Here is a 137199-nt window from a genome sequence, read left to right on the forward strand (position 1 = left end):
GGATCCCAAACCATGTATATTGTACTTGGGGTTTTAAGAAAATTTAGATAAAAAATTATTTTATTTTATTTTAAATTTGTCATGATTTTAGTCTAACATAATTATATATTTTTAATTATGAAAAATAAATTTACCATAATTATTTATAGTCAAGTTTTAGAATCCGTTGAACTTTAAGTAAAATATTCATCCCTCGATAAGATGCTAATAAGGTGAGTTATTATCTTACTAGAATAATCTTATCTAACATTATCTCAAAATACTAATTTAATTGACAATTTATTTATTTTTCTAATATTTTAATTGTTATCAACAATAATAATTATTTAAATAATATTAATTATTCGTAAAGACCTAAAATTAATTATAGTGAGTAAATAAACATGTTTACTTAGAAGTGGCAACACTTTAAAGTTTATATTTTATGAAATGATTTAAATAAATATAAGGGTAAAGCATACACATGGTCCCCCGACTATAGGATACTCCTTTATTAAATCCCTCAATTATTAAAAGTTACAAAATAGTCATTCAACTATAGAGTGTTGCTTTGTTGAGTCATTTGACTATTAAAAGTTACAAAATGGTCACTCGACTATTCATTGTGTTCTAAACTCGTCCTTTTTCGTTAAAAAATCGACAGTCGTCTGAGCTAGATGTTAACATAATGACTGAAATATGACAGCTTTTTGATATTTTAGAATCATATTTTATCATATCACGGTCAACAAATTAACGTTTAGCTTAAAATGCCATCAATATTTTAATAGAAAAGGACAAGTTTGAAACGTTATGAATAGTCGGGTGACCATTTTGTAACTTTTAATGGTCAAGGGACTTAGCAAAGCAATACCATATAGTTGAAGGACCATTTTGTAACTTTTAGTCGAGGACTTAATAAATCAATATCCTATAATCGGGGACCACTTGTATGCTTTACCCTAAATATAAAACCATATAATTCTTTATGAAATAAAGGATAAATTACGTGTTTAGTACCTAAACTATCATTTTTGGTCTATTTGAGTGTCTGTTCAAAATTTAACGTTAAGTTTTTTTTAAAGTTTAAGTACTAAAACAAACCAAAATCGATGGTTTAGGTACTAAATGTGTTAAGTTTTTAATGGCATGATACTAAAATTAAATAAAAACTAAACGTTAGATATTATTTAAAAAAAATTAAAAATTAAGTACCAAAACAGTTTAAAATCAATAGTTTAAATACTAAATACGTAGTTTACCTAAAATAAATTAGGACGGCATTAGTATTAATTATATTATCATTAGATATAGTTTAAAATGTGTCGACCTAAAATGATAGTGATAATGCGGAGCAGATAAGATTGACAATTGGATGGGACCTGCCAGCTCAGCATCCTTTGTCTTATTTTCTTGAATTTTCGACTTAAAAACACGTGCCGAAAAAAATTTAGCAAAAAGCCAGAAAGGAAATGAATTATTTTAATATTTTTATTGCAGATAAAAAATATTATTTAACTTATATATAAATAAATATTAATGTAAAAATAACCACATCAAAAGATTTTAGTAATAAACAAAATAATAAAAATTAGTAAATTCAAAAAGTTGCTTAAATTTACAAAATAATCTAACTAAATATTAATATATTTAATTTATTGGATAACTCAAATTATTTAAGCTCAAACTTAACCAATAACAACACTGATGGTCAAAGAATTTTAAACTCAAATTTAAAATTAGAATTAATATACATTTTATTAATAAATTTAAATAAAAATAGTATTTCACAACTAGTCTATTAAATAAATTCATATTACACTTATCTAAATTTAACATAATTTTAGTTAACAAATGAAGTACAATTATCAAAATGAAATGAACTACTCTTATTTATTTATGCTAAAAAATATCGGAGGTTTCTATATTTTTGAAAAAAATTAAATGGTCATCGTATTATTTTTGCTCTTAATATAATCTTTGAATTAAAAAAATATATTATTGTGATTATTCGACCAATATTTTTTTCGTCGTTGATCGTGACAATGCTAGCGTAGCAGTTTATTGTGTTAACATGACGGTCCATAATACTGATGTAATAGTAAATATGTCATATTTGAATTATCAATTTAGCTCATTTGTCATATATTATTAACTACCAGGAATTGTCATATTAACACCATAGATTATCATGTCAGTACAGTGAGCTATCATATCAATACTATAACAATAAATAACAAAAAATATTAATCAAAAGATTATATTAAATTTATATTCTAGTTTAAAAGAAGAAAAAATAATATAAAAACTATAGTTTTTTTAATTACATAAAGCTATGATGATTTTTGCCATTATTTAATTAATTATTTATTATTTTGCAAACATTCCACAAATTCATATCATAAACTCCGACGAAAACGAAAAGACCAGATTTGAGAGAGAAATTGTCTGAAAAAAATATATGGGAAAGGACTAGAAAGCTTGTTTTTTTTTTCTAGAGTTTAATCAGTCAGCTTTGGCTGGAATTTTGATCTGCTTTTTCTGGGTTCTTGTTTGTTCCATAAGAAAATTTCTCCGTTCATGTTTTTTTCTGTTCTGGACGGCACCTTCAAAATTTGCAGAGATGCAGCCGGCATCGCTGGTAATATAATCTTCCTTCTTCTTCTTCTTCTGTGAAATTGATTTATTTCCTTTAGAAACTAATTTGATTACATTTTTGTTGACATTTTGGTTGTTGGATTGAATTTAAAATGACCCATTAGTATATTCTTGAAGATGAACTGATTTGATTACTTTCTCATTATTTTTTTGATTGAGCTGAAAATGACCCGTTAGTCTATTCTTGAAGATTTTTTAGGTTAAGGGATGATCAGTTTGTCATTGAATCATAAAAAAGCTTGCTTTTGTCCTTGAAAGTGCTGAAAAAGCTATTTTTTTTGGTATAAATTTTCTTTGAGAAACTGGAACTAAAACGAATTGAGTTCGATTTTATATGATCTTTATTAGCGTATCCATTTTCTTGGGAAATCTTATTACAATTTTACAATTCAATGTCTATATGTAGATTTGATGGAAGTTGAAGAAGCACTTCAAACATTGATGTCAATGATGTGTGTTGTTTTTAGGTTTTTTGGTTTGAAATCTTTTTTCTAGCTTATTATCGAGTTAAAACTCGAGTCCGATGAGGATTTAGAGGTAGCTGTTCTAAATATTGGCTGCACCTGTGAAAGCTTGTTGTTGTTGTTCTTCCATAGTCTCTAAGTTCTGAATGGTAATTGTTGTCTCGTTTATGGATACCTTACATTCACCAATGGTGTTATTGAGGCAATGCTCCTTTGATACTCGATAAATCGTAATTATGAATTCTGTTTGATAATTCAATGTCTTCAGTTTCTTTGCTTTATATTCAAGTTTTGATGTGTAAAATCATATGAAGTGGCTTCAATCTGATCTTGATCCTTTTTCATTTCAGGGAACATCTTTGCTTTCGGGCTTTTCATATCGCCCTTGTATGTTCTACTTTCCAAGTTTTAAGAATTTATCATTGAAATGAATAGATTGGCATATCTTATCCTCTAATTAGTTCTGGTTATTGTCTTTTGTTTTAATTTTTCAGACCCACGTTTAAAAGAATTATCAGAAACCAGTCCACCGAGAACTTCTCGGGATTGCCTTATATATATGCTCTCTTGAACTGCTTGATCTGTACGTGGTATGGCACGCCCTTGATATCTTATGACAATGTGCTGGTTATGTCGGTTAATTCGATCGGTGCAGTTTTTCAAATGACCTACATTATCATCTTCATCGTGCATGCTGATAGAGAGAAAAAGGTTATCTTTAGATGCATTTGTTTTTACAGTCCATTTGTTTCTTAAGTGCACTCTGTAATCTGTATTGTTCTCATGTTGCCTGGACTCTCGTGCTCTCGTACGATATGGGGAGCCTCCTCTCGTACCATCGGTCTAGGTGTTGAATATTAAGTACTTTAAGAAAAACGGGAAGTCCGGGTACCATAGGTGTTATTTTCCACTGTCAGTCATATTCTTTGTGTTGATGGCAGATTAAGATGATTGGGTTGCTACTGGCAGTTTTTGGCTTTCTGGCAATCATAGTTGCTGGAAGCCTGCAGATAGCCGACCGAGGAATGCGATGGATCTTTGTTGGGTTATTAAGTTGTGCTTCTCTCGTATCAATGTTTGCTTCCCCGTTGTTTATAATCGTAAGTTGGCTGATCAAATGCGTTTGTAGTTTTCTTTTCTCTTTTACTTGATTGATTTTGGAAATTTTTAAATTTTTTAATGACATGATCTTTGTTCCCAGAATTTAGTAATTCGAACAAAGAGTGTTGAATTCATGCCATTCTATCTCTCCCTCTCAACATTCTTGCTGAGCACCTCGTTCTTCCTATATGGCATCTTTAACTTCGATGCCTTTATTTACGTGAGTTGCCTGTAACATCGATGACAACTTCTTGTTTTCAATTTGATAGTTGTCGTTCTTATCTGTTAACATCACCTCCTTGTTCTTCAGGTTCCAAATGGAATCGGAACTGTTTTGGGGATTCTACAACTCGTGTTGTACTTCTACTATAAAACAAAGTCCGCCGAAGGATCCCAAGAACCACTGATGGTGTCACACGCATGACTCTTGCTTTTTCTTTGAATAGGTAATTACTTCTATATTCTGTTTCTATGCTTCGATGATTTTCTGATGGTATGCTGGTGGAAAGTTTTTTTTGATGTTGAGGTGTATAGTGACCAGAATCTTGATGTATGGTCTCGTTTGTTGTATTTTTCTGAGCGTGTTCCATTTCTTTGTCCGAACAATGAGACCGATTCGATTACATATGGCTACTATTTTTGCATCCTACACATTTGAACACAATTTGTGCTCACTTGAATGCATAAAGGAAACCGAGGTTGATTTCCTGCCATGTCGGTTTTCACTTGTTTAACCTCAAAAACATCACCAATTTTTGGATACGGATGTTCGAGTATGTTCCGGACGCAAATACATAGAGGAAAATTAAGGGTTTATTGATTATCGTACTTTATTTTTAAGTTCTTTATCTTTTGTTTGTATCGTTCTAATTTTGTTCCTTAGCTTGTTTCCAACACCTAAAAGAAACCCTAAAGAACCCTAGTTGTTGCCGCCACCTTCCCCTTTATTCTTCGAGTCTAGAGTTTTCTAGGTTTGATTCTTCAACAAGAGCAACGTTCATTAATCCGCCATCCGTTCCCTATCATACAAACAAATATATATACCGCTCTTCTTTAAGAATAAAAGGAAATGAAGACATGCAAAAAGAAAGGAACTACGTACCGTCCAGAAGACTGTCGTTGGGGTGTCACTAAAAGCAACTCTTGCTAGCCCGATGTCACAAATTTTAAGATTGCAATTTTGCATTAGCCAGTGTATTCTTCGGTTTAAGGTCACGATGGTACACATTGGCTGAAATCAATATATTCCTCAATATATTTCTTCATATTTTTCGTATGTGATATATACATATGCTATACCGAGCCGAGTTCCTTGACTTAGACTTGAAAATCAATCCACTAATTACTAAATTTTTTGAGTTATTCGAGTTGCATTTTACAAATCGCTTTGAACTTGAAATTTTTTCGAGTCAAGTCGAGTTTATAAAATTATAACTCGAAGACATCTAGAGTCAAATCAATTAAAAAAATTGATTTTTTGAATCGAGATAAATTTCTCTCATCCATACGGTCTATTATAAAGGTTGACTATATATGGAGTATAACTTACACGACTTCTTTGTAAACGTGTTAATTCGTTGACTTACAAAGTTTCGTCAAACTAATTTAACCCATAAATGAACACTGATGTTGTTGTTACCTCATTGTTTTTATTTCCTTAATGAGCATATGAGACCATTACTAACCATCATTTATCATAGACTTATGTCATTCACAATTTTATGTTAAATTTTACTCAATCTAAAATATGTCTCTCTCACAATACTTATATTTGGAAGATAACGTGTCCCTTTTTATTATGAATTTACAACTTTTGTAAAGTTTATTATCATACAGTTATAGCATTGGATTTTTTGTACGAGTATGTCTATCTTAAAAAAAAAATTAAAACTTTTAAAAATATTAAAAGATCTCTCAAATTTTGAAAACTTTATCCCAATTCTTATACTCATGTCGGCTACCTCTGTTCGTCATTATTGTCGTCGACGAACTTCCAACTAACTAAACTATTACTGATGACCCAACCACCTTACGTCCTAGCCAGCGAAAGCCACTATAATCGAAGATTTAAATCTGACAACACCTAAAATAAAAATCACGAATCGAAACACTCGACAGTTCCTACGACATTCACGACAGCATAAGCAAGGATGATTGACAAAGGCAACGTTGAGGATGATGTCGACGATGGCGGCCATGGTTGGTAATGGAGGTTAGGGTTAGTGATTTGAGACTTTTATGGATTTGAGGTTTTATAATTTTTTAAAAATAGGGTTTTTTATTAAATTTAATAATTTTTTATCTTTTAAAAAATTTAAATTATTGAGCGTGACACAAGTCACTTAACGGATTTTTAATGCCCATTATGTCCCGAACATCTAAAATGATAACATTTTTAACACTAGGCACCAAGATGAATCAAAAAAAATACTTTAGACACATATTTATGAAAAAAAAACAATATAATTTGAACACTTATTTTATATTTAAATCATTTTTATAACAGCAGTGATTACGATAATAACGAATTAAAAATTAAGTAATTATATTATAAAATTTAAAAGTTCGGTGTCCAAAACGCAAGTACCCTCAGAGTTCATGCTGTTTATATGGTTTATCCTAAAGCCAAAATCGTTGTCTTCTGAAGTGACATACATTTTTCTGGGTTTTGGGTTTAGTTCTTCTTTTGTTGAAGCAAAAAGGGGGGAGAACTCATGGATGAGAACAATCCGATAATAAGAAAAAAGGATTACATTTTGCTGAAGGATTTCAAAGTGAAAACTGAAGTTGATGAAAAGGGTTTTATTTTATGCTTCTGGGTTTCTATCTTCAACTTCTATTCTGTATATCCCAAAACCATTCTTGAACAGGTTTAGCAACTCAAAATTTGATCTTTTTGTGTTAGGGAAATCACCCATTTCTCATTTCTTGTTGTTTTTTGTTCTGATTTTGTGTTTTTTATGTGATTTAATGAGTAGTTTACAAGAAGAAATTGTTAATCACGTCCTAAAAATTATCTTTCTTGGTTTGATTTATTTTCTGTTTGGATGTTAGGAAAATACCCATTTCTTATTTGTATGTTCCTTTTAATGATTCGTGATTGTTTTGTAGCTTCAGCTCTCCTGTTATCACCTACTAGAGCAACAATCTTCATTATTTTGATGATCTTTTTCTTAAATTTGTATTAGTAATTTACCTTTATTAGAGTTTTCGTTAAGTCCGACTTTTTTTTATAGGTGTATGCAGAGATTAACAGCAGGTCCCCTCTACTTGTTCTAAACGGAAAGACATTGATGCTTTTACCATTGACTTACCTACTCAATGAAGCTCCTGGTCCCGGAAACACTGATTTACGATTGACCGCCGAGATTGAACAAAACCAAAACAAATGGATACATGTCGGATACGAGGTATCATATGTTGAACCTTTATTTGTAGTTTCATATGTTGCTTTAATATCTTGCCATGGTGTTTGAAATGTTCGAGATAGTTTTCGGAATGAGTGACCATAATGGACTGGTTTTAATTTGGTCTGTTTAGTAGCAGAAAATGTTTTTCTAAGGTTTTACTGCAGTATACTTCATTAGATGAAAATTAGTTTTGTTGCCCTGGCTATTATCATGTATGCCGATTTTTCTGTTTTTTCTTTCCTTGTCAGGTCTCTTCTGATTTTGTGCGGCTTTGCGTTAATGGGGAGATTGCAGGAGAGCGACATCTTTCTTGTAGTTCAAGGAAGAGGACATTGATTGATATTCGTGGCGATAGAAGTTTTCATGCTTTCATCCATGAAGCAAAAGTCTTGCCTTCAACGTTCTCCATAAAGGACCAATATGTGAAGGTGGCTTACTTGTAGTTCTCATGTTTCCTCGATGTTTTTCCATAGCATGCAAGTTTACCTTAAGGTATAGAAAACTGATGCAAAAATATAATACCAGGATCCACCTCTAAGATTGTCAATCGATAAGTCTACTATCTCTGTTAATGGATGCATTTTTTGGGAACAAATTTACAAATATCTCTTTTGATAGGTCTTCTTTGTATGCATTGTTCATCGGTCCTCGTGGTACCTATGTAAATCTGATTTTGAGGCTTGGTTTCTTACTACGACGTTTCCTTGTAAAAGCATGATTCCTCACAATTCTGGAAAACAATATCAAAGATCAAGTATCCGAACAAGAAGAGAGAGAGGGGGAAGAAAAGAAAACCCCCCAAAAAATCAAATATCTTTCGGATGTTTGTTTTCAATTTGTCTCAAATGTATCCGTCAATCCCTACCGACCTAAGTTCTAAATCCTGCAAGCATCAGTTTCTTATAGTATAGGCTTATGTTAATAGTTGTTTTCGTAATCCTTTCAAGATTAAGCTTCGGCTCATCACCTGCAGCCACATAAAACATCCTTCAAAGACGACAAGTTTTCATATTGCTAGTTAGATGTTGACTTGTAGACAAGTGTGTATATGTGTATACTATGCCATATGTGTTGTATGAAATATGAATAAATAGTATTATTTTCTTTTGTTAAGAAAATTCATTGAGGTTACAATTGTTTCAGGACTTTGAGGTCCAACGGAAAATTACCGGATGCGAAGATTACATGACCCAAGAAAACTTTGAGAAGATGTGGTGTTGGTTATACCCTGTAGCTTTTACATTATCGAGTGACCGGATAAAGGCAATGTGGAATTCTACATCCCCAAAGTGGATAGAAGGATTTATAACGAAGGAAGAAGCTGAACTCTCACTTCAAGGTCCGAGTGGCCTGCGAGAGCCTGGGACATTTATACTTAGGTTTCCTATTTCAAGGAGTTGGCCCCATCTAGACGCTGGTAGCTTAGTTGTGACATATGTCGGCAGTGATTACGCTCTCCACCACTTGCTGCTTTCGATCGATAATGTATATAGGTGTGTGTTTCTTGCTTTATCAAATTTCATTGTTGTCCTAATTTGAAATGTTACTAAGGATGTACTCGTTTTAAATATATTTATTATCTATATTCAAATCCTTAATAATTTCTTTGCTACACTGTACACGATGTTCGTCCGTCTGAATATAGACAAAACAAACAGCATAATTAGGAATAGTCATGATATATTTTACTTGAATCTGTATGTTCAGCTTTTGGATTGAGTTTTCCTCCTATGTTACTTGACTCGGTATGAATGTCTTGCACGACCTTTTTTGATTTAAAGGGTGTTTGGAGGGTTCTTCAGGGTTGAACATTAGTGGATACTTTAGGTACCATTGTTTAGTTACACTTCTAAACATTTATCATTATCGTTATCAGAAGAGTTTATGGATAAATTGTTTCATATCCTTTCGATATATGGATTGAAAGAGATTTCTTGTCTGCATTTTGCTTATAGTTCCGGAGCACTGGAAATGAACGTCGAAGTAAAACCTCTGCATGATGTGCTACTGGAAGAACCCGAGCTCTCTTGTCTGGGAAGGTAGAAAACACCTCCACTTCAATTTCCTTCTTTGTGAACTAGACGTGATGCTAATTTTTCGTTTTTAACCCGTAAAAATGCAGGGTAGTGAGATGCCATTGACCATTGTTCGGATGTAGCATTGTGTTTATGTTTTTAGTTCGCGACCACCATTGCTGTTACACCCCACTGCTAGTTTAGGTTTGCTCAAGAGTCAAGCCCCTTTTCCTTTATAAAAAATATATGTAATATTAGAAGCCGAGGCAGTGTCGTATCGTATCGATATTGTAAACAAGCATTGCGCTGATGATGACATTCATGTACCATACATGTTGACAAAGAAATCAAATTTAAAAAGCTTTTTTGATGTAAATTTGATCACTTTGTTTTGTCCATGGTACCCGTACTCTGTTTTTCAAGTATTTTTGGCCGAAATGTATTCGGATATAGATACCAAATACGAAGTACGAGAGTACGATCTCCCTCATATATACGTTGTATTTGGATGATAAAATAATAATATTCAGATTCGTGTCCATTCGAAATTTCAGAGGACAAAGATAAAAGGATCTAAAATCTCACAAAAATCCAAAAGGATCAAACTTCTGCCGCCAAAGAAATTCCAGGGGTATGATAATTTCTTGTATTTTAAGCACATTGATCATTGCATGGATCATTCGTTAAGAACGAAAGGAACCAAGAACTAAGAACGAAAGGAACCAAGAACAAACATGTTATAAAACAGATTCAAACGACAACTCCAAATCCTTACACAAGAAATCACTAATTTTTTGTGCTGGGTTTGTTTTGGATTAGCTAATGGAAATATTTGATGCTCAGCAAGATACCAAATCAGGTTTTTCTTCCCTGTGCCTTCTCTCTTTTCCTGTTTCGATGTTCATTTCTTGTTTATCGCGGTTATAGATGTAATGAATGTTGTGCAGTAGAAGCTCAAACACCTCATCAAGAGGAAGCAATAACCGTCGCCACCAACCAGCATCCGGTATTCAGACCCGAAAACCGCTGGAAATGGTGGCTTCTTGTGGCACTCAACATCATCTTCCTCCTCGCCGGTCAATCAGCAGCCGTCCTTTTAACTAAATTCTATTTCAATCATGGCGGAAAAAGTAAATGGTTGGCATCTCTCACGCAAACCATCGGTTTTCCTATCCTTTATCTCCCCCTCCTCTTTTTCCGCTCCGTTAACATGTCTCCGAGCTCGTTGAATAACATAAGCCATTGTCTGGTCTACTTTTCGCTCGGTTGTCTGCTTGCCATAGATGACCTATTGTATTCGATAGGCGTCGAACCACTCTCTGTTACGACATATAGTCTCATTTGCGCAAGCCAGTTGGTATTCAACGCGATCTTCTCATTCATTATCAACTCTGAAAAGCTCACTATCCTGATACTTAACTCTATAGTCTTCATTACAATATCGGCTTCAATGGTTGCGGTTCACTCCGACGCATCCAAAGATAAAAATGGGAAACCTCCGGTACGAGAGCAAGAACGTATCATCGCGATTTTATCAACAATTGGTGCTTCAGCAGGCTATGCTTTAATGCTTGCTCTAACCCAGTTCTCATTTGAAAAAGTACTAAAAAAGGACACATTCCGCGTCGTGTTCGAAATGCAGATTTACACTTCCATCGTCGCCACTTGCATTTGCGTGCTCGGGTTGTTTTTGAGTTTGGAATTTATGGATTTAAAGTCCGAGATGGAGAAATTCGACAAAGGGAAGGCCAGTTACGTTGCGAGCTTGATTGGAACATCGTTGGCTTGGCAGCTTTGTACAGTGGGAGTTGTGGGATTGGTCTATTTGGTGTCCTCTTTGTTCTCAAACGTTGTTAGCATGCTTAGTTTGCCATTCGTTCCCATTGTTGGAGTGCTGTTTTATGGTGAAAAAATGGATGCAACTAAGGTATTGGCAATGTTGTTCACTCTTTGGGGCTTTGCTTCTTACATCTACCAACAATATCTTGATGAAAATAGATCAAAGGAAAACAAATCTGATCAAATCGAAGATTCTAGATCCGAACTTAACTTAATCGATTCGGACGATATTCAGTAAATTTAAAGTTAAAACACTACATCTGTAACATTTTCCTCATTTTCAGTTGTATCTGTAAGCTTTTTATTTCAATTGTCTGCAAATTTATTTCACAATTTCATGTTATATTTGGATTTGGATGAAAATATTGCAGAGAAATGTCTAATATGAGTATTTCAAAGACTCTTAAAAGAGTAATATATCGATGTTTGTATCCGATAATATATCGGTCATGTATATTTCATGAAAAGTCGGAGCAATATAGATAATATCGACAAACAAGTTTAGATGTTCCACTTCCTTTGAAGCACTTGGCAAATTCTTCCTGCAATGTTTTCTGCACTCATTACAGGACCATTATCAACTGCAAAAACCAAGCTAAGATCAGAATCATCAGACATGATTATATGTATATATATGTTATACCTCTAAGATTTTCATCGATGGCATTACCAACTACACCAGTCAACTTTCCAATCTGACAATTTTCAAATTAAATTATCATCAAAAATCATAAGTTTGAGAGGTTAATTGAATCATGGAAGAAATACCAATTATATGATATGAAATCTGCAAATAGTTACAAGTGTAAACCTACCACTAAAACGTAAGTTATATATGGATAAAATGAGGAGGCCATCATGGCATTGAAATCGGGTCTTCTTTCTAAACCACATCCTGAAACATGTCAAAGATACGTATTTACACGAACATACACGAAAGCAAACATAAACCGTTCCTACTTATAAACTCATCTAGAGGCATTTTTGTTCCCAATATGACATGAAAGAACTAAAATCACTGCTAACCTATGACGCGGAATGTAGAAAATAGATCCCTGAAGCTATGGCTATGATTGAAGCTGCGAATAACGGGGAAACCATGATTGCATGATCGTCCTGTTTCGAACAATTTTCCTGTAAAAGGAACTGATAAATTGCAAAACCATTCGTTTAAGCTTAAGCAACAGGTTCTATATACAGTCGATGGGAAGAAAATTACTTAAAATTGTCTGAAATTCTTCCAGTGTAAGATTAGCAAAATGAATATTCCTAGCACGACTAGGAAACATTCGAAACGCTCCTTCTCCTTCGATGTTGAGATAGATCGGCCCAAGTATACCGTGTTCCGCCAAACGGGTAATCATCAACCTCTTCAGAACCTAAGGATGAACAGATCAAACCCTAATATATATATATGAAGAAAGTAGGTGAATTCAAAGAAATGGGTTTGTTTGTTGTAACTAAAACCAAAGAAAGTTTAAATCTTGAACCTTCAAATATATTGTAGCAGATTGTGTTGAAAGAGCATCATGGGGGGCATTTGGCTGTGGAAAGAGACAATGGAAGAATCATTCATTGTTCCTTGCAGCACAAGCAAACCAGAACCATAAACAAAGGCATACACTTTTCTCCATTTTTTGAAGGATTTTCTTGTTTCTTTACTTTTTTTTTAAGTTCTTTATTAAATTCACGTTCTAGAAACCATACTATACTATAAATATGTATATGAATATATGTATGTATGTATGTATTGAATTTGAGAGAGATTGTGGAACCTCGTTGTCATCCTCAGGGATTAAGCGGTCAAGCACGAAGATGACGGGACGAACGGGAGAGACGACGGGGCGAGGGGGAGAGACGGCGGGACGATCATGAGCAGGCGGTTGTCAATTCTTCCGTTGATTACGAGCAGTTTTTCTGGCATTCATCGTTGTGGAATTATCCGATCTTCAGTCTTAGGTTTACTGCTACGTAAAGTTTTATGGAAAGAAATGGAAATAGAGTAGGGTTTTCTTGCTAATAGGCTATTTCTTTTTACGTGTATGAAAGAGACAATCTGACAAAGATTAATATATGCAATTTGGAATACAAATAATTCAATATAATTAAATATTTTAAAAAATATATGTATCGCATTGTATATTTTGTCAAAAAATATATATTACATTAATATTTTTTAAAAAGTCAATATTAATTACATTACACATTTTATCAAAATACTAATATTAAATATAATATCATCCTTTAATTTAATTATGTACCATCAATTTTATTAATAAGTAATAAAGAATTTTATTTAAATACTTTAGAGTAAAGTACACAAATGGTCCCTTGAGCATAGGGTATTGCTTTATTAAGTCCCTCGACTATTAAAAGTTACAAAATGATCATTCGATTATAGAGTGTTATTTTATTAAATCACTCGACTATTAAAAGTTCAAAATGGTCGTTCGACTATTCATTATGTTCTAAACTAGTCATTTTTTGTTAAAAAATTATTGATCGTCTGAGCTGAACGTTAACATTATGATTGGGACATAGACATGATAGTCGTTTGAGATTCTGAGATCAGATTTTATCATATCATGATCAACATGTTAACGTTCAACTCAGAATGCCATCAATTTTTTAATTGAAAATAACGAGTTTGGAGCATAATGAATAGTGGATGACTATTTTATAACTTTTAATAGTCAAGAGACTCAACAAAACAACACTCTATAGTTAAAAGACTATTTTGTAACTTTTCACAGTCTCTATAGTTAAAAGACTATTTTGTAACTTTTCACAGTCGAGAGATTTGATAAAGTAGTACCCTATTATCAAGGATCATTTATGTACTTTATATAATATTTTAATCTATTAACTTTGATATTTGTTTGACGTTGTCTCATCCTGTCTCAAGGCTTACTACTGTTTTATATTATATATTAATTTTTTTTATTAATCTAAGATGAGTGTAAGGTAATATCTTTTAAAAACTCAACTATTTGATATACATTTAATATATATGATGCTCGAATTTTAAATCTCAAGAAATAATAATAAATTTTAACTATCGAGATCATTTAATTCATGCATTAAAATATTATTTTATTAAGAAACTAAAAAAAAATAAGTTATTTTTATAAAAATATATTTTAGAAATAGAAGAAATATCAATAATTTCCCCCTTTGGTGTGAACTCTAAAGAGAGAAGTGTATTTGCAACTACTTCATTATCAAATTCAGTTATAATTATCATAAAGTGGATATATATTATTTCCATTCAATTGTAACCTTTTGACTTTCATTTCTTTTCAATGATGGCGATCTACTTCAATCAACCATCAAATATCTCTTTCCCACTTTCACTATCTTCCAATCTCTCTCCCACCCAGATCCCGCCATGCCAAAGCGATCGAAACCCAAGCTTCCAATGCATGCCCTCGTGGCCGCCATTGTTGTTCTACTTCAATTCCCGCAACTTTGCTTTGCAAGAACCAGAAACAGATATTGCAGCCCAGCTGTTTGTGGAAATGTCTCAATCAGCTACCCTTTTCGATTAACCACCCAACCTCCCAACTGCGGCGACTTTCCGTTCGAAATCCACTGCGACAGCAGCAACCGCACCGTTTTAGTCACGAACCAAGGCGTATTCTACGTCCAAAACATCTCGTACGAGCGCAATACGGTCCGAGCAATCGACCCGAATCTCGCCGTCGATGATTGTTCCCTTCCTCGCGGCACGTTGTCGTTCTGGGATTATATATACCGTAATTTACCGTATTCTTTGGTTTTCCCGTTCACTTCCATGTATCTTGTGAACTGCTCTATGCCGGTGAATTCCTCTTCGTATATCGACGCCTCTCGTTGCTCCGTTAACTCCTCCGGTTCCGATCCACCACGGGATTCGTACGTTTATTTTCTAGATGAGAGAACTCATCCTCATGATTTCGATGAATCTTGCAGAATCGAAGCTTTGGTTCCAATTATGGTTGAGAGTATCAACGATCTTTTAAATTCGGATATCTACAATCTGTTGAAACAGGGGTTCGAATTCTCTTGGATCTTCCCTTCTAAGTCACTGGAGGCCACACCATTCCGAGCTTTGTAAGTAAACTTCCGTCCAAAATTGAATTTCAATAAATTGACTTAGGATATAATTATGAAATGCATAACTAGGAACCAACTTAGTAAATATTTGAAAAAAACCGTTTTTATATCATTAATATTATTGTAGTAGTGTTCTTGTCTTTCTATATTTTTATGCAATATTTGACGAAAGGAAGGATTTTTTTCTGGAATCGAATTCAAGATTGAAAATTTGATACAAGTTTTTCAAGCTTGATAAAGAGGGAGTGAAGTCAATGTTTTGTTATTTAAACAGGATACTTTAGTGTATTCAAGATTGAAAATTTGAGCGACCTCAATTGTTAAAGGAAATGTTATTCTTGAGTTCTATGTTTGAGTAGTTGTGTTTGTAGGGTACGTGTCCATTGTCAATGACTAAGAATGATTTTGAAAAGATATTATCCTATAATCATCTTATACTATTTTAAAAAAAGAACATGTATATATATTTTGTCGACCGAGTCCTAGTACTGTTGACATGATTATTACTGCAACAGTCAATGAGTTTAAGTGTACTTAAACGCATAATATCCTCTGATTTCAAGATTTGAAGGTATCCAAATAGTTTAGGAATATGAGAAATTTTCCCTTAAATATTTACAAATGTTTTTCAGGATAAGGAACTTGAAATATGCCTTGCAAAGTTATGCTGATAGCTTCATCTATTACTTATTCAAAGGACCTCATGTTGCCAACAATTCATATTATCCACCTAACAGTATGGTTAATCCCCAAATTTCCTTATTATTTATAATTTTTCTCTTCCTACATTCAATTAATCATTATTTCTTACTTTTCTTCATTTTTTACCTTTGTAGGTACTTATATTATATGTCTTCTAATAACAGGTAAGCTTTAACATTTAGCCAAAATGTATTATTAGAGTCAATTAGATTGTATGTATGTATGTATGTAGACTGATATGTTCAAGTTTTCATTTTCTTTTGAAGGAGGATTTATCATATCAAGAACTTTGCCTGGGATAGTTTGCTTGATTGTTCTTGTCATATACAAATGGCGAAGAAGACATTTATGCGCGGATGATACTATTGAGGAGTTTCTTAAACAGCAGAAGGATTTAATGCCGATAAGGTATACGTATTGTGAAATAGAAAGAATGAGTAATGATTTCAAGGATAAACTAGGCGAAGGCGGTTACGGTTCGGTGTTTAAAGGAAAGCTTCGGAGTGGTTATTTTGTAGCCATAAAGTTATTGGGGAAGTCCAAAGGTAATGGCCAAGATTTCATCAATGAAGTTGCTACGATCGGGAGGATTCATCATGTTAATGTAGCCAAACTCATTGGATTTTGTGTTGAGGGATCGAAACAAGCTCTTATATATGATTTCATGTTGAATGGATCTCTCGATCGGATTTTATTTGCAAAGGAAAATAAGATAGATTTAAGTTGGAAGAAGATGTTTGATATTGCGTTTGGGATAGCTCGAGGGATCGAGTACTTGCATCGAGGATGTGATATGCAGATTCTACATTTCGATATCAAGCCACACAATATTCTTTTAGATGAGAACTTCACACCAAAAGTTGCAGATTTCGGTCTTGCTAAATTGTTTTCAGTGGATGCTAGCATAGTGTCCATAACTGCAGCACGAGGTACAATAGGATACATTGCTCCTGAACTGATCTACAAAAACCTCGGAGGCATCTCGTATAAAGCCGATGTTTACAGTTTCGGAATGTTGTTGATGGAAATTATCGGAAGGAGGAAGAACATGAGCACGGCTGTTGAACACGAAAGTCAGAAATACTTCCCGTCATGGATTTATGATCGGTATTATCACGGCGGGGATGTAGATTTGGGGGAAGTTACGGATGACGAAAAGATCATGGTGAAGAAGATGGTGATAGTAGCTTCTTGGTGTGTGCAAATAAAGCCTAACGATCGTCCTTCGATGAGCAAAGTGTTGGAGATGTTGGAAACCGATGTTGAACTCCTCCAAATGCCGCCGCAACCTTTTCAACTTCCGTTTGAAGTACCAACAGATCAATCCCATGGTTCAAACACAGAACTATCCCATGAAAATAGTTCAACTGGAGAGACATCTGCATTGCTTTATTCTTCAAATGAAATTAGCATAGACATATTGTAAGCCATCTAACCTTTTAAATATAAATTGAACATGGATGGTTTAACTCTGTGTCCTAGTTTTGCTTTTGTTCATTTATTTTATATTATAATGAGGGATTGAAGACATGATTTCATGTTAAAGGATAAAATTAAAACATATTAAGAGAAAAAACATATTATTAATAAAAAAAATATATAAACTATATGAGAATTAAATTTTTTTAGGGGCTACTGTCACTGTCGATCCCTCTTTATCATTCTATGATCGTAATCATATTTAAAAGATAAGGTAAACTATCCCAATAATTTTTTTATTAATCTGGGGCAAGTACAATGCAATATCTATTTAAAGATAACTCTCATCCCTTCGACATTGAAGGCTTACACCCCTGACATCTATGGTGCTTGAACCCGGATTCTCAAGGAATAACAACAATTATTTTACCACGAATGTCACTTGGTTCATGCACCACAATTATTTTTAGATCTTAAGGTTTGTATTATTTTTATCATTTAACTTTAAAATTTTCTAATTTTAATATTAAACTTTAATTTTACCTTCAAATAAACCTTGAGTTATTAGCTCATTAATAATTGGATGGTGTCACATTAAATGTGAAAGTTAAACATTTTTATTTTATCTCACTATTTTATTCTTTAAACTTAGGGTTTTATCTTCACTTATTTTTAACCGTTTTCGAAAGCTGTATTTCTTTTACATCTTTTGCGGCACCCTATATATTGATGAATTTGTTTAATCATTTTTTAGTACTTTGTTGATTTAAAATTTGCTCAAATCCCTTTAAAATTTATGAAATTAAATATTATATATTATCTTTTGAACTTTAAATTTAAACATTTAATAAGTCATTGTATTTTTTTTTAAAAATTCAATATTTTGATCTCTGCTAATATTTAATCTTAGTTTCATCCCTAGGTGTGAGTCCAAGATTCGTCGAGCTTCTGACAAAGTAAATTGGAGACACGACTGCGGAGTATTTGTTGAACCCACATTTGTTGCATCACTTTCAATTATGACATTATAATAGCCCAACTCACTACAAGGAAACAGGTCTGTAGCGGCGTTTGAAAAGTAAACGCCACTAATTTTATGCATATTGCGGTGTTTAAAGCTAAAACGTCACAAAATGGTAACGGCGTTTTTGAACAAACGCTGCTATAAACTTGTATTTTAGTTACATTTTTCTAACAAACATCTTATAGACTCGTATTTTAGTGGCGTTTTTAAGAAAACGTCACTAATGATGAACGCTTTTATAGTATTTGTCAATGAAAATGCCACTAAATACATAATCAATAGCGGCGTTTTGTGAAGACAAATGTCACTAAATATGTAGTAAATAATGGCGTTTATGGTAAAATGCCACTATATATCATAATATAGCGGCATTTGAGTAAAAACACCACTAAAGCCAAGGTAATTCCCAACATTTTTATCTAAAACGCCGCTATATATTGCAACCTTTTGTTGCGTTTGTTCCCAAAATGCCGCTATATGTCGCGACATTTTTTCTAAAAATGCCACTATATGTCGAGACCTTTTGCGGTATTTTTTATCCACAAACGCCGCTAACTGTTGCGGCACTCATTATACTGGCTTTTTTGTAAGTGCCAAGATAGTTTTTAGCGGCGCTTAAAAACATAACTAAAAACCTACTTTTTTGTAGTGACTCCACAACCCTACCAGCCAAAACCAACCCCTCAGAATCCCGTAAAATAGACCCCACAACCAGTGACATAGAGAAGATCGGGGTACCCTTAATGCGTGTAGTACCAATTCCTCCATCCTTCCACATAGTCTACAATGCCCATCTGAAACTTCTGCTAGGAATAATCTACGACCGAAAGACAACGCTTCATGTGCATCTCGCCACCCGAACAACCAAACACAAGGTAAAGTGTCGAGGCGGGAAAGTCCCAGCCACAGGCGAGATTCTGGAACCGGATGACGCTGCTGTCGTGACATCCATGAATATCCCAAGCAACGGGAGTATGTCCCTAAAGAATGGCCAGACCAGGCCAAGCAGAACTGTAGTTTGAAAAACAGTTCAGTTCTCCTACTCGAGCTTAAATTGGACCGATCCAATAGATAATTAAATTATTTAAACATAAAGAATTTATATTAGTATTTAATATTTTATAACTAAATTAAAAAGATTATAGTATGATTTTATAGTTTATATTGTTTTTCATATAAAAGAGTTTACGTGGCCTAATGGATAAGGAGCTTGCCTCCGGAACTAAAAGGTCGTTTTAGTAGGAGATTGCCGTGTAATCAGTCGTCGAGATGAAGCATTTACCTAGTTGTGTTGTACTCTTTTCCTCCAAATAAGTTTAGTGAGGTTTTTAATCAGGCACACAACTTAGGTTAAGGAATTGTACCCTTAATAAAATCAAAATTGTCCAGGAAAAAGAAAAGATTGCGAAATTTATGGAACCAGATCAAACAGAAATATTATCTGTATCTATTCATTTCAAATTTGAAAGTTCCTTTGAAATTGTTGTTTTACAACATCGTCGCCTCTGGTTTTGACAAACAGCCATAGATAAGATAACACTGGTGAAGTTGTCATTGTACAAAAAAAAAAAAAAAACTTTGCAGTAACTGGAGCAGTGACTAAGGTCATGCTTGTGGAATCAATTGGGAAGGTCAATCATGGTTCATTATTCATGAAAAGGTTGGTATTAAAATGTTTGCATTTGACTCATTTTTCTTTTTTTAGAGTTGTTTTCCACGAAACTCACTTAAAATTTATGAAATTCCATTTACAAGCTCAAGTGTTAATACTTTGATCTCCTAAACACATCAAATCCTTGACCTTGTCTAATTCTAATAAATTTCTTATGTATTCAACTCCAAATCCCTTATGTAACACATCAAACTCACAACAGAAATGGCTGTCCCTTGTTCCCATATATAATGGGGTAAGGGGGAAGTAAGATAGTAGGCTACCCCCAACACTAGGTTGAGAGCAGCTTCCGTAGGAGACCTCCAAATTATGAAATGCCCTCCATGGGACTCGATCCCACAACAGAGGTGAACCTAAACATTTGTTTGGAGGGGATCAAAATTAAATTATAAAAAGTTTAGGGGCTAAAGTTATAAAAGAAATACCTTTATTTATAGTCACTAAACTATAGAAAAAATAGGGTAAACTACCTTTATTTATAATCACTAAACTATAGAGATGATTATATTTTGACCATTGAACTAATCTTTTTATCAATTAGACTACTAAACTTTCACTTTGATTTCAATCAAGCCATAGAATGTTAGCTGTTAACGGAATTGCTGACGTGTTAGTTAAGCAAATTTTCTGACAGTCTTGTCTTAGTTCTCTAATGCAGGTGATGATGCAAGGGCAGGTTAGCTTTCCATAACTCTCTTTTTCTTGCTTTTGTAGTAATCCCCTATTTTTATAGTAATTAGTGCTATTTAGAATTAATGTTTTGTTAGGCTTGGGATGTGAAACACATTACTAAATGGCGAGCTTGAAGAGGATGTTTACGAGCATCAACCTCCTGACGTTGAAAGAGAAGCATCAGATGGTTCACAACTTATCTATAAGTTGCAAAAAAGCCTTATATGGGTTAAGGCGATCCCTTTGGTTATGAACCATTATTGAGGTTTAATGCAAGCCATTAATCTCCTCATCGTTTTCCCTTTGAATTGGCATAATTTAACATCGTTTTCCTATTAAGATAGTCATTACAAGATAGAAATACTCAAGGGAACGCTGCCATTGTAGAGGATGCAGGAAAACATAATACATACAAAAAAAGCACCCACGCGGCATATATAAAAAACATCTATAGAAAAGGGTCTGCCTACCACCATGCATTGAGGTTTTCTGCTCTGTCCACCGCTTGTTTTGCAACAAAAATCTGTCAACGACTTCTCTTTTTTACCTTTTTCGAAGATCTTTGTCGAACTCTTTCGTAGATCCTAATGAACCACAATGGTCTTCCAGTTGCAAATACAATGTATCCCGTACTCAGTCCCAGTACCAACCCACATCCATACCCCATCAATATTGAAAATTTCCAATTCAATCCATCATCATCGTCATCACTTTCAAATTTGGTTGGAGTTGCCTCATCATTGTTACAGCTTTTTGATAATGAAATCCCGCATAAACCCAAGTTTCCTATGTAGGAATCATTTGTGAAAGTATCAAACTGTTTGCCTTGAGGAATGGGTCCCGTGAGATTATTCTTAGAAAAATTTAACACTGCTAAGAACTTAAGATTGTTCAACTCTATCGGAATTCTTCCATGGAGTTTGTTTGATGAGAGATCCAATGATTCAAGCTCGGATATATCACCTAGTGATGATGGAATATGACCTGTTAAACAATTATGAGAGAGGTTCAGGACAATAAGTGAGTGAAGCTCTCCTAATGTCTTAGGAATTTCCCCGTAGAACTGATTGTTCGAAAAATCAATAGCTGTCCATATGGTTAGCAGTTCATCAAACTCAAATTCCGACCCTTTAAATGTAAAAGATAAACCAATGGCATAATTCCACACTCCAACTGCTGATCCGTCCGTCATGTACTCTGGTTTTTCTTTCTTTTCATTCGCTTCTCTAATGGCATGCAAATTTTCAAAAAACTTCCCTGGTAAATAGCCACTGAAGTTGTTATGAGAAATATCAATGAGACGTAAACGAGTGAAGGAAACTGTAACTCCTGAGCTCACCACTTCACCATAGAATCTGTTCGATCTCAGGATAAGAACTTGTAGTTGATCCAAATTTCCCAACCACTTTGGGAATGTGTCATTCAAATAGTTGTTTCCAACATCGAGAAGCTTCAACTCTTTGCAATTACCCAATGATCGTGGTAGTGACCCATCTACTTGGTTGCTGCTGATTCGAAAACTGTGTAATGAGCAACCTCTATCAAAATTTTCTGGTATTTTACCATGAAAATTATTCTTCTCTAGGTTTATATGTGAAAGAGAACTCATGTTTCCAATGCATTCTGGGATTTCTCCATCCAAACTATTCTTGTATAAAAAGAGAACCTTAAGGGAACTCAGATTGCATAATGAGGAAGGGATTGGGCCTTGCAGAAAATTTGGAATAGAGTTAGAATTATGAATTTGGATAATCTTTGAAACACATAAATAATGTTTGTGATGTAAAAACAAAATATTTTGATTAAATAATTTCAGGATTTATATGTTTGAGTTTAATATTTCTTTGCATAAAAAAACACAATGAAAGGGAAAATTTTAAAGCTTATTAATACTAGGGTAAACTACAACAAATACCACCGAACTAGGCGTTGTATCGTTTATACCACTGAACTTTCAATTTTGACAATTGTAGCACTGAACTTTAATTTTCGTTTCAATTATACAATTGGGCCGTTAAATCGTTAACAATCATACAAAACAACTTCAATTTAGTAAGGTATTTACATCGGCAGTAGGCAGCCACGTCATCGTGTCGTTAGAGCTTCAATGTTTCAGTGATATAATTGAAACGAAAATCATATTTCAGTGCTATAATTGACAAAATTAAAAGTCCAGAAGTATAAACGATTCAACGCCTAAAATTCAGTGGTATCTGATGTAGTTTACCCTTAATACTAACATGTAACCAAGTAAAAAGAAAAAGAAAATAATATTATACCTGTTAAGTTGTTATCAGAAAGTTCAAATTCCTCGAGAAAAGTCCAGTTTCCAATAACTGATGGAATTTTTCCTGGAATATATAAATAAATTTACTAAACATATTATTACGTTAAGAAATTATATAATTAAAAAAACTTTAATGGTAAATAACTCGTCTATTTCTTAAGTACATTATTAAAGCAGGACGAGTCATTTAACTTACCTGATAAGTAGTTTCGTTCGATAGAGATATACTTGAGTGAAGTCAAATTTGAGATCTCTATTGGAATAATTCCCTCCAAATAGTTACTATCCAAAAACAAAAAGTTCAACTCTTTGCATTTGAATAAACTCAATGGAACTCTTCCGGAAAGTTGACAGAATTCCAAATTAAGATAATATAATCGAGGAAGATGATCAAACATATTGGAGGAGAGATAACCAGAGAGATTGTTGTATGCCAGTGAAATATGCTGCAACGAGGAAATGTTGAAGATTGAATAAGGAATAGAACCTGCGCAATAAATAACCAGAGTTCACATTTTTGGCATAATGGAAAGAGATTACTTAAAACTATGATAGAATTCCCAAACCAAGAATTGTATCGATCCAAGCTTTAATCTTATTTCAAATCATCTAAACCCAATTTGTTGAAAAATGTTTACATGACTGATAGTAAAACTTGTGCAAGGGATGAAATATGATATCGTACCTTGTAAGTAGTTTTCAGAAAGGTCGATCTTTCTAAGAGAAGTAAGATTTCCAATAACTGATGGAATTTCACCTGTAACATATAAAAGAATTGTCTTAAGAAATTGTATTCTTCATTGAAGATTTGCGTTTTAAATGAAGTTTTTTTCCTTCCGAATTTTGATGTTATGACTTTGTTTATTTATGATAAAGTTTCTTTATGTTGAGCAAAATAATGAATTGTATAAGGGGAAAAAATAGAAATATGGTATTGTACCTTTTAAGGTGTTATTAGAAAGGTCAATATACTCGAGAAAAGTAAGATTCTCAATGATGGATGGAATTTCACCTGAAACATATAATAAAGTCGTAAAAATTTATTAATATTTTTCTACCATATCCTTAATTTCTTTGTTGAGCACTATATACATATGTTTTTCTTCCTTTCTTTCCCCTTAAACACGGAAAATCTATTCAATACTTTTACCTGAGAAGTTGTTATGAGAAAGGTCAATATACTTGAGAGAAGTAAGCTTTCCGATAATCGATGAAATTTCACCTGAAATATATGATTAAATCCGTCAAAATTTATTAATATTTGCTTATAAGGTAGTAGTTTAAGTCACAACGCTTATTGACAATTCATGCGTGATTTTATTTTCCTCTGATTAAGCGTGATTTTGTTTGAATCATATGTTCTTTCGTAAGGTACCTCAATTGAAGTTTTTTTTGTAATAAAATTAAATAAATATGATATATTATACCTGCTAATTTGTTATAAGAAAGATCTATGAAAATCAGAGAAGTCAAACTTTCAATAGCCGATGGAATATCACCTGAAACATATAATTAAATCCGTCAAACTTTATGAATATTTTTCTGGCAGACCCTTAATTTCTTTGTTAAGCACTGATATATCTTTAATATTTAAGACAATTGTTTACCTTCAAGGTAGTTGTATTCAAGATATAAAGACTGAAGCTTGGTCAAATTTCCAAATTCTCTGGGCATACTTCCCTCCAGAAAGTTGTTAGACAACGATAAAAACATCAACTCTTTGCAGTTGAATAAACTATTTGGAATTACACCGGAAATCTGATTCCCTCTTAAGTCTAGTGCTTGCAACTCAGACAAGTTCTCAAATATTTGCGATGGTAGATGTCCTGCAGTGAGATTATTTGTTGTAATTTTTTTCTATTAATGAGCACATTTGAGGAGAACACAGCTGAACAATAAGAGAAAAGGTAATAGAATAAAAGCGAACGAAACGCGTATTCAAGATCGAGAAAGATACGGAACCTGAGAAAGAATTATAATCCAGAATTAACCATTCCAAGCTTGATAGGTTTCCGATTGTTATAGGAATTTGCCCTTTGAAATCGTTTCTAGACAAGATCAGGCTCTCTAATTTTGACAAATTGCCCAAAGTAGATGGGATAACACCAGTGAAGTTGTTCATGTACAACAACAAGATTTGCAGTTGAGGGAAGTAACCAAACCATGATGGGATTTCTCCGCTGAAGCTATTGTTACCGAAGTTCAAATATTTCAGACGTTGCCAATTACTCAACTCAGTAGGTAAAGAGCCATGGAAACTATTGTGCTGAAGGTCGAGCGAGGAAAGGAAAGATAAATTTCCCAAGCGAGATGGGATGGTGCCTGTGAGATCCATACTCGACAAATTCAGAGCAATGACTCTGTGATGTCTGGATCCACAAGTGACACCAGTCCAATAGCAAATAGAGATAGAAGTGGACCAGTTGGTTGCTAGGAGGTTGTGGGGATCGTGAGTTATATGGGATTTTAGGGTTAAAAGGGAAGCTTGGTCAGTGGAGATGTTGGGTGAATTTGCAGACAGAACAGACCCGAAGGTAGCACACAGTAGCAGAGACATAAGAGAAGGGAGGATGCCATATTTTGCCATGAGGACAGAAACAGCGCCTGAGCTTAATACATGTCTCAGGATAGTTCGACACTTTATATACTCTGATTCTAAAGGATTGGGCACGACATCCTTCGACTCAAAATTTGAGTAGGAAAAACACACAATTACTGGGAACAAAAAAGAAAAAGCCAAAAATGCAAGACTTGGTCTCCAGTACATCAGTGGTCCATACATCTCATTGAGAATCTTATTTTGATCGAAATTAGACATTCTCAATCAGTATCATTTGTTACCTATTCTTCACGACTCCTCGATTCCCTCTATTAACCGCCATTGGAAAGGTACTAATTGAAATGAATGGGCACCCTTTCCAACAAGTAATTTCATATTTTGTCACCACTAGAAGACTTCAACTCTTTTACAAGTAAAAGACTGTCATAATCTCCTAGAGAAAGAGACAAGTGACCGGGCCAAAGACAAACAGTACATTGTTTATGTATCTTTTTTTCTTATATATCATTTTCTTTGTATGTCACTAGACATTAGATTGTTTCCTTTTGATAAACATTATAATATAATTGGTGCTGTATATATTATATTTATTAATCAAATGAAATAAGAATTTAAAGTTTACCTTATATTTTATGGTAATTTTTCTTTAAAGATCAAATAATTAAGTAAAGGAACAATTGAAGTCCAAGTCTAGAGTAAACACTAAGGGGTTGTTTGGTTCAAGGATTGTGGATCCCACATTCCCATGTTTGGTTGGCCGGGAATTTCATTTCCGGTAATGTTTTATTACCAATAGTAGATTTTTTTGGGTATATTACCGGGAATGTCATTACCTCCCTTCCCTTAGGTATTGTAACATTACCGGCGTTTTAGACTAAAATGCCCTTAAATTTTTATTTTTTTCAAAAATATCATTCTTCTGTCATTGAATAATAAAAATTATACGAAGGTTAAATTACAAATTAATCCTTAAATTATTTTAGATTTACAAAAAAAATCTATAATTAAAATTTTATATAAAGTTCAGGGGTTAAAATTTTTTTACCCTTTCATTAAACATTTTTTATATTTTTAATTTTGTAAAAACAATTATATAAATATTATGAATTTAATTTTTTAAAGAAAATATATAAATATTTTACAATTTGTAATATTATACAAATATATAATAAGGACAATTTGGTCAAATATACATTCCAATAATCTTTTATTCCTTTAACCAAACACGGTAATCTTACATTCCTGCTAAACCAACCAAACACAAAATACAACATTCCCAGTAATCCTATTCCCTGGTAATATTTTATTCCCACTGGTAATCTTACATTCCGTGAACCAAACGCACCCTAAAGGGACAAGACAACCTCGGTCTATTACCAAGACGTTGCCTTGAAAAGCATGTCAGTTCCAAATAAAAAGAAACACATGTTGTCTAAAGAAAAAAAATCTAAAGTGATTATATGATTTGGTAGGAATCTCAAGCCCCTCTTTCTATCTTTGTCTTCAAAAAGAAAAAAATCTAAAGTGATTATATGATTTGGTAGGTGATTGTCGTGTAATCAGTCATCGAGATGAAGCATTTACTTAGTTGTGTTGTACTCTTTTCCTCCAAATAAGTTTAGTGACGTTTTTATTCAGGCACACAACTTAGGTTACGGAATTATTGAAGACAAACTATAAATAAAACAGCTATAGAAAAGGACTTGCCTACCACAATGTTGGGAAATAAATCAAGTACAAGTAATTTCCCTATAGTCAGATTAGTGAGAATACGAAATAAAAGCGAAAAAATAATACCCGAAATTGATAACGGAGTTCAGCCAATTGTGTTTACGTCTCCGGACTGCTGCAGATCTTTTACTAAGAGAGAAAATTTACAGGTGTTTACAAAACACTCACTACTCACAAGAAAGCTCTCTAGTATTGGGAGAAAGAAATGATTTTTGGGATGGTTTTGAAGCTAAATGAGCTAGGGTATTTATAGTTGAAACTTAGGGACTAATCTTATAATTACCATAAAATACAATGTCTAAATGTGATTTATCCATTATTATTTTCAATAAATGATCTGCCAACCCATTGAAATTTTGCACCATTCGGTGCCTACCCGGCCTACATTTGAATTTGTTAATTTCATTTAGAAATTTAGGCGGTGCCCACCGTCCTTGACTTTACAATCTCCCACTTGAAGACTGATTTTATTCTGTCTTCACACCTTGATCAATGCAGCAGCATTTCTGGTCTCGTTATTCTAGCATGCCAACTGAAGCTGAACACAACTTCAGTTTTTCCGTGGTCACCGTCTTTGTCAACATGTCTGCCGGATTTTGAGCACCACTAATCTTTTCAAGTTTCAAAATCCCATCTTCCAGAAGAGACCGGATAAAATGATATCTCAATTGTATGTGCTTCGTTCTGGAATGAAAAGACGGATTTTTTGCTAGATGGATAGCACTTTGACTGTCGCAATATAATACATTGTTTTCTTGTATCTTGCCTAACTCTTCCAAGAAACTTTGGAGCCAAACCATCTCCTTGCTGGCTTCCGTAACAGCGACATATTCTACTTCGGTTGTGGAGAGAGCAACTATCTTCTGTAGTTGAGAAACCCAACTCACTGCAGTACCTCCTAGAGTATAGACATACCCTGTAGTGCTCCTTCTGATGTCAACATTTCCGGCTAAGTCAGCATCTACATAGCCTGTCAGTATCGTATTTCCACCTTTGAAACAAAGTGCTTTGTTTGTGGTACCCCGCAGATATCTGAGGATCCATTTGACTGCTTCCCAGTGTACTTTTCCCGGATTATTCATGTACCTGCTAACAGCTCCCACTGCATGAGCAATATCTGGTATGGTACAAACCATGGCATACATCAGACTTCCAATTGCTGAGGCATACGACACCTTCACCATGTGTGCACGTTCTTCCTCCGTCTTTGGTGATTGGTCTTTGGAGAGTCTGAAATGAACACCTAAATGTGTACTTACTGGTTTAGCATCTTGCATGTTGAACTTGGAGAGTACTTTGTTGATGTACTCAGCCTGTGATAACATCAAAGTCCCTGACTTTGTGTCTCTTTTGATCCTCATCCCAAGAATCTGCTTTGCAACGCCCAGATCTTTCATAGCAAACTGCTTCGACAATTTTTGCTTCAAGTTTATAATATCTTGCATATCTGAGCCTGCAACGAGCATGTCATCAACGTACAATAATAAAATAATGAAGCTGTTGTCGAACCTCTTGATGTAGCAACAATGATCTGCTTGGCATCTGGTAAAACCATTGCTACCCATGAAGCTATCGAACTTCTTGTACCACTGTCTAGGAGCTTGTTTTAAACCATACAAGCTCTTCTTCAACTTGCATACCAGGTTTTTGTTTCCTGCCTCTATGAAGCCTTCTGGCTGCCTCATATAGATTTCTTCCTCCAAATCACCATGAAGGAAAGCTGTCTTTACATCTAACTGCTCAAGATGTAAATTTTCTGCAGCTACAATTTTCAACACCAGTATGATTGTAGACAGTTTTACAACTGGAGAGAAAATTTCATTGTAGTCAATACATTCCTTTTGCTGAAAACCTTTGAAAACCAATCTTGCTTTGTAGCGTTTGCTCCCATCGTGCTCTTCTTTGATCCTGTAAATCCACTTGTTATGGAGCGCTTTCTTGCCTGGTGGTAATTCAGCTAATTCCCACGTCTGATTTGACATAAGCGAGTCCATCTCATCTTTCATGAAGGACTCCCACTTGACTGAATCCTCCACTTGCATTGCTTCATCATAGCACTCTGGTTCACCATTGTCAGTTAGCAACAAGTAGTGCAAAGAAGGAGAATACCGTTGGGTTGGTTTAGGAATTTTGGAGGAGCGTCTCAGTTCTGGTGTGCCTGGTTCTTCCTCTTGAACTGCTTCAGGACTGATCTGAACATCATTTCCAGAAATCTCCTCGAACTCAGTAAATTCCTTTGTTTCAGCTTCGGTATTACTTGATTCTGCGGTTGACCTGTCTTTGTACATCACATTTTCATTGAAAATAACATATCTGCTTCTAATGATCTTCCGATTTTCGTAGTCCCAAAACCGGTAACCAAACTCATCACCACCGTAACCAACAAATACGCATTTGTTGGACTTGGCATCAAGTTTACTTCTTTCAGCAGAGTTTATGTGTACATAAGAAATACAACCAAACACTCTTAAGTGTGAAAGTTTTATTTCTTTCTTGCTCCAAGCTTCCTCTGGTATTCCACCATCCAAAGGAACTGAGGGCCCACGGTTGATCAGGTAAGCTGCAGTGTTGATAGCTTCAGCCCATAGAAATTTGGGCAATCCGACATGTATCCTCATGCTTCTGGCACGTTCATTCAGAGTTCTGTTCATACACTCTGCTACGCCATTCTGCTGCGGTGTTATGGGAACTGTTGTCTCCATCTTGATCTCATTGTTTGCACAGAAATCTCTGAATCTCATTGTTATGGGAACTGCTGAAGGTCGAGCGAGGAAAGGAAAGATAAATTTCCCAAGCGAGATGGGATGGTGCCTGTGAGATCCATACTCGACAAATTCAGAGCAATGACTCTGTGATGTCTGGATCCACAAGTGACACCAGTCCAATAGCAAATAGAGATAGAAGTGGACCAGTTGGTTGCTAGGAGGTTGTGGGGATCGTGAGTTATATGGGATTTTAGGGTTAAAAGGGAAGCTTGGTCAGTGGAGATGTTGGGTGAATTTGCAGACAGAACAGACCCGAAGGTAGCACACAGTAGCAGAGACATAAGAGGAGGGAGGATGCCATATTTTGCCATGAGGACAGAAACAGCGCCTGAGCTTAATACATGTCTCAGGATAGTTCGACACTTTATATACTCTGATTCTAAAGGATTGGGCACGACATCCTTCGACTCAAAATTTGAGTAGGAAAAACACACAACTACTGGGAACAAAAAAGAAAAAGCCAAAAATGCAAGACTTGGTCTCCAGTACATCAGTGGTCCATACATCTCATTGAGAATCTTATTTTGATCGAAATTAGACATTCTCAATCAGTATCGTTTGTTACCTATTCTTCACGACTCCTCGATTCCCTCTATTAACCGCCATTGGAAAGGTACTAATTGAAATGAATGGGCACCCTTTCCAACAAGTAATTTCATATTTTGTCACCACTAGAAGACTTCAACTCTTTTACAAGTAAAAGACTGTCATAATCTCCTAGAGAAAGAGACAAGTGACCGGGCCAAAGACAAACATTACATTGTTTATGTATCTTTTTTTCTTATATATCATTTTCTTTGTATGTCACTAGACATTAGATTGTTTCCTTTTGATAAACATTATAATATAATTGGTGCTGTATATATTATATTTATTAATCAAATGAAATAAGAATTTAAAGTTTACCTTATATTTTTATGGTAATTTTTCTTTAAAGATCAAATAATTAAGTAAAGGAACAATTGAAGTCCAAGTCTAGAGTAAACACTAAGGGGTTGTTTGGTTCAAGGAATGTGGGATTCCCATGCATGTTTGGTTGGCCGGGAATTTCATTCCCGGTAATGTTTTATTACCAATAGTAGATTTTTTGGGTATATTACTGGGAATGTCATTACCTCCATTCTCTTAGGTATTGTAACATTACCGGCATTTTGGACTAAAATGCCCTTAAATTTTTATTTTTTTCAAAAATATCCTTCTTCTGTCATTGAATAATAAAAATTATACGAAGGTTAAATTACAAATTTATCCTTAAATTATTTTAGATTTACAAAAAAAAAATCTATAATTAAAATTTTATATAAAGTTCAGGGGTTAAAATTTTTTTACCCTTTCATTAAACATTTTTTATATTTTTAATTTTGTAAAAAATTATATAAATATTATGAATTTAATTTTTTAAAGAAAATATATAAATATTATGAATTTAATTTTTAAAGAAAATATATAAATATTTTACAATTTGTAATATTATACAAATATATAATAAGGACAATTTGGTCAAATATACATTCCAATAATCTTTTATTCCTTTAACCAAACACGGTAATCTTACATTCCTGCTAAACCAACCAAACACAAAATACAACATTCCCAGTAATCCTATTCTCTGGTAATCTTTTATTCACACTGGTAATCTTACATTCCGTGAACCAAACGCACCCTAAAGGGACAAGACAACCTCGGTCTATTACTAAGACGTTGCCTTGAAAAGCATGTCAGTTCCAAATAAAAAGAAACACATGTTGTCTAAAGAAAAAAAATCTAAAGTGATTATATGATTTGGTAGGAATCTCAAGCCCCTCTTTCTATCTTTGTCTTCAAAAAGAAAAAAATCTAAAGTGATTATATGAATTGGTAGGTGATTGCCGTGTAATCAGTCGTCGAGATGAAGCATTTACTTAGTTGTGTTGTACTCTTTTCCTCCAAATAAGTTTAGTGACGTTTTTATTCAGGCACACAACTTAGGTTACGGAATTATTGAAGACAAACTATAAATAAAACAACTATAGAAAAGGACTTGCCTACCACAATGTTGGGAAATAAACCAAGTACAAGTAATTTCCCTATAGTCAGATTAGTGAGAATACGAAATAAAAGCGGAAAAATAATACCCGAAATTGATAACGGAGTTCAGCCAATTGTGCTTACGTCTCTGGACTGCTGCAGATCTTTTACTAAGAGAGAAAATTTACAGGTGTTTACAAAACACTCACTACTCACAAGAAAGCTCTCTAGTATTGGGAGAAAGAAATGATTTTTGGGATGGTTTTGAAGCTAAATGAGCTAGGGTATTTATAGTTGAAACTTAGGGACTAATCTTGTAATTACCCTAAAATACAATGTCTAAATGTGATTTATCCATTATTATTTTCAACAAATGATCTGCCAACCCATTGAAATTTTGCACCATTCGGTGCCTACCCTGCCTACATTTCAATTTGTTAATTTCATTTAGAAATTTAGGCGATGCCCACCGTCCTTGACTTTACAATCTCCCACTTGAAGACTGATTTTAATCTGTCTTCACACCTTGATCAATGCAGCAGCATTTCTGGTCTCGTTATTCTAGTATGCCAACTGAAGCTGAACACAACTTCAGTTTTTCCGTGGTCACCGTCTTTGTCAACATGTCTGCCGGATTTTGAGCACCACTAATCTTTTCAAGTTTCAAAATCCCATCTTCCAGAAGAGACCGGATAAAATGATATCTCAATTGTATGTGCTTCGTTCTGGAATGAAAAGACGGATTTTTTGCTAGATTGATAACACTTTGACTGTCGCAATATAATACATTATTTTCTTGTATCTTGCCTAACTCTTCCAAGAAACTTTGGAGCCAAACCATCTCCTTGCTGGCTTCCGTAACAGCGACATATTCTGCTTCGGTTGTGGAGAGAGCAACTATCTTCTGTAGTTGAGAAACCCAACTCACTGCAGTACCTCTTAGAGTATAGACATACCCTGTAGTGCTCCTTCTGATGTCAACATTTTCGGCTAAGTCAGCATCTACATAGCCTGTCAGTATCGTATTTCCACCTTTGAAACAAAGTGCTTTGTTTGTGGTACCCCGCAGATATCTGAGGATCCATTTGACTGCTTCCCAGTGTACTTTGCCCGGATTATTCATGTACCTGCTAACAGCTCCCACTGCATGAGAAATATCTGGTCTGGTACAAACCATGGCATACATCAGACTTCCAATTGCTGAGGCATACGAAACCTTCACCATGTGTGCACGTTCTTCCTCCGTCTTTGGTGATTGGTCTTTGGAGAGTCTGAAATGAACACCTAAAGGTGTACTTACTGGTTTAGCATCTTGCATGTTGAACCTGGAGAGTACTTTGTTGATGTACTCAGCCTGTGATAACATCAAAGTCCCCGAATTTGTGTCTCTTTTGATCCTCATCCCAAGAATCTGCTTTGCATCGCCCAGATCTTTCATAGCAAACTGCTTCGACAATTTTTGCTTCAAGTTTATAATATATTGCATATCTGAGCCTGCAACGAGCATGTCATCAACGTACAATAATAAAATAATGAAGCTGTTGTCGAACCTCTTGATGTAGCAACAATGATCTGCTTGGCATCTGGTAAAACCATTTCTACCCATGAAGCTATCGAACTTCTTGTACCACTGTCTAGGAGCTTGTTTTAAACCATACAAGCTCTTCTTCAACTTGCATACCAGGTTTTTGTTTCCTGCCTCTATGAAGCCTTTTGGCTGCCTCATATAGATTTCTTCCTCCAAATCACCATGAAGGAAAGCTGTCTTTACATCTAACTGCTCAAGATGTAAATTTTCTGCAGCTACAATTTTCAACACCAGTCTGATTGTAAACAGTTTTACAACTGGAGAGAAAATTTCATTGTAGTCAATACCTTCCTTTTGCTGAAAACCTTTGACAACCAATCTTGCTTTGTAGCGTTTGCTCCCATCGTGCTCTTCTTTGATCCTGTAAATCCACTTGTTATGGAGCGCTTTCTTGCCTGGTGGTAATTCAGCTAATTCCCACGTCTGATTTGACATTAGTGAGTCCATCTCATCTTTCATGGAAGACTCCCACTTGACTGAATCCTCCACTTGCATAGCTTCATCATAGCACTCTGGTTCACCATTGTCAGTTAGCAACAAGTAGTGCAAAGAAGGAGAATACCGTTGGGTTGGTTTAGGAATTCTGGAGGAGCGTCTCAGTTCTGGTGTGCCTGGTTCTTCTTCTTGAACTGCTTCAGGACTGATCTGAACATCATTTCCAGAAATCTCCTCGAACTCAACAAATTCCTTTGTTTCAGCTTCGGTATTACTTGATTCTACGGTTGACATGTCTTTGTACATCACATTTTCATTGAAAATGACGTCTCTGCTTCTAATGATCTTCCGATTTTCGTAGTCCCAAAACCGGTAACCAAACTCATCACCACCGTAACCAACAAATACGCATTTGTTGGACTTGGCATCAAGTTTACTTCTTTCAGCAGAGTTTATGTGTACATAAGAAATACAACCAAACACTCTTAGGTGTGAAAGGTTTATTTATTTCTTGCTCCAAGCTTCCTCTGGTATTCCACCATCCAAAAGAACTGAGGGCCCACGGTTGATCAGGTAAGCTGCAGTGTTGATAGCTTCAGCCCATAGAAATTTGGGCAATCCGGCATGTATCCTCATGCTTCTGGCACGTTCATTCAGAGTTCTGTTCATGCGCTCTGCTACGCCATTATGCTGCGGTGTTATGGGAACTATTGTCTCCATCTTGATCCCATTGTTTGCGCAGAAATCTCTGAATCTACTATCTCTGTACTCTCTTCCATTGTCAAACCTCAACCGCTTGACTTTTAAACCAGTCTCATTTTCCACCATGGCCTTCCATTTTCTGAAGTTATCGAAGACTTCTTATTTCTTCTTCAGGAAATAAACCCACACCTTCCTTGTTGAATCATCGATGAAGGTGACATAATATAGTGAGCTTGCAAGAGATGGAACTGGGGATGGTCCCCATACATTAGTATGAACCAATTCTAACCTTTCTTCCTTGGGTGTCTTGACAATCTTTGCAAAACTGACTTTCTTTTGTTTGCCAAAGATGCAATCCTCGCATAGTCCGACATCTACATTCTTTAGATCCGGCAGCTTCCCTTTTGACAGAAGTATCTTCATTCCTTTCTCGCTCATATGGCCAAGCCTTTGGTGCCATAGGTTTGATTTTCCATCAACATCTGCTACTGCAATGATATTCTCTAAATTTGAGGTTACATAGAGAGTACCAGTCTTCTTACCACGGGCAATGATGAGTGCTCCTTTGGTAATCTTCCATTCACAGCCTGAAAAGGTTGTACTGTATCCTTCTCCATCAAGCTGTCCTACAGAAATCAAATTTCTTTTGAGACCATAAATATGTCTCACTCCTGTCAGCTTCCATGTGGTCTGATTTGGCAGCTTTAGTCGGATATCTCCTTTTCCGACGATCTTCAAGGTTTCATCATCAGCAAGATGAACCTTCCCAAAATCACCACTGACATAGTTCTCCATGATTTCTTGGCATGGCGTGGAGTGGAAAGATGCCCCTGAATCCAAAATCCATGATTCAATCGGACTGTTGATGCTTAAAATCATAGCATCACCTGTCTCCTCCGTCATGTTGGCAGATTCCTATACGCCGGTATTTTTCTTCGGTGCTCGGCAATCTCTTTTGAAGTGGCCCTTCTTGCCGCAATTATAACAGGTAAAATCTTTATTTCCTGTTCTTGATTTTCCCCTTCTGGATTTCGATCTGCCACGATTTGAATTTCTTTCTGAAGTTCTCCCTCTGGACTCCGTGTGCAAGGCTGAGGAGGTTGATGCTTCACCCGATTCTCTCCGTCGAATTTCTTCGCTCAGTACCAGATCCCGAACATCGTCGAATTTTAATTTGCTGTTTCCCGATGAACTGCTGACTGCTGTAACAGTAGCATTCCAACTATCTGGTAAAGATGATAAGAGAATTAAAGTTCGAACTTCATCATCAAATTCAATTTCCACTGAACTCAACTGGGTTGTGATTGTGTTGAGTTCATTTAGGTGTTGTGCCACCGATACCCCTTCCGTCATCCGCAAATTAAATAATCGCCTCATCAAATGAACTTTGTTTGAGGCCGATGGCTTCTCATACATACTGGAGAGAGCCGTCATAAGACCCGCCGTGGTCTTTTCCTTTGCTATGGTGAAAGCAACATTGCGGGATAACGTCAGTCGGATAACTCTGAGGGCTTGTCTGTCGAGAAGAGCCCAGTCTTCATTCTTCATGCCCTCTGGTTGTTTTCCTGAGAGAGGTTGATATAGATTTTTCTGGTACAAAAAATCTTCAATCTGCATCTTCCAAAAGCCAAAGTCCGCACCATCGAACTTTTCAATTTTCACCTTCCCTTCGTCTGCAGCCATCGCTCCCACTCGAATCTGTTTTCGTTTGGATCGTTTCTGACAATTCTTGCGAACCACCGTGTATTAGAACACCTCTGTCGACAAATTTGTATCGCCGACAAAATTTTACTATTTACAAAATTCACTATTCACGTGAATAGTAACCTCGCTAAAATTGACAAAATTCACAACCAAAAAGCTCTGATTACCAGTTGTTGGGAAATAAACCAAGTAAAAATAATTTCCCTATAGTCAGATTAGTGAGAATACGAAATAAAAGCGGAAAAATAATACCCGAAATTGATAACGGAGTTCAGCCAATTGTGCTTACGTCTCCGGACTGCTGCAGATCTTTTACTAAGAGAGAAAATTTACAGGTGTTTACAAAACACTCACTACTCACAAGAAAGCTCTCTAGTATTGGGAGAAAGAAATGATTTTTGGGATGGTTTTGAAGCTAAATGAGCTAGGGTATTTATAGTTGAAACTTAGGGACTAATCTTGTAATTACCCTAAAATACAATGTTAAATGTGATTTATCCATTATTATTTTCAACAAATGATCTGCCAACCCATTGAAATTTTGCACCATTCGGTGCCTACCCTGCCTACATTTCAATTTGTTAATTTCATTTAGAAATTTAGGCGGTGCCCACCGTCCTTGACTTTACACACAATGCAACGAAGTTTCCTGCTCTATATCCACTGCTTGTTTTTCAACAAAAATCTGTTAAGGAGTTCGCTTCTTTATCTTTTTACAAATTAATCTTTGTCCAACTCTCTCGTAGATCATAATGAACCAACACGGTTTTCTTATTGTGAATACGATGTATCCCATGCTCAGTCCCAGCACCAACCCACATCCATATCCCATCAATATCGAAAATTTCCAATTGCCTTTCGATAATGGCAGACCGCATATGTGGGAATCATTAGTGAAAGTATCAAATTGTTTACCTTGAGGAATGTGTCCTAGATAATCATGAGAAAGGTTTAACACCTCCAAGAATCCAAGATTGTTTAGCTCTACCGGAATTCTTCCATGGAGTTTGTTTGATGAGAGATCTAATGATTCAAGTTCTGACAAATCGATGATAGGGTAAGACCTGTTAAACAGCCATGAGAGAGGTTTAAAACAATAAGTAAATGAAGCTCACCAATTGTTTTAGAAATTTCTCCCATGAATTGGTTGCTAGAGAAGTCAATAGTTGTCCATACGGTTAATAGTTTCTTAAACTCTGTTTCCAACCCTTTTTGCAAAAGATACATCTCGCGCATAATATGCCATTTCGTCAATTAATGGATATGCCATGTAATCTGGTTTTCTTTTGTTTTCGTACCTTTCTTTAATGGCATGCAAATTTTCAAAAAATTTCACAGTTAAGCAGCCACTTAGGTTATTATTAGAAAGGTCGATGACACGCAGATGAGTGAAGGGAACTGTAGCTCCTAAGCTATCCACTTGACCATAGAATCTGTTTGATCCCATGATTAGAACTTGTAGCTGCTCCAAATCTCCCAACTTCCTGGGGAAAGTGCCATATAAATAGTTGTTTCCAACATCCAAAAGCTTCAAATCTTTACAATTACCCAAAGACCTCGGTATTGACCCTTCTATTTGGTTGTTGTTGATTCGTAAACTTTGTAACGAGCAGCTGTTAGCAAAAATTCCTGGTATTTTACCATTAAAATTATTCCACTGTAGTTCAATATGTGAAAGGGTGGAACTCAAGTTTCCGATGCACTCTGGAATTGTTCAATCTAAACTATTCTTGGATAAAAGGAGAACCGTAAGGAGACTCAAATTGCATATTGAGGAAGGAATTCGCCCTTGCAGAAAATTTGGAATAGAGTTAGAATTAGGGGTTTCAAGGTTATTTGAAACAAAAAAAATATAGCAAAATGTTTTTTTTTTCTCAACAAAGTAATTTATTAATATTACTTAAACTTAAGTTGTATGTCTCATTAAAACCCTCCCTACACCTATGTGGAGAAAAAGGGTATACACAACTAGGTGAACGAAAACTAAGCAGGGATCACTCTACACACTAGAAAAGTTACAAAAACAGGAGGAACGAACAAAGTGCTGCGGAAACTACAAAGCCTAGAGGAGCAAACCTCTTCAAGACAAAACTACTTACCACCATGCTATAAAAAGGATATTGATGCAAAATGTATAATTGGTTGTAAAATTATACAGAAAATTTACCAAGGAAATAGAAAAAAAATAGTTGATGTTAGAAAAGGATGTTGATAGTTTCTTTTGATGTACATGTTTAAAATTTATAATTAGAAGATGACTATTTTTAGTGATGATTTTGTAAAAAAGAAATAGTTGGGTGATAAAATGGAATTGTGGAAATAGTTGAATAACTAAATATTTAATTATCCTTAGATTTTTAAACGGAGTTAACGATTTGGGACAAACGAGATAATCGTTTAAACTTTAGGGGCAAAACGTCCCGAAAAATATTTTAAGGGACAACTCGATACAAATAGTATATTTTAGGGGACACTGGTGCATTTAAGCCTATTTTCCCCCCACCTAGAGGCTAGAGTTCAAGAAGTTAAAGCTCTAGATATTGCAAGTAAATGGTTTGTTGGTTGGAGTTATACGTTCAATTACATTGAAGCAGTTAATTGGAGAGTTTGGTTGCTCTGAAAAAATAAGTCAAGTTTAGAATTAAAAAAGATTTTATGCATATGCAAAAACGATTTTTTAAGAACTGAAAATAAAGATAATTAACAGTTTATTTTTGCTTTAGACAAAATAATGCTTAGGGGGTTCGAAAACCTTCGACAGGTGTGTTCATAGTGGTTATGATTAGGGACAGAGTGAGGATTTCAATATGAAGGAGGCAAAATATAAATTCTATAAAATTAAAGAGAACAATTTCATAATTATCTCATAAATATTAAATTTTGGGTGAAGTACACAAATGGTCTCAAACTATAAAGTACTATTTTATTATGTCCCCTCAACTATTAAAAATTACAAAATACTCTTCCGACTATATAATGTTACTTTATTAAGTTCCTTGACTATTGAAAGTTACAGAATAGTCATTTGACAATTCATTATGTTCCAAAGTCATCTTTTTCTATTTAAAAAATAGTGGTTTTCTAAGTCGGACGTTAGCGTAATGACTAAGATATGATAGTTGTTTGAGATTTTGGAATCATATTTTATCCTATTATAGTCAATAAGTTAAAGTTCAACTCAAAATACATTCAATTTTTTAACGAAAAAATTGACACTCTATAATCAAATGACCATTTTGTAACTTTTAATAGTTGAAATAGTTAATAAAACAATACTATATAGCCGAGGGATCATTTGTGTACTTTATATATAAATCAAATGTAAAAGAAAATTGCTGGATTGGTAGGCCACAGCGGCACAGCCCCTCCCATGCCCTTAATAATTCCGTCCCCGGTTGTGGTGGTAACTAGCGGCTATCACTGTTATTGCAGACTATTTGTTTCGGTAACATCTGTATCATCTTCTTCAAGTTTCTGATACAGCATTTTCAGTCTCAGCGTCCATTTGACGACCTGAATAAACGCTTGAACATATGAAGAATTCCTCGACTGAAGCCTTACCTTCGAGCACGCTCACCACGGAAGACATTGTAGGTCTAGCCGAAGCCGTGGGATTCGTGCATAAGAGAGCAATATTGATCATCGTCATCACTTCATCTTTGTTGCAGTCTGACACGATCCTTGTATCGACTAGGTCCAACAAGTTCCCGTTCTCCCTCAAAACATGAGCCTAGAAAACAAACCATTTAATTAGAAGCATGTCTATGATTTTCAAGTATGGGTGACAGTGTTGAAGGCGAAGCTCATGGACAGAGTTAAGATTGATTATGAGGGGACAAATTGTTTAATTTTAAAATAAATAGGCCCTTAAAATTGAATAAATCATACAATTTAAAGGCGATAGGATGTAATTTCATTAATTTTAAAATTGAATGGTCTTAAAGAATAATTAAACTATAAAAATTAGAAGTCGAAATATCATTTTAAAACGAAGGATACTAAAATATAATTAAAGGTAAATTACGTGTTTAGTATCTAAATTATCAGTTTTGATTCATTTAAGTGCCTAAATTTTTATTTTTTTTAAAACACACCCAAAGTTTAGTTTTTGTTTCATTTTAGTACCCAGTCATTAAAACTTTAGTTTTTATTTCATTTTAGTACATCCATTCAAAATTCAACGTTAGGTTTTGAAAAAATTGAAAATTTAGATATTAAAACAGACCAAAACTGATAGTTTAGGTAGTAAAGGCGTTAAGTTTTAACGGAAGGTACTAAAATGAAATGAAAACTAAATGTTAATTATGGTTTTGAAAAAAAATTGAAAGTTTAGATACTAAAACGAATCAAAACTAATAGTTTAAGTACTACATTCGTAGTTTACCCTATAATTAAAGTAGTAAATTTTGAGAAGAACAATAACTTAATTGTAATGATTTTTAAAATATTAAAGGCCTAAAACTAATTAAACTATCAATGTTGGGGGCAATAGTCCCTCCCACCTCCCACGTAAATTCGACTCTGATGGAGCCACGTTTGGGTGCCTGAAATCTGATTTTTTCCCCTAATAGTTCTTTATTCTTTTATTGTACCTATCCTAAAATTTAATTGATACTTCGCTTACCTTAAATATAAAAAAAATTTGTTGTTAATAAATTTTATTGTTCATCCTAAAAAGTAATTCTAGATCAGTTACTAATCAATATCAGATATAGAAATATATAAATAATTTGAGTCATTGTGTATGTAAAAAAATTCATGTTGGGAGACTTATTCGTCAAAATCAGGTGTACGATTCATGTCGGTCCGAATTAATTAAGGCGAAGCCTTGAAAACCGAGAGGGAAAAAAAATTGTATAAACGATGGAAAAAAGAATGAGAGATTAATTTACCCAATCAAGGAGATAGAAAGGTTCTTCCATTAGCCGGTTTCTAGTGTTGCACCTACCGCTAACGATTTCAAGGGCCACAATCCCAAAACTATAAACATCTGCTTTCTCTGTCAAACGACCATGCATTGCGTATTCAGGAGCCATATACCCACTGCAAATTTAACAACAACAATTGAATAAAGCTTTTAACTTTTTTCTGAACCAGCCATTTATAGAATGACTTGAACATTTATGTACATGAGGATTAATAAATGAATACAGTGAGAATGAATCTGAAAAGTGACTTACTAAGTTCCTGCAATTCGGGTGCTAATGTGTGTATTATCTTCTTCATGAAGCTTGGCCAAACCGAAGTCGGATATTTTCGGGTTCAGATTCTTGTCAAGCAAGACATTGGTGGCCTTGATGTCTCTATGAACTATCTTCAACCTTGATTCTTCATGGAGATAAGCTAATCCTTTTGCTATACCAATGCAGATCTCTTTTCTTGATGCCCAGTCTATTTTCAACTGAAATTCTGGTGGCCCTTTTCGTCACCAAAAAATACAGAGAAGCTCAGATGCATGCATACATACATACATAATGGCATACGATCATTCATGTTAGAACAGATAATTTGAGGTTCGAAGAATAGGATGATTTGGATGAGATTGTACCGAATAATGCACGAGCAAGGCAGTTGTTTTCCAGGTACTCGTATATAAGCATCAATTGATTTTCTTCTATGCAGCATCCATATAGCTTTACAAGATGAGGGTGTTGAAGAGCTGAAATCATGCCCATCTCGGTCACGAACTCACGGTTTCCTTGCTTTGATCGGGTCGATAACTGCTTCACAGCAATCACAGTGCCATCTGCCAGAATGCCCTACATTTGAAATGAAAAAAAGAAACCATGATTTGCAGGTTTAAAAACATGAACAATGTAACTGCAGAAAGTGTTGCAATTAAAAGGAAAGAATGTGTTGCACATGGTACCTTGTAAACGGGACCGAAACCGCCTTCTCCGATCTTATTAGAAGCATGAAAATCGTCTGTAGCAGCTTTAATTTGCCTTAAGCTGAAGGAATTTGTCTGCAAGTCTATACCTTTTAGATCTGTGGAAGAAAGTAAAGCCAAATAAGAAACATTTATGATATCAATTGTCTGAAATGGAATTATGAAAATTGTTTAATTATGTCCCTTATTTCGTGCCAAAATGGTGAGAAAAAAGGAATGGAATATGATACTGTGATCAGATGTGATGAATATCAATGGAGCAAGGTTGAAAACCCGAAAAATAAGATGGTGCAACCACTGTTTAAATCCCTGATTACTATGGTTTTAGCATGATATATTGATTTTCCTGTCTAAATACCTCGTTCCAATGTACTCTTCCGTCTCAAAAGACCCACCATCCACCAAAGGATGCCCACAATCAGAAAAGCAGCAAACACCACTCCGGCCACCACTATACCAACCACCGCAGCTGTCGAGATACCACCGTCGATTTCCGATGGAGGTCTATCGATTTCTGATGGAGGTGCATAATCTGGTTCAACAACACCGTAAACAAGTCAGTCGCAAAGATTAGCAAAAACAACTTATAAGAGACGACCTAAGATACAAATCTTAACATTTGACATCGTACCAGGATCTAAAATAGATATTGCAGAGATAAGGGGACCGTAAATTCCTCTCACGGGAATAGAAGTTGTGCCTTTTCCGGCCCATCGGATATGGATCTCCAACGTGCCATCGGTTACATTTACAGCAAAAGGCATTACTTTTGGTACGCCTGCCCCTCCTGCTGCTTCTTGAATATTGAAATCCTTCAGCACCCGCTGTCCCTGAAATTATTATCCATTCCATTTAACCCTTTCCATGCAAGCACATGTCTTAAAACTATGCTATCGAGAATGCAACTTTTTAAACGATTACAGATTTCGAGATTTGAATCTCGTTCATACTTCATTGAATGCAACTTTTTTAAGGATAAATATATACACTATGTATACCTGAATGTAAACATCAAAGATCCGCTTTCCTAAGTTGGTATAAGTTTGATCATTAGTGAACATAATCTCCGCAAAGTAGAGTTGTACTGTGTAATTTGCATTGGCGAGACAAAATGCATAGTAAGTCAGAGAGCTTGGAGAAAGCCTTGCATCTATGTAACGTGCATCGCCACCATTTACAGAAAGCTGTCTACTCTGGAGATACAAAATGTCATTGTTTCGATCATCGTTTACATAAATTCCGGTGCTGCTAAATGCCCAATTGGTACCCGACCGGTGAAATGTCGAACTCTGGGTATTAGTCAAATCAGCTTCATAATTGATGCCATCAACAGTTATATTTCCCCCTCCACAGTTTATATGAACAGAGTGCAAAGCTGAGGAATACAACAGTGTGAATCAGTCACTCACAAAAGTTTAAAAAAATAATATAAAATACTATATGACACATAAAATAAAATAAATAATTTTTAAATAAAATATTTTATATAAAATAATATATTTAACAAAATTTATTTATAAAATAATAATCAGATCTTTGATTCTTTAATAATACCTAGATTTATAAATTGGTTATTACATTAAATATAATTGATATTAGGGTAAACTACAATGACTACTTAATTTGACATATTATTTAATGTAACAACTAACAAATTGATATAATTTTATATTTAATTTTCACTATTTATTCATTATATCAATTTAATCATAATTTTAAATTAATTCAATAAATTTGATTTTTGACACATTATGAATGTGTCATAACATTAATGAATGAGTTTTTATTAATATCAATTTATTTAATTTAATGTCACCGCCTAATTGAAATATTTTTTATTAATATTAATTTATTTTTTACCAATATAAGTATACTATGTTAATGTAATAGATATGTTGATTTTATATAATAAATATAATATTTGATATATCGGTCACTTTTATTTCTATTTTTTTATATCAATTATGATATGTTGATATATATGATATGTTGAAATTCACAACAAATATTGGAGTTAATCTAGTGGTAAATGATTACTATTCTTTTACTCTCTTTTTTAAATAGTATAAGGTGCTTATAAGATATTCTTTATTTATTATTTTTTAAAATTATTAACAACACACATATACCCTATCGACACAATTGTTCAAACTAAGAACATTTAAGAAAATTAACATTTCTTTTACCGTTCTAACACACTAAGACTTTAGTTCAATTTTCTTATTACATTTTTTATCAAATTAACATCAAATTAATAGAATGTGTAATTATACCGGTTTCGTTAACTGCCACAAATTTTAACGACATATACTTTGATTGACATTATCTAATAATTAAGTGATTAAATTGATAAAATTAAAATATCAATAGTCACAATAGAATCCGCCTATAGTCAAGTGATTAAGAATGTAATTTATCCTAGATAGTAACACCATTATGAATATCTAGCAAAGAAGTATATATATGAAATTTCTGCTTACGTTTTGAGCAGTTAATCTGACTTCTCAAACATGGAACGATTCCTCTGGTAAAACAATCATATGACCCAGACAGATAAATCAGCCGTTATAACCCCAAATTTGAAGTCGACCGAAGACAATGAAATGCTTGAAAACAGTACTTACGAGTTATTGGTTCTTGGAATGCTTGAAAACAAGTTCCTACATATAGACATGGAATGGAAAATTATACAAAAATGATAGATATTTGAAATAAATATTCGAACACGTAAATTAAACAACTGTTCGAATCGAAAGATGTCGTACAGTGTTGGACTTCCACAGTTTGATACACCACCTGTGCTAGTGAAGTTGTTATATGAAAGATCCCTGTAAATAGATTACTTCAGAATATGATTTTCATTTAATGGTTATTTATGTTCATGTTATTCAAGATCAACTAAGAAGAGAATCATACATTTCTTCTCTTGTTTCCAGTATCCATCGAGGGACTGCTCCAGTAAAATTGTTTCCAGTTAAGAACCTAGTAAAAGAAATCATTAGGTGTATACAAATATGAACATATGAAGAAAAAAAATCCATTTACTTACAATGTATCCAAATTAAGACCAGAAAGATCTGGGATTATTCCGCTGAGGCTGTTGAAGCTGAGATCTCTGCAAGAACATTATGTTCCAAGACAAGTTAGAAATTAAAACAGTTTCTTTCCATAAGGGAGGCATCGTATAAATGTCAAGATTAGAATCACAAACATGTCGGACCTCTCGAAAAGAAAGCCTAACACTTACAAGATCCTTATCGATCTGAATCTAGCGAGAGAAGGAGGTATCTCCCCAATCAGATTGCAGCTCCTCAACATCCTGTAATTCAATCAAATACATATTGCATCAAATTTGGAGCTAATCAGTATAGCATATCATTCCCTTGCTGAACGGATATGCTTACACTCTATCCAAACTAGGCAGATCGGCATCTAGTCGAGGAAATTCTGCATCGGCTCCGTTCAAGTCACTAATTGTTCTGTGAACCAATTCAGATACAATCATAAACGAGGCAATGCTGCTTCAGATCCGTTCAAGTCACAAATCTACAGCAATTGATGCTTACATGTATTCTAAGTTTTCCAGAGTAGCATTAATGGATGGAATTGGACCACTCAAACCACTTGCCTCCAAGATTCTGTCATTATACAAAAGATGGATCCATTTAATTGATTGATAAAACAAAATATCTCCAATGAAATTTAAAAACAAATCCAATAATGTTGATTTTGTCCTCACATCCGAGTAAGATTTCTCCAGTTCCTGAACATGAACTCGGGAATCCGTCCCGTGAAGTTGTTGTCGCTGATACGACTGTTGCAAAACGAAACATTAGAATCTGATATCGAATAAGTTGGTGGAAAAGAACATTAGAAGTGCTTACAAATCCTCCAACGAAGTCAGCCTAGCATATGTTTCAGGTATTTCTCCAGTAAAATTGTTGGAACTGAGAATCCTGTAAAAACCAGTAAACAGATCATACTGAATAAACAGAAATGAAGTTCAGCTGGAATATTATTAAAAGAAAAGGATCCATCTTACAATATCTCAAGTTTGGATAGATTCCCCAATGCCTGAGGCAAATTTCCTGACAAACGATTGGCCTCAAGGACTCTACACAGTTCTCCAATAAATAAAATTAATTATCCATTAGACATTCATAAAAAGAATCGTATAGAAATTTGTCATGACATGAACTGAGGACATATATTAGTAGAAAATGGTGTAGTCCAACTCACAAGCTGGTAAGACTGCTGAGATTTGCTAGCGCTGCTGGGATTGCACCAGTTAATCGATTTCCAAGAAGGGCACTGAAACACCACACGTCTTTTCCATGTAGCAACAACATTTATATATATATATAACATATACATAAGTGTTCATATATACACAAGTAGAAAAGAAACATACATTCTGACGAGTCTCGAAGCTGAACCCCATTGAGTAGGAATGTTGCCACTGAGATAGTTGCGACTTAGGTCACTGTAAGAATAGTTTAAAACAAGAATAGTTAGTTAGTTGACACAAAATTAAGATATATATATATATATATAGGATCCACTTCCACAATGTAAAACTTCTTAATTTTTCACATATTTAGAATCATTGGATGAATAAAAATAGATAGTCGACATTGACTTCTTATTTTTATTTTTATTTTCAGTGAATATCATCTATTTTCGCTTACAACGATCTTAAATTCATGTAAAACTAAAATGTAAAAAGAAGTTTGGAAACGTCATTCTTACATTTCTTGCAGGAAAGGAAGACTGGCCAAGTCTGTTGGGAGGGTACCTGAGAGATTTTGTGCCTGCAGCAGTCTGATATACATGGAGAAATCGGATCAATCAATGAAAGTTAGAAATTTTCTGTTTTTTTTAATTAATCACCAGTTTCAAATCCATTGATCAACTAATTTAGATCGAGTACTGCCGAGGCAAGGGCGATTCTCCCAACTCAATTTGCTCTATTCGTAAACGTCAAAGTTCGAACCCTGACCTTTTGTTTAAGAGACCAAATGTCTCATCCCGTTAGACCAATTGATTTGGTTTGGTATTATGCATAAAATTGATAATTTCTTACACCGATAAAAGACTTAGAGAAAAAAATAGGATAAATTACATCACATACCACCTTACTTTAGACCGTGTATCATTTATACTGCTGAACTCTCAGTTTATCCAACTATAACACTGAACTCTAATTATAACTTCAATTATGTTACTAGACCGTTTTTAATGGTGCAATGACGTGGATAAATCATTCTATCACTGTGATGATGTTGCCAAAACATCATCATTTTGACAATGACTATTGATGCCCAGAGTGACTCGTTTTAGACATTAAACTTTAGATGTGTATCAATTTAATTTACCACTAAATTTTTAAACAATTCCATTTTTGACTCTGTACTTTTCAATCGTCATCAACATTCAATCAATATATGTCACTCTCGTGACAAGATGAGTACCAAAACGTTTACCTGTCACTCCTCTTTCTTCTCCTATGATTAATTTTCCACGAATCTAGTTTTGATATATATTGTTCATCTTCTTGTAACAATGTTTCTTAATGTTCAGATTGGCTATTATGAGTCCCCAAATCTCTCAAATCTAATAAAGTCCCTAAAGCCCTAAAGCTGATAAATTTTTTGTTTACTTTGTCTATTTGAAGTTGGTTTTATGGAAAACTAATCTTAAGATAAGAAAGATGAGTGAAATGCGAATGTTTTGGTCCCAATGATCTTTTTGTGAAAGACAAGCAATGACTAGCGGTGATTGGTTGCTGACGGTGATCGAAGAAGTAGAGTACCAAAAATGGAATTATTTAAAAGTTTAGTGAAAAAATCGATACACCGCTAAAGTTTAATACAAAATATGACATTATTTTAGGCATCAATAGTCACACCAAACTAAACTATTAAGTCAAACACAATTAATCCCCTTGCAGTCTATAATGCTCGAACCTAGAACCTCTAGGAATAATAATCATCCACCTAACCAGTCCATTGAGATAATTTGATTGTTGCATTATTACAACATTTTTAGAAAACATATGTTTGAACATATTTAAATATGCATTTATCTCCAATTTATAAGTATAATTAAATTAAATTCTTATATTAGGATGAGTCTGGCACGCTCGACGAGCACCTCTAAGTACCACTAACGTTGAACACCATTAATTTAATTTATAAAATTTAAATTTATAAAAGACTCAATGTATACTTATAAATTAGTTAAAAATTTAAAGGTAATTTATTTAAAATAAAATATTAATTACATTATTTTCCATAATCTTTTTTAACAATAATTAGATCAAATACCAACTCTTAAATTAAAAACTCTAAGTATTTTTTTTGTTTAAATAATTTGCCTTTAGATTTTTGATTAATTTATAATTATACGTTGAGTCATTAGATTTTTAAATTTTTATAAATTAAATTAATGGTACTCAGAGGTGCTCATCGTTAATGGTGCTCGACGGTGCTTGTCGAGCATTGTATATTTTTTTCTTATATTAATCATGATTTTCAATAAAAATAAATAATTTAATTATAATTATATTAGTATTAAAATTAAAATTTTATAAGAGATTAATCACGACAAGGTCTTTGAAATTTTTAATATTCTAATTGTAAGGACAATATATTTAGTGATGTTGTTTGGTGTGTCACATTAGTGATTTACTTCTATGTATGACAATTACTCTAGAATTGTTCTTCTATTTAATTCAACAATAAAAAATAGCATACACCAATGTAACAAATGTATTATTATTTGTCATTAATTAAGTTAATTTAATTTTTGAAAAATTAAAAATCAAAACAGATAAAAAAAATCATAGTAAACTATGTATTTTAGTATTTAAACTATTAGTTTTAATCTGTTTTAGTATCTAAATTTTTCATTTTTTTCAAAATAATATCTAATGTTTAGTTTTTGTTTCATTTTAGTACCCGACCGTTAAAAACTTAACGCGTTTAGTACCTAAACTATCAATTTTAGTCTGTTTTAATACCTAAACTTTCATTTTTTTAAAAAAAAATTAACTTTAAATATTAAACATGGGAAATAAAATGAAATAAAAACTCAACTTTAGGTATGCTTTTGAAAAAAATTGAAAGTTTAGGTATTAAAACGAATAAAAACTGATAATTTAGATACTAAACTTGTAATTTACCCAAATTAAAAGTAATATAATATTTTTTTTAAATTGAAAGCTAAAATTATGATTAGGCTAAAGAAATAAACGGTTAAACTACACGGTACATGCATGTCGGCTATCGGTTCCATTAACTATGCATTAATTTATGTGATGCTTTTTTAATTATAGATCAATATTCATTTTACGTAAAACATTGCTTTTGCATATACAACTAATGTAATGGTGAAACAAAATGGAAATAGTAATTAACCTAGAATATAATATGGTAAATTACACCATATACCACTGAATTTTAGAAGTTGTATCGTTTATACAACTGGACTTTCAATTTTGCCAATTGTAGCACTAAACTTTGTTTTTTGTTTCAATTATACTACTAAACCGTTAAATCGTTAATGACACGATGGCATTTTGGGTCTAGCGGCCTCGTTGGTTCGTGGTCGAAGGTGTTTTCCTAGTTTGTCCAGTTGCCGTGTTGTTATTTTTTCCCTAGTTGCGTTGTACTCTTTTACTCCAAATAGGGTTAGAGAGGTTTTTAACGAGTCATGCAACTTAGGTGTCGGGTGTGTACTTTTAAACCTTAATAAAATCAAATTTGCTGAGAAAAAAAAATAATATATCATCCTGTACCAATTAAATCTAGAATTACAGGTGCTCTTATATTCAAACTAAACTCTTCACTTGATGCTAATAAAATCAAGATCAGATGCTTAATAAGCCATAATCCATGAACTGATAAATGAGAGATATGCTTATAAATGAGAGATATGCTTACATGTGGGTGATGTGGCAGGTGTTGTTATTGTTGAAGGTACAATCACATGTGACATTATTAACAATATCACCAGATAAGGGTTCATCTATCCAACCCCCGACTCCACTGCATGGATCAGTATCATCAAATTTCCAATCTGTCTTCCCCAATGTCTCACCAATGCTTCTCAAAGCTTCCACTACAAAAAAGAAAAAAAAAGATGAAATTTACTAAAAAAAAACCAAGTAAATTAGGTAAAATCTTATGTTAGAAAACCAACTTTTAAAATTTTAACGAGAACGAAATTATAAAATTCTAGGAGACAAAAATAAATTATCAGTAGAAAATATAAAGAAAATATCTAAAAGATATAGTAATTTAAAATATTTAAGGGCGATTGTCTCCACCCGTTTCCCTCTTGATTTATCCCTGGATATTACCTTCATCTCCTTCAAGTGTAGCTCCATCTGCTAACCTTGTAAGGCAAGAAGCTATGAATATCGAAGCAAAAACGAGTCGATGAAAGAGCATGTCGGAAGAAAACTATATGGCCGCCTATGGAGAAAAATCAAAGAGAGAGGCTGAGTGAACACTTTAGTCTTGAGTTATGAGAGATGCTCCATTATTGTAGTGTTATCGAATGTTTCATGTTTGTAGTCTTTGCGATGGAAAAGACTTTTCTCATATTAGCAAGTTGCTAAAAACTCTTGCATGAGAATTCAATGAATGAGGCCCCATCCAATCGAGAATGAGCATGCTTTGTACATTTAAAAAAAATATTCAAACCTTGTTATAATAATAAATTTAATCCTTAATATTTATGTCTTCGCTACTATTTAATTCTAATTCTTGTTTTGAATTGAATTTATCTTAAAATCTAAAAAATAATATTATATTTTAAGGGTAAACTACATCAGACACCATCGAACTTTAGGCGTTGCATCGTTTATAACACCGAACTTTGATTTTCATTTCAATTATGCCACTAAACTGTTAAATCGTTAAAGGCATGATGATAAGACTGACCGGTGTTGACGTAGACACCTCATCAAAACGTCATCCTTTCGATCCAATTATTAACGATTTAACTACTCATTGGTATAGTTGAAATGAAAATTAAAGTTCAATGCTATAATTGATAAAATTGAAAGTTTAATGGTATAAACGATATAAAGCCTAAAGTTTAATGATACCTGGTGTAGTTTGCCCTATATCAGGTTAATTATCAATATTTTTCACAACGTTAAAAATATTGATCCATTTATGCTTTAATATCTAACATGGCATGAGCTAGTCTTGTTGCATGCAACGATATAATGTCAACAATTAAATACATACATATGAATCAACACACAAGTTGTTACGTTAGTGCCATGAAAAAATTAACGGTGTAATTACATTTTCCATTAAAATTATAACAATTTGATTAAAAATGGGTAAGCTATATATTTAATCCCCACATTGTAAGTTACTTTTTGGGCATACTGATGAATTTATCCCTCAAAGTTTACACCTTTAGTCATTTTGGTTCTTATTCTTCTCTAATTAAATTTGGAACTCAAACATTCAAAAGGAGTAAAATTTGTTCATCAATCTCCCAAAAAGAACCGATTTGTTATTTTTTAAACAAAAATATTGTATAAAATATCAAAATTTTAATGTGTTGACATTGAGTCCTCCATAGTAGTCATGTACACTGATTTTTTTTTTTTATATTTTGTTGAAATATTTATATTCTTTAATTTTTTTTCATAACTTCAAATTATTTATTGACGAGTAAATTTGACATTTAATTGGATTTTTATTAACTATTGGGGACTTTTCCAAAGTTGTTTAGATGGACTTTTCTTGATAGATTATTATTTGCTTGGAATGTTAAGAGGGTTGAAGCACCCAAATAAACACAAAAAATTAGTTGACCCTTATTTCCATATGTAATGGGGTAAGGGGGAGGTAGGATAGTAGGCTGTCCCTAACGCCAGGTTGAGAGCAGCTTCTGTAGGAGACCTCTGAATTATGAAATACCCTCCGTGAGACTCGATCTCACAACCCCAAAATTAAAAACCTTGTGCTCTACCAACTGAGCTGGATGGTCATTTATCACCCAAATAAACACGACACAGTTAATAAGTTGATTATGGACAGTTTTCCCTCCTAGAAACTAGAGTCCAGACCTGTCCGTCTACAAAATTTGAAAGTTGAGCCGGGTGACATGTTATGATAATTCAATTCAGCTAACTTTATATCTTCTTTTTTTTAATATTGATCGTAGATTTTAGTTTTGGGTAAAGTACAAAAAAATGGTCTCCGATTATATGTACTACTTTATTAAGTCATTTGACTATTAAAAGTTAAAAAATGGTCCTTCAACTATAGAGTGTTGCTTTGTTGAGTCCCTTAATTATTAAAAGTTTCAAAATGATCACCATACTATTCATTATGTTCCAAACTTATCATATTCTGTTAAAAAATTGGCAGTTGTCTAAGCTTGACGTTAAAATGATGATTGAGATATGATAATTGTTTGAGATTCTTAGATCTTATTTTATCATATCACAGTCAGCATGTTAAAGTTCAACTCAAAATATCGTTATTTTTTAACGAAAAAGGACGAGAAAACATAATGAATAGTTGAGAGACCATTTTATAACTCTTGATAGTAGAAGAACTTAATAAAGCAATATGTTATAGTCAGGGGATTATTTGTGTACTTCACCCTTCATTTTTAATTTTATTTTAATAAAATTAACTTTAATTTATGTTCTTTTGGATATTATATGGTAAAATTTCAAAAAAAAATATAAGTAATTTTTAAAAATAATTAATTTTATACATATATTACTAGAGTGATGGAGAGAAAGCCTAGCGTGCCGCACAATGCTCTTATATTCAAACTAAACTATTCACTTTCTGCTAATAAAATCAAAGATCAGATGCTTAATAAGCCATAATCCATGAACTGAAAAATGAGAGATATGCTTACATGTGGGTGACGTGGCAGGTGTTGTTATTGTTGAAGGTACAATCACATGTGACATTATTAGCAATATAAGGAGATAAGGGTTCATCTATCCAACCCCAGACTCCACTGCATGGATCAGTATCATCAAATTTCCAATCTGTCTTCCCCACTGTCTCACCAATGCTTCTCAAAGCTTCCACTACAAAAAAGAAAAAAAAGGATGAAATTTACTAAAAAAAACCAAGTAAATTAGGTAAAATCTTATGTTAGAAAACCAACTTTTAAAATTTTAACAAGAACGAAATTATAAAATTTTAGGAAACAAAAATAAATTATCAGTAGAAAATATAAAGAAAATATGATATAGTAATTTAAAATTTTTAGGGACAGTTTCCCTCTTGATTTATCCCTGGATATTACCTTCATCTCCTTCAAGTGTAGCTCCATCTGCTAACCTTGTAAGGCAAGAAGCTATGAATATCGAAGCAAAAGCGAGTCGAAGAAAGAGCATGTCGGAAGAAAACTATATGGCCGCCTATGGAGAAAAATCAAAGATAGAGGCTGAGTGAACACTTTAGTCTTGAGTTATGAGAGATGCTCCATTATTGTACTGTTATTGAATGTTTCATGTTTGAAGACTTTGCCAAGGAAAAGACTTTTCTCATACTAGCAAGTTGCTAAAAAATCTTGCGTGAGAATTCAATGAACGAGGCCCCATCCAATCGAGAATGAGCATGCTTGGTACAACTCAAAAATATTCAAACTTGTTATAATAATAAATTTAATCCTTAATATTTATGTCTTTGCCATTATTTTAATTTTAATTCTTGTTTTGAATTGAATTTATCTTAAAATCTAAAAAAAATAGTATTATATTTTAAGGGTAAACTACATCTAACACCATCAAACTTTAGGCGTTGTATCATTTATAGCACCGAATTTTGATTTTCATTTCAATTATATCACTAAATTGTTAAATCGTTAAAGGCATGATGATAAGGTTGACCGGTGTTGACATAGACACCTCATCAAAACGTCATCCTTTTGATCCAATTATTAACGATTTAACTACCCATTGGTATAGTTGAAATGAAAATTAAAGTTCAATGTTATAATTGATAAAATTAAAAGTTTAATGGTATAAATGATACAACGATAAATTGTTCAAATTCGTGGAGTGGACAAGGCGTTGGAGAATAGGAATTCAGAATCTCTTGCAAGGTTGGGTTGTCAGCAGGCGTGAGGAGCTCGAAATGATTTTGGATCAAGAGGAGAGCTTGTGGGGACATAAGGTTTGCTCTCAATAGATCATTGAAGGTGATCGGAACATGTCCTTTTTCCATGTGTCGGCTCTTGCTCATCGTCACAATCCACTCGTTAAAATTGGGGATGGATCTTGGACGTCAGAGCAAGAGGAACTTAGAGATTTGGCGATTTCTTTCTTTAAGAATTTGTTTACTTGCCAATGAAATACTAGCAGTAATTATGAGGTTCGTGGTTATTTTCCAAGAGTTGGATGCTTCGCTAATCTTCAAAGCTTGTTTTTGTACGGCAACAACTTCACCGGTGTGATCCCATCTGCGCTGGGAAATTTGTCAAAACTAGAAAAGTTGAGCTTGTTTGATAATGATTTCAAAGGGCGGATTCCTATGACCATGGGAAGTCTTTCAAACTTGGAACGGTTATATTTACATAATAATTCTCTTTCAGGTTTTACTCCTTTCTTGATCTTGAATACATTTTCATTAAAAGAATGCTTCCAGCTTCTGATCCATAATCCTTAACATTTCTTCATTTGTTATTTGAGATTATGGTTCAGAAAAATATATTACTACTAAATTTTCATGGATTTAATTATATTTTTCAGGTGAAATCCCATTATTTATAGGAAGTTTAACTTCTTTAATGGTAATAGATCTTGCTTATAACAATCTAACAGGTATGATATCATGTTTCTTTCTCCTGTTTTTAGTACATTTATGCAATCCCTTTTAGACTTGTCATAAGTACCATAAAACTAAACATAAGTTGCATGTTCTTTGAAGTATTTTCATTAAGAAATCAAGGGTTTTTTTTAGAAAAATATTAATCAAAATTGATGAATTTAATTATATGTTTCAGGTGAAATTTCATCGATTATTGGAAACTTAACCTCTCTCGAGCACATCAACCTTTCTCATAACAATTTAACAGGTATAATATCATCATCCTTTTCTTTCCTTTGTTATACTTGTTTTTCAAGATCTTCTTCTCTTTGATTTAATTACATGTTTCAGGTTCAATTCCTTCGGTTTTTCAAACATTGTGACTTCTCTCATATACTTTTTCCTTTTCCAAAACAAATTGACAGGTATGATTTCATCTTTCTTTTATTGACCTTTTTGTTCTATGCAATCAGTTTTAAGTATACAAGATAAAAGTTGCTTCAAATAGACACTTGAGAGATCATGGTTACATGTTGAGAGATTAGAATCTTAGACCTATTCTCATACATCTAAAAATAGCAAGAGGTTGAGAAGTAAATTGATCAATTGTTAACTGTACACGAAATTTGTTAACTGTAATGTCACCTACTCTGTTAAATGTAAACTACTAGTGGCTTGATTTACCTCATTTAAATAGTTAAGTGATCTACACAAAACTAAAAGATCAATGGTCAAATAGAAATGAAATAATGTCAAAATTAGCCTCAACATTTACTAAAATGATCATTTTAGCCCCTATTCTTTTTTGAATCATTTTGACCATCAATGTTTCATTTTAGGACAAAAATGCTCCTATTTTGCAACATTAACCGTTTGTTAACTAACGTTTTCCATTCATAGAAGAGTCTTTTTGCCTAAAATAAAACGTGGGGGGGGCAAAATGCTCCAAAAAGGAATACGAACTACAGTATCTATTTAATCAAACATTGGAGGTATTTTTTTTTTGACATTATGCGTAATTGAAATCCCCCATATTTAAGTGGCCATGGGTGTAGTTTACCCTTGTTTTTATTTGCTATACACCCATGCATGTATTATGTTTCATACACCCAATTCTAACTCAGTTCCAAATTTTCTCAAGGGCGAGTTCCAAGTCCACCACCATCATTGCAGTTGTATGATGTTTCAGAGAATAACTTAGAAGGAGAAATCCCTTCCTCAATATGCAATTTGAGTTCCCTTACAGTTCTCAATTTAAACAAGGATAGTTTGGGTGGAACAATCCCAAAGTGCATTGGAAACTTGAGTTCTTCTCTTCTAGAAATTGATCTAAGGAACAATAACTTTTTTTTAAAGAGGATACTTTGTATTAAGAGATGCAAAGCCTACCGAATTGGATCAAAGTGGGGAAGTCTAGGCAGAGAATCAAGCGCTCGTAGATGGCTTGTGTGCTTGTGATGAACCGTGGGTTTCAGTTGCTGTGAAAGCAAGTGTAGGTCCTCGGTTTGAAGAGGCATGTGTTCGATTTGTCTAGAAATTAAGTTGACAAGTTGGAAATTTCATCTTGGTTGGTGGCCAACTTATTGGAAATTTCATCTTGGTTGGTGGCCAAACTTTGAACATGTGAATTTCATATTTGGTGGCTAACTTGTACACATTGGAAAATTCTTTGGTAGGTGGCCAAACTTTGAACATATTGTTCTTGAAACTCAACTATAAATAGGCCTAAGTATTTCCATTAGAAATAATCTCAAAAACAAGTTCTCTCTTCCTCTTGTATTCTTCATTCTCCCACTTTGGGAATTCCAAAGAATTCCATTTGTTGTAATATTGGCGATATAGTGAAGTTATCATCCGGTATGGTGCCCGAGGAGTAGACGATATTCTCGTCGAACCTCGTAAATTTGGTGTGTTCTCTCCTTTATTGTTTTTTATTCGGTTATTTTCCATTGTGTTTCAATATTCAATAGTTTGACAGGTTTATCCGCTGTGCAACCTTTGGTGGTTTTAATCTTGACATTTTAGGTCAATTTTAAAACTACGTTCGTGTGGGAAATAACTCGTTTTCCCCAACAATTGGTATCAGAGCTTCGGTTGAGGTTATCCTGGTGGTTCCGTTGCTGAAAAGATACAGTTCATGATATTGAATATTGTTCGTTAGAATTAAAATGCCAAAATACGGATCAGTTGAGACATCAAGCTCTTCATCTGGACCGGTGAGGAGGGTGATGTCAAATGCAAATTTCTCGGTGGAGTTGTTCGATGGATCCGATCATTTTGGCATGTGGCAAGGCGAGGTGTTAGACGCTTTATTCCAACAAGGTCTAGACATCGTCATTGAGGAAGAAAAACTCGAATATATAGAGGAGAAATCATGGGGAACAATCAATCGTTTGGCGTGCAGCATGATTCGATCTTGTATTTCCAGGGAGCAGAAGTATGGCTACAAGAACGAGACTTCTGCAAGTAAGATGTGGAAAGCTTTGGAGGAAAAATTCTTGAAGAAAAGCTCTCAGAATCGTCTCCACATGAAGAAAATATTGTTCATATTTGATTATCAACCAGGCACCAGTATGAATGAACACATCACTGCGTTCAATGAGCTAGTGGAAGACTTATTGGGCATGGATGAAACCTTCAAAGATGAAGATTTGGCTTTGATGTTGTTGTCATATCTTCCAGATGAATTTGAGCACCTTGAGACAACGTTACTTCATGGTAAGGATAATGTTACCCTTAAAGATTTAACTGCTGCTTTGTATAGTTATGAACTCAGGAAGAAAACCAAGAAGGAGAGCAAGTATGAAGCAGCAGAGGCTATGGTGGCAAGAGGTCGCTCGAAAAGTCAAAAGCCAATGTGGAGAGGGAGATCAAAGTCGAAGTCCAGACTGGGAAAAGATGAATATGCCTTTTGTCATGAGAAAGGCCATTGGAAGAAAGATTGTCCGAAGCTGAAGAAGAAAGGAAAAGCTGCTCCAGATGCATGTGTTGCAGAGCATGATGCACATGACTCTGACATATCATTGGTTGCTTCATCAACAACATTCCATTCCGATGAGTGGATATTAGATTCGGGTTGCACCTATCATATGTCCCCTAATCGGGAGTGGTTCTCCGATTTAGTGGAACTAAATGCAGGAGTTGTTTATATGGGCAATGACAATGCCTGTAAAACTGTTGGGATATGTTCAATTCGATTGAAGAATCAAGATTGATCAACCAGAGTTCTGACGGATGTCCGATACGTGCCCAGTTTGAAGAAAAATCTCATCTCGTTGGGAGCTTTAGAATCCAAAGGCTCAGTAGTCAATATGAGAGATGGAGTTTTTAAAGTCACATATGGCGCACTTGTGATGATGAAGGGCATCAGGAAAAATAATTTGTATTACTACCAAGGTAGTACAATTATTGGAGCAGTTGCAGCAGCTTCCGGAGGTGATGATTTGGACGCAACCCAGTTGTGGCATATACGGTTGGGATATGCTGGAGAGAAATCCTTGCAAATTCTGGCAAAGAAAGGATTGTTGAAAGGTGCAAAGGCTTGCAAATTGAACTTTTGCGAGCATTGTGTTCTGGAAAGCAGAAGAGAGTGAAGTTTGGCACCACTATACATAATACAAAAGGTATTGCAGATTATATTCACTCAGATGTATGGGGTCCTTCAAAGACATCGTCTTTGGGAGGAAACCATTATTTTGTAACTTTTATAGATGACTTTTCCAGAAGAGTTTGGGTGTATCCGATGAAGTGCTTCAAATTTTCCTGAAATGGAAAAATATGATCGAGAACCAGACTGGTAGAAAGATCAAACGTCTTAGGATGGAAAATGGAGGGGAATATAAAAGTGACCCATTCTTTGACGTTTGCCTTGAGTATGGTATTGTTCGACACTTCACTGTTAGACATACACCACAAAAAAATGGGGTGACAGAGCGTATGAATCGAACACTATTGGAGAAAGTTCGATGTATGTTGTCTAATGCTGGGTTAGGCAAGGTATTTTGGGCTGAGGCTGTGACATATGCTGTCCATCTCATTAATCGTCTGCCGTCATCAGCGATAGGAGGAAAAATACCATTAGAGGTATGGTCTGGAAAACCTGCTACTGATTATGATTCCTTACATGTATTTGGATCCACTGCTTATTATCATGTGAAGGAATCCAAGCTTGATCCGAGAGCAAAGAAGGCTCTTTTTATGGGAATCACCCATGGAGTGAAGGGATTTCTCCTTTGGTATTTAGACACCAAGAAGATAATTTGTAGCGGAGATGTTACCTTTGATGAATCTGCCCTAGTAAAGAAGGTAACAAGTGAAGATGTCCACAAGTAGTACTCCGCAGCAGGTGGAGCATACTCCAAAATAGGTGGAGTTTCAGGAGATGATAATCCCAGAAGTTGATGCAGCTGATTCTTCAACTCCAATAGAAGAATCAGAAGATGAATAGGTTCAAACCCAAGAACCATTGGAGACACAAGAAACACTTGCAGTTACAAGGCCAAGGAGAGAAATTCGTAGACCTGCTCGATTTGTTGATATGGTGGCCTATGCTCTTCCAATTTTTGATGATGATATCCCTATCACTTACCAAGAAGCAATACAAAGCTTGGAAAGTGATAAGTGGAAAAGTGCATGGATGAAGAAATGCAATCTCTCCAAAAGAACAACACTTGGAAACTGGCACAATTACCGAAAGGTAAAAGAGCCATTGGATGCAAGTGGGTATTTGTAAAGAAAGATGGATCTCATAGCAAGAAAGATGTTCGCTACAAGGCACGGTTGGTAGCTAAAGGCTACGCGCAAAAGGAGGGAATTGACTACAATGAAGTATTTTCCCCTGTTGTGAAGCATTCCTCCATTAGAATATTGTTGGCCTTGGTAGCACAGTTGAATTTGGAGCTAGCTCAACTTGATGTAAAGACGGCTTTCTTGCACGGTGATTTAGAAGAGGAGATCTATATGACTCAGCCAGAAGGATACAAAGATGGTGGTTGTGAGAAATGGGTTTGTAAGATGAACAAATCGCTATATGGATTGAAGCAATCTCCGAGGCAGTGGTACAAGCGATTTGATAGCTTTATGAGGAGGCAAAAGTATACTAGAAGAAAATATGATCATTGTGTGTATTTGAAAAAGCTCAAAGATGGATCTTTCATTTATCTTCTCTTGTACGTTGACGATATGTTGATCGCTTCGAAGAGTCAAAAGGAGATAGACAAATTAAAGGCTCATTTGAATCAAGAGTTTGAGATGAAAGATCTAGGTGAGGCCAAGAAGATTCTTGGTATGGAGATAAACAGAGATAGACAGAGAGGAAAGCTTTGTTTAACATAGAAGCAGTATCTGAGAAAGGTATTACAATGTTTTGGCATGAATGAAAATACCAAACATGTAAGTATCCCATTGGCTTCTCATTTGAAACTTAGTTCTCAATTATCTCCTAAAACTAACGAAGAACGAGTGTATATGGCAAAAGTTCCATATGCTAATGCAGTTGGGAGCTTGATGTATGCAATGGTGTGTACTCGTCCTGACATTTCACAAGCAGTTGGAGTTGTGAGCAGGTACATGCATGATCCTGGAGAAGGACATTGGCAAGCTGTGAAATGGATTCTACGGTATCTCTAACAAACCGTGGATGTTGGTTTAGTTTTTGAACAGGATGAAGCACTTGGTCAATATGTGGTTGGATATGTTGATTCCGATTATGCTGGTGATTTGGATAAGCATCGATCAACTACTGGGTATTTGTTTACTCTTGCTAAAGCCCAGTAAGTTGGAAGTCTACATTGCAATCTACGGTGGCCTTGTCTACTATAGAGGCAGAATACATGACAGTTTCAGAGGCTGTAAAGGAAGCAATTTGGCTTAACGGGTTGATGGAAGACTTGGGAGTTGTTCAAAGTCACATTAGTCTCTATTGTGACAGTCAGAGCGCTATTCACTTAGCGAAAAATCAAGTCTACCATTCAAGGACTAAGCATATCGACGTGAGGTATCACTTTGTGCGGGAGATCTTTGAAGAAGGAAAGATTCTACTTCAGAAAATTGCGATATCAGAAAATCCTGCAGATATGATGACCAAGGTGGTAACAGTAATCAAGTTCAATCATTGTTTGAACTTGATTAACATCCTGAAAGTATGAACACCTTCGGGTGTGTAGCGCTTGTGAGCGCAATTAGAGGCACTACAAATTTGGGGAGTTGAAGAAGTTGAGTAGGCTTGGTAATTTCAAGCCAGGTGGAGATTTGTTAGATTTGTCTAGAAATTAAGTTGACAAGTTGGAAATTTCATCTTGGTTGGTGGCCAACTTATTGGAAATTTCATATTGGTTGGTGGCCAAACTTTGAACATGTGAATTTCATATTTGGTGGCTAACTTGTACACATTGGAAAATTCTTTGGTAGGTGGCCAAACTTTGAACATATTGTTCTTGAAACTCAACTATAAATAGGCCTAAGTATTTCCATTAGAAATAATCCCAAAAACAAGTTCTCTCTTCCTCTTGTATTCTTCATTCTCCTACTTTGGGAATTCCAAAGAATTCCATTTTTTGTAATATTGGTGATATAGTGAAGTTATCATCCGGTGTGTTGCCCGAGGAGTAGACGATATTCTCGTCGAACCTCGTAAATTTGGTGTGTTCTCTCCTTTATTGTTTTTTTATTCGGTTCTTTTTCATTGTGTTTCAATATTCAATAGTTTGACAGGTTTATCCGCTGTGCAACCTTTGGTGGTTTTAATCTTGACATTTTAGGTCAATTTTAAAACTAAGTTCGTGTGAGAAATAACCCGTTTTCCCCAACAGCATGGGCAGATGAAACAGATTCCCAGGCAGCACATAATGGGGCAGCGGCGCATGTTGCAATTTGTCCGAAGAATGGCACTACCAATGCTGTGGAGGAAGTTAGTTTGGCGCAAGTGAGTCCTTTAGTGGAATTGTGTGTTGTTTTCGATGGTAAACCGCTAGAGGATTTTAATGCTTTGGAGGATTATAGTATGACATACGTGGGTCCTACGGATGGGGCTAAGAACAAGGTTGCACATGTTGAAATGTGTCAGAGGAGCGGCAATTCTATTGCTTTGGAGGATATTAGTATGGCGCACGTGGGTCTTGTAACGGATTTGGGTGCTTCTCTCGATGATTATGCGTCAGATGCTCCATTTACGCCTACTGATAGGATTAAGAACAAGGTTATTGTTGAAAGTATTGGACGCTGTGCTTTAATCAAAGAAGTTGATCTTCGGAAGACACAATCTTTATCTAACATTCAAAGGCTTTTGGAGTTTCCCAGTGCAGAGTTATGTTCATTCAGGAAAACGGTTGTGGGGCCTTTGTCTAAGTCTCCTGTAAGGGTTAATTCTGCTCACCCAAGAGAACAAGAGTTGTTCACGAAGAAAAAAATGAAGAAGATTAAATTTGGCTCCTTATTGAATATTCAGGATAAAGTCCTAACGAAAGCTGAGAAGAAAAGAACAGATCGAGCGTTGAAGCGATTCAAGTTGGCGAAATCTGATCTTCTCTCCTCTGAATTATCTGGTAGACCTCTTTCAGATTCAGATTTGAAGAAAAGGTGGGCTGTTGTTTCTGTAGGAACAGAAGAGATTCTGCCATTAGGGGTTGCGTGAGGTCTAAGGTTCTGTTCTAGGAGGCTAAAGTCTTGTCGGTTGAGAAGTTAGTTTCGGGTGGATTGCTCCTAGTTTACTTCAATTGTTCTGACTTTTGCCGAAAGAAGATTCAATAGCGTATGAGCGTCAAGGTTGGAAGGACTAGTCTCATAGGAGCTAGTAAAGGAAGTTTAGGCTGTATTTTGCGTGCTGGGTTGAGGATCGATGGAGTCATGGTGTTCTGTAGTGTTTAGCAGGTTTGGTGAACCTGGTTCTTGCTGTTGTTCGGTCACTCCCTATTGCTGTTGTGTTCGCTTAAATTCAGTTGTTGTTGTCCATTCTGTTCTTAGTCTCTTTATGCTCAATGGAATGGATTGTATGGGTGTTTGTGTGAGTTTGTTGTGGTTTGGGGTTTGCATTTTTGTTGCAAGTGCTATCCTTGTATTGGATCTCTTCCACCTCTTGGTTCACTCTTTTTCCTCCATTTAGGATTAGGGAGGTTTTTTAATGTGGACCTTGAGGTGGTGTACTTTGCATCTCTTAATACAAAGTACCCTCTTTCAAAAAAAGGAACAATAACTTTCATGGTAAACAACCACAAAGTTTTGCTAAAGGCTGCACGATGAGAGGTTTTCGCATCAGTAACAACCAAATAGAAGGGTCACTGCCACGATCTTTGAGTCATTGCAAAGATTTAAGACTTTTCGACGTCGGAAACAACGATTTAACCAACGCTTTCCCGAAATGGTTACGAAATTTGAATCATTTACAAATTCTTATCTTGAGATCGAACAGATTCTATGGTCAAGTGGATGACTCTGATGTTGCAGTTTCCTTCACTCGTTTGCGTGTCATTGATCTTTCTCACAATAATTTCAGTGGCTACTTACCCACCAAATTCTTTGAAAATTTGCATGCCATTAGAGAAGGGTTGGAAATGGAGTACATGATAGATAGAACGACCGATGGAACGATGTATTATGTGGATGGTTTATCTTTTGCAACAAAAGGGTTGGAAATGGAGGTTCACTCACTATTAACCATTTGGATGGTAATTGATTTTTCGGACAATCGATTCTTCGGAGAAATTTCCAAAATAATTGGTGAGTTTCGTTCATTTATTGTCCTAAACTTCTCCCATAACTGTTTAACAGGTTCTATCCCGTCATCATTAGGTGATTCAATGTTTTTAAAATCAGACCGGACATTGAACCGGTGAAGGTACTGGTTCACAGGTTCAACTAGATTCAACCGCGGTTGAACCGGATTTTATATAAAATAATTTTTTTTTAATTTTACATAATATTCAAAGGAATATTAATATATATGTAATACTTTTTGTAAGTTTACAATATTAAAAGGTATAAAAATATCACAAGTCATAACATATATAAATTAAAAACCATAAAATCAAGTGAAACAAAATGATTCAAATCAACTACAACATAATATTTAAGGTAAAACATATTAAATAATAAATATAATTATATAACTATAATCAAAAAAATAAAATTGGGGCTTAAAAAAATCATAACAAATGATGTCATTTGGTTTAATTTTTTTTTAAAATAAACAATCTCACGTGACTAAGAAACATAGAAGAGCATCCCAAAAGTTTAAAGAGTAAAAATATGAGAACAAAACAATCTCACATGGCTAAGAAACATAGAAGAACATCCCAAATTACTTCTATAAATAATAGAGGTAATTTGACATTCAAAATAATGGAGCCTTTTGGTGAGTACAGAGCGAACTATTCTTTCGCTTCAATTGAGCTCAAATTTTAGGCTTCAATTGAACTTTTAAATTTTTTGAGTTCGAGCCTTTTCGAGTTCAAGTTTTAATATTATATTTCGAGTTCGAGTTGAACTTGATAATTTTTAACTCGTGAGTTTTTTAGTTGAGTTGAGCTTACTTTTAAAGTTTTTGAGTTCGAGTCGAGCTCAGCAATACTTGAATTTGACTTGGCTCATTGAACAAACGACGTCATTTGGTTTAATTTTTTTTTAAAAGAAAAAAAAGTGAATCTGCGGTTCAAACAATTTGATACTTGGATTCTTGGCAGTGTTAAACGTTTCTCATAATAATCTTATGGGACTCATTCCTCAAGGCAAACAATTTGATACTTTCACTGATGAATCCTACCTAGGAAACTTGGGTTTATGTGGATTGCCATTATCAACAAGGTGTGATAATGATGAGGGAACTCCAAACAATTTCAATAGAGATGATGAAGATGATGAATTGAATTGGAAATTTTCTATATTGATTGGATATGGATGTGAGTTAGTGGTGGGACTGAGCATGGTATACATTGTATTCACAACTGAGAAACAATGGTGGTTCGTTAGGGTTATTGAGAGAGTTCAACAAAGATTTACAAAAATTCGAACTCTTTCGCTGATGTTTTGCAAAAGAATGCGTGAACAGAGCAGAAAAGTTCATTGCTTGGAGATAGGGGAGCCTTTTCCTATTGCTATTTTACATTTGTCTTGTTTCATGTTGTGTTGTGTTGTATCATGTTTTCTTGGTGTTTATTCTATTCACAAACGCCAAGATTCCAATCACTAATATTGCTTAAGAAATCTAGTATCTCATTCCACTAGATTAACTTGTTGTTGGTTGTTTTAGTTGTTATTTAATTTAAGTAATTTTCACTCTTAAGATTTATTTCTAAATTATATAGTTATTTTCTCATAGGTGGTTTTATAGCATTCTTGTTATAAATTATATACATTTCTTTAAACTTCTAAATTATATACATTTCTAAAGTTATGAAATTAAAATAAGATTCGAATCACTAATATTCACAAAAGCCAAGATTCGAATCACTAATGTCTCTGTTTAAATCTTTAAAATTTTTACTGAAATGAAAAATAAATTTTAATATCATGTTTATCATTCTTGTTCAAATTTAATAAAAATATTATATTTATAATTAAACATTAAATACTTAATTGAAAAACCTGTTTGGGATGATCATGTCTGCTGGTGATCGTACATGGCTTCATTTTGCAATCTATTGGGGTATATTTTGTATAAGTCTGCTGGTGTTCGAGCTTGGATTCTTTGCAATCTATTTTTTTTTTTTTTGGATCAACTTATTGTGCATGTGATCGATCTTGGCTCCATTCTTGTGAAAAAGCTTGTTGTGTATTCACTCATCACATTGTCTTTTTGGTGGCGGTCTGCTTGAGTACAATACGGTTTCGTGATTGTCTTCCTTATTAGTCGAGCACTCGAGTTTTATTGAGGAGGGGATACCAAAGAGGGATCTGCTGGTTGTATGGGAGTTCTTCGATCAAAATCGAGTCTTGCTTTAGCATTTTTCTATGGTCAGTTTTTTTCTTAGACGTGGTGGTGTTGGAAATTTTAAGCTAGAAATTCAATTTGTTCAATCTGTGTTAATTAAGTTAGAGGTTTTGATTGTTGTTTGATTGAAAATCGAGTATTTTTTCTTTTGGATGAGTTGGATCTTTGTGCGTACTCTTTATCTTCGATTAGGATTAGAAAGTTTTTTAACGAAACACATAGTTCGGATTTAGTCGCTTATTATATATTTAATAAAATCAATTTATCTAGAAAAAAAAAACAATTCTTCTTCTCTAACTCAAAACTCTTCATAATCGTCATTAGTGGTGTTGTAGATGAAGCATACAACAGGTAAAGCAATAAATCGATAGCAGCATGGTCTGAAGAAGAAACGGTTCCATAAACTACAACGGCAACGGCAACGACAACATGAGAGAAAAACCACAATCGGCGAAGAACAAATAGTTCCTGTTACAAGTTACATTTTCCATGAATCAATTTCATTGCATATATCAAAATAGAAGAAAATAATCTGTTACAATCACTATTTGTTGGATCTCTCCTTAATTGGAGACGTTCTAGAAAATTCTAGAGCTTTCTAGAGAAGTGTAAAATTTTTTAGAACATTCCAGAGAACTCTAGAGAAGTGTAGAACTCTCTAGAAAGTTGTGGAAGAGTGTGGAATCCTCTGGAATATTCTGGAGATGTATGGAACCTTATGGAAGAGTATGGAAGAATATGGAAGGGAGTGGAAGAGTGTAGAGTTTCTTAGAGTGTGTGGAGCATTCTAGATAATTAATCATTCTAGATAATTAATCTCCACCCTCACCCTTGGATGTAAGTAATCTCCCCCATTCATTGTAGTGGTAGAGTAGTATAAATAGGGGTGAGAGACTTCATTAATTCCTAACTATCCAAGAAATCCAAAAATACTAAGAGAGTTAGAGAGCCTCTTTGAGAGATAATAGAGATGACTTTAGAAGTTTTTATCCTCAAGCTTGAATGACCCACCAAGTGTGAGTAAAATTTTTTGAACACATTCTTGTAATCCCAGTATTCTTTTGTATAGTGGAAGAATCTCCAAATTGGAGAATTATACTTTTGTGCTCTCTTTACTATCCTTAATTTCTAAGTGTCTATCTTAACTTCACGAAGCGAGAAAGACTGTGATTCCCAACTCTATTCAATATTTAGTCCTCGTCTGAAAACGATATCATGTTCTCTATTTCTCGCACCAAGTCAGCTCCGTCATTATCGCAGGAGAGCCACATTTTCGGCCAGTTCTTCTAATCTTACAAATAACCCATTCTTCAAACACATCTCGATTCAATCGATACTCGTACATGATCCAATCCGTTTTTCTAAACCCATCGGTTCTACTCTTATTCTTATAGTCATGTTCCTACCCAGATACTCATAAAAATTCAGCACGTTAAAAAACCCTAGCACTCGACTGTGATCATCCCGAACAGGTTTTTCATCGGTAGAAGATCTCCAGAAACCATCTCCTTCCGATCCATGCACATCTTTCCGAGGTCTTTTCCCGTTAAAATTCCTCTATGCAATCATCTCTCGACGCGTAAACACGAACCGTTGGTCGTTTCTTCCGAGTAATTTTGATCCGTCATTTAAGAAGAAAACCCCCGGCTTGCATGAGTAAACATTACCGACCTTGAACAGATAGCCGAATTGACCTAATCCGGCGATGACATCATCATTGTTGGTGATGAACATGGGGAGATAGATCGAAAGTATCTCGACGTCAGTAGAGTTGAATACCATGTTCGAAGGAAGACACTGCATTATTTTCTTGGTTTTCAGGTTTTGGTTTTTATCTCTTAAGAGTAGTCTACACCATGTATGTATGTATATATAAGGAGATGTAAATGAAATTCAAATTTGTTGACGTGACATTTTAACCTTATTAAAATATGGAATGAGGTTAATTATTTACTTATAATGCATCTTTCTCCTCAAGAGAAAATGTTTATTTTAATATTTTTATAAAACTAAAATAACTTATAATGTATCTTTCTCCTCAAAACATATATTATTAATAAATTTTTAAGATTTAAAAAATAAATATACAGAAATAATAATTTTAGTTATATTAAATAAAAATTATTTATTTTAATATTTTTGTATAAAATTAAAATAATTATATTATATCTTCTTTGTCAAGAAAAAATTATTACTCTTGAATTTTAAATGATAAAACAGAAACATATAAAATAGCAATTTTAATTATATTAAATAGAAGATTTTTACACGAATTAATTTAAGTGGTTGAAGGAATATTTTTTATTTTCAGAGGTCTTGAGTTCGAGCACCAAGGATTACAATATAGATAATTGAGCGTTCATTGTCAAATGGTTGAAAATATTTAAAGCATAAATTATTTTATAATCACTTTAGATAAATAAAAATAAAATATTTTTAGTTAATACTTTTTATTTAAAATTAAAATAACATATATTGTATAAAAATAATATCACGTCAAATATCCTTTGAAGCATTTTCACCAAGTAAAAATAAATTCTTTCGAAGATTTACAAGTCGAACCATAATTTATATATCATTTGTTAAAAATTTAAAAATATAAAAAAATAAACAAAACAAAATTAATATGAAATAAAATCTGCACATTAGATGAAAATCGATGTAATTTGATTTTACTTACATCTTCGAATGAGAGAAACAATAATCTATTACAAATACAGATATTATTAAGAGTATAAATACATAATATCTCATATATCCCAAAATCTAAAAAAAAATATTTTGTGAACTCTTTTCACTATATCATCTGACATCAATATTGTTTCCATGTCGTTTATACGTATAGATTTTATTTTTCAAATTAGTTTCTTCATTAATTAGTATCATAATTAAACTTAAATTTAGGGATTATTTATTGGACCTTATCAGATTCTGTGATATGTAAAACCAATTGTTTATTAGTTTGAGGTATTATTAGAGTTTGAGCGTGTTCACAATGTCTTCAACGTTTCTTTATCAAGACGTTACTGTTTTAATTTGTCTCATATTATTTCTGTGAAATAATATATACCGATGGATAAAGTACTGTGAAATAAATATACTCTCGAATTATAAAAAAAAAACAAACTTAATAATAATAACTCAGCATCTCAAACGTGCTAAGTAACATTTTCGTGTCAAAGACAAAGACGTTTAACGACATATTGTTTTGTTATTTTTCGATAATATAGTGACCAGTTTATTACTTTTAAAAGTTTAATAGAAAAATAAACTTTTACTCATATTTTAGTGATCATTTAGGTAGTTTACCCTTAAATCTAACCCTCGTAATAATGCATTACATAGAGCAAGTTAAGAAAATCTTTCTCCGTTCCTCTGCTTTTACTATCTATTTCTCTCTCTCTATTTCCCGATCCTCAAAACCCTATTTACTTTTTCCCTTTCCCTTTTGATTCATCCATTGAAGCTTGCCAATGGCCAATAGTAATCTCCCTCGAAGAATCATCAAGGTTACTCTTTCGATCTTTCTTTGGTCCTCCTTGTTTTCTCCGATTTGTTTGTTTCCCGAGAACCCTCAAGAAAATCTTTGTTCTTTTACTTTATTATTATTGTTATTTTGCGCTTCTAGCGTTAGGTTTTGTAACTGGAGTTTTTAATGGGTGTTGATGTATTAAAGTCCTTTGCTAATGATTTCAAGATCGTTTTCTGAGATTGAAGAAAGGATTTTCCTTTCGTGTGTGTGAGAATTTTGTTTATTTTTCGTACTTTTGATTTGGGTTTCTTCATCTTTGATCTAAACAGGAAACACAGCGTCTCCTCAGTGAACCTGGTAATTACTTTGCTTTTTCTTTGTCGTCTTTTTTTTTAATCTTTTACCGAAATTCTTGACTTTTGATTAGTATGTTAAATTTCTTTTTTTTTTTAATAAGATAGGTTTTTCTTAATTTCTTTTTCATTATGATAGCTCCGGGAATTAGTGCTTCTCCTTCTGAGGATAATATGCGATATTTCAATGTGATGATCCTTGGTCCTACACAGTCTCCATATGAAGGTAATTGATTTTTCCTTCTAATTGGTTGGAAATATTTTTGCTTTTGAATTGTAATATTTTACAGTTGATTTAAACCATAAAGAGGGGCACCAATGCCTGACTATCTGTCATTAAAATGGTTTCTATATGGTTGAATTTGGAAAGCATTTGATAAAATGGTTGTCAAGTGTTCGTTTTACTTTTGTTTTTTTGGTTGGTTTTCCAATCTTCTAAAGGGGAAAATGGTGAGTTTTCCGTCTTGAGACTTAGGTCAAATTAGCATTTTTCCAGTCTCATATTGATGCTTGGTCTGGTTAAATGTTTTTAATATCCCCCACCCCCCCCTTTTTTTTTGCATTATGTAATTAATTTTGCACTTGTGTTAGGATTTGACAACTTTTCTTGTTTGAGATTTTAGGAGGGGTTTTCAAGTTGGAATTATTTTTGCCCGAAGAATATCCCATGGCTGCTCCCAAGGTACTCGAGTTTGAGTCATTCTTAAAAAACTAGCATGATTTTCCATATCTGCACTGCATCTGTTGCTTGTAAGGTTGATTGCTAATCCTTGGATGTACGGTTTTGCTTGGTTTCATCCGAAAAAATTGTTGCGTATACGGATCGCAATATGATTCAGAATGTTGTAGCTTGCATTATAGAGAAATCTGTTTTTTTTACTTGGTGATTCCCTTGGGTTGTTAAGTCTTGCTCTTATCTTCATATGTTGAATTGTTTGTTGATCGGTGTTGTAGTAAACCTGCTTTATTCTTTGTTGATACATGGTAAAAATGCTTTTGAATGCTCTCTCTTCCTCTCACAATATCTTTTTATCTATATTTATTTATATATGGTACTATGGTAGGCACTTCATTTATATCCTTAAGTTTGCAACTTACCATTTGGTTCTCTTGTACTAGTGAATCACAAGTGTAGTATATTAATAGATTTGCCAACTAACAGTGGTTGGAAATCATAATCAATTTATTGTTTTCTATTCTCGGAAGCTTTCTGAAGTCCATTGATGACATCCTTTTCGATATATTTTGTATTTTTGCCCACCTTAACCGATTTTGGTGTAACAGGTTCGATTTCTTACAAAGATATATCATCCTAACATTGATAAGGTTGGCACCTGTTCCTTCTTTTGTCCTTATTTTATGGTGATAAAGATTTAACTTTTTGGCTCTAAGGATTAAAACATTCTTGCAGCTTGGGAGAATATGCCTTGATATTCTCAAAGACAAATGGAGTCCTGCTCTCCAGATCCGAACTGTACTTTTGAGGTATTTTAAGTCTCCCTAGTATGTATTTCTATCGTTGTAAACCAATGTAGGTTACATGATCTTGAATGCATCAACCCTGCTGAAAATTTTTTATTACATATTTTCATATTGCCAATTTTTTCTTTTGGAAAATTAGGTATTATAAGTAAAATCGAAATCGAATATTTCTTTCCTACACTGCGTAAGGCGTATTCTTGTAGTTTCCCCTCTACCCCCAGGAAGACTTATCAGCAACGCAAATATATTACTACATTAGAAATGGTTCTGTTTATGTCATTAACTTAAGTGTTAGGATACTAAACTGACATAGTATCATTACTTCAGCATCCAAGCACTTTTGAGTGCTCCAAACCCCGACGATCCGCTCTCTGAAAATATTGCAAAGCACTGGAAAACAAATGAGGTTGAAGCCGTTGAGACAGGTAAAATCTATAGTTGCAATCTTAGGTCGTCGGGGTCGCCTAATTCTACTAAAATCGACGATGATATTGATTCACTGATCAACTGTTCCTGATTTCTGTGACCCTTTGCAGCAAAGGAATGGACCCGTTTATATGCAAGCGGTGCATGACGACCGGCGGAATCATTTGCGCTCATAAAATAGCAATTTATGCAATGTTAGCTACTGAATGCCGAATTCATATGGAAAGTTGGACGAATGATGTTTGAAAGAGTTTGATAGCTGTTAAAAATCATAATCCTGTTGGAAGAAGTCTCTGAACTTGTATTATAATACACATTGTCATCTAAAACTCCCAAATGAAGACCTATGGGATTTTCTCTAGTATGGTTATTTCTGATTACTGGTTTGACATATTCGGTTATGGATTTGAGTATAATTTTTCAAATATATAAACTTTTTTTAAAGAAAATATGAATATATTTATGTTGAATTCATTTCATATATTCGTATTTGATATTCATTTTGAATAGGACGAAATTGAGATCAAATATTGAAAGGGTCCAATTATTTAACTCGGTATATAGGGGATTTCAGATATTAATGCAGCGATAATGGAATTTTTCAATCAAAAGCGCATTTTTACTGATATTACATGTCTTGTTTATAAGAGATGTTAAATTTTATATAGGGTAATACATAAATGGTCTTCAGTTTCTGATTATAAACCATCGTTTTATTGAGTATTTTGATTATTAAAAATTATAAAATGATTTTTAGATTATAAAAAATTAGAAAATGATCATATGACTATTTATTATGCTTCAAACTGTGTCTTTTTTCGTTAAGAAAAATGATGATAATTTGAGTTGCTTGTTAATTTGCCAACTGAAATATGTTATAATATGATTCTAGAATCACAAAGAATTATCATATCTCAATCAGTAGGATAATGTTTATCTCAAACTACTATCAATTTTTCAATAAAAAAATGACAAGTTTGGAACATAATAAATAGTCGAGTAACCATTTTACAAATTTTAATAATTAGGGGACTTAAAAAGTAATATCCTATAATTAAGAGATATACACTTCAAATTTTAGAACTTTAAATCTATTTTGACACAACAAAATTAAAGATGCGTTTATGAAAAAAAAAATTATATATGAAATTATTTTGCCAAAATAAGTCGATAGGGAAAGGAATTTAATATACTTTTGATATTAAAGCTTATCAAATATTATGTATTTAGAAATTAAATTCGTTACTTGTATAAAGGTAGTATTTTTATTTCTTTTTAACCATTTTATATCAAATATTTTAAATTTTATACAAGTATTAATTAAATGAATGGCAAATATTTAAGAATATAATATACATTCCATAATTCATATCAATTCTTTTTTATAATTTAACAAAATGTTTGATAAATATAGGTATAAAATATATAATGGTTTATACCAACAACCAGATGGTCTATTGGAGCAAATTGGGTTGAGATGATCGCCCTTGCCTCTATAATACCTGATCTGGATTAGTCGATCAATAGATCAGATATTGATGGTTATACTTGAATATATATATATATATATATATATAATGTTTTATCAAATGTATAATATTTGATAAATAACGTTATTTAATTATTTAAAAAAAGTGATACTACTTTTATAAAAATGACAAATTCAAGTATAGAATTGTTTTACCAAAAATATAGGTACCACATTTGTAAAAGGTTACAAATTCAGATACCATATAATATATTAAACCAAGCAATTAAAAATTGAAGGAAAAAAATAAATTTTAACGCGGGGGGGGGGGGTTTAGGAGGTTTTAAATAGGGAAAGCCAACACCAAAATAAACCTTGACCCGCCCTCTGACTCACCGATTCCAACTCACTCAAATCCCCCCAAAGCACAATGTCCTCTCAAGATCCAGATCCGAAACAATCCCCTGACCCGAAAACCCCTAACGACCCAGAACCCAAGCAACCACAAAACGAAGAATCGGAAGTAGGAGCTGAAGGAGGAGAAGAAGATGAAGAAGGGGAGTGCGGGTTTTGCTTGTTCATGAAAGCAGGAGGATGCAAAGAGAGCTTTGTCGGGTGGGAGAATTGCATCCGAGAAGCTGAAGAGAACAAGGAAGACATTGTGGAAAAATGTTTTGAAGCAACTGCAGCCTTGAAGAAGTGTATGGATGCTCACGCCGATTACTACGAGCCGATTTTACGAGCCGAGAGGAAGGCTGAGGAACAGGCTATTATTGAATTGGAGAAAGAGAAGGAGGAGATGGATTTGGGGTCTCAGGAAGGTTCCAAGGATTTGCAGAAGAAATCAGATGGTTAGTGTATTTTGGGCATAATTGAGGGTTTAACTTGGTGATTTTTTAACACTAAATGTTATTGCTTTATGGGTGATGGAATAGTATCATCAGAAACTAGAATAAATTTTCATACTTATTGGAACTAATTGATTGTTGGATTACACAATTTGGATAGTTATTATCTATTCAAAGATTTGAAATTGAAACCTTTAAATTCGAGATCCAAGTTCGAAATTTAAGTATTTGATAAAAAATCTTTTCCTTTCATAGTTGTGAATGTATGGCTAAGTATTTACTATGTTAGCTCTTTTTATGCTGTTATATATGCATTTGGATTGATTTTGTATGCTGAAATCTAATATTGGTAGATGTCAATCAATTCTAGTAATGACTTGAATCCATGATTATTGATTTTAGAAGGATCCTTGGTGTTGCTGATTCGTGATTAGTCGTTGGTTGTATCGAGTTTATGTGCTGAGTTTCATAATGATCCTTCTCCAACAACCTGACAATATCAATTCTTGTACAGTTGCATCCTTTTCTTTGTTTACTTTGTTCTTCCATGCCTTGTGAAAATTAGCCAGAATTGCTGAACCGAGGGCCTTGTTAACGTCGTGGCACAACGAAACATGAGAGTTTTGCCCACCACACCGATGAAATAGGAAATGTAGTTTTATTGTTTCAAAGATTAAGGCTCGGTTTGTTTGGTGCTTTTGCTGTTTCATTTCATATTTCTTGCTTTACTTGACAATCAAAGAGCAAAAGTTTCGTAATTGTACACGAACATTGCTTGCCAATCATATGATTTGTTGTAGAAGAACAAGGAAACCTAGAGCCCGTTGGCTAAGACTATGCTTATGAATGCTATTGTTAGCACCTGATTTCTTGTTACAGGGCATAAATATTTGCCTATAGTGAAGATTATGTTCTTCTGTGATTTGAATAGAATAGAGAGAAGCATCTTGAGCTTCATGCAATCCCTTTTAAAAGTAGGCATCTATTAGGTCTAGGATTCGAATTCCAACATCTACAACTGCTTCTTCTATTCTCAGGCTGAGGTTTCTTATGTGAAAAGGAAACAGCTAGAGAACTTCTCTTTGATGGATCGTTGCAAAACGACATCTCGTCTTTGTTTGAGCTGTACGAGATGAAATTCTCATATACGGTTCTCAAGGGGGTGTCCTCTTGATTTACCTATCTCAATAAATTCTATGATTGGTTCGTAGAATACCTCAAGATTCAGGTGATTGCAGATGATATAACTAGTAAATATGTTCCTCCTCATGTTAACATATTTCATTGTCTAGAAGGAATTACGATTACTTGTCTTTTTGGTACAAGTTGCTACAGAATTTGCTACGACTTTTTATTGTCGTCCAATTGTTACTAAGGCTTTTGTTTGACTGAAACTAACTTTGGTTGGTTAAACCGATCAGATCATCAATGATCGGCTTTCGTTTTTTTTTTTGGGAAGGTAATTCTATTTGCTTCCTCCATTAGATCCTATCATGTGAGCTTTTACATGCACTCTCATAGAATCTAATGTTTAGATGAAATGAATGCTCGATACGAGTATGTGTTTAATATCGCAACTTATCTTTTTAAAGAGTTATCTTCCCATATATTTGGAAATATGTATCCTTGTAGTTATAGTCTATATATACATCGAATATTATTTAAAATAGATAGAAAGAAAAATTTTACTTAAAAAGTAAAAATTGTCAGAAGTGGGATTTGAACCCACGCCCTCGTTAGTGGACCAGAACTTGAGTCTGGCGCCTTAGACCACTCGGCCATCCTGACTGAATGCTTAATAATTTACTGATTTTTTTAATATCAAATCGATCTGTTATACTCGAGCAAATCAATGACTTAAAAATGGAGCATACAAAGAATATTCAACATGCCCTTGGTATCCTTGCGAGTGACAGCAATGGACTGGTATTTACCTGTCATGCGTTATGTATTCCGGGACTTCGTGGTGTTGGTGGTAACTGAGGCTCAAGCTGTCACCTATGGTCTTCGTATGGCGGTGGAGTTCGATTGTCCTAATATTATCACCGAAAGTGATTCTGCCACGGTTGTTGAACAACTAGATAACCCTCAAATTCTCAGGCAAGGCTGTTTTTCTTTTATTAATCTGAGATAATTATAAGACAATATTTATTCAAAGATAATTCTCAACCATTTAACATTGAAAGCTCATACCATGTCATTCTGGATGCTCGAACTTTGGACTTTAAGGAATAACAACAATTTCATTACTATTGAGCTCATTCTGATAATGCTCAGGCCAAGGCTTGTTTGTGTAAAATAGAATATTTTATGTCTGAAAAAGAAAAAAATTGTCAGAAGTGGGATTTTAATCCAAGCCCTCGTTAGAGGACCAGAACTCGAGTCTCGCGCCTTAGACCACTCTGCCATCCTGACTTGATGCTTTTCTTTGTGAAGTTTTTATATGCAACTGTTTTATAAGCAATCAATTTTGTGTAAATGGAGATACAAAGCCGGTTCAACATTCACCCACCCTATCAAACCAACCTGAAACTACATAGGTATGCACGCCTAAGACAAGACCAAGCTATAAGGGCAACGACCGTTGGAGTACTAACCATATAACCCGACGCATTGATTCCTCGTTTCGAAGACCTTGCTTTCTCAAGTGAACTGGACAACAAGACCAAACAGGCAACATGTGCTAATGCATCAAAGGGCTAACAAAAGGACACATAACGCATTTTCCGCTGCGTTTAGTCCGGACCCAATGCTCCTCCTACCAACAAGTGATCAAGTTGGACTCTAAGGTTACCTCCAAGTCCAACTTTTTAATGGAAAGTCCTCGTGGCTTAAGGGGGCACAAAGTCTAAAGCGACAAGCGAACAAAACACAATCAAGTAAACGAACTTTCAGCCCGTTTAGTTGACCGCGTTTTGTGACTCTTACATTCTATGTATTGTATTGCATGCTAAACACGAATGAAATATGCTAAACGTGCTGCATTAACCATGTTTATCAAGCATGATGGATTTCCGAAACTTTCATATCATGTTTTCCAATCACAGAAAAAATAGCACTCGAGGGTTTTCCAAAATTTACAATTGCATTCTACTTATACATCCGATTCAGTCTTTCTGTAGCTGCTCCACTGCAAAAACCTGTCTCACTTAAAATACAAGAGTTCTTAACACCAGCTAATTCCAATTCTTGTTCTTTGCAGGACACCTCCGAAAATTGTTCATGCAATCCGATTTCTGGCATCTCAACTATTGCATTATTCTCTTTTACCGCTTCTTCATCCATTTCAGCACTGTGGCTATCGCGACAAAGATCGGTTTGCCGTATAGACTCCACTTTTGTTACAGTGTCAGCTTCATTGTCGCCACGGCAACTGTCAGAGATTTGTATACATTCGTCTACTGGCTTTCCCTTGGTACAGATGCCTAGTCTACTACTTTCTATAACTTGTAAGGCTGGGTTAACACACAGCTTCTCTATGTTAGAATAAGTAATTTCCCTTGTACCATCGATTTCCAATTCTTGTAGATTCATATCTCCAACGAACTCGGTTACTATTTTCGCACAAGCTTCATTTGAATAAATGTTATCATCCAAAAGCTGCAAAGAATTGGCTAATTGATCTCCTACAGAATGGATGTCAATGCATGTTGATTCTTCGTGTCTCAAATGTTCGGTTGAATTATCTTGTTGCAAAGACGACGTATTGCCGGCTTCTGTATAATCACAGGGATCAGATTTTGTTTCTTCAAACTCAAGAATGATGAACTTTATGAGGTTGGTGAAGTTACCTGATTGTTCATCGGCTTTGTTGGATTGATATAAGGGCTTCGAAAGCAATATTGATCCGGGAAACACCATCAAGTTGATTTTATTAAGTGTTTTTCTTTCCTCTTCCTCCACCGGCTTGAAACCAAAACCCTTGGTCCATGTTTCCACTACATTCGGAATGGCAGTTATCACAAGCTTTTCCACCTTGAATGAGATGAGCAGCTAGAGCACACATTAATTCGCAATGTGATTAAAACAAAGAAAATTAAGTCGAAAACACGAGAGGTGCAGATTGAACCGGTGCTATAAAGAGCCATCAAAGCACATGGATAACGGACAAGAGAACATACCTCTTCGATGATATTCATCAGGCTTCGACACATTCCTTGACGACGGTACTTGCTGCAAGTTGCAATAAGAGGCATCTCTGCAACTGCTACCCCATGTATCCTAGTACAAACGATGGAGAAAATCCGAAAGTAAACCGAAATGTGGATGAAGTAGGTTCGAACTTCAAAACAGATTAAAACATTATGCCGGAAAACCTAAAAGATGTTTGCTTAATAAACTAGAAGGGGTAGGATAATGAAGTATAAAATGATCTAAATATCAAATACCTAATTACCTACTATATTACCTGATTGATGCCACGGATATAATCACATCATCCTTCTCCAATACAAGAGAGTAAAATCCAGAAAAATTCAAGCGTGCGAATTCTGACCTGGTCATTTGAAAAACAAAAACATGTGAATCATAAGCGATATAAAAATCAGAAAATAGAAAAATTATGAACCATGTAAGAGACAAGTCGAGAACTACATGACACAGAAAAAGAAATAAACCAAAATAGCCAGTTTTTCTACGAACTATATGATCATGATAACCCTGCATGAAATGAACAAAAGATAATCTAATCATCAAACCTAAGAAATGCAAGGAGTATCGGAACAAAATGTCTTGAAACATAAAAGATAGGCCCAGAAAATCGAAAATGATGATAAAAAGGAAATAAATCGACCAGGTGTCTCACCCCCAGTTGTACATGAGATGGGGAATCATGTCGACACCTGTTCTTGGATCAACCATAGACAGAAAGCATTCTTCCATGATAGACAGTGCAACAGCCAGTTTTGAGTTGCATTCAGCCTTCAGGGCCAGCCTTTGAGCGGACTGAATTTTCTGATCTTCATGAATACATCTAAGAAGTGTCCAAGAAAAGCCATCAGGGAGGTGATTAATCATCCCGAGACGAGAACTAAGACCGGATTGAAGCTGCATATACCAGTGAAACTTGGCATCAGAACTTATGATGCGCATAACATGGAAAACACCAGGCCACAGTAACAGATCTCCAAGCCTAAACAGCTAAGCTTCAATGAGCTTGTAAAGGCAAGCAGCAAAAATTTCCCTAGGTCTACATGAGACTAACAATCAAACTCAAATAAATTTAAGCAGAACAAATTAAAGGGTAGTAATTGAAACAGACAACCAACACAATAAAACCTATGAATATACATGCAAAGACTTAAACCCACATCTACCTCATTTCACATTCAAAATAAAAGTTGCAAGGGCAAAGACTTGAACTTATAAACAGAATATTGGAACTATTTAACATGCTAAATCCAACAGATTCTTTGCATCATAATCAGAGTCGAGAAGATTGAATCTCAAAAATACCTCCTTGCAGCTTCCTCCACAAAGCCAGGTATCAGAAACCTTTTCTTCAAACTGATTTTTATCGTTCAAGCATGCCTTATGATCTGTTTAGAAAAACAGTGTTATAAGCTCAGAAATTAGGAAAACAAATCACCCAGTATCATAAAACCACTCAAATTAAAATGGTATATGGGCACTTTCAGCAAAAGCCTGAAGTTAAGAAAACCAAGAACATTCAAAGAGCACAACTGGTAGTTTACCGTATCTTATTCTCTATTCTTACTAGATATACCAATTTGGTCAAAAGATTATTCATTTTCTAGTTTCATCACCGAGAAAACTAAATCAAAAAACAAATGGAAGAAAAATGTTCTTTAAAAACCGTCACTAGTAGCCTATCACAAGTGCAAATCATATGTTAATAAACTCTATGCTGACTTAATAAATAATCTAAAGTTTTCAGAGGAAATGTCATGCTGAGGGGAAAGAACTACATTTGTGTTCGCACTGTGAACATTTGAATGAATCAAGTGAACTTGAAGCATCTTTATCATCAACAAAATTGCCACATATCCAACAAGTGCAATTTGAACAATACCAACTGCCTTCTGGTAGTTCCTGGAAGCAACAAATTGAAGAGCACGAAACAGTTAGCAACAAATACAAGGCGCCTGCTATGGACTGCTTAAGCTCTATTAAACAATCATCAATGAGATCTACCACATAGAATGGGCACCGGCACCAGCTATGTGATTCTAACTTGTTTATCTTTTTACTCTTAAAGATAATTATGTTGGTGTCTCAGAGAGTACATTTAATTGTTACTCTTAATGCTCTCAAAGGTCATCATTCATTCGAAAATATATGACCATGAAAATGCAAAAGATGGCATAGCTTAAACTCTCACAGGTTTATTGGTTGTTGAGGAAAATTAAATCAATTTCAAAATAATGATTCTTATACTATTTGTCTTATTACACGCTCAGAAGCTAAAACTAATATATGGAACATTTGCAGCCAAAACTGAAATTTTATCAAGTACAGCCCTTTGTAACTGGAAAAGATACTTGCAAGACTAAAAAAAGATAAGTGACTAAGTGAGACTAGGCCAAATATATTTTGACACAAGTAAAATTAGTGAAGCTGCAAGAAAAGGAAAGAAAATAAGGAGAGTAATCACGAATAGAGGTCAGTTATGGGACGAAAGTGTAGGTTGATGCAAAAGAGCATAAGTCAGCAAAGAACAAACCTCCATAGAAAGGCAAGCCGGATGAAAAGTAGAAGGGCAGTTGTCGCAACAAATCAGTTCACCAACATCCCCGCATATGCCACAGGAATCATCGTTTTGATCATTTTCGTCAACTTCCATCTTTTGGATCCCATTTTTTCTTGTCTTGTACTCCGCAGACCATGCCTGCAGCTGACATAAAGTGAAAGGCTGACCAGATTCCATGAAAAGATTCATGCATGGACGGTTAAGCTTGAATCCAGCATGATTTTTAAACTCACAAACTGATAGCACCCTATTGCAACAACTGCATGCTATTCCATCCCAGGAAACAAGACCATCTTTAACGATAGCATCATCCTTGGGGTTCCGATATTGAATGACATCATTCAGAGAAATAATCCTCGCTAAGATCAACCATGAGAGCACTGTCCTGGATCCAATATTATACAACTTAACTTCAGTAATATGATTCCCTCCTTTACCCATGCCTCGAGGAAGCAGCTTGCAGCGACTTTTCTTGCTCTTGAACTTGGTCCGAGCCCTTTTTTGGGGGCCCTTCAATTTAGATCTGGTAGCACTCAAACTCAAGTCTTTGTTTCTTATTATAGCAGAAACCAACAGATCATCATCTTTAATTTGGCATTTAGTTGATTTCTTTTGTCGGTTTTTAGAACCATAACAATTTCCAAAACTTCTCTTAAACTTCGAGCCTTTTTTCTCCACTTGATGCAGGGAAGAGCCAAGAGACGAGGACCTGTGTAGATTTCCTTTGGTAACAAAGGATTCTTGGACCCTTTTTGAATTTAACCCAGCCTGGCATGTGTCTGCATCATGATGGTCATTCGTATCAGGAGTATACGAATGTAAAATACCACCTTGGTTTAACGCAGCTAATCTAAGTTCAGATATCTTTCTGGATCTCCTGCATGCTTTCTTTTTCAAAATAACACCTTGCAAAGAACTTTTATCCTTTGTTTCAAACTTCAGAGCTTCGGTGAACTTCTCAAATCGGTATTCATCATGCCCAGACGTTTTATTGTTTTCCTCCAAAGACTCGAATGATACATCTCCTGGAGCTTCATTAGGAATTCTAACGTTACATTCAGAAATTTGTTTTTCAGAACTTGGAGAGCTTGTGTTGCTATATCGGTAAGCAGTAGCATATTCCGAACCCTGAAGTACGTCGGAAACATCTCCAGAAGCAACACGATCAATATGCTTAAAACTGCCTAGCTGACCATAGGTTCCATCTGACCCAAAAGCATATGATGAAGTCATAAGCCGATCGTTGAACTTGCAATCAAAGGTTTCTGATTTGGTGGCAGTATCTTCCAAACACACACCTTCTCGGTCAGCCGTATATACAGATACACCTTCAAGACCTTTCATTGCCCCACTACTTGTTTTACCATAGAAGTTTGAAAAACTTCCATTTCCAGATAGCCCATTATAGGCACTGTAACTCCTCTCAGAAGCTGTCAATGAGCTTTCAGCAGCCGGAGAATAATCACAAAGCTGAGTTGGCACATCTCCCTGAGAACTGAACTTTTGCATGGTAATCTTTTTCCTCCATGCTAAAACGGCATCATTTTTCTTGTTCTTTTGAATAGCTAAACTGCTCACTGCTTTAACCTCATCTCCCTTCCTTAATGAACCAATCTTCCTATTAACGAATACAACATTTACAAAGGGGTCTAATATAGTCCAATAATGAGCCAATGCATGAGGAAGGTTCGGTTGGTTAAAATCTTTCTCAATATTCGCCAACATATCTAATAGATCGGACCAGAAATGGCTCATATCAGTCCATTTCTTACCATTGTTATCCAGCGTGAAGTTGTACCAATCAGCCAACAGAACCTGCCCAAAAAACCTCCAAACATTAGGGAATTCACGGAACAGCCTCCCCTCGGGCGATCTATAAACTGTTTCCACGTAAGTCCTACAGGGTCTTTTACGTCTCTCAATAGACCAGCCTGCTCTTCTTAGAAAGTGAAAAACATGGATCCGAAGCAGAGGACGAGGATCCTTCTTAGTGTCTATTGCCCCAGAAATATTACAATCCCCAACTCCAGATGATTGAAATCCGTTAAGTCTTTCCTCCACACATAAAGGAGACTCGAACTTCTCCATGCCAGCGGCAGGACTAGAAACCACAAGCCTTGATGCAAAACTCTCCTGCGAAACAGGCGAAGCCATAGCTTTACCTCTTCCCTTTCCCACATGCCGCTTCAACAGACGACAGCTAGATGTAGCCCCCTTAGAAGATGATTCAAATAAATGGCGTGTAACAGTTTGGTAAATAGAATCCATAGGTGTCGAGGGCGAACCACTAACAACTTCGTTCTGCTGCAATAGTGCATTCAAAACCATTCCACTTTCTGCTTTACCCGTAGAAACTTCATCCATGGAGAACTTTGTTCGCTTGACATTCCCACTCAGGACATCTCTATCTGCCAAAGCAAATCTTTCGGGAAAGCTACCTAATGTAGAAATTCCATCATAACTCTCAATTAGTGCATTTACATCCTCCTGGTATAAACTTTTTGAGCGAGAAGACCAGCTTGTTACAGCTGAGTTTGCACTATTAGAACATAGTGATTTATCTAATTTCTGGCTATGCTCACATTCGAAATTAATTACACCATTCATAAGACGCTTTTTACTTGTGCTGCCACCATCATTTCCAAATAAAACCTTCGTAAAAATGCTGTGATCATCATGTGACCCCTCAAAACCATCATTATGTAGATATTCTGTATCTGCACTGAATGACATCTCCGCTAAATGCAATCCAACGTTGAACAATCTACAAGTGAGCAATAATAAAAGGCGTGAGACATATCCCTCCATAATAAATGCTTCGGATCCAAGCCATCTATCAATTGGTAACAAAAGAGTAAAATAAAGATCTACAAAGAAGACAACTAACACATAACTAATTATTATTTAACTCTTTCCTATATCATACATGTGCGGTTAATAAGTTCGTGTCAAACACAAAGGTTTCCAAAAATGTGAACTTCATGCTATCTTAATATAAACATACACCAACCATATACTCTCCCATGATGCTTCAAGCATTCTTCACCCCTTTCTTTCCTTCCTTCTCACAAAGTCGAATGAAAAATAGAGTGATAGCGACGAAACTTCTTTCAACTGAAATGATGCTGCCCCGAATTCCCAATAATTCAATTGACAAAAAAGATCAACTTTAAAACTTTTAACCTAGATGTCTTTTTCCTCAATTTTTTGTGCACTTTTTTAAGCTAGGTATAACAGATAAACTGAATCTTTGTTGCCATTACCATGGGTGGAATTGGGAAATCAGATATTCACCAACATTTCGAAAGAAACTCCTAACCTTTTACGTCATTACTCAATCGGAAAAGAGCTCATCATAAGTATAATTAGATCAGATACAACAAAAGAAAATCGAAAAATCCATACTTAAAGCAAAACAAAAATCCAAATTCAGAGCACATATCAATAAAGAACTGCATCTTCACCCCCCCCCCCCAAGATGATAATAACAATAAAAATTGTAAATTCAATAATGCACCAGTTAAAGAAACAGTAGTAGTAAATTTGGAACAAAAAAATTAAAGTTTGAAAGGAGCTATAATTCCACTATTTTCATCACCAGTTCATCTATCATGTTTCAATAGCCTGAACAAAAATCCTAAACTGTCCTTAAAATGAAAAAAAGAAAGAAAGATTAGTTCAGCTGAAAAATCACTTGAAATGGTAAAGGAAACCAAAATCCAAAAATCCCAGGACCTAAAAGTAAAAACCAAACCAGATGCAGCTCAAACCCAGAAACCAAACACCCAAAACTTTATCCAAAAACTTTGAGCAAAAAGAGCTGACCTTTACAATGCATGTTCTGATCAACATGCAAAAGCAGATCAAGAAACAAACTTTGGTTTAGGGTTCAAGAGCTCAAGAGCTGAAATGGGTTCATCTTTGAAGAAGAGATGATAGAATCTTAAGATAAAGCTTCAAAAATAGCATAAAAATGGGATTTTTCTTCTTTCTTTTTGCTTTGTTTTCATCGGCAAAACATACAAAGGACTAAAGCCGCAACTTTGAAATGAAAGGCTTGCAAAAAGAAAGCTAAATAGTGCTCCACAGTGTGTAACAGATCCATGGGAGTGTATATTAGCGGTATATTTTTGTAAAGTGCGTAAATAAGCTCATTGTGTAAAGGTCTATACTGTATGGTAAAAAAAATATTATTATTTTTTAAAATTCGGATTCAAATATTATAAATGTCATATGAATATTTATGATTGAAAAGTTATTTAGTATTTATCTTAAATTAATAAAAAGACAACGTAAACAAATACTCAATAAAATAATTACAATAATATCAATATTTAAGGATAAATTACACGTTTGATAAATAAATTTTATTTCTCTCCTATTTCACTTATCATATTTTTAATTTTTTAATATAGTCACTAAATTTTATAGATTGAATTTTTTTATCACTCCGTCATCATGACATGGCCGTATTTTAATCAAAACGATGTTGTATTATTCTAAATTTAATTTTTCAAGGAATTCAAAACTACTTCATTATGATGTAAGTTGTCATGTCATAACATTGTTAATTATTTTAACGGCGGAGTAATCAAAAAATTCAATCTATGAAGTTCAGTGAATAAATTGAAAAAAATGAAAGTATAATGAGTGAAATATGAGAGAGTAAAGTTCAATTATCAAATATGTAATTTATCTAATATTTAATCATAAAAGCACTTTGTATCAATAGTGTAATTTACCCAATATTTAATTAAAAAACATGTTTTGACAAGTTATTGTCCAACAGCTGTTGCATCAAGTTTCCAGCAGGGTGGAAAAGTTTAGGAAATACGGCTATAGATTTGATTATTTTACAATTTGGTTACACATTATTAAATGGTATAATGTCAAAATTAGCCCTCAATGTTTATCAAAATGATATTTTGTTTTGTATTCTATTTTTTTGAAATATTTTAGCCCAACTCAGTGCTTCATTTGATAGAATAATCATTATTTCTTATTCTTTTTCTAGAACATTCTAACTCAGTGCTTCATTTGAGATTAATCGATTTTTTGTCTTCTAAGTATGGTGTACATATAATTTTTGTGATCGGTTATTTTTATAGCAGTTCTTGATTCGTTGGGTTATAAAATTGAATTATCCAAAAAAACTAATATCGTTATACCAATATTTTTTATTTAATTTTTAATCATCCAAAAGATTATTCATTTATTTAATCATCATATATGTCAAATAATATTCAAAACTAATACTAAGATTTATTTTATGAATTTGTCAAATATAGTTATTGATCCACTTATTTTAAGTTACTTATCATGCTATCCATCGACCACGACATATCTCATTATATGCATTATTCAAATATTTAAGGAAAAAACACATCATAGGTTCCTGTACTTTTTAAAAAATCCAATGTAACCCTTATATTATTTTTCTCTCAATGTAACCCTCCAACTCAAAATTATACTCAACATGGTCATTTGACCAATGTTTTTCATCATTGACCGTTACAGTACTGACGTGACAATTCACTGTACTGATGTAGCAGTTCACAATGGTTGATAATGTAGCGTATGACATGATAGATGAGCTAAATCGATATCTCAAGCATTGTCAGATCAGTACCGTGGACTTTCATGTCAACACTGTCAACTGCCACGCTAAGCCAACATCGTAACAATCAACGAAAGAAATTCGTTGGTCAAATGATCACATTAGATTTATTTTTTGAATTTGAGGGTCATATTGAGAGAAAAAACAATACAAAAATCAATGACCTAACCTCTAATGTCTAATATTTAATACAAAACTAGAATTTACACGTAATAAATAGTAAGAACTCATTTACGCATATCATAAATTTAAATATGTCTTATAATAATTCTATCGTTGTGTTCATGATGTATATATCAGCCTAAATTCAACAAACTAATAATCCTATCAAACACTGTTTTTGAAACAACAATAAACATATTTGCAATACATTAGTTAAACCGAAGTTGACATGCATTGGAACACCTTGTGAACATTAATAATTTCTTCAACACATCAACCTTTGATTCTAATGGCAGATCTCCATTAGTGCAGATATCCATCATCTTCAAAACTCGAGCATTCTTCAAAATATATTTCACCATCCTCAGCTGATACGCTACCTCTTCGTACCCTTTGAATTCGACTCTTTCCAGGCTCGACAGCAAGCATTCCGGCACATTCTTCTGCGGTTTCCAGCGGCATTCGAGCCCAAGTCCACGGCAATTATCGTTCTGGTGTCAAGAACCGTTCGTTATCGATATTGGATATCGTTTGGATTATTCATTTTTCTTGAAATATTCGTGTTAGACATATACTCACCTTGGTAAGAACAAGGACTTGTAAATTATCAGAAATTTCCAAGAAAAGTGATAGCATGTTCCAGCCACCATAGCCAACACTTAGCTCTAACCGGACCAGATTACGGAACAAACGATGCGGTCGGAAGTTATGCCATGTCTGAGAGACGAGGAAACATCAAATACATATCAGTAAATGTTACTAATCATGATAAAGATGTTGATTTCGGTTTAAATCCGAGTGTAATGGATCATACTCAGTACTCACCATTTTCGAATGCCAATCCCAGTGTAAGGAAACAAACTTAGCATTGCAGAGAGCTTTGAGGAGTGGAATATGGCGATTTTCGAGCCATGTGACCGAAACATTCGCTTCGACTAAGCTCGATACATCCTCGAGATCGAATTCCAGGCCGAGATTGTCTTCGAGGTTCAGGTACTCGAGAATCGGAGCATTTATCTTAAGTTGGTGTTTGCGTCGGCCGGTGGCAAACCGTATGGACAGTATCTTCAATGTCTGAATCGAAACGTCGGAAATCGATGTGTTATCACTGACATATTTGCGAAGAACAAGTTCCTGAAGAACATGACAACCTGCGAAAAGCCTCGAAACGGATTCATTGCTCGAGTACTTAATCCAGACGAGATGCAAAACCTTGAGACATGGCAAAGATACTGTCCCTGTAACATGAAGCTCAACCCCGTTGCTCAGTTTCAAAACCTGCATTGTTTTCGCGGTGAAGACGATAAACGGAAGCTTCAGAAAGGGGAAGCTTTGAGTTCCATGGATGGTGATATCTAATTCTTTCACATCTCTCGAAACCGCGTCCCAAAACCAGGTTTCGACACAGGAAGGACGATCGACCATGTTGAATTTCAGACAGAACTTGTCTAAACAAGCCATTTTGTTAAGGATTAAAACCCGCGTAACGAAATGTTCGAAACGAAGTCGGAGGCTTGAATCCGTCCTGCAGGAAGGTGAGTCTTGAAGATCAATGACGGGAACCGATGTCCACACCGGAAGCCACCGTTTCGATAGAATCGAAGTCGCCATCGCTTCTTTCGTCGAAAGAAATGAGAGTATGTGTTGAATCAGAACATCCGGCAATCGACTGATTCCGTCTATGCGAACTTCTTCATCCGATGATCTCCTAATCTTTGAGCTGACATTGATTTCTTGAATTGCAGAATTTGCCATTGGAAGTAACAGAAGAAAATGTGTGAACAGAGCATCAAACATACCTATATATATACATATATGATGATTAATGTTCAATAATCAACCAAATTTGATGAAATAATCATGTCTTTAATTGTATCATAAGCTTAGTTTGATTATTTTTTATTTTTCAATGATAAATTAAAAGTGCAAATGAAAATGGCAATAGAATCTGGTCAGTTCACACTTTACTTGCATGCATGCAAAAAGGTGAAGCAATTTTTGTATTTGTTTGTAAGGACAACTTTTAATCGGATTGTTGTACAATGATAAGCTGATTATTATTTAATTACTATTTTGATCATTTAATTTTAAAATTTTATATATTTTAATTATTTACGTTACATCTTTATTTCATTTTAATCATTGACTGTTACAAACTTGACGAAAATATTATTGTGGACCTTTTACCATTTTTGAATTTTCATGCCATTTTTCTCTCTTCACGTCAACATTTTCATGTGGATTTAAAAGAGTTTCGTGATTGCAAGTATCTCATCAATGTATCTATTAAATTTTATATATTTTAATAATTACCGTTACGTTTTTATTTCATGTGAAATCTAGTGGATTAAAACAGAAACACTAAAAAAAATTGATGTCTAAATAAATTGTTTACCCTAAATAAAATCATGATAAAAGTATGATTTCTTTGCAAATATTCTTTTTTTTTACTTTGGCACAAAACAAGTAGGGGTGAGCAAAACTCGACCAGACTTGAAAAACTTAATCTTTTCTATTCAATTTGACTAAAAAAAAGCTCGACTCGAATTGATTTTGAGTTATAATTTTATAAACTCGACTCAACTCGGAAAAAAAAAATTCAAGTTCAACTCGAGTTTTAAAATACAACTCGAATAGCTTGAATAGTAACTTGAATAAGTCAAAATTTTTAGTAATTAGTGGATTAATTTTTAAATTTGGGGCAGTTCTCTCGACTTTATATGATACAATATATATATATATATATATATATATATATATATATTGTATATGGTTATTAAAAACTAATTAAATATGAGTAAAATAATATCACAAATATTTAAAATATTTAGAATTAAATTTAAACAGGAACTTAAAAACTCGGTTCGACTTGACTCGACTCAAATTTTATAAATGCGATTCCACTCTAAAAAAAAATAAATCAAATTTAAGTTATAAAATATGACTCGTTAACTCAAAATCTTTAAACCCAACTGTGTCGAACACTCACCCTAGAAGCAATTACTTTATAACTAATATGAAACTTGTTTAGTCCATTTACTTATCTTAATGAGATGAAAGTTAATTAATACATTAAAACAATAATTGTTTTAGTTGGAATATATTTTAGTGTACTAGAAATATTAAAAAAATTCATTTGAAGTAATTAATTTTATTAAAAAGAGAAAATAATTAAAATTATAATAAATGTTTACTATTATAATAGTAAATAAACATATAATTAAAATATTTTTTTATAATCATTAACATAAAAAATTAACAACTTAAAGTCACACAAGGAAAAAAAAAGCTAAAAAATATGATAAAAAGACTTAAACAAAGGGTAGATATAAATAGATCTAATTACATCGACAAACGAACCATACAAATGATCAAATTACTAAAAGACTATCAGCAAACGTAAATCAATGTTAAACAACATTAGAAAACTATATGTAAGTAAATGTATATTTTATTACTATAAATAGTATATTAATTAATGATATATGTCACCAACAATCAATTTATAGTGAAATGAAATATTAAATCTTTTAAACAAAATCCCATTGCATATGGGAATAGGGTTTTGTTGTTGTTGTTGTTGTTAAACAAAATCGAGAATTTGATTACTAACATTTGTGAATAAAGAAAATTGAGTTGAGAGTATCGTCCTTCTATTGTACCCAAAAAATTAAAGATATATGTATAAAACTTTAGGGGGGAAATTAAAAAGCAAGAGGTTAATAAAGGAAAGGGTAAATTACATAATTTGTCACTTTTGTTTATTTTTTTAATGTATGATCACTCAATTCAAAATAGCTAATGCGTCGTCACTTCATTTCGTTTTAATTAACATGTGGTCATTTTCGTTTCATTTTAATTAAGATGTAATCATTTACCTTATTTTGAGTTACATAAATCCTAACCTCCAAAAAAATAAAAACCCAAAATTCATAATCCCATTGAAAACCATAACCTCCACAAAATCAAAAACCTAAAAATCATAACCACACAAATGGTTGTCCCTTGTTCCCATATGTAATGGGGTAAGGGGAGGTAAGATAGTAGGTTGCTCCTAACATTAGGTTGGGAGCAGCTTCCGTAGGAGACCTCCAAATTATGAAATGCCCTCTATGGGACTCGATCCCACGACCTCAAGGTTAAGAACCTTGTGCTCTACCAACTGAGCTGGATGGTCATTTCTCATAACCCCACAAATGATTCTCCAATTTTTGGTTACATAGCTCGAGAAGCTACTGAAGGAAAGCTTTTAAAGACTTAGGGGATGTTTGGATCAAGGAATGTGTGATTCCCATAAGAATGGAATCCACATTCCCATGTTTGGTTGGCCGAGAATCTCATTTCCGGTAATGTTTGGTTGGCCGAAAATCTCATTCCCGGTAATGTTTTATTATCAATAGTAGATTTTTTTGGGTATATTACCGGGAATGTCATTACCTCCATTTCCTTATGTATTATTAGATTACCGACGTTTTGGACTAAAATGCCCTTAAAAAAATTTCTCAAAAATATTTTTCTTCTGTCATTGAATAATAAAAATTCTACGAAGGTTAAATTACAAATTTATCCTTAAACTATTTTAGATTTATAAAAAAAAGTCTATAATTAAAATTTTATATGAAGTTCAAGGGTTAAAATAAAATTTTACCATTTCATTAAACCTTTTTATATTGTCAATTTTGTAAAAATATATATATATATAAATTTTATGAATTTAAATTTTTTAAAGAAAATATATAAATATTTTCCAACTTGTTAAAAAAAACAAATATATAATAAGGACAATTTGGTCAAATATGCATTCCAATAATCTTTTATTTCTTTAACCAAACACGGTAATCTTACATTCATGTTAAACCAAACAAACACAAAAATACAACATTCTCAGTAATCCTATTACCTGGTAATCTTATATTCCGTGAACCAAACGCACCCTTAGGTTGAATAACTAAAAAATTATGGCTTTCAGCTTACTAATGTAACTAATGGTTTATCTGACCTATTTGCTGTGAAAGACAAACAGAAGGTTATGAATGTAAAAAAAAGCTGCTTATTTAAGTTACAACGTGATGAATAATATTGTGATTCCAAAGCTTGAAAGTGTAATTGAGGAGGAGAAGAAAATTATTCAAGCCACCAATTATTTGAACTGGTCATTGGGGACGGAGCCATGATTTTAGTTCAAGGGGACAAAGTGTCAGGATTTTAATTTAAGGAGAAAAGTATAATTAACAATAGAAAATAGGGGGCAAAATAAAAATAAATTAAAATTTAAAGTCCTAAATAGATAATTTTCCCAAAAAAAATTAAGGGGGCAGTGACCCGCAAAGGACAATGTGCCTCTGTCCCTGCTGGTCATTCTTAGGATAAGCCTTTGGAGAAAAAGTAAGTGGCCTTCTTCTTTTCCATTTACTATTGATTTTGTTCAATATCCTAGGTTATTGCCCATAGTCACTTGCTAATTGCAAATGTGCTGCTAGTGTGTATACTATTAAGCTTTAGATTGCGTTAATGTTATTTGGTTGGTTGCTTGTAGTGGATACAGAGAATGTTTGACCCATTGCAGTGTTTTTTTCGATTGATCGATTGTGGGTAAGGATTTTTGTCTGGTGGAAGATTTTGGTTCTGTTGTGTTGTTGTTGTTTGTTTCCATGGAGTTAGTGACAGACAAATGTTCCAAGGCTAATAAGGATGTGGCTTACTCTTTCAAAGAATATGAGGATGAAGAGGTTTGATTTTCAATAGGGTTATGATTTTTGGATTTTTGGATTTTTGATTTTGTGGAGGTTATGATTTTTAATGGGGTCATGATTTTTGGGTTTTTGATTTTTAGAGGTTAGGGTTTTTAGAAGGAGGAGGAGGAGAAGAAGAAGAGAGTTGATGGCAAGTTAATTGTCACGTTAACAAATAATTAACGGATGTAACAGCAGAGACATAAATGAAAACGAACTAAAAGTTCGATGATTATATTGTAAGTTTCAAAAGTTGATTGACCAAAATTGTCACACCCAAAGTAGGGCTTAAAATTTTTCTTTAATTCCAGTCGACTCTAATTTTAGCCTTATTCTTTAAAATTTATTGACTTTTTTTCGATACCACATATCCTAAGGTTTTTTGATGTTCTGAGTTTGATTTTGTGGTTCATTTCACCAAATTTCAACCTGAATGCCCCGAATCGAGATATTTAATTCCAAATTGCTTAGAAATTCTAGCTTTTTAGCTTGTTTATCAGTGATTTAAGTATATAATTGATCCGATGTTATATTTTTGTGAAGGTACACGCGTTTCCCCTGGCCGAGGTTCGATTCAATCTAGTACGACACGTTCTTCGAGAGCTACCAGTAGGTTCTGTAACTTGTTAAATTAGGAATTATTATTATTTTGCTAGGATTTTAACCTACTTTCCGATTCGTAGGATATAGCGTTGTTGTCGACCATCTTAGGCAAATCTGTTAGTGGATTTCTGTAACATACTACTCAGACCGGTTCAGGTGTGTTCTTGTGGTGTTACAAATCTGTTTTAAACTATTTGGCTGAATTGATTTGAATTTTCTGATGATATTAAACATTCTAAATTGCAATACATCTGTTTAAAATGCATTTTTGACTTCTGATATTTGATTTTTGAATATTATGATATGATCTTTGGTTATAGTATTTCTTGGTCTGAAATGATTTTATGTTTTCACTGTCATTAGGGGAAATATGTTTGGAGGAAGTGTTCAAGCATAGTCTTTTAACTATTAAGACTTTACCACATACACCTCTGCTTTGTGCACAGGTTAAGACCTTAAAAGAGATTTGTATTTTATTATCTGTATTTTACTATTCTCTGAACAAGCTAGCCATGTTATATATCTATGAGATTGTTAGACTTCATGGTGTCATGTTGTCTATCATTTCTGACCGAGATCTCAGGTTCACTTCTAGATTCTAGAAAGTTTTACACGAAACTCTAGGGACCCGTCTGAATTTCAGTACAACTTTTTATATGCAATCAGATGGTCAGTCTGAGAGAGTAATATAAATTTTGGAGGATATGTTGCATGGTTGTGTGATCGATTTCAGTGGTAGTTGGGAAGATTTCTTGTCATTAGCTGAGTTCGCCTACAATAACAGCTACCAGGCTAGCATTTGTATGACATCGTTTAAAGCTCTGTATGATCGTAAGTGACATACTCCTATCTGTTGAACTAAGTTACATGATACGAAGAAGTTAGGTCTAGAGTTAGTCCGGGAGATTGAGGATACTATCAGATTGATCCAAGATCGTATGAAATAGACGTTTGATAGGCAGAAATCTTACGCTGATCAGAGAATGAAGGATATCGAGTTTGAGGTTAGGGATCAAGTGTTTCTGAAAGTATCTCCGTGGAAGAAAGTTCTGAGGTTTGGGCACAAGGGTAAGTTGATTCTAAGGTTTATTGGACCATACTGTATTCTAAAGAGAGTCGGAACTGTGGCATACCTGTTTGAGTTAACTCCACAGCTCAGTCGTATTCATGGTGTTTTTCATGTTTCTATACGGAGGTTGTACCGTTTGGATCCTAGTCACGTCGTTCAGGTTAAGGATGTGGCTTTGAGGCCTGATTTGTCTTACGAGGAGGAGTTTGTTTAGATTTTAGACCAGGATGAAAGAGTTCTTCAAAATATGCAAATTCATATGTTTAAAGTGCAGTGGAGAAACCGTTGACCCTTAGAGGCTACTTGAGAGACGTTAGAGTCGATGGAAGCTCAGTTTTTGCATCTGTTTAGACCAAGCTTAAAATTTTTCTTTAATTTTGATCGACTCTAATTTTAAATTTCGATTAAATTCAGGGTTAAATCAAACTTTCGTTAACCTGCAAACTAAAAAACTAAAGCTTTAGAAACCTAGTGACCTAGAGTGCAATTTCCCCTTTTCTTTTACTTTTAGATTGGTCCCATAAAGCTAGAACCAATCCAAGTTGAGCTTTAAAACCCCACAATTTCTTCTTTCTCTTCCATTATTTCCTCTTTCTTTCTCTCTCTCCTCCAAGTAACTTTCACCTTTTTTCGCTACCATTCATCGGTCCAATGATGACTCTGGCCACGCCATCATTTTTCTATTGTTATCTCATGTCCGTCAATATCGGTTTCACCCTCACTGTCGTCAGAGTATGGAGGGTGAGTAGAAGAAAGTGTCGATAAAGCTTGTACTCGTACTCCATCATCAAACAGCACCGTAAGTGGCACCCCGTAATTTAAAATTTAATTCTACTTATTTTGGTGGCCGGCTGACCGCCATAAAAGGTCATACACGCCCGCACGGGCTGTCGCCATGTGTGGTCTTATTTTTGGTCAGTCGACAAGTTTGACTTTTCCCTTTGACCAGAGCAAGTTGACCCAACTCGATCGAAACTGACCCGATCAGAACCGACCCGAACCAAACCAATCTGAACCGACCCGAGCTGAGTCAAGCCACAAGCCTAAGCCGTTGATCACGTTGACCACCGTTAATCTTGTTGACCTTTCATTGACCAACGTTGATTGATAAGTGCTTGAAATAGACACTTTTTGCTTACTAATTCTTTTGCTTTATGAAATTTTCACTGCTGATTTGGATACATTTTGTTTATTTTCTGTCCAATAACTTGTTTACTGGAATTGGTTCTAAAATGACATATTCTGTATTTTTTTTATTTTCTTGTCGTGATTGGGGACACTGGTACGACAATGGGCACGACGCAGGTCTGACATGGCATTTTTTAGAAGGCTCGAGTCAATGCAAGAATATTCTGGAAATAGCTTAGCACGATTTGTGGAGGCTTTTTAGGGAATTTGGATTTTAATTTTCAAAACTTAAGGAATTATCTTTTAATTTCCTTGTTATCTTTAGGGTTTGAAAGACTATAAATACCCTTCTTAGGGTATGGCTTAGATCATCTTCTTCTTTAACTTTGTTTTTGCTATTTTGCTTTCATTTTAATAAAAGTTTTCTTTTTGTTCCATTTTCGCTTTCTTTTACTTTGTGATTTTTAATTATTTTTGAAAACATGCTAAGTATAATCAATCATATCATGTTTGGTTAATTTCCTTAAAGCCGAGAGCTAGTGCAAATCATTTCCATGAGTGAGAATTAAACATCGCTTAAATCCCTTCAAGACACATTTTCGTCTTTCCGATTAGATAGTTTGGCAATCAGTCTTATTACAATTTTAAATGTTTTTCAAATTAAAAAGAGCTCGTTGGTCTGGATATCGTTTAATATACAGTTGGGATGAATGATTGACATGTGACAATTTGACTTCTTGAGAACACTCTTTGCAGCGATCCGCTAAGAAAAGACGATATCAGATACGATTCTCGACGAGACAATTTCCGAATCGAGCTTTTCCAGTTTTTAATCTAATTGTTTTAATGGCAATAGTTGTGGTTAATTCACTTAAGAATCATCTTTCGAAGATAGATTTAGGAAGATCGGTTACATGAGAGAAAGACAAGTTACAATAGGTTGGACCTTGTAGATTGTAACCAACATGAATCTCGGAGCAAAAATCTATTTTGATGATCGTGGGAATTGAATCAAGCTAGCTCAAGGCAATTTGTTCAACAAGTGATTTCCAATTTTTATTTTCATCCATTCTTCAATTTACCTCTTTTCTTTAATCAATTTTTCTTAGATTACTTCCTTATTCACTTCTTCTCAATCACGCCTACCCCCTATTTATATTTTATTTTGTTACATCTTTTTGGACTAAAATCAACAAAAATCGCATCAGAGATTTCAAAATTTCCATGTAGATCGACCCTTTTTACTATACTGCTTTCAAATCATTTATCTTATTTTATTCTAAAGAGGTTTATTATTTTTGACGAGTAAAACGACGCTTGTCATTGACATTTTCTAGAGACAACATATCCTAAGGTTTTTGATGCCCTGAGTCTGATTTATGGTCCGTTTCACCAAATTCTGACCCGAAAGCCTCTAATCGAGTTGTTTAATTCGAAATTGCTTAGATATTCTAGCTTTTTAGCTTGTTTATTTGCGATTCGAATATAGAGTTGTTTCGATGTTATATTTTCATGAAGGTACTCGTGTTTCCCCCGACTGAGGTTCGATTCAATTCGATGCGACTCGTTGGACCGATCAGTCCGATGCACGTTCTCTGAGAGCTACCCGTAGGTTCCGTAACTTGTTAAATTATGATTTATTATTATTTTTCTATTATTTTAACCTAGTTTTCGATTCGTAGGATCTAGTGCTGCTGTCGACCGTCCTAGGTAGATCCGTTAGTGGATTTTCATACCATACTACTCAGACTGGTTCAAGTGTGTTCATATAATGTTACAATTCCTTTTGAAATTGTTTGACTAATCGGATTTGAATTTTCTAATGATATTAAATATTTTGAATTGCATGACATCTGTTTAAAATGCATGTTTTGACTTCTGATATCTGATTTCTGAATATTCTGATATGATCTCTGGTTACAACATTTCTTGCTTAGATATTCTAGTTTTTTAGCTTGTTTATTTGCGATTCGAATATAGAATTGATTCGATGTTATATTTTCATGAAGGTACTCATGTTTCCCCCGACTGAGGTTCGATTCAATTCGGTACGACTCGTACGACCGATCAGTCCGATGCACGTTCTCTGAAAGCTACTCGTAGGTTCCGTAACTTGTTAAATTATGATTTATTATTATTTTGCCAGGATTTTGACCTAGTTTCCGATTCATAGGATCTAGCGATGCCGTTGACCATCCTAGGCAGATCTGCTAGTGGATTTCCATACCATACTACTTAGATTGGTTCAGCTGTGTTCATATAGTGTTATAATTCCTTTTTAAACTGTTTGACTAAACGAATTTTAATTTTCTAATGATATTAAATATTTTGAATTGCATGACATCTGTTTAAAATGCATGTTTTGACTTTTGATATCTCTGAATATTCTGATATGGTCTCTGGTTACAATATTTCTTGGTCTGATTCTGAAAATTGGCATGTGTTAATGTTTTACAAATGATTTTTTGTTTTTACTTTCGTTGGGGGAAATATGTTTGGAGGAAGTGTTCAAGCATAGACTTTTTACTACTAAGACCTTACCTCAGACACCTCTTCTTTGTGCACAGACTAAGACCTTATCGCAAGTCCTTATACTTTTAGTATAGGGTCTTTCTGGGCGTGTTGGTGGGTGTATGATTCTGAAGAATCTATACACTTTTGGTGTTCGAATGGGATAGTGCCCATAACTTTAAAAGTTTGTTTTTTAATTAAATCATACTGAAATATTTATCTGAACTTCTGTAAACACCGCAAGGAGTACACTGAGCATTTTAACTCACTCTTTTAAATTTTAACTTTTCAGATACACTCCGACAATAGGCTAGTAAATTTGGCATCAAAAGGATCCACTTTTCTCTATTTTGTTTCACGTATATTATTGTACACCACTTTTGATATTTATATTGGTGATATGCATTTTACTACTGTCATTGTATACTGTTTTATCGGTATTTTGTATTTCCAATGATGAAAACCTTATCCGATCATTATTTGAATATTTGGGTGACTATTCCTACTCAAACTTTTACATGAACTTATATATTAACCTATGGATTTTCTGGTGGTTTTTCGCACCACTTCGTTATCTGTATTTTATTATCCGAAATGTATTTTTAATGTGTTTTAATTATGAAAAGAGATATGTATCTAATAGGTGATCGTTTAGACTTGGTCAAAACGCCTAGGCCGGGTCTAGAAGTTACTAAAATGCAAACGCCCTAAAAGTTTGAGGACTATTTATATACTTTACCTATTATATGTAATCTCTTTTAAGTACCTCAACTATTTTTTGGTCATAATAAGTCCCTAAACTATATTTTTTATTTTAAATCCTTAAAATATTTTTTATCAAAACAAGTATCTAATTTTGTATGACGTGTCAATATCTTATTGATTGAAAAATATTTTTTAACTGAAAAATATTATGATTTAAAATAATCAAATATGATAATTTAAGTGACTAATTTGACTAAAATATCATTCAAGTACCTAAAGCAAAAAAATAATATTGTTTAACTACTTATTTAAAATTTATAACAACTTTTAGTAATATCAACTCAATGATTGGAAGTAAAGTATAATGTACCTATTATTATAAAAATGTATTTTTGATATATTTACAATCAACTCTTATGAAAATAGAGAAATAAGCCCGGTCCCCGATTTGTCATTTATAAAATCTGTAATTTCTACGAAAGATATCACATGTCCACTTGGTCCACTTGGAGGTAGAATTTAATTTATTTTCCTATTTTTTTGTAATTTTTTGTGTTTTTATTTTTGTTTTTATGCTTTTTTTCATAGAAAAATTTTCTTCCAATTTTCCCAAGAGAAAAGTACAAGCATTAATTGCAATTGTATTTTTTTAGTTCCTCACACTGATTCTAAGATTGCATTGTCTGAATCATTGGTGCAGCCATTGCAGAAGTATCTGAGGTTAGATTCCGGTCTGGGTTTTGTTTGGTTGCCAAAAAAAACCTGGTTATGCTTATGCTTATGCTTCATATCATTTATCCATAAAACAAAGGAGTAAAAAAGAAGAAGAAAAGAAAATTGTGCTTTAGAAGTGTTTAGTCTCTTTATTGCTGTTCTTAGAAAAGAAAAGAAATGAATGTTGGTTTTCCTTCTTCTTCTTCTTCTTTTTTTGTGTGGTTATTTTGTTCTAATTTTATAGTGATTCAGCTTTGAATTTGGTCAAAAGTTGTGAACTTTAAGAAGTTTTTCAAGTTTATGTGACTGAAGATAATGGTTTCTGTTGATGGGAACAAAAGGGTTTCGTCGGCCGTGAGCGGTTTGCCGCTTCTGATTTGGACGGAGAGTCGCGGTCTGTGAGTGAATGACCATCTTGTTAGTGTTTTAGTGTTGCATAGGGCTGATAGGAAGGAGGGGGGCCATTGTAGGAGGTGCCAGCCCCTTTCTCGGCTGTGTGAGTGGTATGGTTATTATGATTATTCGTAGGTCGATAGAATATCCGGATCTGCTGGTCACACCTTAGATTCATTTTGACAGGTCTCGTGGATCCGTTAGAGGTCTTACCTATGCGTCGTGACTGATTTAATAGCTTCTGCCTTAAGGAACCGGATTCTCTGCAGGCTCCGATAAGCGGAAGCATAAAGCTGAAACGACTTAGGGGGTCGATGTAGATCATCATCATCATACATTACTTGCAGATGTCGATGGTTATATTTTTTCTGATGGACAAGTTTGGTGCTTTACAGTGGCTCGGTGGAGTTCCGACTTGTGTTTAGGCATTTGAGCCGGTGATGACTTGTTGTTGGTATTTATTTTCGCGAAGGAACACAGCTTCCCCACCCGAAGATAGAATCGAAATCGATGAAGGCATGCTGCTAACCTTGTTTAATGTTCTGTCTTGGCTAAGGATACTGTATCGAGTGATGTTTATAAGACTTCGACATAATTCTGGTGCTGAAAGTTCCTATTTCATACTTGTTTTACAGAGGTTTCAGGCATTCAGAACACTAAGCTGTTTCCTTACAAGGAGCTGAAAATGGTGACTGGAAATTTTCATCATTCCAATAAAATCGGAGAGGGAGGTTTCGGTATCGTCTACAAGGTGATTTCAAATTTTGTTTCTAGTTCCAATCTTAGCATCCGATGCTAACTTCTTACCGATCGAGTCCTGTTCGAACAGGGAACTTTCGAAGACGGTACCATGGCTGCTATAAAGGTTCTGTCCGCTGACTCGAGGCAAGGGGTGCGAGAGTTCTTGACCGAAATAGATGTTATTGCCGATATAGAGCACGAAAATCTGGTTAAGCTGCAGGGTTGCTGCGTTGAAGGAAATCACAGAATCTTGGTCTATGGCTATCTTGAGAATAACAGCCTCGCACAAACTCTTCTCGGTAAGACGGTTCCAGATTCGTGTTTGTTAACTGCTCAAACGATGATGAGCTAAGGCCTCTTTTCCGTCTAGGCGGAGGCCATAGCAGTATGGTGTTCAGCTGGTGTACGAGACGTAAAATCTGCATCGGTATTGCGAAGGGGCTTGCTTTTCTTCACGAGGAAGTTCGGCCTTATATTGTTCATAGAGACATCAAAGCCAGCAATATCCTCCTAGACAGGAACCTCATGCCAAAAATTTCGGATTTCGGCCTAGCGAAGCTCTTCCCCGACAACGCGACTCATGTTAGCACACGTGTTGCCGGAACTACGTAAGTTCTTAAACCGTGGGAACATGTCCATATCCGACACTCTTACTTGAATTCGAGTAACATAGATTAGAGCCGTCAAAATCTGATTGTGTACCATATTTGTGGTTTATATAGAGGTTACCTAGCACCCGAGTATGCCGTACGAGGTCAGCTGACGAGGAAAGCCGATATTTACAGTTTCGGTGTTTTGCTAATGGAGATTGTGAGCGGTAGATGCAACACGAACAGGAGATTGCCTCTGACGGATCAATATCTACTTGAAAGGGTATGGATTTTGCATATGTTCTAGTTGTAGCCTTTATTGTTATGGTCTTCTGAGATTACCTCTGCAGGCCTGGGGCCTGTATGAACAAGGACGACTTGTGGAATTAGTCGATACGTCGTTGAGCGGAGACTATGACGCTGAAGAAGCTCGGAAGTTCCTAAAGATCGGCTTACTTTGCACGCAAGACGTGCCGAAGCAAAGACCATTAATGTCTGAAGTGGTGAAGATGCTAACCGGTGAGGAACCGGTGGATGACCGGAATATATCAAGACCTGGCCTGCTTTCGGAGTTCATGAATCCAAGAGCTCACAAAGAGAAGTCCGACGTGATTACGGAAAGCACAGGCAAAGAAGGAAATGCATCATCGTCATCGGAAAATCTTACCATGTCATATGCTACGATGACATTCAACTCGATATACGACCGAAGCGGTTAGGTTGGTGTGATTAACTTTTTGGAATTCTATAGCTATTGGCTAGTGCTCTGAATTTTGTTCGCTGGCTTCGGAAATCGCCTACCGAACTATACAATGCTCATCCATGAATCAAATATAGATGCCATATATTGGTGGACTGAGTTCGAACCTACGACGAGTCAGTTAACAGTCGAGCGTTCTACTGTTGAGTTATTGAAGAATTACGAGAGATTAGATTTCATAGAGTTCAATTCCCGTTTTTAATCCATGACCAATGTGAACTCGAAATTTCCTTCCCAGCACCCGAAAATTCTTCGTAATAGCTCCGTTCCATGCCGCATTTCATAAAAACCTTAAAATGGCTATATCTTATTACATATTCCATCTAGATCTCAATCTCATTTTCATATTATCATTCACATGATGCAAGAGATGTTGATTCCTCCCTCGTGTTATTATTCTCTTCAAGTAGAAGTGTAAATGAATCCTAAGTCAACAAATAAGATTAGATTCGTGTTTGGTATGCTTGATTAATGTTTGTTTAAATTTCAATATTGTGTTCATTTGTTTATTTTTTAAAAATATTCCTATTCTATTTATTTAATGTTAAAGAATCTATTCGTTTTGAGTGATCTATGTGGTAAAAGAATTGTTGTTATTTCTTGAGACCTGGGTTCAAACATCATAAATGTCACGGGTGTGAGCATTTATTGTCGAAAAGTTGATGATTATCTATGTACAAATATTGTCTTATACTTACCCTAGATTAATAAAAAAAAGTTAAAGAATCTACTCATTTAATGTTGGTGAATAAATTTGTAAAATTAAACTATTGGCCCTTAAACTTCTTAAGCTTCACATGTGAACTCCAAAATTCACTTTGTGTTCAATTTAACATCTACTTTTACTAATATTTAAAAACTCCCAACTTCAAGAACTAAGTTGTACACTTGAGACATCTCAATGTTGGTGTTTCCGGGTAGTGTTTTATATATATATATATGAACTATAATCTACTTATGATATGTAAAATTAATAAGTTTAATATCAATTAATAATTATTAAATTTAAATAAATAAATGATTTATATTTAATTAAATATATAACCCATATATATATATATATATCAGCACAAACCAGATTCAACGTCAAAAGATTGATAGTTTATTTTTTAACAGAAATTACCTTGTACTTACCCTAATTAATCAAAAGGATTGAATCCATTTACACTATACAAAAAAATCTTTTATTTTTTTATTTTTAAAATCCAAGTTCAACGTCAAAAGGTTCGGGTTTTAATTTTCTTATATTTTTTCTTTTTAAAATCCAAGGAAAATTAAGAATTTGGGTAACACGAGAATAAAATATTTATTACTTCTACATAAAACTTACATAATGGAGCTATTTAACCTCTGGATATTATAGATAAACTGATTTAACACATCACCAAACAATAAATCCGAAATAGCCACTTTGAAAGGCAGTGTCTAAGGGAAAGAGTTTCTCAAGTTCATAGATGGGATAAACCACGAAATCTCACAGACAAATGGCTCACCTACGACCAGCCGAAGTAGTAATCGAGAACGTAAACGAGCGCTAACGAAAATGGATAAAGAATGTATGCGATCGAACATGTCCAGAGCGGGAAAGTGGTTCGGAAACTAGCGAAGGTTCCCATGACTATGCAAACGATGAGAATGACCAGCACTTCGGATGAGAAGTTCCATGTCAGTCCCCGGACGTAAACAAGTGCCAAGAAAACCGACAGGCAGAGGACGTTATTCATGGTTACCGCTCCATAAAGCTGCATCGAGAAACTCGGAGGTGAGGATTCATAGGCTAGCTTGATGATCAAATAAGTGGGGTAACAGGAATACTTACCTCGGAAAATGTTAATGATGCAGTCCTCTGCTTCTTGCGGGTGGCGAAGATAATGGCTGATACGGCTTCACTAGAGTTGGTAGCCAATGGCAATGCGATGAATGAGATGAAGAATGACGGAATACTTGTAGCGTCGGAGAAGTTATCGACCGCATCTACGAGTGGATCTGCAAATGCAGCTGCAATCAAGGTACCTAGCAGTAACATTAGTACTGCTTTGAAGGAGATACACTTTGGGTTTTCGACATGTTCAACAACCTCATCACTTTGTTCCTCGGACCCCAACAAAGCATGTTCTCTCTTGGTTTCCTGAAGATTAGCAGGATGATTCAAAGAATTCAGTTTGAGTTGGTTATAAATATAATCTCTCGAGAAGTCGTTAATGCTTTACTTACCTGGTGAAATCGGTCAATAAACTTAAACGTTCCGGCAGTAGGTTCAAGATAAGCACCCCCAGTTTGCTTTGCCTCATTAATCCACTTCGTGATTCCTCTTACAAACTCATCCTCTTGAACAATGGAATCAAGGGAAGTATCGAAATCCGCCATTACTTTCCTCACAGCATCATCCTTATCCAAGTCTATCTCTTCAAACCGGATTCCTAAAACCAATGCTTTCAGTTCAGAATGTGAAAGACCACGGTCGCGATCCTCATCGATTGCATCGAACAACCTGTTTGATGTCGTTTAGAGAACCGGTAAATGTTAAGCGTACATGAAAACAGAAGGAATTCAAAACTAACTTTCTTATAATCTCTGTATTCGGTTCACCGTCCTCTGTAAGAAGCTTTCCAAACGCTTGTTTTTTCAAGTGTCTTAATATTCCTGATATGACATGTTTGTGCTTCACAAAAGCTAGTCGTCGTCTCTGAATCCATGGCTGAAAGACCTGCAAATTACATATATCATAAGATACAACTATTAGATGAGTAAAAGTTTCGTGAAGTTACTCGTGTTTGACACCCGTGTTTAACGTATATCCGAACATAAGTACGAGGATATGATTCTACAAGGACTCTTGAAATACATCGAAATCTTGAAAAATTTTAACATGAAGTTGTAAATCAATAAACTATTGAAGCATATAATGATGGAATCCTTCCTGGAAAATATTACTACCTGATAAGCACAATAAGAAACCAACATAGACACGGATACAATAAGTGCAATCAGAACAGCTAAATGTCTTCCTGAAGTTGAATTGAGAGCTTGTGGCAGTTGAACAATAACAAATGGGATAACAGATATAGCCATTATCCTTGCAGCATAGCAAGTCCAAATATCTGTACTAACACCACTCTCTGCAATATTGAACACACTTTAGATTAACAAATATTCTGCTATTGAAGGTCAGTCACCCCTAGTTTTCCAACCCAACTCATGAAGTTATTTTCTCTAATGTTACTCCAATTTTTCATTTTTCTCTAGGTGCCCATTTTGGACACATAAGGACGCGTTTATACTGAATTACGGATACAACACACTGTTGTATCCGACAGTTACACTCAAATCAGTAATACAAAACAAGGTTATATGGACTTGTTGACTGCATAATGCATGTATCAGACACTTAGCAAAAATTGAGCATGCCGGAGTCGCACACATGCCCGTATCAACACTTATCCCCGATCCCGAGTCCATTACATAGATAATAACAATACCTCAACTTGCCACAGTTAACTAACTGTGAATCATGCAAAGCAGAGTTGTGCACCTGTTAGATGAAATCCTTTGGTATTAGTTCCATCAACTGCAAATGAGTCACGAATATCGCACCGGCCAACAACAACACAGGATCCCCATATCACAGTGAGAAGCATGACAGTGGACCCTGCTAGCAGTCCCATCCCAACAGAGACCTGATCCTGAGCAGTTTCTGAGGTTCCAGAAAGTCCAGATACTGGAAACAACAAACCAAATTAAAAACCATTCTGGATTTAAGTAAAAGTAGTAAGTAAATGAGGCCAGAAGATCATTTAAAGGAACTGATTGTCCCTATATCATGAAAGAAGAAAACATGTTAAGGATCTCCTTTGATTTTTGTTTCTTAATTCCCCCCCTCAATTAATGTAACTGTTGTATAGAAATTAGTAGTGTGATTGTTACTATGTTGTTAGCTCATTTTAGTTAGCAGTAATAGAATGCTTGTTTTTTTTATCCAAAATAGAATGCTTGTTAAGGGGAATGGAAAGTAAAACAAATCTTTTTTTCTCCTCATATATTATCTACTTTCTTTCTAGAAAAATGTAACTGACAAAATTAATAATATATCACTTTTTTATATAATCATCGGTATTCAACTTATTAACCAATTGATCCAAATTAGATATTATAAAGATCAATCACGAAAACGACATTCTTAACCTAATTTACTCCATTCACAAAATCAAAACTCAAACTTATAACCTTACTTAAAAGTTTCACTAGACCAACCATTAGCTGGTCATCATTGTATCTTTGATTGGCGAGGTTAAAATCTTGTTGGAGTTTACATCAAACCCCATTTTTTTATATTTATTATTATTTTTGGATAAAATCCAATTCTTGACAGAGTCAAAAAAAAAAGGGTTGCTAAAAGTCTCTTACAAGAGACATTTGGCAATGGCAGGGAATTAGTAGGTATCAATGATTTTATAAATAACACCCCAAAAATAACAATGATCTTCCATATTTTCTGAATTTCTGTGAACGTTAAACTTTGAATCTTTACTTTTAACTAAACTAAAGATCTGGGCATTTCCAGATTCCTTTCAAAGGAAAAAGACAAGATCCAGAGTCTATGATTCCATTTTCTGATCAATCAACCAAAGGAAACTAAAGCTATAACATCACTAATATATTTTCTCGCCAATCAAACAACATAACAAAATACTCAAATGAAAAGACAAAAAAAAATCGAAGTTACCGAGAATAAGCATTGCATCAGGAAGAGCTCCGAGGATCGGCAAGAACAATCCTCCGACGATCCCGGGACCGAGGATCTCAAGCAGAAGCTCACTTCCACTAGACAAGTAAGTAGCAGCTAAAAACATGAGGTATCCATAAACGATGATCAAAAACAAGTTCCCAACCACCGTGGTGGTACAGGGTAAGAACCCATAGGTTTGTTCACACGTTTCCTCCGCCGCAACTAGAGGTTTGAGGAGGAGATACGGTGGGGTTTTGACAGTGGAGATCCCATCGGAAACGAGATCGGTTGGCGATGAACGGCCGGTGATGAAGCGGGCGTTGGATGGGAAGGAAGAGAAGTAGAAGAGGAAGATGAAAAGGAGCAGTAAACGTTGTGCAGCCATGAAATTCTATGATGGCATGGAAATGGTTTACGAAAACTTTTAGAGGAAAATGGAAAGTTTTATATAGGACTAATATAAAAATAAATATTTAAATTATATTTGAAATTTATTTTTGATTCAAACAATTTTTTTTGTTGAGCACTTAATATTTTCTTTGTTACTTATAATTATAAAATTCATTAAGTGATACATGTCACGTTTAGATTTTAAATAAAATATTTTATTTTTAAAAATATAAATATGACACATGTCAGTAAACAAATTTTTTAAATGGTAAACACCTAAAAATATAATAGGAAAAACATTAAACACTTATTTTTAACAAAAAAAATAATATGTACAAACACTTAAAAATATAATGCGAGAAAACATTAAAACTTATTTATAACAAAAAAAATATTTTTTTATATAATTTAAATATTTATTTTTGTATTAAGCCTTCTATATATACCAAATATAGTGGCAATCTAGTTAATTTTCACACTTTTCGATTAATATGTAAATGATTGATCGAATTTATATTATTTTTTAATACACTTAAAGACTATTTTTGTCAAATAATAATTAAGTCTTTTTTATTCATTCAAATAAAAAATCAACTCCTATTACTTTTCAATTTATTATTATTTAATACCAGTAATATATCTTTTAATTATTGTATTAGAAAATAATAAATAAAAAGTATTAGATTGGATCTCAATGTGATGGTAAAGAATATAAAAGATAAAGGTTGAATTGTTAAAATATTAAAGATTATTCTTGCATGTAATAATAAAAAAATCAGATAAAAATGTATTGTTTTTATGTGTTTTTAATTATATTAAAAATAAAAATAAAAATAAAATTTTATATATATATATATAGTATTACAATCCACTTATAGAATATTTTATTTTACATGGAATAATTATCTAAACATTAATATCAAATATTTTTTCCTTTTCAATATCGTGAAAGTTAAATTGTTATGATGCTGGGATGGAAATAATTTATTTTGTTTTTATTTTTAGCGTAAACTACATATTGTATTATGAGTAAGCTTTTTTTCCCTCTAATATAGACGCACGTATGAAGACTGCATATGCTGATTGTTTAACTATGTATTTATTTATTTATACATACATTGGATTTTTATCTTTATTTTTAATTTTTTGACTGCTGGAGGTCTTCTACGGAAGTTGTTCTCAACCTAGCGTTGGGGGCAGCCTACTATCCTACCTTCTCCTTATCCCATTGCATATGGAAATAGGGTTTTGTTGTTGTTGTTGTTGTTGTTGTTGTCATTTTTTCCCTCCAATAAAATTTTAAAAGTAACGCAACAATCACTAACATTATCGAAAAATAATAAAACGATCACTGTATCGTTAAACATTATTATATGTCACAAAAAGATGACTGAGCACGTTTGGAGAGTTGAGTCGTCACCGTTAAACCAATATCTGATTGACTATCTTGAAAAACATAATTTGTATCATTTTCTTATTATATCTCTTATTTGTTATTGTTGTTCCTCGTTTGTCTATGTTTTCAAAGATTATTTAATCATTTTATTGATCTATCTCTATTTTGAATCCTCATATTAATTTTCTCAACTTAAAAGGTGTTTGTTGTCATTTCGATTATGTCGTGTCTGAGTTGTGATAAAGTCAAATATCAATGTGGATGATGCTTATCCTTCATTGACGATGAAAGTGTTTTGTTGTCTCTTTTATTTTTTTCTGGTTTATTTGAATATTTTTATATTCTTTCCCTACGTGGATGATGTGATCCAAATCAGAAACAAAAATGTCATTGCATCTCCAACCTTTCACAATAATCAAAGGGGGATTTTCTCTAACTTATTCTTTTTTTATACCATAGTTATGATCATATGTTACATACATTACATTTATAGCTATGATGATGATATTATGTAATGTATGAAGTTATTATTATGATCCACATATTTATATGATTATATCTTATATTAAGCTTATATTATGTTTTTTTGTAGGTACATAATCGGCCACATGATGGGAGCTAACTTAAAGCTAGCATTGGAGTTCAAGAGCTATGGAAACTTGACTAGGACAACTCTGGGACGGCTCAAGAACATTTTGGAACAAAGTTGCCAGCTAACCCCCGAGCTCATAGCTGACTTGAGCTGGACTTTTGAACTAGCTAGAGGTCTCATTTCAGATGGAGAGTTGCACCATCACCACCACCACACAGAGCACTTCAATTATGGTCCAGGTCAATTTTTGTGGATTCGTACATTTTCACAAATAGTTGTCAATCCAAGAGGTGTCTTTTCACAAGGAGCTGACCAAAAATTCACCTACATGTCCTCATCTATGGCTAGCTCATCTTCAGCTCAAACACATGGAAAGTAGCTCAAATGATGAAAGGTTACCTTCCACAAATGTGACCTTTCATAACAAGTTGTTGCCCCATTGATGACATGTCATTTAGACACATGTTGGATGCCAAGTCACGCCTAACTTGTTGTTTATCTTCACGCCATGGAGTAGCCACACCATAAGTATCCTATGCCACCCATGTGAGTGCCTCATGACCAGCCCACACATATGCCATGCGTGTGGATGAAATGGGCGCCAAAGTGAAGAGGCTTCTCCCTATTCGGCTAAAGCAAGGTGTTGCTTCAAAGTTAGCGCCAATATGAACCATGAGGAGACCATTCGGCCAAGGACATTTCCTTTCATCCAAGCATCATGCATTTTCAATTTAAATCATGTACTTTGCTGAAAATGCATGTATCTATTCGGCCAAACCTTTGCAAGCCTATAAATAGGCTTTGGCATTCATTTGTAAACTCAACCCTTTTGATAACACAAACTCTTGTGAGATTATTCTCTCTTCAAGTACTTTTTAGAACTATATCGATTAAGCAAGCTTTATAAGTTTGTGGCGTCAACCTCTTCCATAGATACTTCGATTTCCTAGTTCTTATAACTAGTGGGTTCAAGTCCTTGTTTACCACCCCTTAAAGAAACAATATAAAGTTTGGGTCCATAAGATCTTACCATAGTCGAAGCGTAGGTGCCCTCAAGCCCATAAGGACTTACCCAATGCACATAGCAGAGGTGACACCCTAAGGGAGTACCTTAGGGTCCATAAGGTCTTACCACTAGGTCCATTGGGCCCAGGAGCCCACCCAAGGGTCGCCTTAGGTCCATAAGGAATTACCAGCTCGATCGGTCTGAACTTATATAAGGAATTACCAGTTTTGTCGAAGCTGGACCTGCAGAGACTTCATACTATATCCTAAAGTACCCTGAAGAAAACATTTTTCAGACAGTAACCAGTGGTAGCAGGAAATCAGAGTTTAGACATACTTATTTATCAGTAAAAATAGTAACCAGAGAGCAGGTGTCAAGCAAGAATGATTTAAAATATAGTAAATCATGAATCATACTTAAATAAGATTAATCATACGGTAGTTAAATCATAACAAATAATTCATTTCAAATCAAAGAAAATAATCATGTGCACATGGTATTTCAATCATATATTTAAAATAGTTATATGGCACACAAGGAACATATATCACAGAAAGAATCAGTTTGGGATATCTATCGAACACCTACTTCAGTACGCTCTTCGACTGTACAAGAAGCTAAGTCATATCATAACAATATTATAATCGGAGTAATATTCTGAACTGAGTATTTAACAAGGTTACAGAACTATACGAGTATTCAAAGGGTTAACCGGACGGACGGATCTGGAGGAACCGGGACTAGCATACGAACGGTCAGGAGATCCACAAGTACCTTAAATATACAATAACATAAATTAGTCATTGATCCTTTAATTAAATTAGATGCACTTAAATAAATACTTAAATTACATATGCACGTTCGGGTTTAACGGTCAATTTTGAGGCTTTCGGATTCGAATTTGGAAAAAGATACTTCGGATTCAGACTCATGATGTCGAAAAACATAAAATACGACTTTTTTTGTCAAAGTCAATGAGCAAGTCAACGGTCAGGTCAAAGTCAACGGTCAGACCGATTTGGGTTGACTCGGGTTAGTTCGAGTTGACTCGATCGGGTCAAACAAGCCAGGTTTAGACTAGGTTGGGCCGATTTAGTCCACCTGGACCGATCTAGAAGGGACCACGGTTGGAAGGGAAAGCCCCACAGGCAAGCGACGACTGTCAAGCACTATGGGAGCATCCAAACACCATTATCAATCCAAACCAACTCAAAAATCAGCCAAAACCACATCAATTAACCGCATAAACGAGATCGGGAGCTTACCCAAGGTGGATGGCGAGAACGACGACGACGACGTGACCCACAGGTTGGGTTTTGAGCGCACGGAGACGAGGAGTCCAATGGTGGCGGCAGTGAGGCGAACCGATGAACGAGGTGGCTTGAATCGAAGAAAAACAGAGTGGTGACGGGGGTTTCGACGAAACTTTATCGGTTTTTCCACGACGATCGGTGACACCTTTCTATGATCGGTCAAAGGGGTTTTGGTTTTCGGTCGACGGCGAGTCAAATGGTTGTGATGGCACTCCCAACGGTGACCGAACGACACTGAAACGACGGGGTAACGAGGAGGATCCAAATGGCTTCGCTCTCGATTTAGGCTATATGGTGGCGATTCTCTAGTCGTGGATTGGTCGCGGGTTGCTGGTGAGGTGAATGGTGATGGTTACCACTACGAATGGTTGGAGGACAATTATCGATAATGGGTTGGTTTGGGGTTGAAGAACAAGTTAATTTTGAGGCTTGATTCACAAATAGGGGGTTCTGATTTAGTTTTTGAGTTATAACCCAAACCAAATTATAAAATATATATTTATTATTTTTAATCTTAAATAGAAGCCTAGCCTGATTAATAGGGCATGGGTACCCTTGACCCTAGGGGCATGGGTTTAAACCATCCCAACCACTTAATTCCTATTTTTTATTTTTGGTGTAAGAAGATTATGAGAAAATTATAGGACTAGTCCCTAAACTTCTTATATATTCAAACTTGATCAAAAAAGTTTCAGAAAATTACAGTTTAATCCTTAAAATCCATTTATTAATTCTATAATTTTAAAAATTGAAAATTGGTGTATGTCATTTCGAATTAATAGATATATAATGTACCACACCATCAACGACTCACTATTCAAATCTCTAACATTATCAAAAATCACGTGATTTTGATGTTGCATGTAACATCAGTGTAATTGAGAATCAACTAAAACTAATTTCCTTGTTAAAATATGTCTTAAATTAATTAGGGTAAATTACACAAAAAGTTCTCTATATTTGTTGAGTCATTGACTATTAAATATTATAAAATGACTCTTCAATTATAAGGAGTTGCTTTGTTGAGTTCATCGATCGTTAAAAGTTACAAATTAACTATTTATTATGTTTCAAACTCGTCATTTCCTGTTAAAATTTTGACAACATTCTAAGTACGTTAACCTACTATCTTAGTTATGATAAAATTTGATCTCATAATTTCAAATGACTATCATATCTTAATTAACATGATAACGTCCATCTCAGACGACCATTAATTTTTATAATGAAAATGATGAATTTGGAACATAATGAATTGTCGTATAATCATTTTGTAACTTTTAATAGTTGAGAAACTCAACAAAACAAATCAGTATAATTGATGAACTATTTTATAATATTTGACAATCAAAAGATTCAACAAAATAGTATCTTATAATCGAGACCGTTTGTATATTTTACAAAAATAATTATTAACACTTGATTCCAATTATGATAAACATGATTATATAGTAATAAAACTATTTTAATGTTGAAAGGGCATTTAATGTTATAGTATGGAGGAAGAGTTACTAAAACCTAAGTAAATAATGTGATACCACGTGACCTTTCCGTTGACCGGTAGCCCACGTGGCACCAAGTTAATGTCATTACAACTTTGATTTGAATTTGATGGATCTTTGGGATTTCCGCTACCAACTAAAATCTTATAAGATAGGGACGATTATCATATTAATAATTATTTGAAACAAATAATTTTAAGTGCAATTATGACGTAATATTTAGGGAGTAAATGATACGAGTTTGAAGGAATAATGTTATATTCATGTTCGATTGTTTATTTTTAAAAATGTTCATATTTGTTTAAACTTTTAATATCATATTCGTGTTCGTTTATTTATTTTCGGAAGTGTTTATATTCATTCATTTAGCATACGTGAACATGTTGATTTAACGTTCGTTTATATATTATTTAACGTTCACGAATATGTTTATTTGCTAAAAAAATGAAAAAAATCACATCACTAGTGCTTAAACTCCTTAAACTTTATAGTTTAAATTTTGAATTTCACCATATGTTTAATTTAGTCCCTACATTCACCAATATTTAAAATGTAAAAAATTAAAAAGTAAACGAGATTCTAAAGGAGCTTGCTCGTGAACATAAAAGAATGTGTCAATAAACGAGCTTGTTCTTTAACATAAATTAGTTGAACACACTTCTGCTCTTATTCGTTCGTTTATTAAAAAGTTGTCTATACTTTTTTTTATTTAGTTTAACAAATGAATATAAACAACATTATACGAACGATTTATGAACAACTCACTAAATGTTATCTTCATTTATACCCCTCGATATACATATATTAATTTTTATTATCATTTAAAAATATGTGAATGATGTCACTTTTTGAAATTTGGTGTTACCATGTCATATTGTTCGACAGTGATCTAAAAAATATCAAAATAATTGGTTAAATTTCGGTATCAAATAAAAGTAAAAGTATTAATTCACGAGAAAATATAAAATATAATGACAAATTTATTAATTAAGCCCTTTTTTTTGTCAAGTTAGCATTTGACTGTGGGAATGACAAAAATTTAAACGGAGGGACTAATTTATTCAAGACAAATGTATAGGAACTAGTTAGCTCATTTTTTTAGTAGGACCAAAATGCAATCTACCACCTAGTATAGGGACTACTATGGTACTTTCACCTGGCGTTTACTTAGCTGAGAGACAGACTTAAATGAGTTTATGAAGGAGTGATTGAATTCCATCCGTTCACATGTTGGGGAGATAAATACTCCACTACCCCTTGTTTGCCCATCAGATCATTGAAAATATTAAAAGAAGCTGGTGGGTTGGTTTCATATGTATCCTAAGCTATAACTCTTATTTTAAATTAATCTTTAAATTTTTTAGTATTTTATTTTTATTCTAAATTAGCTCTTAAGATTTTGAACATTTTAATTACATCCCCAAACTATGACTTTCATTTAAATTACTCTTTGAATATTCTAATTTCATCCCCAAACTCATCCAAATATGTAATTAGTTTCAACCATAGTTTAATCTAAATTTTGTTTTTTTCAAACATATAATCATATAACTTAGCCTAATGATTTTACAAGGGAAATGATTAGTGTATACATATAGTTTGATATGAAATTGAAATGTTCAGAAAGTTTGGGGAACAATTTAGAAATTAGGTCATAATTTGGGGATGAATTGAAGTCTTCAAAAGTTTGATGACTAATTTAGAATGATAGTTATAGTTTAGGGATGAAATTATAACATTTATAAGTTTAAGGATCAATCTAAAATGAAGATCATACTTTGAGAGCGTGTGATACAATTAACTCTTTTTTATAATATGTTTTCACCTTCTAAAATTTTACTATAAATTTTATTATAAAATAAATAAGAATAAGTAGAATAGTGAGAGTAAGAGTTGATCCACAGGGACTAGGAGTTTGACAATTTTCTCACTTTTGATCTGACTTCAGGCGTGATTTGTAAAAGAAATTAGAGGGGGATTTTAGAGAATTAAAGCGAAGTAATAAAATTGATTGAAATAAAATGGTAAAATTCAATTGGTAGAAATCAGCCTTGGGCTAAAGATTTTGCCTCGATTTAAAATCGATCATCGAATAGGATTTTACCTTCGGGCTCATGCCGGTTACAGTCTATAGGGTTTAACCCCTAAAACTTGCTTTTCTCTCAAATGAATCGAGAATCTAAAATCAATTTTCAGATCTCAACTCTTTGTGATTTAATAGCGACAATCACTTATTAATTCAACGCTTTTAAAATCTAAAAAAACCCAACTCGAATACTAATATCTCAATTGAAAATCTAACCCGATTTCAGTTTCCCTTAGTGGACCGCCACTAAGTGTGTTCACAGGAAGTTGAATGTGCCACAGGTCGATCCTTCCTCCCAATTATTAATCGAAACCGAAATTCAATTTCAACGTGTATTTTTTGAAATAAAATCGCCTTGATTATAAAAGGATGGTCGATTACCGATCATTGATTTCCGAAAACTGAAAATGCAACCCTTGAGAATATGAAGCGCTTTTTTCGATTCTCACGACTTAGAATCGAGTAATTGCTTTAGCCCTTGACTATATAAACCTTAGCTAAACATGTTAGAAACTATACTTAGCATTTTGAAATAAAAATAAAGTAACTTGAAAAATAAAAAGAAAGAAAAACTTTTATAAATCTAAAGAAATAAAAAACAAGAGATTTTGAAAATGATTGAATGCTGTGAAGAGTTGAATATACTTTGAGGCTTATCCCATCGAGACTCAAAAACTCTAAAAAAATATTAAAAACAAAAGATAATTTCTAAAAAAAATAAGATAAATCTTAATTTAAAATTAAAATTCGGCTAAGTCTATTTCTCCACGTCACTGTTGACTGAATCTTCTAGAAGCTACTGGCTGGGTCTTTTAAAAGCTATCACGTCACCTAAGGGAAACTGTCTGTCTCTAAATTTACAATAGCTTAGGGTTTGGAGGTGTTACGAAGTGGAGGAAATCATAGCATCAGAAGGTTATTCGGAGGAAATACAAATGGTTATCATGGAATTTCATCTTCCACACTTATGGCAACTGACATTGGAAGTTCTACTTGAATTGAAGAGCATTTGCAGTGCGGATGGAGTAATAGTTTGTGATTCTCTTCAACAAATTAGGGTACTAAACTGTCCGAAGTTGAAGAGGATGCCATTTAATCTTCCCCAACTTGATAATGCCCGACCATCACTTTCTATTTGTATAGAGCCAAAGAAGTGGCGGGAATCAGTGGAATGGGAACATCCCCATGAGAAGTCTCTTTTGGAGCCCTTCGTGAGTTTCTCGAACCGGTACAAGATTAAGGATACTGTTGTTGAAACATCTACCTGAATTGAAGAGCATTTGCAGTGTTGGTGGATTGATGATTTGTGATTCTGTAGATGGAATTTCAATACAAGATTGCCCCAAGTTGAACAGGATGGCTATTCATCTTCCTCAACTTGATAATGTCGGATATCTGGTCCAGTCTCTCTTGGTATTTATGTAAAGCCAAAGGAGTGGTGGGAATCTGTGGAATGGGATGATCGCAATGCTAATTCTCTTTTGTAGCCCTTCGTGAGGGAATTGTAATGGTAGGAAGATCAAACAAACACTTTTGGATCAGAATAATCCTTAAGGAAAAAAAGACAGTAGTAAGCATAAGTCCATGTCTCTGATATTTATGTTTAATACTTAATGGTATCAAACATCGAAGATGAAAATCGAATCCACATTGCACACATCGATAATGATTAAACTCACACACCCATTACAAAAGAAATGGTGAAAATCACTGGTTTTCTCCCAGTCCAGTGTAAGAGGGTGTTTAGAATGGAGAGGATATGAAATTTTAAGCCGTAATTGTTGCACGGCACATGATTCATGTAGCCAAAACTTGCAGGTTTCAAGTGTATGCCCATTGCCCAACCATCAATTTTCAGATTGCATTTATCACAACATCCCTCTTGTTCAAGGGATGCTCATGAAGGAAAGGTTTGAGGTTCATCCTCTCAATGCGCGCGGTTTGCTACTTGATGAGGATGTTCACGTTGAAACAAATTCCCAAAAAACAATTCAATTTTGTAAACTAGCAAACTCGAATTTTGTAGTTACATGTCAGTGTTCATCCTTAGCTTGAAAGTAGTTCAATGTATTTCGAGCCAAGTTTTGCTCTGTGTTTCTTATGATGTTTCAAAATGATCTTAAAATCAATTATTTGTGCTCAACTTCGACTTGGCCAAGGTATAGGACAAGAGATAAACAAAACAGTTGACCTTTGACTCTGCAAGTGCCTAAAAGTTGCACAAACATACACAAAACCAATCACAAACTATGAATATTTAATGCACGAAGCAAGCGATTGTCTCTCAACAATTTCAAAATTTTATATTTAGTATTTGTTTTCATTTCGGAATCTTTCATGACAGCTTCCTTCTTTCAACTTGGCATTTTCTCGAGCTTTCCCTTCTCGTAAAGGAAAAAGGAAAAAGGAAAAGACATTTGATTAGTCAATTATGTCAGACTATACGGAACCACCATTATTTCAGACTGGTAGGACCCAACATTAAAAGCAGTAGGGGAAAGGGCAATAATTTGAAACAAAGCTTGAATTAGCATTTCATAGCCCATATTTTCATAGAAAGAATTTTCCATTACCTTTCGCACAGGCATAAAAACCCCATTCGGAGCGGCTCTTTTCTAGCTGTCTGCAAGTGAAGGGAAGGAACTTCATTTGGCCGTTTTCTTCCTCACGTGATTCTACCCGTCATCGTCTCCGAACAAGCTTCTCAAAAGAGGTATTTATCGAATTTCAACATTCTTATTGATTTTTCAAAGCTCACAAAGTAGATTCCTTAAATTTTTTGTAAACTATACAGAATAAAAAAGACATCTGATTAGTCATTATGTCAATAGACCTTAAATTTATCGTTAAAGTTTGTTTATAGACAGCGATGTACTGGAAAGGTATCTAATAATTTAGATATTTTTTTATGATTTAATTTTGTTTTCTGAAATTTTATAATTTCACACTCCTAAATTTTTATTAATTTAATTTGATTATTGGTGAGGGTGAAACTTCTTGATTCACATCTTTATAATTACTTAAAACATTTTTGTAGAGTAAAATGAAGTTATATTTTGTCATGTTTAGATACATTCACCTAATGATGCTTATTATTTAGTTTCTAACATATTGCTTGTAACTTGCAGCCATGGACTTTGTTCTGAATAAGTTAGATAAACATTTGGACAATCATGGAAGCCTTGATCAGCACCGGAAGGACCTTAAAAGGAAATTGGAGGAATTGAATGGCTTAAAGGAAGATACAGAATCTATAATGAGAACAGAGCTGCAGCCAAGAAAGAAACTCAAGTCGGAAGTCCGGATATGGTTGGGGAATGTTGAAAGAATCAATGGCGAAGTACAAGTCCTTGATGGAAGAATCGGCGAAAGCAACGCTCTTACACGTGGATTTCACGGAGAAGATGTGTCAAAGATTATAAAGGAAATTGAAGAACTTATCACTCAACACGGTAAATTTCATGGAGGTTTGGTGGCTGACAATCCTCAATGGATCGGACAAGTTTTGTCAACAAGAAGTTTATCAGGTGAAGCTGTAAAGGCCTGTGTTGGAGAGATTTGGCAGTGCTTGATGGATGATGCGGTTCCAAAGATTGGACTTTGGGGCATGGGTGGCGTGGGGAAAACAAGCATCATGAAGGTTATAAACAACCAACTCTTAAAAGAGACGGCAAAATTCGATATTGTGAATTGGATCACTGTATCCAAGGAGATGAGTATTGCTAAACTGCAGAAAGACATTGCAAGTAAAATTGGAGTACAATTTTCTGGTGATGAAGACGAAACAACAAGGGCAGGGATGCTCTTTGAAACATTGTCTCAGAAGAGTAGGTTTGTGATAATCTTGGATGACCTATGGGAGAAGGTTTCCCTTGAGAGAATAGGAATCCCTGAGCAGTCAAATGGGAGTAAATTAGTGTTGACAACCAGATCATCTGATGTATGTCGACAAGTGGGTTGTACATTAATTAAAGTAGAGCCTCTGACGGAAGAAGATGCATGGGAGTTGTTCTTGGAGAAGGTGGGTTGTGATGTTCTCTATATTCCAGGGGTGGAACCGATTGCAAGATCAATTGCTAAGCATTGTGCTGGTTTGCCTTTAGGAATAATTACTATAGCTTCTTGTATGAAGGGCATTGATGACATTTCAGAATGGAGAAATGCACTAACAGAATTAAGTCTTCACAAAAAGAGTGTTAATGGATTTGAAGAGGAAGTTTTCCAACAATTACAGTTTAGTTATGATCGTTTAAAGGGTCCAAAACTTCAAGACTGTTTCCTCAGTTGTGCATTGTATCCAGAAGATTGGGAAATTGAAGAGGAAGGTCTTATTCAACTTTGGATCGCAGAAGGGCTTGTGGAAGAAATGGATAGCATGCAGTCAGAGTGTGACAGGGGTCGAGCAATAATGAACAGACTCATCAGCAACTGTTTGTTAGAAGTTTTTACTTATTCGGAAAATGAAAGAAGTGTAAAGATGCATGATCTTTTAAGGGACATGGCATTACATATTGCAAAATCTCGATTCTTGGTAAAAGCTGGCATGATGTTGGAAAAGGCACCAGATGTGGAAGAATGGAGCAAGGGTTTAGAGAAAGTTTCATTGATGAGCAATTGGAGCTTGTATATACCTTCGGAAATGTCAGTCCCAAAATGTCCCAGGCTCACAACATTGTTGTTGTCTGATTGTGATATAGGGAGTATTCCTGAAGGTTTCTTCAAGCATATGGGTGCACTTAAAATTCTTGATCTTTCCAAAAACTCTATCAAGAGTCTTCCAAATTCTTTATCAAAGTGTTCCAAGTTGACAGCGTTGTTGTTGTCTGATTGTTATATAGGGAGTATTCCAGAGGCTTTTTTCAAGCATATGAATGCACTTAAGGTTCTTGATCTTTCTAGGAATCCCATGAAGAATCTCCCAAACTCCTTATCAAACTGTTTGATGCTCACAACTTTGTTGTTGTCTGATTGTGATATAGTGACCATTCCAGAAGAGTTCTTCAAGCATATGGATGCACTCAAGATTCTTGAGCTTTTCAGAAATCCTATCAAGAGTCTTCCACATTCCTTATCAAATTTGAAGAATCTCAATTCATTATTGCTAGCTCATTGTGAAGATTTAGGGAATGTTTCATCGTCGTCAAATCTTGGAGTTTTAAAGAACTTGCCTAAATTTAGAATATTGCTATTCCCTGAGTGAGATCCTAAATGGAATACTGCCAAGACTTTCTTGCCTTCAAGACTTGAACGTCGGCGAAACTCTGATAAGTGGAAAGGAGGATGGGGAATTGAAGAAACTGGAAACTCTTGAAGGGAGGTTTTGTCATTGGCACAACTTAAATATGTATCTCCAAGCTTGTCATGGCCGAGAACAGCCTCTTCGGTACATAATCTACGTGGAAGATGAAGGATGTCGTAGGTTGTTTGATGATGTAAGAAAAATAATTGCCGTAAGCCGTTGTAACATCTGCCTGATTGTGCTTCCACGTGACATCGAGAGACTGCATATTGAGGATTGCAATGTTGATTGTAGTGAAGAACACCTGTTTTTCTCCAGGTTTATCCTCTTCTTGCTTGCCTCCTTTTCATCTCTTAAATCTCTTCAGATATCCGATTGTAGAAATATGAACAAGTTGTTCTCTCCAAAGTGCGTGCCGCTAAATTTACAAGAGCTTAGTGTTGCAGCGTGTACGCAATTGGAGGAAATAATAGCATCAGAAACAGGAATGGTTATCACCGAATTTCATCTCCGACAGTTATGGTTATCGAGGTTGAGGGATCTACTGGAATTGAAGAGCATTTGGCGTATGGAGGGAGTGGTGGTTTGTGGTTCTCTAGGATGTATTTCTATACTAAATTGTCCGAAATTTAAAAGAACCAAAGGATTGGTGTGAATCAGTGGAATGGGATGGTCCCCAACCCAAGTCTCTTTTGGACCCCTTCGTGTTGTATAGAAGGTAAAAGGAGGATCAAACGGAGCAGTTGAGTCTGTAACATTAGGAGTGCTTTTTATTTCTCTATAAGCGAAACTTTGATGAATTCAAACTGTATTTTAATTACTTTTATTTAACTCAATCATACCTCCTTTGAGAAACTTTGAACACTGCGTACAATAATTCCAAGCACCGTATACAGAATAGCTTCAACATGAGTTTCGGATAGAAGTACTTCGAGAAAAATGAAGAATCGATGTACCATATGTTATCAGCATAATTTTAGGATTCTACAAGCAGCAAAAAGTGATTTCTCACCATCGGAAATCAGAGCTTCATTATGTTTGCTCGCTCATGGTGCATGGCATTTACAAAATTCAACCCCTCGCCTGTTAAAAGACTTGCGATAAGACGGAATCGATAACATACCAGGACCGGAAGCAATGGGGAGGATGTTTTGTCACGAGCAGCTCGATACTTGTGGGTGTCCAACATTAGGAAACCGAAAACGGCACTTGAGTGGCTGACACACAACTATCCAAGAAATAGAATAACATCTCCTATCACATTCACCTTCCCTATTCGAAGGATGTCGTTCATGATCAATTCGGTCACGATTTCAGACAGCTCTGTTTTATAATGGTCTATTTTTGAGTTTTTCGTTCATAATTCTGAAAAGTCCAAGGCAGCTCTGTTGACAGTGTTTTCATGCTCATGTTTAAGTGAAACTTTGATGGATGCGAGTTGTATTAATTATGTCATAACGTCCTTTTTATTTTAAATTTTTTTATGCTTTTAAAGAAAGTTCGTTTACGACTTATTATTTAAAATTACTTAATTTGCCTTAGAGTCGTCATCGATATTTAGGTTAGGTAGGACGAATACCTAAAAACACATTTTAAAATATTTAAAAAATATTTAAAGGACATAAATAGGTCCACGTTTACCAAAAACTCAATTTAAAGGGTCTGAGAGTCGGTTACACGTAGGGAAGAAAAATCACCACCACTGCGCCCAAAATTAGTATCAAATCGCTTATACATTGTCGATGAAGTAAAATTATGAAATCGAATATAAAGTGAGAATATGATCCATTTACCAAGTTTAATTAATTGTTTGGAAAAAATTCTTTTATTTTGAAGAGAAGTCTTAGGATTTACACATCCTCCGTCAGGAATGCTACCCTATCCACTTCTTACTTATAAAAGAATATTTCCTCTCCAATTTATCAAAAACATTAATATACACTAATACTAATAATTACATAAAATAATTTTACCATTTTAGAAATATATGTGTTGACATTTAATGAAACAAATTAATGATCCTTAATTTTATAAAATATATTCGATTTATTTTGAGTTCATATTTCGTTAGAATGTCACTTTGAATCTTACCACTACCGTTAAGCAGTGTTTTTCGTACCCATTCTACGATCAATGTTCTCAAAAAAATTCAAGAAAACTACTAAAAATATATTAATATCAAATAAGAAATACACACAAGATTGACAAACATAATCCATAAATCAAACAACATAAGAAGATTAGCATATGAATATACACAGTTGAGAAGTATTAAACAAATTATATATATAATATAATATGACACAACCTAAGGTACCTAACATTTAAAATCACGTACATTTGTAAAAAAAAATGGAAAGGTATTAAATAAAATTGTGATTGATCAAGTTATTTATCTTTTAAAAGAATGATAAAAATTAAAATAAAATAAAAGTAGTACTAAATCACAAAAAGAACAAAATAATAATACCTAATTGTATAATAAATCATGTAACCTCATATTTAAAAATAATACAATGATTAAAGTAAAAACTAAAAATATAAAGGATCATGAATGAACATATATTTTAATTCAGAGAGCATAAAGGATTAAAATGAACTGAAACACAAATTGTTAATTAAAATCATAAATTAAACCAATGCATAGATCAAAAGCAACTAGGGACTAAAATGCATTAAACCAAGGATTAGCAATCACAATAAGTGTTTTTCCAAAAATAGATAACAAGCACGCTGTGACTAAAACAAACGCATAACATAATTCAAAGCATAGAACGAAACATGCAAAAGTTATGTTTAGTGCAGGGCAATAATTTCTGGAAAATATGCTTAAAAGGCCTGAAAATTACACTTTTTATTTTGGAATCAAGGATGGAACAATGAGCATGAATTTAGGCATTAAATGTTGACGTGGCAATGAGTCAGCAACTTCAAAAAAGTACAGTCAGTAGCGTCCAATCAGCAATTCTAGAAGGTGGATGGACAATGGGGCATTTTAAACATTTTAAATTCAAGTTTATGAATTATCTTTTAGGATTTAAGTTTAAACAATTATCTTTTATTTTTCATCATATTCTTAGGGTTTTTAGAAGGCTATAAATACCCCTTGGGGTAAGCCTAATTGATTCGTCCTTTCTTTATTTCATTGGTTTAATAAAATTTATTTTCTTCTATTTTCGTTTTCTATAATTTTCCTTCAAGCCGAGGGTTAATGTGATGACTCAATTCTAATATGAGAATTGAAAAGCACTTGAATAACTTTGGAATATCTCTCTCAATCGCTGCGCTTATTTTCAAAATCAAAACAATTTTCAAAATCAAAGATTGACTTTGTTCAAGATGTTGCGATTAAATGTGTGGGAGGAAGAATCGGCTTATTAAAAGCACATTCGACTTCTTGGGAACACACTTGATAAGATTGTCTTGTTAAGAGGGAATTGAGATCGAAATTAGTAGTTATTGAAACAAAAATCCGAGTCGGTCTTCACGAACTTAAACGGTTATTGATCTAAGACAATTTATGTTGATCATATCAATTTCCGAAGCCGGAAACAAATATTGCATTGGGTATTCTGTATACAAAGAAGAGCCACGATAAGTGTCCTTGTAGACAAAATAACTGACATGAATCTTGAAGGAAAAATCTAATTCGATGATCCGAAGGAAATTATGTCAAAACAAAAGTCTAAGGTTGATTTTACCATATTGGATTTTCTTTTAAACTTTCTTTTTAAATTTCTTTTTAATCTTTTTTTTAAATCTTTTTACCCTTACTCAAATTATATTTCATCAACTTTTTGGCTCAAATATTAAACAAAGTACGAATAAATCAGGAAGTTTCCTTAATCTATGTGAGATCAATCCTTATTTCTCTTTTACTACGTTAAATTTTTTTTATTTATTAATTGAGAATAATAATTATTTTGACGCGAAAAGTACGTCAGTTTTCTTTCGGCTTGCAGATGTTTCTTGGTTCAAATTTTCTGTTCTCCTGAAAATTGGCAATGATCTTCACTCGGTTCAACTAGAAAAAGCTCCTCCTAATGGCTGTGGTGGCCGTAATACGAGAGCAGCAGAAGAGACACCGATCAACCAAGATTCAGAGGGTGTTGAATTACCACAGGCTAACCGCAGACCCACTCGTACAAGGAAACCAATGGTCTATAAGGATCATATGATGTATAAATAGGCATAAAAGACAGGGAATGTTGGATATTAGAGACAAACTTATTCTGAAATTGATCTGAGAATACTTTATCTATTGAATGAACTGGAATTCTATTGTAGTTTTCATGGTTATTGTTGCCGAAGACGGCTATCGGATAGAGCAAAAATGCAACTGATAATTTGAGAAAATAAAAATTGAAGATAAAAGAGACACAAAATTTACGTGGAAAACCCCTAAATAATATAGGGTAAAAAAACCACGGGCAACGATAGAAGAATTTTACTATGAGAAAAATAGGAATTACAATCTCTCTCGATCTACCAAGGAGAAAACAATGATAATTCTCTCTTGATAAAAAGGAGAACAACTCTCAAGAAACTCTCTAAATTCTCTCTATTATTAGAAGAAAGCTAGAATGTTTTTGGGATGGTTTTGAAGCTAAATGAACTAAGGTATTTATAGTTGAAGCTTAAGGACTAATTTATAAATACTCTAAATTACAATAACTAAAATTGAGATTTTACCATTATTGATTTTCAACAAATAACCAACCTTTTTGACAAAATTGATGGCTGCCACCGAAAGTGGCTTGGCCACTTGTTTATTTTTCAACAGTTATTGTTGCAGATAATACCAGCGGGAGGAAGCTCTTCGACAACGAAGAGAGCTCTAAATAACTCGAGAGAACCATAGTTCAGGGAAGTTCAGGAATATGAGGATTGAATGAAGGCTTGGTTTCTTTCTATTTTGTTCTTCCAATTGAGAAAGGTCAATTGCCGTCACCATTTATCTGCTTGCAGTTTCAGTCTCCTCAATTCTGTTTGCTACTTCTGTTGAAATGAGATCTTCGATCTCCCTAGTTGCTTTTCGGCTATTCATATCGGCTTCCTTCCTTAGATACTCAAGGTTCATCAATGCTGCTTGCTCTGCAGCCCTTGCTGTGTCTAACATTACAACAGATTCATCACTAACTTCAGTACTCTCCATTTCACGCTTAATCTTAACTTTTCAAAGATGGGTTATGATTATGAAAATGATTTGAATAACCGTGTGTTATTTATCCAGTGCACATCTTTCTCTGCTCCAGCAGTCCGGAACAAGTCAATTAGCAAATACCATATTTTAAGGCAGCACATCTCCTAGTCATGATGTGCTTGGCATACTTGTAAAGATAGTATTTTTAATAGGAGAAAAAGTTCACTAATATTAATTTTGTATCCTTTAATTTTTGTTCTTTATTGATTTCTTTAAACTCATTTGCTTTGGCATTGCTTTTATAACTCAACTACGGGGAACGTTTTAAAGCTGCAAATATTTAACATAGAGATGAAAGCAAAAATGAAATACACAACAGATGCCTGAACAGGTGAAACTTATCTGCCGTCTCATTTTTTTTTTTAATTTTTTCTTGTAATGGTTCCATTTTCTATTAATTTCTCTCAACATTCGTTGTTCCACAACGATGGTTGATAGTGAACTCGGTTGCATTAGCATAGCAAACTGTTGTTGGTTCATGCCTAGGTTGTATTTTGGAAATGGATTAGCCCAAAAATGCTTGGCCTGGTCACACAAACCTCCGTGTATCATTGGTCAATTGAAGGTTAGATGTTCTTCTGTTAACTATCTAGTATCACAGACAGCTGTGCTTTATGCAGTTCTATAATTGTTATCTTTTTTGAGTTGTTCTTTTATCTATGGAATAAAATTTCTTTGGTGTTATGTGTCTTACTCCCCCAGCAGGTGATTCTGAGCCTGTTAAGATATTTGAGAGGACAGCTAGTTCAGTGAACAATCAGATAATAAACAATAAATGTGATCCTTCAGAGAGGTGGTTGGTTTTGAAGCCATTTTAGCCAATGGAATGTTCAGTCATTATGATCGTAAGCTGGTTTGTATGTACGAGCTCTTCAGGTAATCATCTTGTTAAAATCAAGTATTGTCGCATTTTGTCTGCTTTTTACACTGAATTAATTATAAATCCTTGATTAAATGTAATGCCTCTTCTGCAGCATTACGCTGAGTTACTAGATATTAAACGTGTCATCGTGAACTATACACATGCAACATTATCTCTTGGAAAAATTAGAGTGTAGACATGTTTTTAATAGTACTTGTGTTTCAGTCGCTTGTTGAATTTTGAAAATATTGGTGATTTAGACAGAATTCCCAGGAACCCTGTCATGCGAATCTCCCACCTTTCGTCTCTTGCCCCCATCCACTACAAGTCACTTGATCACTCTTTCGTTACCTGCGGGACTAATCCCTCGCCTTCCTTACTCCGTCGAGGCAGCACATCTCCTAGTCGGTCAGGACTCTACAAATTGCAACATGACTTGGACTGAACTTCCGTTGAGTGGTATATGGAGAGCCGACGACGAATTGATTCATGCTGTCTAGTTGAATGTTGCGATGCAAACCAACCAACAGATTTAGGGTTGGTAGAAGAGGAATTGGGAATTGGAAAGACATTAAGGATTTTGGGGAAGAAATATAGGGAATTAGGAAAATGAATCTTTTTTTTTTTTCTGTTATCTTAATATTCTCTCTTTTCTCTACAATCCTTTCTTTCTTAAGATTCTTAAAATTCCTATCAAAGTCATCACACTTTGATAGTTTTATATGTCTGAGTAATTTTATATCAAAAATTTCAAACTGCTTCAAGTTAAAAAATGTTTTTGTGTAAAAATAAATATAAAAATATATATTAAGTTTATTTGTGTGTACATTTTATTAAAATATATATAAATATTTAATACGATATTTCATTGTACAATTCATATACATCTCTCACTATCTTAATACATAAAGTAAACACATGATTATAATAGATTAGAAAGAAATGTTATTGAAATGACCATCCAGCTCGTTGGTAGACAACAAAGCTCTTAACCTTAGGGTCGTGGGATTGGGTCCCACGGAGGGCATTTTATAATTCGGAAGTCTCCTACGGAAACTGCTCTTAACCTGGCGTTGGGGGCAGCTTACTATCCTACCTTCCCCTTATTCCATTACATATGAGAATGAGGGTCAGCTAATTCTTTTAGAAAGAAATGTTATTCTTATAAATATTTTTTTAATATTATTTTATGAAATAAAAATATATATATTATTTAGATAACAAATGCCAAAGTAATTTTTATAGCATGCAATAATCACTTTAGGCAACTTGGTAGTAGAAAAAGTAAGCAACGAAAGGTAAAAAAATAAGATAGAATCTCTTAAGGCAACTTGCTTTTTGCTTAGTTACTCACTGTGAAAATAATGAAACCCTCAGTTTAGGGCTTACCAAAACCAGGATAGAAGAAATGAAAAAGATAAAAGACAGAACAATCACTGAATTTAAACAAACAGGTTAAAACTCTCTATTTTCTTCAATAAATTTGAGGATAAACTACGTATGTAAGTCACCCAACTATTAGCACAGTTTTGTTTTGGTCAATAAATTTTTCTTTTTTCAAAATCATCACTAATATTACATTTTAATTTCATTTTAGTCACATTTTGTTAAAAAAATTGACAGTGATATGATGTGTTATTATAATGTAATATCGCGTCATAACTTTAGTGATAATTTTGAAAAAAATAATTAGGTTACTAAAAAAAATTAATTTATAGTTGAGTGACTAAATACATAATTTACCCTTTAATTAATATAATGTATACAAAGTAGGGAAAACTACACATTTAGTACCTCAACTATAATTTTTATTTTCTTTCCTTCATCCAACTATTTTTGTTCTAAAATCATATCTAACGTTGCGTTTTGATTTTATTTTGATATTCATCGTTAATATGACGTATGACACATCATCATTGAATATTTGTTTAAAATATCACGTTAACACTTTTATTACTATTTTTAACGACGAGCGATCGAAATGAAATCGAAACATAACTTTAAATTTAATTTTAGAAAATGATAATTAAATGATTAAAATAAAATGATAATTGAGACACTAAGAAGCATGGCTTACACTTAAAAAAATAATGCAATTTTTACGTCTAACAAAAGGTAGCGTGTGATTACGATGGTGTGGGCGGGGAAATTGATATAATTTATTATTGTACTGTGCTGACATGAAGAGATATGAAACAGCTTTATCTGTACAAATTATTTATTTACAATTTACATGGTGAATATCTCTGCCCCTTTCCCTTCTCTCTTATAAAAATAGGCAAAAATACTTCCTTTTCCTTTCTCAATAAACCTACTTTCTGCTCCCTCCTTTTCATTTTCTTCACTAACAGAGAATACCTGCACACTTTCTCACACACGCACGCATCCTCAACTGCAGAAGCCACCTCTGTAAACACACCCCATTCCCTGCGATCTTTTTTCTTATATTTTACATATAAGTTTTCAATCTTTTTTTCACTCTATCTGTTGTGTTATGGTGACGCCAAAGTTTGGTTTTTGAAGTTTAGGGTTTTGTTTGATATGGACCATCGTTTTGACAGAAATGATGCTCATTTGCCTCCTGGATTTCGTTTCCATCCAACGGATGAGGAGCTTATCACTTACTATTTGTTGAAGAAAGTTATTGACAGTGGCTTTACTTGTAGAGCTATAGCTGAGGTTGATCTCAACAAGTCCGAGCCATGGGAGCTTCCTAGTGAGTTGAGAGTGATATTTTTAACATATTTTTAATTTTTTTACCACTGTTCTTTTGTTTGTTACATTTTGGTCATGTAACGTGGCAGGCAAGGCAAAGATGGGAGAGAAAGAGTGGTATTTCTTCAGTTTGAGAGATAGGAAGTACCCAACTGGGTTGAGAACTAACCGAGCAACTGAAGCTGGTTACTGGAAAGCCACTGGGAAAGATAGGGAGATTTACAGTTCAAAGACTTGTGCACTTGTTGGAATGAAGAAGACCTTGGTTTTTTATAGAGGTAGAGCTCCTAAAGGTGAAAAGAGCAACTGGGTCATGCATGAATATCGCCTTGAAGGCAAATTTGCTTACCATCATCTCTCCAGGAGCTCAAAGGTATGTTTTTTTAATTACTTTAGGTTTCTTTTTGTGTCCTTCAATGGCGCCTGGTTTGTAGTAAGCCCAAAATATTAAACCCTAATCTTAATTTATCGTCGGCGCCTTCTCCGGCCATCATTGCCATTGCCGATGTGTTCTTTGACATCATTCTAGTTATATGTCGTTTTAATTGTCGTCTATTAATAGTTCGTGTGGGATCACGATTTTTATTCTAGGGTTTATGAGATGTAAAACGTTGATTTGTGGTCGATTGATCGTCCATCGATCATGATTTCATAGGGGTTATGGTTGTTGGGGAGGATAGGCCAAGTGGAGTTTATTCGACGGTAAAGGGTGGCGATGGCCATCTACGTTGGATTAGTAGTTGAAATGAATGTTTTCAAAGTTTATGGTTTATTTTTATTTTTTTTTTATTTTTTAAAAATATATAATTTTATCTTTAAAATTTTATATAAATTTTTTAAAATTATCAGGTGTTGATACTTGTTACTTAAGAAGTAAACTAACGGCGTTGACGACTTAAACACCTAAAATAGTAATCAACACCGGATGGGAAAAAAATAAACCCGTAGTTACTTATTTGGCAAAAAGGGATAGTTTGGGCATTTACTTGGAAATTAAGCCTAAAAAAACAAAAGTATTAATGTTTTCCGTACGCTGTTGTTTCATTTATGGAGCTGAAAATGGTATGTCGGGCAATCTTAATGCCATTTGCGCTGCCTTTCAGACATTTCAAAGGCTTCTGTCTCTTTGTTTTGGGATTTAAATACCCACAATTTATGCAAGAGTTAAGAATTCTCCTAGAACGACGAACTCGGGACATCAACGAGTTGATATTGTCTTTTGTTTCTTTGTTTTAATGACCTTCAATTACTTGGATTTGAAAGTAAAGTGTTCATATTTTGCTAAAATGCTAGGTTTTTCTATTATTGCAGGACGAATGGGTGATATCCAGGGTGTTCCACAAGAGTGGCACTGCCAATGGTGCCACCAGCAGCACCGGCGGAGGAGCCAAGAAGACTCGGATGAGCGGCTCCGTCGCTCTTTACCAAGAACCGAGCTCTCCTTCATCAGTGTCCCTTCCTCCTCTCCTGGATCATGCCGCCACTGCCATTGCCGCCGCCGACTGCGATAGTTTCTGTTACTACAATTATGCTCAATCCGAGCACGTGTCCTGTTTCTCCACCACCGCCACCACCATAACCGACCCTTCGGGGTTTCAGCCCGGTTTCGACCTAGGATTACCACCACCACAAATGATTAACACCACTTTTGATCCTTGGTATTCAAGAAATGTGGGTGCTGCCGTTTTTCCAACCTTGAGGTCTCTTGAGGAGAACTTGCAGCTCCCTTTCTATTTCTCTCACCCAACGATGGCGGCACCGCCACTTCACGGTGGCACATCTGTCGACTGGGGGGCTGTTTCCAATAATGTTAACGATGGTTCTAATGGTGGCATTAGCAAGATGTCAATCGGTCCAACTGAGCTTGATTGCATGTGGACTTACTGAACATGAGAGGAATTTCCCATTTATGGTGCATGGAATTTTCTCTTCATCAGGGGCTTATGTTTCATTATCATGTTTTGCAAGACTGTTACTACTTTTATTATTATTAACTTAATTTTAGTGTTTGCTTTGTTGCTTGGATGAAAGTGACTTATCCGGTGCTGATAAATGTGTTCTAAAAGTGTGCTGTGATGTGAGCTTATAAAAAATTATTTATGAATATAAAGTGAATATTATAATAATATGTAAAATTGTTGGTAATTGAGTATATCTTTGATAAAGTTGTTAGCAGTTGAGGTTAATTTTGACAAAGGTTTTTTTCTTCTAATTTTTGGATAAAATTATAAAAAATGGAAGTGTGGGGACTAATTTTTTATTTATTTAGAAATTAGTCTTTTTAAGTGAAAAGTGGTGGGTTTTTTTAAAAAAAGTTATTAGGGGTGACAGAGAGGTAAGGTAGTAGGCTGGCCCCAACGCCAGGTTGAGAGCAGTTTCAGTTGAAGACCTCTGACAGTCAGAATTATGAATTGTACATCGTGGGACTCGATCCTACGACCACAAGGTTAAGAGCCTTGAGTTCTATGTTCGGATGTTTGATTAAGGTTATCACTGATTACAATATAATATCTATTCAAAAAAATTTCTTAATTATTGATAATTCAACCTACATAACTATTCAAACTCAAAATTTCAAAGAACGTAACTCCTTTTTATCATTGGAATTAATAAATGAATTTTATTGATAATAATATTATATTTTATTAATTGTATATGTATAAATATAAATCCATTCATAAATTAAAGGTTTTAATTTTTTATATTGTAATTTTGAAACATAATTTTTTTGTGTTTTTATTTAAGGATGTTGATCCTTTGAACAAATCAAGTGATCTCAATAGTAAATGAATTGTTATTGTTTCTTGAAGTCCCGAGTTTGAGCACCATAAATGTCAGGGTGTGAGTTTTTAATATCAAATAATTGAGTGTTATCTTAAAACGGTTATTGTCTTGTACTTACCTAAATTAATAAAAAAAAAATTGATCCTTTAATTTAACCATTAATTGTTAACTTAATAATTATAATATAAAAATAATTAAAAATTTTAAAATAATTAAAAATTTTAAAATAATTCAAAGACCCCCAATGGGAGTTTCTCCATCACACGAGAGCTGAGTCTCATGTTAGAGTCTATATTGGTATTTTTCTTATTATGGTAATTTCTCACTTGTTTTTTAAATAATTTTTCATTTATTGATCTATATATTTATATATAATTTAACATAATTTATCATAATTAATGTTATAATACATTTATCTAAAATTATTGTTTTTTTATCAAGTGTTATGTTTTCAAGATAAATATTAGGGTTTTGAACCCATACGAAATGAGACATTATAAATATTAGGCCTAAAAATGAACCGAACGAACACGAACGAGGGTATATTCATGTTCGTTCTTTTAATTTTAACCTAAAAAATACGAACAACTAACGAACGAAATTTCTTGTTCATATTTGTTCATTAAGAAATTTAATTTATTCTTGTTCTTTCGTTAAAATGATAAACGAACATAAATGAACGAACGTAAACGAACACAAACGAATGGACATAAACGTACAAAAATAAAATTAATTGGATTTATATTTGAGAAGAATTTTTTTCTTTCCAAATAATTTTAGGATTTATGTTTTCTTTAATTGATTTGAGTATTTTTATTTTGGTTTAAAATTAATTGAGTTTTGAAATATTCATAAGTTTAAGTTTAAAATTTATTAGGTCTTAATATTTTAAACGAGTCTAGAGATTGGATGAATATAAACGAACGAATTATCGAACATTCACGAGCGTAAATGAATGAACTATCAATTTGTTCTTGTTCTTTCATTTAAATAAACAAACATAAAATCTTGTTCATGTTTGTTCGTTTTATAAATAAACAAACATAAACAAACTTCCTGCCGAACGGTTCGTTTAACATTTGGTTCGTTTAATGGCCTAATTAATATCCTTGAGCACTTGCTCAATTAATGAAATTCTATCTAAAATCATTTTGATATATGTTAAATTTGTTAAATCAAACAAATAATTTATTCTTAAATAAATATAATTACAATAATACTCTCCTATAATAACATTTTATTTATATTTTAATTTGAGCATGCAACATTAAAATTTTCAAATTTTAGACAATTCTTTAACTCAACAACCTTTTATTTTCTTAATATTAAAGAATTGACACTTTTATTTAAAAAAGACAATAATTAATATAGGCAGTACAGAGTTCTTAATATATTTGGTACATGTCGGCAAAGATCTGCGAGTCAAAAAAGAAACAAGCTAGTGTTTCTTTATGAGAAACTATATTCAATAGTAAACTTTAATAATAAATAGCACTTGCTATACCTGTGGTACCAAATTGATATATATGTACGTACATGTAGCATTAAAAGTTTGAGTTTCTCCAAGACCAAGATTGTATGACAGGTTTTCCACTGCCAATCGGCAAAAAGCATTAGATTTCACTGTATTTTTGAAATAAAAAATTAATGCCATCATCATATTATTTTTTTAACGTAATTCTCTAATTCAGAAAACAATTTTAATGTGACTCTTTATTTAAAATTTTACGCCATTGACCGTTACAGTATTGACTTGACAGTTCACAGTGCTAACATGACAGTTTACATTGTTGACGTGACAATCCATCTGTCATGTTTGAGTTATCAATTTAACCCATCTATAATGTCATATGCCACATTATCAATCACCGTGGACTGCCACGTCAGTACAGTGAATTGACACGTAATATCCGTAACAGTTAACAACGAAAAACGTTGGTCAAAGGGCCATATTAAGTTTATTTTCTGAGTTGGAGGGTCACATTGAAAGAAAAAAATAATATGAGGGTCACATTAGTTTTTTAAAGTATAAGGACCTCTGATGCATTTTTACCTTTTAAAAAATTAAATTTGTAAATGCATACACAAGATAAAAAATTGTTTGGTTTTAGACTTGTTTTAGGGTGAACTAGTCAAGTTTAAGGTAGGTGAATGGACGTTTATTATCAAATGATTTAAAATATTTAGAACATACTATTTTGTAATCATATTAGCTTAATGAAAAAAACTGCTAACAACCTAGACTAGCAATGTTGAGCAAGCACATCCTATTTTGTCTGGTTAGCGAAAAGTAAAACCGTTAGACTACTCAATTTTCACCAAAATTTTTCTTCGTCTTCATCAACCGTTCCTCTTCTTCATTCATTAGAACAATGTTAAATTTTCTTAAAGAATGATAAAATTTTAGGTCGAAAAAGCTCTAAAAACAATGTTTTGGGCTTACATTTTAACTTACAAGTGACCTAAATTTGCACAATTCAAAAAAAAAAATTATGATAAAAATAAAATTTGTAAGTTTGATGATCAAAACAGAAACATATAAAATTTGGGTGACTAACCATATAATACATCCAAATATATTAGATAAGTATTATAAATAAATTTTTACAAAATATGATAAGTATGAATTGTCACTACTTAAGATTTGAAATATATTAGATAAATCTATAATTATTATCACCATGGTTTTTAACAACAAAATAGTAAGTAGTTTTATTCAGCAAGGACAGTGTATCCCACGTCTACTTTTGCTAGGGCACTAGACAAAGCCTTTTCCTTGAGCAATTGCAAGTCAATTGGCATCTTGGACCGAGTTTTAATTGAAAATAAATATAGACAGCTGTGAGATATAGATATAAATTTCATCTTCAATGCCATAACTTTTAGTAAAATAAATATATATATATATTTGAGGAAACAAATTAACCATTTGATAATAAATTTAAAAGTTTAAATTTGAACCAAAAATCAAAATCGAAAGGATCAAACTTGAAAAACTTAGAACACGAAAAAGCTCGATTCCAATATGGCTTGAACCAAAAAATTCAAATTTAAGACTGATTCGAACATGAATTTATACCTAAATTTTTAATTCTTAATCGATATATTTTTTTGGTTGACCTCCTAGTAGTAGTTCCTAAGGTTTTGCTATAACTAATTCAGACCGATCCGGATTATACATCTGATTTTGGTGGGTGAATCTCCCAACGGGAATTTTCTACATACATAAGGACTCGAACTCGAGACCTTCTTAAATGATATCAAACTGCATACCACTTGAAACAACCCGTTGGTTGTTAATCAATATATAACTAGCAACAAAGAGGCAAATTCTGATGGGAGCAAAAGAAATCAAAGTGAACTGGAATCAGCAGGAGCAATTGTCTCTAGGTAAAATGATTGGCAATGCAAAGAAAACAGTGAAATTTTAGGTAATTTTGAAGGCAGATTCTGATAGGGCATACCCTGACCTGATTTGCATTATAACAGCAGAGCATGCACGCCCATCTTCCAAATCGGTGCAAAGCTTAGGCCATTATTGTTCTTCTTTTCTTGTTGGTTGTGTAAATAAGTGAAAGGAGAAGTAAGAAATGATACTTCTTGTGTTCTCGAGTAAAGGGAGACGCAAAAATCATCGAGGCTTTGAAGTTTTTAAAGTATAGTTCGTTTTCTTCTTCTTGGAATTAATCACTTGTAAATTTTGTATTCTCCTCAACTCAACCATTCCTTTTACTATTTTAAATACGGACCGTTTAAAAACAAAGAGGGTAAATTATATTATTCTCACTGAACTTTACTCTCTCTCCTATTTTTCTCACCCAACTTTCAATTTGATCAATTTGCTAACTGAACTTTACAATTAAATCTTTTTGCTCACTATGCCATTAAATATTTAACGGCGTTATGATGTGGCACAGGCATCAAAACGAAATCGTTTTGAAAAACTCAAATATACTCCAAAACGACGTCGTTTCGGTGAGTAAAATAGAGGAAAGTAAAGTCATGACTTATGGTGCAATTTACCATTTTTCCTTCTCTTCTTTATTTTCTCTCCGCCGTCATCACGTCATTTTCATTCCGGTCACCGTCGACCGTCGCATATGCTTGTTGTTCGGTCCCAAAATGGGAATGGGTCGTTCGTCTCGACCCCTTGAGTCCGAATCTAGTAGTTGTTTCACATGAAAATGTCCAAAAACTCGTAAAATTGAACTGAAACGTTTTGGTTTCCTCGCTTTTAATCTCAAATTCGTGTACATTAGATCAAGTTTCGACAAAATGGAGGTTGGATTCGGACACAAGGTGTCGAGGCGAAGCGATTTATCCGAACTCCATTTTGTTCTAATGGTGTCAAAGCACATTTAGCCTTTCCCAAAACCAGTATTATCTATTAACTCCAAAGCATATTTCCTCTGGTTCAAAAGAATCCCTTCTTATGATCTCATTACTTCCAAACCAAGGAAAAAATTCAAATCTCCCAAATCCTTCATCTGAAATTCTTGTTCAAATTCTCCTTTAATTCAGCAATTAATCTGCTTACTATTAGCAGGTCATCAACATATACTAAAAAGATTACAATGTTGCTTCCTTATTTTCTAGTGAATAATGAGTATTCTAGCTTGCTTTGAACATAACCAGTAGCTAACAGAGCCCTCTGACAGCTTCGCATTCCATGTCTTGAAGCATGCTTTAGGCCATATAAGGACTTTTGTAGTCTACATACCATTCGCTCTCCCTGACTAGAAAAACCTTCAGGTAATGCCATATAAACTTCCTCATCAAATCACCTTGGAGGAAAACATTAAACATATCCATTTGAAAAATGGGCCAAGCATGATGGGAGGCAAGAGCAAGAATAGTTCGAACTGTGACCATCTTGACCACAGGAGAAAAGGTATCCAATAGTCAACACCATATTGTTGATTGTACCCCTTAGAAACCAACCTAGTTTTATATCTTTCCACCTACCAAGAAGCAGTATATTTCACCCAAATCACCCATTTGCAGCCAATAGAAATCTTCCCAGTAGGTAGAGGAACAACTAACCATGTCTTATTAGACTCCAAAGCCTGAATTTCCTCTTACATTGCTTTAACCAAGGCAGGATTTTGACTAGCTTCAGCATAAGTTTTTGGTTCAATGATAGAAGTGGAATTAAGAAAAATCTGAGTCTTATAAGGAAAATGATCATAAGTAAGTATGGAGGAATTAAAAGGAATGGACTGAGAAGAACACACAAAATCTTTTAACCAACAAGGAGGATGAGAAGTTCTAGAAGACTTTCTAGGAACCACCAAAGGAACAGTATCAAAAGAATCAGCAGATGAGGAAGTAGGAACAGAAGACACACACATGTCTTGATCAAAATCACTTGCTGAAAGAGGGGAATTAACTGTTGCCATATAATCAGAAGGGAAAATAGTAGCAGGATTGTGAACTACTAAAAAATCAACATC

At 34.2% G+C, this 137199-nt stretch overlaps 17 protein-coding genes, 1 non-coding gene and 1 pseudogene across 19 annotated transcripts; 11 read left to right on the forward strand and 8 right to left on the reverse strand.

The window, feature by feature from the left end:
* The first annotated feature begins 2427 nt into the window (after positions 1–2427).
* On the forward strand, positions 2428–4795 carry LOC120163816 (bidirectional sugar transporter SWEET2-like). Its single transcript, XM_039173640.1, has 6 exons — positions 2428–2620; positions 3452–3488; positions 3596–3812; positions 4043–4201; positions 4303–4422; positions 4513–4795. The coding sequence occupies exons 1-6, from the start codon at positions 2560–2562 to the stop codon at positions 4624–4626; spliced, it is 708 nt and encodes a 235-aa protein (XP_039029571.1). The 5' UTR covers positions 2428–2559; the 3' UTR covers positions 4627–4795.
* Positions 4796–6862: 2067 nt separating this feature from the next.
* Positions 6863–10046, forward strand: LOC120163815 (SH2 domain-containing protein B-like). The gene is made up of 6 exons (XM_039173639.1): positions 6863–7072; positions 7439–7612; positions 7861–8040; positions 8756–9105; positions 9568–9651; positions 9735–10046. The coding sequence occupies exons 1-6, from the start codon at positions 6917–6919 to the stop codon at positions 9751–9753; spliced, it is 963 nt and encodes a 320-aa protein (XP_039029570.1). The 5' UTR covers positions 6863–6916; the 3' UTR covers positions 9754–10046.
* Positions 10047–10449: 403 nt separating this feature from the next.
* LOC120163841 (probable purine permease 11) lies at positions 10450–11704 on the forward strand. Its single transcript, XM_039173664.1, has 2 exons — positions 10450–10486; positions 10578–11704. Exons 1-2 carry the CDS (start codon positions 10450–10452, stop codon positions 11702–11704), a joined length of 1164 nt encoding a protein of 387 aa, XP_039029595.1.
* A 3049-nt stretch (positions 11705–14753) lies between these two features.
* Positions 14754–17751, forward strand: LOC120163814 (LEAF RUST 10 DISEASE-RESISTANCE LOCUS RECEPTOR-LIKE PROTEIN KINASE-like 2.3). The gene is made up of 4 exons (XM_039173638.1): positions 14754–15558; positions 16194–16297; positions 16398–16427; positions 16530–17751. The coding sequence occupies exons 1-4, from the start codon at positions 14855–14857 to the stop codon at positions 17687–17689; spliced, it is 1998 nt and encodes a 665-aa protein (XP_039029569.1). The 5' UTR covers positions 14754–14854; the 3' UTR covers positions 17690–17751.
* A 3595-nt stretch (positions 17752–21346) lies between these two features.
* Positions 21347–25996, reverse strand: LOC120163812 (receptor-like protein 9DC3). Its single transcript, XM_039173637.1, has 6 exons — positions 25409–25996; positions 25300–25336; positions 24023–24094; positions 23534–23824; positions 23330–23401; positions 21347–22757 (listed from the first exon to the last, which is right to left on the reverse strand). The coding sequence occupies exons 1-6, from the start codon at positions 25922–25924 to the stop codon at positions 21577–21579; spliced, it is 2169 nt and encodes a 722-aa protein (XP_039029568.1). The 5' UTR covers positions 25925–25996; the 3' UTR covers positions 21347–21576.
* An 11521-nt stretch (positions 25997–37517) lies between these two features.
* LOC120163842 (receptor-like protein 9DC3) lies at positions 37518–38276 on the reverse strand. The gene is made up of 2 exons (XM_039173665.1): positions 38128–38276; positions 37518–37893 (listed from the first exon to the last, which is right to left on the reverse strand). The coding sequence occupies exons 1-2, from the start codon at positions 38274–38276 to the stop codon at positions 37518–37520; spliced, it is 525 nt and encodes a 174-aa protein (XP_039029596.1).
* A 1948-nt stretch (positions 38277–40224) lies between these two features.
* Positions 40225–54114, reverse strand: LOC120163844 (annotated as a pseudogene).
* LOC120163818 (probable LRR receptor-like serine/threonine-protein kinase At1g07650) lies at positions 50527–51221 on the reverse strand. Its single transcript, XM_039173642.1, has 2 exons — positions 51082–51221; positions 50527–50840 (listed from the first exon to the last, which is right to left on the reverse strand). The coding sequence occupies exons 1-2, from the start codon at positions 51170–51172 to the stop codon at positions 50659–50661; spliced, it is 273 nt and encodes a 90-aa protein (XP_039029573.1). The 5' UTR covers positions 51173–51221; the 3' UTR covers positions 50527–50658.
* Positions 54115–63759: 9645 nt separating the features above from the next.
* Positions 63760–64312, forward strand: LOC120163845 (receptor-like protein 43). Its single transcript, XM_039173666.1, has 2 exons — positions 63760–64188; positions 64292–64312. Exons 1-2 carry the CDS (start codon positions 63760–63762, stop codon positions 64310–64312), a joined length of 450 nt encoding a protein of 149 aa, XP_039029597.1.
* A 5559-nt stretch (positions 64313–69871) lies between these two features.
* Positions 69872–72471, forward strand: LOC120163817 (ubiquitin-conjugating enzyme E2 36-like). Its single transcript, XM_039173641.1, has 8 exons — positions 69872–69958; positions 70251–70278; positions 70414–70500; positions 70898–70956; positions 71559–71600; positions 71686–71759; positions 72084–72181; positions 72293–72471. Exons 1-8 carry the CDS (start codon positions 69923–69925, stop codon positions 72328–72330), a joined length of 462 nt encoding a protein of 153 aa, XP_039029572.1. The 5' UTR covers positions 69872–69922; the 3' UTR covers positions 72331–72471.
* Positions 72472–74009: 1538 nt separating this feature from the next.
* Positions 74010–74717, forward strand: LOC120163851. The gene has a single exon (XM_039173672.1). The coding sequence runs from the start codon at positions 74081–74083 to the stop codon at positions 74504–74506; it is 426 nt and encodes a 141-aa protein (XP_039029603.1). The 5' UTR covers positions 74010–74080; the 3' UTR covers positions 74507–74717.
* Positions 74718–76202: 1485 nt separating this feature from the next.
* Positions 76203–76286, reverse strand: TRNAL-CAA. The gene has a single exon. It is a non-coding gene; the product is annotated as a tRNA-Leu (tRNA).
* A 1176-nt stretch (positions 76287–77462) lies between these two features.
* On the reverse strand, positions 77463–85265 carry LOC120163850 (increased DNA methylation 1-like). The gene is made up of 9 exons (XM_039173671.1): positions 85033–85265; positions 81181–83971; positions 80426–80549; positions 79953–80035; positions 79303–79544; positions 78907–78993; positions 78620–78719; positions 78290–78491; positions 77463–78214 (listed from the first exon to the last, which is right to left on the reverse strand). The coding sequence occupies exons 2-9, from the start codon at positions 83938–83940 to the stop codon at positions 77589–77591; spliced, it is 4224 nt and encodes a 1407-aa protein (XP_039029602.1). The 5' UTR covers positions 83941–83971; positions 85033–85265; the 3' UTR covers positions 77463–77588.
* A 1930-nt stretch (positions 85266–87195) lies between these two features.
* On the reverse strand, positions 87196–88790 carry LOC120163846 (putative FBD-associated F-box protein At3g50710). Its single transcript, XM_039173667.1, has 3 exons — positions 87812–88790; positions 87566–87703; positions 87196–87477 (listed from the first exon to the last, which is right to left on the reverse strand). Exons 1-3 carry the CDS (start codon positions 88781–88783, stop codon positions 87196–87198), a joined length of 1392 nt encoding a protein of 463 aa, XP_039029598.1. The 5' UTR covers positions 88784–88790.
* A 10569-nt stretch (positions 88791–99359) lies between these two features.
* LOC120163829 (cold-responsive protein kinase 1-like) lies at positions 99360–102306 on the forward strand. Of its 2 annotated transcripts, XM_039173655.1 has the most exons (7): positions 99360–99454; positions 100237–100357; positions 100477–100592; positions 100671–100881; positions 100953–101190; positions 101305–101455; positions 101523–102306. In XM_039173655.1, exons 2-7 carry the CDS (start codon positions 100282–100284, stop codon positions 101889–101891), a joined length of 1161 nt encoding a protein of 386 aa, XP_039029586.1. In that variant the 5' UTR covers positions 99360–99454; positions 100237–100281; the 3' UTR covers positions 101892–102306. The 2 variants fall into 2 exon arrangements, with proteins under 2 accessions (XP_039029586.1, XP_039029587.1); XM_039173656.1 differs by lacking the exon at positions 99360–99454 and having other exon boundaries at positions 99731–100357.
* A 960-nt stretch (positions 102307–103266) lies between these two features.
* LOC120163827 (sodium/calcium exchanger NCL-like) lies at positions 103267–107054 on the reverse strand. The gene is made up of 7 exons (XM_039173652.1): positions 106656–107054; positions 105465–105650; positions 104870–105051; positions 104494–104639; positions 104147–104423; positions 103752–104060; positions 103267–103674 (listed from the first exon to the last, which is right to left on the reverse strand). Exons 1-7 carry the CDS (start codon positions 107041–107043, stop codon positions 103426–103428), a joined length of 1737 nt encoding a protein of 578 aa, XP_039029583.1. The 5' UTR covers positions 107044–107054; the 3' UTR covers positions 103267–103425.
* Positions 107055–117552: 10498 nt separating this feature from the next.
* Positions 117553–120311, forward strand: LOC120163806 (disease resistance protein RPS5-like). The gene is made up of 2 exons (XM_039173632.1): positions 117553–117656; positions 118072–120311. The coding sequence occupies exon 2, from the start codon at positions 118074–118076 to the stop codon at positions 120141–120143; it is 2070 nt and encodes a 689-aa protein (XP_039029563.1). The 5' UTR covers positions 117553–117656; positions 118072–118073; the 3' UTR covers positions 120144–120311.
* LOC120163808 lies at positions 120145–120963 on the forward strand. The gene has a single exon (XM_039173634.1). It carries the CDS (start codon positions 120286–120288, stop codon positions 120835–120837), a length of 552 nt encoding a protein of 183 aa, XP_039029565.1. The 5' UTR covers positions 120145–120285; the 3' UTR covers positions 120838–120963.
* Positions 120964–128776: 7813 nt separating this feature from the next.
* Positions 128777–130892, forward strand: LOC120163807 (protein CUP-SHAPED COTYLEDON 2-like). The gene is made up of 3 exons (XM_039173633.1): positions 128777–128963; positions 129052–129335; positions 130274–130892. Exons 1-3 carry the CDS (start codon positions 128789–128791, stop codon positions 130847–130849), a joined length of 1035 nt encoding a protein of 344 aa, XP_039029564.1. The 5' UTR covers positions 128777–128788; the 3' UTR covers positions 130850–130892.
* The last annotated feature ends 6307 nt before the right edge of the window (positions 130893–137199 follow it).

Source organism: Hibiscus syriacus, unplaced genomic scaffold (genome assembly GCF_006381635.1).
Source record: "Hibiscus syriacus cultivar Baekdansim isolate YM2019G1 unplaced genomic scaffold, ASM638163v2 tig00111498_pilon, whole genome shotgun sequence".
NCBI lineage: Eukaryota > Viridiplantae > Streptophyta > Magnoliopsida > Malvales > Malvaceae > Hibiscus > Hibiscus syriacus.

Coding starts and splice junctions, on each gene's coding strand:
- LOC120163850 (XM_039173671.1), bottom strand. CDS start 83,940: ATGTCATTCAGTGCAGATACAGAATATCTACATAATGATGGTTTTGAG. Junction 78,720..78,906: donor ATATCCGTGGCATCAATCAG/GTAATATAGTAG, acceptor CGTTTGTACTAG/GATACATGGGGTAGCAGTTG. Junction 78,492..78,619: donor TGATGAATATCATCGAAGAG/GTATGTTCTCTT, acceptor TGTGTGCTCTAG/CTGCTCATCTCATTCAAGGT.
- LOC120163817 (XM_039173641.1), top strand. CDS start 69,923: ATGGCCAATAGTAATCTCCCTCGAAGAATCATCAAG. Junction 69,959..70,250: donor TCCCTCGAAGAATCATCAAG/GTTACTCTTTCG, acceptor TGATCTAAACAG/GAAACACAGCGTCTCCTCAG. Junction 70,957..71,558: donor ATCCCATGGCTGCTCCCAAG/GTACTCGAGTTT, acceptor TTGGTGTAACAG/GTTCGATTTCTTACAAAGAT.
- LOC120163814 (XM_039173638.1), top strand. CDS start 14,855: ATGCCAAAGCGATCGAAACCCAAGCTTCCAATGCATGCCCTCGTGGCC. Junction 15,559..16,193: donor GCCACACCATTCCGAGCTTT/GTAAGTAAACTT, acceptor AATGTTTTTCAG/GATAAGGAACTTGAAATATG. Junction 16,298..16,397: donor TTCATATTATCCACCTAACA/GTATGGTTAATC, acceptor TTACCTTTGTAG/GTACTTATATTATATGTCTT.
- LOC120163851 (XM_039173672.1), top strand. CDS start 74,081: ATGTCCTCTCAAGATCCAGATCCGAAACAATCCCCTGACCCGAAAACC.
- LOC120163816 (XM_039173640.1), top strand. CDS start 2,560: ATGTTTTTTTCTGTTCTGGACGGCACCTTCAAAATTTGCAGAGATGCA. Junction 4,202..4,302: donor CTTCCCCGTTGTTTATAATC/GTAAGTTGGCTG, acceptor CTTTGTTCCCAG/AATTTAGTAATTCGAACAAA. Junction 4,423..4,512: donor ACTTCGATGCCTTTATTTAC/GTGAGTTGCCTG, acceptor CTTGTTCTTCAG/GTTCCAAATGGAATCGGAAC.
- LOC120163845 (XM_039173666.1), top strand. CDS start 63,760: ATGAGAGGTTTTCGCATCAGTAACAACCAAATAGAAGGGTCACTGCCA. Junction 64,189..64,291: donor CACTATTAACCATTTGGATG/GTAATTGATTTT, acceptor ACTGTTTAACAG/GTTCTATCCCGTCATCATTA.
- LOC120163841 (XM_039173664.1), top strand. CDS start 10,450: ATGGAAATATTTGATGCTCAGCAAGATACCAAATCAG. Junction 10,487..10,577: donor TCAGCAAGATACCAAATCAG/GTTTTTCTTCCC, acceptor GTTGTGCAGTAG/AAGCTCAAACACCTCATCAA.
- LOC120163827 (XM_039173652.1), bottom strand. CDS start 107,043: ATGGCTGCACAACGTTTACTGCTCCTTTTCATCTTCCTCTTCTACTTC. Junction 104,640..104,869: donor TTTCTTATTGTGCTTATCAG/GTAGTAATATTT, acceptor TGTAATTTGCAG/GTCTTTCAGCCATGGATTCA. Junction 104,061..104,146: donor TTATTGACCGATTTCACCAG/GTAAGTAAAGCA, acceptor GCTAATCTTCAG/GAAACCAAGAGAGAACATGC.
- LOC120163808 (XM_039173634.1), top strand. CDS start 120,286: ATGTATCTCCAAGCTTGTCATGGCCGAGAACAGCCTCTTCGGTACATA.
- LOC120163829 (XM_039173655.1), top strand. CDS start 100,282: ATGACTTGTTGTTGGTATTTATTTTCGCGAAGGAACACAGCTTCCCCA. Junction 100,882..100,952: donor CCTCGCACAAACTCTTCTCG/GTAAGACGGTTC, acceptor TTTTCCGTCTAG/GCGGAGGCCATAGCAGTATG. Junction 101,456..101,522: donor ATCAATATCTACTTGAAAGG/GTATGGATTTTG, acceptor TTACCTCTGCAG/GCCTGGGGCCTGTATGAACA.
- LOC120163807 (XM_039173633.1), top strand. CDS start 128,789: ATGGACCATCGTTTTGACAGAAATGATGCTCATTTGCCTCCTGGATTT. Junction 128,964..129,051: donor CGAGCCATGGGAGCTTCCTA/GTGAGTTGAGAG, acceptor GTAACGTGGCAG/GCAAGGCAAAGATGGGAGAG. Junction 129,336..130,273: donor ATCTCTCCAGGAGCTCAAAG/GTATGTTTTTTT, acceptor CTATTATTGCAG/GACGAATGGGTGATATCCAG.
- LOC120163846 (XM_039173667.1), bottom strand. CDS start 88,783: ATGTTTGATGCTCTGTTCACACATTTTCTTCTGTTACTTCCAATGGCA. Junction 87,704..87,811: donor GGGATTGGCATTCGAAAATG/GTGAGTACTGAG, acceptor CTCGTCTCTCAG/ACATGGCATAACTTCCGACC. Junction 87,478..87,565: donor AAGTCCTTGTTCTTACCAAG/GTGAGTATATGT, acceptor TCTTGACACCAG/AACGATAATTGCCGTGGACT.
- LOC120163842 (XM_039173665.1), bottom strand. CDS start 38,276: ATGGGATCAAACAGATTCTATGGTCAAGTGGATAGCTTAGGAGCTACA. Junction 37,894..38,127: donor TTGCATGCCATTAAAGAAAG/GTACGAAAACAA, acceptor GCTGTTTAACAG/GTCTTACCCTATCATCGATT.
- LOC120163815 (XM_039173639.1), top strand. CDS start 6,917: ATGGATGAGAACAATCCGATAATAAGAAAAAAGGATTACATTTTGCTG. Junction 7,073..7,438: donor CCAAAACCATTCTTGAACAG/GTTTAGCAACTC, acceptor TTTTTTTTATAG/GTGTATGCAGAGATTAACAG. Junction 8,041..8,755: donor TAAAGGACCAATATGTGAAG/GTGGCTTACTTG, acceptor CAATTGTTTCAG/GACTTTGAGGTCCAACGGAA.
- LOC120163812 (XM_039173637.1), bottom strand. CDS start 25,924: ATGGCAAAATATGGCATCCTCCCTTCTCTTATGTCTCTGCTACTGTGT. Junction 23,825..24,022: donor TTCTGAAAACTACTTACAAG/GTACGATATCAT, acceptor TTTATTGCGCAG/GTTCTATTCCTTATTCAATC. Junction 23,402..23,533: donor CGAACGAAACTACTTATCAG/GTAAGTTAAATG, acceptor TATATATTCCAG/GAAAAATTCCATCAGTTATT.
- LOC120163818 (XM_039173642.1), bottom strand. CDS start 51,172: ATGCTCTTTCATCGACTCGTTTTTGCTTCGATATTCATAGCTTCTTGC. Junction 50,841..51,081: donor TACACTTGAAGGAGATGAAG/GTAATATCCAGG, acceptor TCTTTTTTGTAG/TGGAAGCTTTGAGAAGCATT.
- LOC120163806 (XM_039173632.1), top strand. CDS start 118,074: ATGGACTTTGTTCTGAATAAGTTAGATAAACATTTGGACAATCATGGA.